At 42.5% G+C, this 144,179-nt stretch overlaps 3 protein-coding genes across 14 annotated transcripts; 1 reads left to right on the top strand and 2 right to left on the bottom strand.

Moving 5' to 3' along the window:
* Positions 1-19,192: 19,192 nt before the first annotated feature.
* LOC142823261 (uncharacterized) lies at positions 19,193-24,869 on the bottom strand. The gene is made up of 11 exons (XM_089780493.1): positions 24,707-24,869; positions 23,968-24,610; positions 23,314-23,429; positions 23,174-23,221; positions 22,497-22,565; positions 21,940-22,005; positions 21,461-21,549; positions 20,861-20,969; positions 20,542-20,650; positions 20,061-20,131; positions 19,193-19,381 (listed from the first exon to the last, which is right to left on the bottom strand). The coding sequence occupies exons 1-11, from the start codon at positions 24,803-24,805 to the stop codon at positions 19,268-19,270; spliced, it is 1,533 nt and encodes a 510-aa protein (XP_089636619.1). The 5' UTR covers positions 24,806-24,869; the 3' UTR covers positions 19,193-19,267.
* A 10,781-nt stretch (positions 24,870-35,650) lies between these two features.
* On the bottom strand, positions 35,651-76,206 carry LOC102446349 (calcium-activated chloride channel regulator 1-like). The gene is made up of 15 exons (XM_089780491.1): positions 76,091-76,206; positions 67,129-67,232; positions 65,362-65,502; positions 64,171-64,321; positions 63,029-63,146; positions 61,106-61,283; positions 57,593-57,820; positions 52,958-53,182; positions 50,791-50,968; positions 48,709-48,815; positions 46,533-46,763; positions 45,702-45,972; positions 42,244-42,408; positions 40,291-40,527; positions 35,651-38,250 (listed from the first exon to the last, which is right to left on the bottom strand). Exons 2-15 carry the CDS (start codon positions 67,219-67,221, stop codon positions 37,847-37,849), a joined length of 2,727 nt encoding a protein of 908 aa, XP_089636617.1. The 5' UTR covers positions 67,222-67,232; positions 76,091-76,206; the 3' UTR covers positions 35,651-37,846.
* ODF2L (outer dense fiber of sperm tails 2 like) lies at positions 76,165-130,536 on the top strand. Of its 12 annotated transcripts, none has more exons than XM_075936398.2 (19): positions 76,165-76,275; positions 77,731-77,832; positions 80,985-81,141; positions 83,135-83,261; positions 85,440-85,571; positions 89,787-89,849; positions 93,810-93,881; positions 94,630-94,746; positions 103,530-103,715; positions 107,464-107,573; positions 111,095-111,230; positions 113,374-113,484; positions 117,722-117,826; positions 119,756-119,914; positions 121,562-121,647; positions 121,731-121,893; positions 122,875-123,000; positions 125,058-125,132; positions 129,559-130,536. In XM_075936398.2, the coding sequence occupies exons 3-19, from the start codon at positions 80,990-80,992 to the stop codon at positions 129,685-129,687; spliced, it is 2,049 nt and encodes a 682-aa protein (XP_075792513.2). In that variant the 5' UTR covers positions 76,165-76,275; positions 77,731-77,832; positions 80,985-80,989; the 3' UTR covers positions 129,688-130,536. The 12 variants fall into 12 exon arrangements, with proteins under 12 accessions (XP_075792513.2, XP_075792507.2, XP_089636618.1 ...); XM_075936392.2 differs by having other exon boundaries at positions 80,978-81,141; XM_089780492.1 differs by lacking the exon at positions 76,165-76,275 and adding an exon at positions 76,380-76,519.
* Positions 130,537-144,179: the final 13,643 nt, after the last annotated feature.

The raw sequence follows: 144,179 nt of genomic DNA, 5'->3' as shown, positions 1-144,179 counted from the left end.
TCTAGGAAGAATTTTTTAAGAGAGTTTGACTCCAAGTGGCTGAAAACAAATTTGCAGGTTCATTTTTTGGGGCTATGTCTAAACTGTGGCACTATTTTGGGACCCCCAAAATAGTTATTCCATGTCTTTCAAAATAGCTTTTGAAATAATGGGTATGCAGTTCCAGCATCCCTGCAACCCTCGTTCCACAAGTTTTAAGGGGCATTTCGAAATAAGCTATTTCAAAATTACCTCAAAATAAGCTACGCAGTTTGTATAGTGTATAACTGTGAATAAGATCCTGAGTGAATAACCCCCTTGGATGGCAGCATTCCTGAGAAACTTCTTTCACAGGCACTCTTTAGTCTCCACTAAACACACAGTACTTGGCTATCTCTGAACCAGCAATCAGGTGAAACCAGCATGAAGCTTCTTCTTGCCTCAACATATCCTCCCAATGGATGCACTTCTAAACCAGCTCTTAGCTTGCTCCCTCCAAATGCCATGACACGTATGACAGCTGAATTATAGATATTAATCATGTTAGCAGCTACAGGAAACCTCACCATATGTCTTCTTTTGTATATAGATTTAAGATCTTATTTCATTCAACTTAATTACAGCTTTTTTCATTAGATACCTTATATTTGAGAAAGTTTGTCTGTTTGTTTGTTCAAGAATTCCTAAATGGTAAGAGCTACTGTAATGCTGATAGTCGGAACAGAACTGGGAACTCTAGAGCTTAATGCATGAGCCTCTACAGGTTTAACTAAAAGCAAGTTAGCTCTCAGGTAAACCTGTAGAGCAAACTTATTCTTTCTCTTTGTAAGGCTATGCCTACACTGCAGCACTATTGTGGGATACTTCCAGTATTCCAAAATAGCTTTTCCACATCTTTGAAACAAGCCTGTTATTTTGATATATAATGGAATCACTATTCTGATGTCCCTGTAAACCTTGCTCCACGAGGATTAAGGGACATTTTGGAAGAGTGGTTTATTTCGAAATTAACTCAAAATAAGCTATGCAATTTGCGTAGCTCAAATTGTGTAGCTTATTTTGAGCTAAGGGTGCAGTGTAGATGCACTCTTAAGTGGTCTAAGTGACACTACATGGGACAGTACACCACACCCAGAAGACATGTGGGTTAACAAGGACCACAAATTCAGTATACAGCTTCCTCTTATCAAATTCTTAAAAAAGCAAGATAAGGGTTAGGTTGTGTCAGGAAAATGAGATGCGACTTAAATAGAATTGCTTCTCATTAAGACAATAAGACCATAGAGAACAGAGACAATCACACAAAAAGTGAAAGGGGCTGGCTGAAGTGCACCCCCTGCCCAGGACAGCTCCAGCCCTGAGCCTCCCACCCCGTGGCACCATTTAGCTCCACCCCTATTCATACAGGAACATTGAGGATTGTTCCTTCACCAGGGAGTGGAAAGAAAGTTCAGTTTGTTGAATTCCTCACTCTGGCTGGGGAGCACAGCGGGCAGACGAACCTGGATATGCACCCAACTGGAGCTGCAGTGGCCATATAGAGGTACTTCTTATCTGGTCCATGCCACTGTGGTCAGAGAGGGCTGGAGTAGTCATCTCTCCCTGTGGCAGCCTGCATACTGAACCCCTCATCCCCTGTTCCTCCCCACAGCAATGATTATGTGAAGCATTTACATTTTATTTTTATTTTCCAAAAAACAAAAATTAATTGAGTTAAGGACCCGAGCCAAGCTGGGTAAATCTTCTAATACTGTATATATAGAACATATAATCAAGTGTAATAAAGTTTTAAGTGGCACAAGTTTAGGGTGTATATATATGTGGAACATACAATGCAGTTTTAATTTATTCTGGCCATTCAGGTATGCAGTATGGTATTGTTATTGTCATGGTAGGTTCATACAGATCTGCATTACGGATTTCCAACTATTTGATATACACAAACATATTGCACTAGTATAGGAAATGGGCATCGCTTGATAGCATCTAAACAGAAAAATAAGTGGACATCATCCAAACTTTAATTTTAAATCACAATGGCATTGGTGCAGTTTCTGTGATAATCATTTTCTTCTTTTTCTTTAAGCACATATAGTTGCACTAGTAATAAGGTAAACTGGTGTTAATAACATGAATCCTACCAACATTATTGTTGAAACACAGTACTTAGTATTAGCAGTGAAATAATCCATGGAGGGAACAAATGTCACTGCTTGTGCTATACCAGAAAGCAGTGAGGATCTATTAATGGCATATACAGCCATGTAAATTATAGTGATATTTTCTGTTGCAACATTTTCTGTCTTTAAGTACAAGTATTTCCTTGTACCCAGCATGCTGAGGTGTCAAATAAAGTTATTCACCAGATTACCGAACTCAAAGTTCTCTCTTGGTTCCAGAGGACGTTTACTTGTTCTTATGAAGTTGAAATTCTCACTGAAGACAAAGATTCACGACTAAATTTAATAGCCAAAAATGGGCTAATTCTGTCTTCTCCCAAAGCCTCTCAGTCCTACCAACATCACTGAATTCAGCCTAGAATGAAGAAGTAAAAAATGTAAGTAAAATTATTGAGTCAAAAGCTTTACTCTTCATTCCACTCTCTCCCTTTACATTTGGGGACCACATAGCTCCTTTCTGTGGCTGCTCAGAAAGTCACATGACACTATGGGGAAGGTAGAGCCTCCCATCACAAAATGCAAACACCACTTCCGCAATTATTTTAAAACTCATTGGCCAAGTCAGTCCAAAATCACCCCCAAACTAGGAGTTCAATCCTGGCCCTATCAAAGTTAATGGCAAGACTCCTCTTGACTTCAATAGACTGGAATTCCCCAAGGCCTTGTGTGGTATACTATGTTTCATGAGGAGGGACAGGAATGGCCTATATGGGTTATTTATGGGTGGAACTCTGGTTCAATGTTTTATTCATATTAAAACAACAGAAATATAGGGTAAAATTTTCAGTTCCTTCATTTGCTCGCATACTTCAGAAGCGTATGGGTTTGCACAGGGAAAACTTGTCCTGACTCTTAGAAAGACATGTTCAGTCTGTACAGATTTTGTGAGCACAGTTAAGAAGGACCAGTGAAAATTTGCCTGTCTGTGCAATTTCATTGTGCTTAGATGACAAGCAGACATACTTTGCCACAGTCATTTCCCAGTACGTAAAATAATTGAATATTGGCTGTTTTGGAATGTAGGGTGATAATTATACATGGTGAAAACATCAGCTGGGGTCTACAGGAACTGCAGACATTATGAAGGAGCCTTCTGAGGCTGCTTTGACGAAGCCACCTACTCTGGTTTGAATATCTTCATTACTAATCAATAAGGGTCTTGATGAATTCATCTAGATATTACACACAGCAAGTCTCTCTCTCACCCACACACAGACACAGACACACAGACACAGACAATTGATTTTGTCTCAACATTTCCATGTTAAGGAGCTTTGCAGATATAGTGACCCCGTTTTTGATCTCACTATCCTGCTGTAAATCAGGAATAATACCATTGAACTTAGTGGAGATGAGAGACCAGAACCAGTCCACACTTTGTTCTATGCATCTTCAAGAATGATGAATTAATGATAATACTGAAGTGAGATAGCTGGGATTCAGCACAAAATGATGAAGTGTTGGACATTTGCTAAACCTTTGTAACAATTCTGAATATAAGGTGATTGATTATAATTTTGCAGTGCCACTGGGGTACATGGACATTCCGGATGTAGAGGCAGGAGAATTTCCAATATCTGCTGTTTTCACTGGCAAAACATAAATGACAGATGAACAAATGTGTTGTAATGCAAATGTAAGGCACACTGGAAAACATAATTCAAACCATACTTACAAAACAACAGGGTCCAAATTAGCTATTACCACTCAAGACAGAGATCTTGGCCTTATTGTGGTTAGTTTACTGAAAACGTTTTCTTTATCCGGAGCGGTAAAAAAGTTAATAAAATGTTAGGAACCATTAGGAAATGGATTGATAATAATGCAAAAAATATCTTAAAGCCACTATATAAATCTATAGTACAGCAGCAGCTTGAACAGTGCACACATTTCTGGTTGGCTCATCTGTAATATAATAGAGGATCTGGGAGCACCATTGAGAAGGGCAAATCAGGGCAAACTGCTTAGAAACAGGGCTATTTACAGCCCAAGACTGAGGGTCCTCCTCTATAAGGCACCAAACCTGTCACACAGAGCACTTTTGGCAAGCCTGAAGTTTCACTTTTATACCCTTAGACACTCCAACTTTACCTGTGCCACAACCAGCACCATACTTTACACAGATGAGAAGTTATGAAAACCAATCTTACCAAATCCAAACAGGTTCTGCCAATCCCAAAGGACCAGCCACACTCCCAGGTCGATTTATACAGGGTGTCCCTGCTATAAGTTGCCCTGGTATACATCGGTTGCACACTAACATCATTGATGCTTGTAGGAAGAGATGCAAGGGGGAGAGGAAGTGCCCCGTTCGTAACTGCGGATCCGATGCAAGTTGGATCCGCGTAACTCGGGGACTGCCTGTATATGCAACCACACTTAAGTTGCGGCCCTCGCCATCTGCTGTGAGTATCACTGTGTCCCCTGGGGCTTCCAAAGTTAAGTAGCCCCATTTTAATTCAATACCCCAGGATAAATTAAAGACTGTTTGAAGATTTCAAGAGTATAACACACACACTGTCCTTAGAAGTAAATTGTCCAAATAAAAGGCATGATATATAAACACCCACTTGTAAAAAATTTGATGCTAATGTTACTGTTTAACATGGGAATACATTTAGTGTTAATAAGTAACCCTGCAACAATGCAAATGATTCTCTTGCACGAAGAGAAAGCCTTTTGGGCTTGCTGGAATGGTAACTAGCACCTAGCCTAAGTCTACACTACAATTTTTCTCGGCCAAAAATATGCTAATGAGGGACCCTGCTATCTGCTTAGGTTTAAGAACCCATTCTCCAGATACTTACTGATGCTCTATCTCCCACCAACCCCCCACCCTCCCGTTCCCCTCTCCTATTTATTTTGAGTGTAGCACCTAAAAAAAATATGGCAAGCAGAAGTGTTTAAACAGTTGAGAGGGCCGCATGGTACGGTGTTGTACAGGGAGTCCTGGTTTCTAGTTTCAGCACTGCCTCTCTTCTGTTGTATGACTTGTGCAAGTCACTTCATCCTTTAGTTCTGTCATCTCTGTCTTTTCTAGATTATAAACTGTCTAAGCAGGGCCTGTCCCCTTACTATGGGACAATTTACTCTGCAGCAGGAGCAGTCGTCTCCAGCTGCGGGAGGCATACCTGCTTTAGCTCTGATCAAACTAACACGCAGAAATAGTGCAGAAGAGGGCTGTGCCCACAAAAGCACATGATACCGTCTACATGTTGTGTGTCTATAAAGTGCTACCAAACCATTTACTGTTGGACTAGCAAGCATGAGGGACAAAGGACATTGCTAAATCCATTTGAGCTGGGACAGTTACTCGTGAGGATTAGGAACTATGTTTGTGGTATTTTTCCGAGCTAATGCCATGTAACTTCTTTTCATCTTGCATTAAAAGTTTCTTTTCTACACTCAAACTCTGTGCTTGTGAGTGTGGAAGCATTGCCTCTCAGAGGTGCCCAGGGATGTATGAATTTCCCAGGCTACTTGGTGGGGGCTCAAGCCAGTTCTGTGTGAGATGGATGAAAAGGGACCCCTAGATATTGAACCCGGCCCTGGCTGCTGCTGGCACTACTTGGAAGAAGGGTTACATGTGTAACAATTTCATGCATAAATGTTTCATGTTACTGGTTGCCCTCCAGCCAAGAATGTAACTTTGCCTATAATTATAGCCACATTATGGCTACATTAGGTATGTCTACACTGTAGTTATTTTTTGGAAAAAGATACACAAATTCTGAACCCCAATTTGCGTACCTTTTTCTGATTCTTTTTTCAGAAAAGGCTTTTCCAAAATTTGGCCCATCTACATGTGGCCAAATGTGGGAAAAACCGCCTCTTTTAGAAGAGCCCTTATTCCTCATAAAATAGGAATACAGGGCTTCCAAAAGAGCATGCCTGCTTTTTTGGAAACTAATCTGAAAAAGCAGATGCGTTCCCTGGACATGGCAGAGAACTCTGGTATCCTGGAAAAACTCTGTAGCATAGACATAGCCTGTGTCATGTGTTCTGTTAATGGTACCCATCATAGCATGGGTGTCACCCTTACCCCAAACCATTGAAGTTTTGGCTCCTACACCCAGCCTGCCTGTTCCCCATCTCCAAAATTTGGACTGAACTTTAAAAACAAGAGTTCCTATGTGGCTCAACAGGGTTGACTAGTAACTCAGTCCGTGGTGACCACCCAAATTTGTGTTTTAGCTAGAGGCTGCCAGATTGAACAACTGGGCAATGAAGTAGTCGACCTGACCAAACACCATTGGTGGGACATTTTCAAACACTGGTCCCCCAAAGCCTTGGGAATTCTAAAAGTCTTCATGCACCCTATTGTTCTTTTATTAATTGTTGTTGGTATATTCTATTGTACTTCTGTACTTATGCTGTTATACCAGATTGTTGGTTCAACAAGTCACCAAACTGCATCAACTGTTTGGGGGGGGGGGGAGGTGTCAGGGTGCACACCCCCCACCATGCCTCAGTGCCCCAACTGTCCTCATCTAGCCCCTCTCAGGGCAAGTTACAGTCTGTACAGGTTGCTCATCATTGATATTGGGGTTCTCTCTAATGCCCAGCTTACCTAGGCTGCTTTGTAATCTGCCTCCAAACCCTGGACCTTGCCTCCAGCCCCTAAGCAGGAGGAGTCTTAGCTATCCCCAGCTGGTCTTCCTCCTGGGAACTGCTGCTTCCTCTGCCGTCAGCCCTTCACTGGCTCCACCCTCTAGGCAAACTGTGCTTCTCTATATAGCTGCCGGCTGGGCCCTCACTCGTCCTAACGCCTTCAGCTGGCCTCTCCAAGCCAACTGTGCTGCACTAGACAGGTGCCAGCTGGGCTCTCACTAGCCCTAACAGCTTCAGCTGGCCTCTCTGTTCCGAGCCCCCAGCTCAGGGCCTGAGTCCTGGTCTTAAAGGGCCAGTGCAGGGCAGGCACCCTGTCACAGGGGGATGCTGACTAACTGTGTTATGATTGAATTATCAATCAAGAGGCAATTATGTAACCAATTAGACACAACCCTCCTCCCTACTGGTAGCTGACTGGACTACTCTGCTTTCTCCTTTCCCTCTGGCCCTATTGCTCTAAGGTACAATTTATGTTAAGCTGTGTATTATGCCTTTGGTATGTTCACCTATAGTATTTACATTAGGTCTTTTTAGTATGTCAAGCAATTCAATTTATGGTAGGTTTCTGGTTACTCAAGAAACCATATGGCTTAATGCACATGTAAGCCGGCTGTGCTCGGGGAAGCGCGGCTCCCCTTCATGGTCAACGGATGGCCACTCCGACCCACTACATGCTGTGTTGTCAATTGGGTAATTAGTGGAGGCAGAGGTCCTAAGTGTAGGCCTTCTCACTGGGTGAGCTGCAACAAAGAGTCCAGAAAGCTTGCCCTCAGTTCAGGGTGGGTGGAAAATAAACAGTCTAAAGGCCTGGCCTCAGTTCAGGGCAAGCAGTAATTAAACACTACAAAGGCCTGGCCTCAGTTCAGGATGGGCAATAAATAAACAATTCAAAGGCCCGGCCTCAGTTCAGGGCGGGCGATAAATAAACAATTCAAAGGCCCGGCCTCGGTTTGGGGCGGGCGGTAACGAAACAGTTCAAAGGCCCGGCCTCAGTTTGGGGCGGGCGGTAACGAAACAGTTCAAAGGCCCAGCCTCGGTTTGGGGCAGGCAATAACTAACCAAACAGTTCAGAGCCAAGCCCTTGCTTAGAGCATAGCAACAGTGGGTGCAAGCTGTTATTCAGGCAAAGCCAAAGGAAGAGACTTCCACATGAGAGTTGAATGGCAGGGTGCACACAGGCCCACCCACTCTACTGTGTCCCAGCCCAGGGCCCTGGTAGCAGCAGAGCAGTCTGGCTCAGCCAACAGGCGGTCAGCTTTCCCTCGGATACTTCCAGACTCCCTCTGCGGATATAGCTGGGTTCCGGGCCAGCCCTTGCTTTGGCTCCTCGGGCCAGGTAGATAGTTTGTCCAGGTTGTCTGGGAGCTGGAGGCCTGACGGCCCTAGCCAGTCCTCTGCTTCACCGTGGGCCCGCTCCTCCAGCGAGGGAGAGGGAAGCTTCTGGCTCTTGAAGCTGCTGGGCTCTCACTGGCCTCCTTGGTAGGCTTTTTGTATCACTGGCTCCTTCCCCTGGCTGGGGCTGAGGACTGGGGGTAACCCCCCTGCGTTCCTCCTCCCCCGGGGCCGACCCTCCCCCTCCCACGCGGCAGAGGAAACCCCCCGTGCGCTGCCTTTTCCAGGACTTACCCCCCTCCTGGCTGCAGGGAAGCCGTGCTCCAGATAAGGCATGGTAAATGAAGGGGCAGAGTTTGGAATTTGGCACCCCATGCAACTTGGCACCCTAGGTGGCTGCCTAGTTTGCCTATAGGCACGGGCCGCCCCTGACTATCTTGCATTTCAGCTGTGATTAATATGGATGGAATGGCCACCAGCGCACCTGTGCTTTTTCCTCTTTCCTCTTCTTTTGAAAAAACTCCCTCTTCCCTGTCCACACATGCCTTTTCCCAAAAGAGCTCTTTCAGAAAAGACATTCTTCCTTGTAGAATGAGGTTTACCAATGTTGGAAAAACCCCTGCGTTCTTTCGATTCTCTTTTGAAAGAATGCAATAGCAGTGTGGATGTAAGTGAATTTTTTTTTGGAAAAACAGCCATTTTCCCAAAAAAACCCTGCAGTCTAGACTCACCCTAAGCTTTCATTGGACACCTCACATAGCCCTCTATGCACAGAATTTGGAGGCAAACACACAACAGTGGCTGCAACAATAATCTGCATTTTCCTATTAAAATCCAATAACATGACACCCATCCTCTGGCTGCAAGGATGGTGTCGCCAGGAGTGCTTCGGCTTCCTTGACCACGGGGTGCTCTTCCAGGAAGGACTGCTTGGCAGAGATGGAGTTCACCTTTCCAGGAGCGGGAAGGCCTTGTTTGGACACAGACTGGCTAACCTTGTGAGGAGGGCTTTAAACTAGGTTCGACGGGGACAGGTGAGCAAAGCCCACAGGTAAGTGCTGAATGTGTGGGAGTGGGAGATGGGTTGGAAATGGGGGGGACTACGGCCTATAATGGCAAGGAGAAAGGAGGGTCAGGGCACAACAGGGAGGCAAGATCAAATCAGTATCTTAGATGCCTATATACAAATGCGAGAAGTATGGGTAATAAGCAGGAAGAACTGGAATTGCTAACAAATAAATACAACTATGATATCATTGGTATTACAGAAACCTGGTGGGATGGGATGCACGATTGGAATGTTGGTATGGAAGGGTACGGCTTGCTCAGGAAGGACAGACAGGGAAAAAAGGGAGGAGGGGTTGCCTTGTATATTAAAAATGTACACACTTGGACTGAAGTGGAGATGAACGTAGGAGATAGCTGTGTAGAGAGTCTCTGGGTTAAGCTAAAAGGGGTAAAAAACGAGGGTGATGTCATGCTAGGAGTCTACTACAGGCCACCTAGCCAGGTGGAAGAGGTGGATGAGGCCTTTTTTAAACAATTAACAAAACTATCCAAAGCCCAAGATTTGGTGGTGATGGGGGACTTCAACTATCCAGACGTATGTTGGGAAACTAACACAGCGGGGCACAGGCTATCCAATAAGTTTCTGGACTGCATTGGAGACAACTTTCTGTTTCAGAAGGTTGAAAAAGCTACCAGAGGAGAAGCTGTTCTGGATTTGATTTTAACAAATAGGGAGGAACTAGTTGAGAACTTGAAAGTGGAAGACAGTATGGGGGACAGTGATCACGAAATAATAGAGTTCATGATCTTAAGGAAAGGTAGAAGGGAGACCAGCACAATTGAGGTAATGGATTTCAGGAAGGCAGATTTTGATAAGCTCAGAGAACTTGTAGGTAAGGTCCCATGGGAAGCAAGACTGAAGGGAAAAACAACTGAGGAGAGTTGGAAGTATTTCAAAGGGACGTTGTTAAGGGCCCAAAAGCAAACAATTCCGCTGTGTAGGAAAGATAGAAAATATGGCAAAAGACCAGCTTGGCTTAACAAGGAGATCTTGCATGATCTCAAAATAAAAAAGGAGTCATATAAAAAATGGAAACTAGGACAAATAACAAAGGATGAATATAGGCAAGCAACAGGGGAATGCAGGGGCAAGATTAGAAAGGCAAAGGCACAAAATGAGATCAAACTAGCTACAGGCATAAAGGGAAACAAGAAGACCTTTTATAAATACATTAAAAGCAAGAGGAAGACCAAGGACAGGGTAGGCCCGCTGCTCAGTGAGGAGGGAGAAGCAGTAACAGGAAACTTGGAAATGGCGGAGATGCTCAATGACTTCTTTGTTTCGGTCTTCACGGAGAAGTCTGGAGGTGTGCCTAACGTAGTGAATACAAGCAGAGAGAGGGTAAGTTTAGAAGATAGGACACACAAAGAACAAGTTAAAAATCAATTAGGAAAGTTAGATGTCAGCAAGTCACCAGGTCCTGATGAAATGCATCCCAGGATACTCAAGGAGCTGATAGAGGAGGTATCTGAGCCTTTAGTTATGATCTTTGAAAAATCATGGAAGACAGGGGAGATACCAGAAGACTGGAAAAGGGCAAATATTGTGCCCATCTATAAAAAGGGGAATAAGAACAACCCAGGAAACTACAGACCGGTCAGTTTAACGTCTGTCCCAGGGAAGATAATGGAGCAGGTAATTAAGGAAATCATATGCAAACACTTGGAAGGTAATAAAGTGATAGGGAATAGCCAGCATGGGTTTGTGAAGAACAAGTCATGCCAAACTAATCTGATAGCTTTCTTTGATAGGATAACGAGCCTTGTGGATAAGGGAGAAGCGGTGGATGTCATATACCTAGACTTTAGTAAGGCATTTGATACGGTCTCGCATGATATTCTTATTGATAAACTAGGCAAATATAACTTAGATAGGGCCACAATAAGGTGGGTGCATAATTGGCTGGATAACCGTAGTCAGAGAGTAGTTGTTAACGGAGCTAAATCCTGCTGGAAAGGGATAACAAGTGGAGTTCCGCAAGGGTCTGTTTTGGGACCCGTACTGTTCAATACCTTCATCAATGATGTAGATATTGGGATAGAGAGTACGCTTATTAAGTTTGCAGATGATACCAAACTGGGTGGGGTTGCAACTTCTTTGGAGGATAGGGACATAATTCAAAATGACCTTAGCAAGTTAGAGAAATGGTCAGAGGTAAACAGGATGAGGTTTAATAAAGAGAAATGCAAAGTGCTCCACTTAGGAAGGAACAATCAGTTCCATACATACAAGATGGGAAGCGACTGTCTAGGAAGGAGCATGGCGGAAAGGGATCTAGGGGTCATAGTGGACCACAAGTTGAATATGAGTCAACAGTGTGATGCTGTTGCAAAAAAGGCAAATATGATTCTAGGTTGTATCAACAGGTGTGTTGTAAGCAAAACTCGTGAAGTCATTCTGCCGCTCTACTCTGCACTAGTTAGGCCTCAGCTGGAGTACTGTGTCCAGTTCTGGGCGCCACATTTCAAGAAAGATGTGGAAAAATTGGAAAGGGTACAGAGAAGAGCGACAAGAATGATTAAAGGTCTAGAGAACATGACCTATGAAGCCAGGCTTCATGAACTGGGCTTGTTTAGTTTGGAAAAAAGAAGATTAAGGGGGGACATGATAGCGGTTTTCAAATATCTAAAAGGATGTCACAAGGAGGAAGGAGAAAATTTGTTCCTCTTGGTTTCTGAGGACAGGACAAGGAGTAATGGGCTTAAAGTGCAGCAAGGGAGGTTTAGATTGGACATTAGGAAAAAATTCCTAACTGTCAGGGTGGTCAAATATTGGAATAAATTGCCAAGGGAGGTGGTGGAATCTCCCTCTCTGGAGATATTTAAGAACAGGTTAGATAGACATCTGTCAGGGATGGTGTAGATGGAGCTTGGTCCTGCCTTGAGGGCAGGGGGCTGGACTCGATGACCTCTCGAGGTCCCTTCAGTCCTATGATTCTATGATTCTAAGATAACAGAATTGGACAAAGTACAAAGAAGGGCAACAAAAGGGATATGGGACAGCTTCCAGTCTAGGAGACATTAAGAAGACTGGGAACATTCAATTTAGAAAAAGAAGCCACTGCAAAATCCTGTTCATTAAACACAAAGATATTTACTACTCTATTGGATTTACCTATACAATCCTAACATCACAACTATAAAAATAGCTATAAAATAATGTCAAGTCCATGACAGTGAAGTTTTATAGTACAGGCGGTCCCCGGGTTACATGGATCCGACTTACATCAGATCCCTACTTACAAACGGGGTGAGGCAACCCCGTACTATCTGCTTCCCCCCAGCAGACCAGGGAAACGCGAAGCTAGCGCCCCCCCCAGCAGACTAGGGAGACGCGGAGCGACTTTTCTCAGCAGACACCTCAGCTTGAGAATAAAGGACTGAGGGAAGTGAGGTGTGGGAGAATAAAACTGAGCTCTGGAGAAATGTTTGTCTAGAGTTTCCCCTACAATATGTACCAGTTCCGCCTTACATACAAATTCAACTTAAGAACAAACCTACAGTCCCTATCTTGTACGTAACCCGGGGACTGCCTGTAGATTTAGTATATCACACAAGGCCATGTTTTATCACACAGGGCCAGGTGTACATTTACTTTTACTTCAACAAGATTATATTGGGCATGGTAATTTTTTGCTCTTGATGGTTTGTATCCTACATGTTTAACAATCGAAGTAAAATGCACAATATAAGCAAAAATATCACCCCACTACCACTCCCCTGGCCATCCTGACTCTGCCAACAGCTGTCCCAGGATGCAGGGACTGTCTTAGGGCCCAATTTAGGAGTGGGACATGGGTTTTGACTAGTCACTGATCATGGATCTGGGTTTTGACTAGTCACTGAGCCGCCAGGCCCAACAGTGGCTAGGGTTACCAGGTAGACCCCGCCAAAAAAACAGACACACTTGAGCAGGGCGGAGTGGGGGGGACTGGCCGGAAGGGGGCAGGGCTGGCCGGGAGGGGGGCAGGGCGGGAAGCAGAGCTGGTAGGGAGGGCCCGGGGGCCAGCTACGAGGAAGGGGGGGACGCGAGGGGGGTGGGAAGCAGAGCTGGGGGGCGGTCAGGGGCCGCAGGGCTGGCCAGGAGGAGGGAAAGGCCCGGAGGGGCGGGAAGCAGACCTGACGGGGGAGGGGAGGGGAGGATGCAGCCACTGACTGCAGCCGGAGTCCAAGGGGCTGCACCCCCAGCAGGCACTCCCTTTAGTTGCGAGCAGAGGCTGGGCCCCACCTGTCTTTTGCATGCGACCACAGGCTCTCAGCTGGGAGGCGGGGCCGCAATTGGTGCTGGGAGCCTCTGGTCATGAGCAGAAGCTGGGCGGGGAGAGTGGCTGGGAGTCCCAGTCCCCGACCCACCTGGCTTTTGCCCACGACCACAGGCTCCCAGCACCAATCGCGCCCTGCCTCCCAGTCGCTCCCACATCCCCGCCAGGCTCCCAAATCAACCCGGCCAGGGCTTTGTCAAGCCGAGACTTATAAACCTCTAGGGATGGAGACTCCACTACTTCCCTAGGTAACCCATTCCAGTGCTTCACCACCCTCCTAGTGAAATAGTTTTTCCTAATATCCAACCTGGACCTCTCCCACCACAACTTGAGACCATTGCTCCTTGTTCTGCCATCTGTCACTACTGAGAACAGCCTCTCTCCATCCTCTTTGGAACCTCCCTTCAGGAAATTGAAGGCTGCTATCAAATCCCCCCTCACTCTTCGCTTCTGCAGACTAAACAGCCTCTCCTGGGATCTGGGATCTATTCTGGTTGGGTGATGTGGGGAAGTTACTTTGCTTCCCTGTTCCTCAGCTTCCTCCTCTATATAAAAAGAGGAAATTGATGACCTCCTGCAATAGGGCTCATTGCCTCTCACGAGCACCATGCCAATTGGAGGTGTGTCTGTGGCTACTGGCCTGCTGTGCTAGGCTATTTGTGATGACCCAGGCTGGCAGCTATTGACCCAGGTAGGTTTTCAGTGACTCAGCCCCCCAAACAAGGCCACCTGGGAAACAAACACACAAAACAGACCCTTTCTGGGGTAAACTATCCAACAGAGCCTATCATAGCTCTCTCCAACCTAAACCTCTCCTGCTGAAATTTAAGCCCATTGCTTCTTGCCCTAAGAAGGAGGGAAGAAGTGCTATTACTCGACCAGGGACTCTAAACCCTTGACCCTCAAATTAAGAGTCAGATGCCTAGCACAAGAACTAGCCAGGCTCCTTGAAGGAGCACTTTTGGTCTATTGCATAAATGTGTGAATTTGGAAATGTAATTTGAAAACATTTTATGTTTATTTTGAAGGTCCACTAGATGGCAGCATAACCAAAGCATTAAACCAGTGGTCTTCAGTCTTTCTACACCCAAGATCACTTTTCAAATGTCAGGACAAGCCAAGACCCCACCCCTTCCTTGAGGCCCCGCCCTCTCTGTTCCCCTCCTCACCATCACTTGGTGTACATCTAGACTACAGGCTTCTGTCGACAGAAGTTTTGTCGACAGATACTGTCGACAAAACTTCTGTTGACAAAGAGCGTCTAGACTACATTCAGTTCTGTCGACAAAGCAAGCTGCTTTGTCGACATGGTAGTGTAGACGCAAAGGACAGTTTACATGCAATAACACCTTCTGTCGACAGAACTCTGTCGACAGAAGGCATTATGCCTCGTAAAATGAGGTTTATCAGCGTCAACAAACTGCTGAGTTCTGTCGACGTTATGGCGACAGAACTCAGCGGTAGTGTAGACGCAGGTATAGTTTTGTCGACAAAAGTCCACTTTTGTCGACAAAACCCTATAGTCTAGACACACCCTTGCTGTCCCCAGTCCTTATACACTTTCACTGGGTTGAGACAGAAGGTGCAGGCTCTGGGGTGGGAATGAGGGATTTGGGTGTGGAAAGGGGTGCAAGCTCTGGGAGGGAATTTGGATTCAGGAGGAGGTGAAGGGGATGCTGGCTCCAGGCTGCGGAATGTTGAGGTCAGGTGGAAGGTTGGGATGCTGAGCAAGCCACAGGCTTGTTGATGTGAGGGTGCAGGAGTTTGGGTTGGGGTGCGTGAGGGGATCAGGGCAGGGCGATTGGGAGTATAAGGGGTTCAGGACACAGATATTTGAGGTGTGTGGATGGTGCAGGAGTGTTGTGGCAGAATATTAAGGATGTGTGGATGCAGGAATTTGGGGATGTGAGAGGATCAGGATAGGGGGTTCCAGTGTATGATAGGCTACGATTTGGGATGCGGGGGGGAGAGAGGAGGCCGCAGGAGTATTATGATGCTGTGGTCAGATGGGGGCTTGGCCCCAAATGGGGGCTTGTTGACCAGGCTTTATTTTTAAATAAAATATTATGTCAACACAAAAGGTTTCAGCATTGTTTTTATTTATGGGAGGGGTGGGGAACCTGTTTTGAGTCAGGAGTCACTGACCCACAGAAAAGTCAGCGAGATGCAAAAAACCAACCGCTCCAAAACCCCCCAAGCCTCATTAATGTGGCCCCAACTGTGCTGGTGGCTGCAGGGGACAGGATGCTGGTGGGGGCAGAGGACAGGGTGCTAGGTCAGGGAGCAGGTGTTAGAGGCAGAATGCTGGTGGGGGCTGGGGCAGGGTACTCGTGGGGGGTTCTTGCTGGGGAGGGGACAGGGACAGCTGGGGATCCTGCAGCTGTGTGTCAGATCCGAGCCTCAGGAAGCATGTACGCTGCTTCCCCCTCCCCAAACAGCCAGCGTGTTTCCGGAACAGCCCGGTCTGTCATGCGCCATTGACTTACTTCCCCTGGTGCCTTCCTGCATGGGTATGGGTGTGTGTGTGTGTGTGTGCGCACGCATGCGCAAAGTAGAAGTTCTGGGACTGTGCGCCAGCTCCAACTGCTCAAGAAGCGTGCACCCTGTTCCTCCACTCCCCAGAGCAGCCACACACTTCCTGAGCAGTTGGAGCTGCTGTGGTCCCAGGACTCTTATTCCACTCTGCCCCCCCCCCCCCGACCACCCCGTGCAGGAAGGCAGCATGGAAAGGAAGTTGCCGTCGCATGATAGACTGGGCTATTCAGGAAATGCGCCGGCTATTTGTGGGAGGGGAGCAGTCTGCGCACTTTCTGAAACCCCGGACGTGGTGCACAGCTGCAGGACTTCCCCTCCACCCCGCAGGAAGCCAGTGCTACCTCCATTGTCACTGGAGATAGTGTCAGCGGGGGCTTCTTCTTGGGGGTGAAGGAAAATGGGGTAGGCCCGAATGCCTCGTGATCGACTGGTCGAGCCCCACTGATCAACCAGTCAATCATGATCACGTGGTGACCGCGGCATTAAACTAATACGCAACTACTTTATTAACTGGAGAATTAGGACAGGATGTCTGTGAAACAATATTTATAATTTACCTTATTCCACTGACACATCACATGTGGGGACTGCTCCATATGTAAGCTATTTTAGATGATAGTTGAAGGAACACTATCGCCACTGATTATTCTGACTCTGATATATTCCTACCAATACAACTTCTGGGGAGTAAGCATATAAACTCTACTGAGAATGATGAGTGAGTACTACTATCAAGCTAGGAGGTATGATGAGCAGGAAAGTGTGAATGAATAGGTGGAAAGTAGGTAAAATTAGGGCTACATATGGGATTGGATGTACTCCTGGTGGTTTCCTCACAAGTCATAATCTTTAATTCCTGGAGACTCCAGGACAATCCATTTGAGGGGGTTAATATCTGTGACTGTTGCTTTGTGGTTGTAATGTTTCTCTTTATTCTTACCTGTTATGGGGTGCGTGGGCATGCCCCACTTGGGGCCCGCAAGCCCACGCCCCGCTGTCGGTCCCGCAAAAAAAAAACCACGCTGCGTGCTCCCTGTCACCCACCCTGCCCCGAGTCCGGCAGGGGTGGTCCTCTCCTAAAGTCCTCTCCTCCAGTGCGTCGGCGGGCTGGCTCGGGCCCACCCCCACTCCGAGCCCCAACCTAGGGCCCTAAGGACTGGGGACCGTGCCCCAGTACCGGTTGGTGGGGGGAAGAATCCGCCCCGAAACACATCAACTCCCCGGGCTTAATACCCTGCCCTGGGCCACTTCCTACTTCTCTCGCCGAGCCGCGGTGGCGGTCTGGTCCGGTAGCCCTCGGGAGGCCTCTTGCCAGGCTGCTTCCACCGTCTCCTCTGCACCTCTCCTCTGCGCTCCTCCACTCAGTGCACCTTGGCCTGGTGCCCCCTGGCTCTTCCACTCCCCTCTGCACTGGCGGCGGTGCTCGTTTTAAGCATCCCGCTGCTGCGACGTCCGGCGCGCCAGAGGAGGGGCCTGCGTCAGTTCCTCTGGCCACTCCCCCTTCCTTGCTCTCAGCCACCTTCGGCTCAGGCTGGAGCCGCTGAGAGCTCTGCGCCTGCGCCGCCTACTGTGGCACCGGCGCGCGGACCCCGCGGCTTCCCTGCTCTCACTGGAGCCCTGTGAGCTCGGGCGCTGCTGTCCCGTTCGCACCCCTAGCCTCCCACTTGAGCACGGCGGAGCAAGCTGCACAGGGCCAGAGCCGGTGTATAGGCAAAAAGTGAAACCGCTCCGTTTTTGTGACGGTCACAGTTTCTGTCAAACAAACATGACATTCGGTATAACTGCTCAGGAATTGCTACCTTTGCTGGCTGGTTGCAAATTCAGAGGAACTGTGTTTTTTGGTATAAAAATCTCTCAATTTGCTACCTTGCTAACGGACTCAGGGGATGCTGGTGTTTTGCCTTGGGCGGGAGCCTTTTGCTCCTGGTCCATGGGTCACAAATTCAGAGGAACTGGTCCGTGGGTCACAAATTCAGAGGAACTGTGTTTTTTGGTAGAAAAATCTCTCAATTTGCTACCTCCTTGCTAACGGACTCAGGGGATGCTGGTGTTTTGCCTTGGGCGGGAGCCTTTTGCTCCTGGTCCATGGGTCACAAATTCAGAGGAACTGGTCCGTGGGTCACAAATTCAGAGGAACTGTGTTTTTTGGTAGAAAAATCTCTCAATTTGCTACCTCCTGTCTAACGGACTCAGGGGATGCTGGTGATTTGCCTTGGGCTCCTGGTCCATGGGTCACAAATTCAGAGGAACTGTGTTTTTTGGTAGAAAAATCTCTCAATTTGCTACCTCCTTGCTAACGGACTCAGGGGATGCTGGTGTTTTGCCTTGGGCGGGAGCCTTTTGCTCCTGGTCCATGGGTCACAAATTCAGAGGAACTGGTCCGTGGGTCACAAATTCAGAGGAACTGTGTTTTTTGGTAGAAAAATCTCTCAATTTGCTACCTCCTGTCTAACGGACTCAGGGGATGCTGGTGATTTGCCTTGGGCTCCTGGTCCATGGGTCACAAATTCAGAGGAACTGTGTTTTTTGGTAGAAAAATCTCTCAATTTGCTACCTCCTTGCTAACGGACTCAGGGGATGCTGGTGTTTTGCCTTGGGCGGGAGCCTTTTGCTCCTGGTCCATGGGTCACAAATTCAGAGGAACTGGTCCGTGGGTCACAAATTCAGAGGAACTGTGTTTTTTGGTAGAAAAATCTCTCAATTTGCTACCTCCTGTCTAACGGACTCAGGGGATGCTGGTGATTTGCCTTGGGCTCCTGGTCCATGGGTCACAAATTCAGAGGAACTGTGTTTTTTGGTAGAAAAATCTCTCAATTTGCTACCTCCTTGCTAACGGACTCAGGGGATGCTGGTGTTTTGCCTTGGGCGGGAGCCTTTTGCTCCTGGTCCATGGGTCACAAATTCAGAGGAACTGGTCCGTGGGTCACAAATTCAGAGGAACTGTGTTTTTTGGTAGAAAAATCTCTCAATTTGCTACCTCCTTGCTAACGGACTCAGGGGATGCTGTTGTTTTGCCTTGGGCAGGAGCCTTTTGCTCCTGGTCCATGGGTCACAAATTCAGAGGAACTGGTCCGTGGGTCACAAATTCAGAGGAACTGTGTTTTTTGGTAGAAAAATCTCTCAATTTGCTACCTCCTTGCTAACGGACTCAGGGGATGCTTCCGTATTTCGTGTTAGTTTGCATTATACATACACAAAATCGCAAATTCTGATTAATATAATTCATACATTAAAAATTTAATATTTCATAGTATCCTACAATATTTACATATTTTCTCATGTTTATTAAGTAAAAATGCACTATGAACATTTTTGGCAGTTGTACTCTGTCTTCTCATCATGTAGCATTTCTGCATTGATTCCTTCTGTAATGCATGGAATATGTGCCCACCTCTTGCAGGAATCACACTGGAGCTTTGGTAAGTGACAGACAAGAAAAATAACTCACACAACTTATAATGTAACACATACTTTCTACGCAATCATGGCATTCCTTCCTCATGTAATCTTTTTCTAAGATGTTGCTATCAGTGCTGTTAGCTAACAATTTTTTATGAGTCACATTATGGTTTCCACATTTTAATCATTGATATGTCGGGAAATCTTTGACTCCTTATAAAATATATTCCCCGCCCCAATTCAGCCCACTATGAAATCATACGCCGTGACTACAAAACTCAGAACTCCCTCCCATCCAACCACCTCTGGTCTGCTTCCCGTCTGTCCAGTGTTACCTCCAAACCTTGTTCAACCATCCTGCTCTCTGTCCTCTGAGCCGCAGGACTGGCAGCAGTGCTTCACGGCTGTAACAAGCCATTACGCTGTGCAATGCAGTCCCTACGCCTAGAACGCTTTTGGCAAGGTGAGCAGATGAGGCAGGGGAGGGTGTTCAGAGTTCCAGGCTATTACATGGCCATCATCTCTAGGTCAAGGCAGAATGTTTACGCATTCCATATGTGTCCTATGCACCGCAGTTTGTTCACCTCTGTACTACGACTATGATGGAAACGTGTAGTGTTCTCGGGTTTGTATCAAATTAGATAATATTAAAAAGATTATGGCATGTGATATATACACATCCGTATTAACTTACCATAGTGCATTCCTCACTTTTCTTTTCACAGTTTATCCTATTGCAATAAATGCAGAATTCTTCTATGCTTTCTGCAAAATAAATACATAGCAATTACATGCAAAACATATAATGAACAGCACTCTACATGCTACTACAGCATTATTGGTTACTGTTTTAATCTTAAAGAAGTCATGTGTTTTTATTTACTTAAATTTGTTTTTTATATTCTGTTTATAAACTGTGATTACACTAGATCTGGATAAAAAGTAAACCGGCTTAGGTCTTACACTTTTATAACAATAGTAACAATTTGTAAAATATAAGGTGTTTGGTATTTACTGATATTATTGTTGCATGGTCAGCATTACATACCCAAACCTGTGCTCTCAATAACTTTAGGGGTATTAGGTTGACTGTGTTTTACACCACCTATTTAAACACTTCCTATTGCCTTGTCATGTGCTTAATGAGTCCATTGAGCATGTGATTAAATAATTACCTGACTCCTTCATTAGAAGAATTGCTATGTCTCTTCTATACTCATTATTTGCCTCCTCTGATATGTCCACCAAACTGATGTTTTTAAGCTTCAAATACGTTTCTGCAAACTAACAAGACTTCTGTTTAGAAAACATGTCATAAGTAACATCGATTAGAGTATGCTGTGACGGCAACAGCAATTATGAAGTCCCAGAGCACAGCCCACACACTTTGGCAAGGATGCCTTTGCAGTTCAACCATTACTCTTGTTCATTTACTACCACCTCTGCTAATTACACAAAAATAGGAAACAATACAGACAATGTTTTGTTACTAACCTTTATGATGAGTGGTCCGCAGTTGTGCCCATCAATTTGTCTCTTATGATTTATAATTTTACTCTTCCATTTTGATAATGATATTCTATCTTCTACTTTGATGAAGTTTCTGAAATATTATTTGAAGCAATTATGTCACTCCTTATAACATATATTGTATCTTCAGTATTTTTCTTTTATTTTATGTACATTGAGTAAATTCTTTTTAAGCTATCTCTATTTAATGATATATATGACGTATTTCGCATTTTCTACAAACATACTTCCATACACATACATACTCACTTTTGATATCAGATATCTATGTCACTACTACAGAATGTATCCCATGCTTTGCTGTGCCCCATATGGATAACACCTACTGATCTATGCATCATTCAAATGCCTCTTGTAAAAATGATATGAATTATTACTCTAGATTCAAATAACATAAGTTCACTGCTATGACATGAGTAAGCACATTCAGTACGAGAACATGGTCTTTAAGAGATTCTTTGCTGCAAACAGGAATATCTTACTCTCACTATTGATACATAACTCTAAACTATTTAAACACCAACAGTGTGTTATCACTGTGAAAACATAAATCTTAGCATTCACCTCCAGTTTCTAAGAAATTTTCTTTCATAGCTCAGCTCTTCACCCAATGGATCGATTATTAACAGTTCTTGTGTACCCATCAGTGCTATCTGTAAGTGTAGACAACATGTACAAGTTAGGTTGATAATGTGATCATTCTTGAGGTTTATTACTGACTTACACAAAACTAAATATTCACATTTTAGCCTTTGGAATGACTAACACAAAGTCAAATATCATATTCTGAAATCAGTGCTCTCTCACTTAGTAATAAAATTTTATCACGTATGTTGACATTTTCATCCCATTTCACATTATCTTGTTTTCATTAAGAAACGGTGATCTCTGAATAGCAACACTCTCATTCCACTTTCATTTCCATAAATCAACTTACATAACAACCATAGCTGAGGACATAAGACCACTGCCACCCAGCTGTGTTATCACCTAATACCACTTTCATTCCACATACTACAGAAGTAAAGTAGAAATCAACTTACTGCCAGAACCCAGTGATTTGGTGCGTTGTAAGGAAGTAACAGTATCTCATGAAGAAGAAAACTGCTCTGTAATTACATTTTAAAAATTAGGTTCAAAATAAAAGTTGAAAGATAAGGCAACAATGACACGAGTATTATAGTGATATAAATGTAGCCGTGTTAGTCTGGTGTAGCTGAAACAAAATACAGGACTATGTATCAATTTAAAGACTAACAAGATGGTTTATTAGATGATGAGCTTTCGTGGGACAGACCCACTTCCTCAGATCAAATAGTGGAAGAAAATAGTCACTACCATATATACCAAAGGATACAATTTAAAAAAAGAACACATATAAAAAGGACAAATCACATTTAAGAAAAGAAGGGGGATGCAGGGGGATGGGGGGACGGAAGGAGAATGCTTCAAGTATTATACTATCTGAATTTAGTATCCTGATTTACATAAATTTATGCACTAGCCATCAAAATTAGCATTGACATTTAACATTTAGGTTAGTGTCATCATTACGAATGTGCTCTGTTCATGCGATGTAAGAAATATTGTAAATCTTTACCTTCGATTTCATGTCTCGTTGTCTGCCTAACAGAATCTGTGTGGCAACAACTGCAGAGAAGGCTTCTACCTGTTGACAGACAACCAAGATCTTAATGCATTATTCACTCATTTATGCATATAAAGAACCTAAGATTACTTATCAGATTATTTCTGTGATCGATAATTAGTATTACTTAGGGAACCTTAGACACCAAGTAAATGTAGTGTCTAGCTTCTCTTGAGTTTTTTCTTGACTATCCTGTTTTGAAGGGAAAACATAAAATAGTTAATGAGTGTAATATACACATCCATACAAGGGATCCGTACTGTTCTCAAAAAGTTTATATACGACATTCATGTGGAAAAAAAGGAACAGTAAAACACTTATATTGTCATACGTAATATAAGACATTATTCATTAGGGCAAAGATTATTATGTAAATAATGTACAACATGATAATTATAGACTAACAACTTTAAATATCAACAGATCATGTATTGCATGGCGTAATTTATTATCAAAATGCATTTCAGTACCTCTTATTTTGCATTTACATCATTTGAAATTTTGCAATGGCATCTGTTGATTGTTATTTCAAAACTATTGTGAAAGCCATAGTATGTCTTACATTCCCGTTGTTGTTAAGGAAGTGATACAATTCAGACAGTTATGCAGTATCACATTACGTGGCCTACCTTTCCCCCCGATTTCTCGACTAGACAGCTGAAATACGCATCAATAATCTAAAACACATGATGACAGAAAGGGAACATTGTAAATAATATCACATTACACATTTATCTTTACATACACTTCTAGTGTTACTTAAGATTACCTCATCACATATCCAGCTTCTTGGTTTCAGGCAATGAAAAGAAGAGCCATACAATTTGAATTTTCCAACTTTGGCCTCCAGTCTCTCTTTCTGTTTTCCATTCATGGCAAATTTTACTGGAAAGAAAAAAATAACCCATTCCAGGCAGTCCCCGGGTTACGTACAAGATAAGGACTGTAGGTTTGTTCTTAAGGTGAATTTGTATGTAAGTCAGAACTGGTACATATTGTAGGGGAAACTCTAGCCAAACATTTCGCCAAAGCTCAGTAATAATTTTCCCACACCTCACTTCCCTCAGGCCTTTATTCTCAAGCTGAGGTGTCTGCTGAGAAAAGTCGCTCCGCGTCTCCCTGGTCTGCTGTGGGGGGGGGAGGGGGCCTCTAGCTTCTCGTCTCCCTGGCCTGCTGTGGGGAAGCAGCTAGTGCGGGGTTGCCTCACCCTGTTTGTAAGTAGGGATCCGATTTAAGTCGGATCTATGTAACCCGGGGACTGCCTATACTTGCAGCAAATTTAAGTACCCTTTTTCTCTCATTTTAGTTTTTTATTTTTGTTTTTGTTGTGAAAGACTTTCTTTGTTTATTTTTTTAAACAAACATGATACATGCAATTGTGTTTAAAAACTGTTTTGTAAATCTGATTTAGTTGTAAAAGTACCTTTCTGAAACCATTCTTTGTCTTCCACATCCTCCATCATCATGTCACAGAAATCATATTCCTCCTGCATTTTATCATTTGCGATAAGCTCCTCGACTATCTCCTCTTCTTCTGTTGATGTCTTTATTATAAAGTTCAATGGTTGATCCTGAGAATTCTGTGATTCAGGACCATCCAATGTTTGAATTTTTTCAATGGGATTTGTGGTGCCATTGTTACCCACTGTCATTTCATTTACTATTCTTTCGTCTGTTGTAATATTGGGAGGAAATTGTAGTGGCTCTTTAAACGGTTTTAAATGTGCAATGCTGTACTTTGTCGCTAACATTTTTCCTGAAACGGTTTCTAATTTTACTGTCTTACCCTCAATACTAGTAATTTTGTATGGTCCACGATATGTCTGTTCTAGTACTCCGCCTTTTCTTGTTCTCTTCCTAGCATTCAGTAATAGCACTGAGTTACCAACATCAAATTTTATGTCACCGTATTTTGACCTGTTCCTTTTTGAATACTGTCTCTGTTGCTTTTCTTGGGCTTCTGCGATGTTCCTTAATGCCATTTCAATGTCTGCCTCATGTCGCAATGTCTTTTCTATGTCATACTTCTGGAGGAATTCTTCAGTGATTGTATTTAAATCTGGGATCTTAGAAAAAGAATAGAGAAGGAGTTATCTTTGTTCCCTGTATTAATACTGAAATAAAAATGTACTTGTAAGCTGCAGGTGATAACAGACACTTACTATGTAATTTTCTGCGACTTCTTCTTGATGTATGGGGTCTTCTGCAAACATTAGTCGAAATGGGGTAAGTTTTGTGCTTGAGTGTTGTTTTGTTCGCATTGCAAACAAAAGTGGATAAATTATTTCATCCCAATTGGTACCGTTTTCATCCACCGTCTTCTGTAATGCTCTGTAAGAAATGATCATAGAGATTTTATGTGTGTTTTTTAAAGCACACGTTTATTGTAGACTGAAACTAAGAATAACTAGCCTATTCGGACACAGCAGATTACACTTGCCATTATTGCTGTGATACTGTCACCCATTCACTTACGTTTTTATTTTTTTATTAGCATTTTCAACCAAGCCATTGGTTTGTGGATGGTACGGGCTGGAGAAGCTACGTTCTATGTTGAATTTTTTGCATAGAAACATATTAAACTGTAAAAAAAGAAAACAGATCATGAACTTACATATAGCATTGTCCTAGAGGACTGTCATTAGGGCCTATTTCCCCTAAGTGTTATGTATAATGTTTAATGTTAATATTCGTTCTTTTAATACTAGTATTGGAAACATCATAATTTTATTTATACTGTCCGATCGGAAGACAACATTGAAAAGTTTTAGACCACCTGTCTCAGTGACTAAGTTAAGATTATTAAAAAAAGTATGTAGATTGTTCTGGATCAGTGGTCGAGAACACCGTGCCTTTCTTTGGACAAAAATCGGAAGTGCCCAGAAAACAATGTTCACTGACAGGTGGAAGATTCCTATTCTCTAGGTTGAATACATTTTAAAAAAATTCTTACCTTATTACAGAATTCAGGACCACGATCCGTCAGTATGCGCTGTGGGAATCCACGCATACAGAACATGATGTACATTTTCTCAGCCACCTCAAGTGCTGACTTATTTTTAAGTGGAAACGCCACCACAAATTTTGAAACATAATCTATGACCGTCATTATATACCGGTTGCCATTCTTTGTTTCGGGTAATGGTCCCATTAAATCCATTCCCAATAATTCCCAGACACGAAGAGCCTATAAATCAGGATTAAAAATAAGAGTATGAATTCACAGTGTTGGCACTATATGGTATCAATTATAGATAAAATTTTTTTGAAATATACAGAACGTCCTGTGGTTTCAACATAACAGGAATGAGGACAGCGATTTTTAAAAGCTATTACTAAGTAAGGAATGAAATATAGCAACCATAGCTACTAGTATTACTGTGTATTGAATGGATCTCGGAATGTAGGGATTACCCAGCCTCATGCCTACCCTTCAGTATTATTTACTGACACTGGGAAACAACACACACTGTGCAATGGAGGGTTGCCTCTCCTCATCTCAAATGATGGCTAATGATGTCACTGGCACCGGAGGCTGTGATCCTTTTCTCAATGAACTTTATGGCAACATGGCTTAAATGTGGGACACAGTGAATTACTGACCTAGCTTTGTCACAATTGGTAAATACTGTGTGTGATTACAAAAAACGAACCGTTATGCTTCTCATGGTGTTATCCACATGTAATTTCTTTCCATGTTTCTGGCAAATTGGACATCGTGCAACCTAGTTTGGATTGAAGAACACGATCACATTACTTTCTCCTGAGATCATTAGTACTTCAAGGGAACAGAGTTCACCTTTCCATGGCAAATATATATTTTCTTAATTTAATAAATCATGAAATAGTATTTCAAAAGTCAATGTCTTTCTTCCTTAATTACTGTCATTTCTTTACCTACACAATCGACAATGTCTCTCGTCATCCCTGGCCAATAGTATTTTGAAGTAATTTTATTCCGAGTTTTGAATATTCCTTCATGTCCACCCATTAAACTCGCATGATAATTTTCAAAAAGTGTCCGTGCTTCTATCATGGTATGCACAACTTTAACCTTTCTTCCTTTGGCTGAATGGTACAATGTCCCATCTGTTGAATATAGAACATGGAGCACAGAGGATCAGTAAGGTGATTGCCTGCTGCAACAAACAGTGTTACATCTCTTCTAAGCATCTTCCCCTGTGTCCCATTTCCTGTTTGCTCCTTGGCATTATGCATGACACACAGCTTCTGTACTCAATGAGCAGATAGTGACTGTTGCTGTTGCTTTTCATACTAAAGGATAATATTGATAAGACATGAAGAACAGAGATGACTTCAATTTTCTAAAAATAATAATTCTAGCTACTTTATAAGGTAACTGACCATTATTTTCCTGGTATGAATAGATAGCAATCTAATTTTTAAATGAACTGTGAGTGAAGGTAATGCTGAAAAAAGGATTCCTTGCCTTCCATTGAGAATCTACTAACAAATCTTCGAAGGTTAAATCGTCCAGCCTTATTCATTCCTTCCGGATATGTGTTACTTGTTATGTATGCCACAACATTTTTTATTTTCTCCTCAAAACATTTACCTGAGAATAGTTGAAAACAGGAAATAGTTAGTGAATTGAAAATGTGAAAATCAATCCATATAACAGTCAGTGCAATTAGAAAATATGAGATTAATATTGCATACATCTATGCAAGGTCAAACAATATTAACATGGCCTGATTGTCAAGCCAGTGATAACACAGACATAAATTAAGTTAAGGACCATGCATAATTCTCAACAATTACTGTGTAATCAAAAAATGATGTAATAAATCAATGATAATATAATGTTTTTTGAGAGTGATATTACCTAGAACCTTGGTTATAGTCATTGCTTGACAAATAATAGAAAACATGACTTGACAGATAGAAAAGGGACCGTCCACCCCAAAAAGAAATGTACTTAAAGCTAATAAATTCTGAGTAATAATAAGAACAGTATTTGCAAATACATTAGGAATACAATATGCTCCCTGTTATCAATGCATGCATTATAATCTTCAACTTTCTGCACTGTTTTTCCATGTCTCCTCCCATTGCCCCAGAAGCTACCCCAAAAAAAGGGCTGCATCCTACCCCTTAAAACCCATGGCTCATAAAGCAGATGAATCAACAATAAAACAGTTTTGTTTGAATATTGGACAAGTAAACATACCTTCCATAATGATGTGTGTAGTAAAGGAAAGTTTTTGTGTGTTGAAAATATATGTTGAACAGATACTGTAGAAAAAGTATTATGGAAGTGAATAAAAAAAAATTAGTAGAACATATAAATATGAGTATGACTTGATACTCAGTACTGCATTTAAAGAATCTGTTAACTAAAATGTTAATTATAAAAAATACTATATTGTAATTAGATTATGGAGAAAATTTTATATCACTGTAATGGATGTGAGGTTCTGCACAAAATTGGTCCCTGTTACAGATATAGTACTGGGGTGAGCTTAGCAATTCTATCATTGTCCTGTTTGTAGTTACTTATGGACTCATAGGGAGCATTTTTTTCAATGTAGAAAATGCAACACCACACTGTAATTCACCACTGCAGGAACTAAGTTACTCAGGGTTGTTATATTCCAAACTTGGAAACACACACAGACACTGCAACACAGTAACACACAACAGCTCAGAGTATTGGGCACTCATCACTCTCAGTGTGACACATCATGTCTGCATGCACTCTGCATTCTGTGTGTAACATCAATAACACACGGCACTCACTAAGCTTATAGAGGTAGCTGAAGCAAAATGCAGGACAATGTAGCACTTTAAAAACTAACAAGATGGTTTCTTAGATGATGAGCTTTCGTGGGCCAGACCAAGTTCCTCAGATCAAATAGTGGAAGAAAGTAGTCACAACCATATATACCAAAGGATACAATTAAAAAAAATGAAAAAATATGAAAAGGACAAATCACATTGCAGAACATCCCACTCTCCCTACCTCTACTATCATCAATTCACAGACACTTACCTTCCCTCCTTCCCCCCCCCCTCCTAATTTTGCTAATTAGAACTAGCAAGTCCACAAAAAATAGCCCCCTGCATCACCCTCCTGTTCTGCAATGTGATTTGTCCTTTTCATATTTGTTTATTTTTTTTAATTGTATCCTTTGGTATATATGGTTGTGACTATTTGCTTCCACTATTTGATCTGAGGAACTGGGTCTGGACCACGAAAGCTCATCATCTAATAAACCATCTTGTTAGTCTTTAAAGTGCTACATTGTCCTGCATGTTGCTTCAGCTACCACAGACTAACAGGGCTACATTTCTATGCTTATAGAGGTAGTTTGAGGTGGGGGAATGAGAAAGAGAGAGAGAGAGAGAGAGAGGGAACTCACCACTCCTTGGAACTGGAGAGTGATCAGGGTTCACAGATGGTGAAGGTTTCTCTGTGTCCAGATGGTTGAAGGAAAGCACAGCATAAGCCACAAAATGTTCAGAAAAGAGATTGTGTTGCTCTCTCAATGTCGCTTGTCCAGAGTAAAACCCACAATGAAGAACAGTTTCACCAAGGCTTAGAAAGACTGGTGATTTGAAAATACTTGTAACATAAACAGAGGTGTGACCAAAGGGAGTGATCACCCATGAATGTGTATGTTTTCCCTTGAGGGAGGTCACAAAGCAGGTAGGCACCTTCATTGTTTTGAATGTGAATAGGATCATTACTATCATTGGTAAGATAATGAAGACTGAGGATGTTCTCAGGACTGGCTTCGTGATATGATTGATCAGAAATTCAACAGTAGAAATGGCTTGTCTGGTTTCTGTTGACCATTTGGAAAAGCTGGTATACATTGGGTATGCTAATGAGATTTGCCTCTGTCACCCTCCAGGCTGGGTTGATATAGTATTATTATCAACATTGTCTGAGGCATTGTAGGTGTGTCTTCACAGCCTTTTTTCTGTTTTTTGTTTCAATGTACCTGTAGCCTGAGAATGGTGTCTGAATATAAATGAGGCTGTCTCCATGGCTGGAAAAAAAATAAATTATTATTATTAAAAAAGATTAATATTATTATTATTATTACTATTATTGCCTAAGAATCACGGAGGTGATGCGTAACACCGATTGGAGCCTGTGTTTGAAACACTTTGCATTGTCAAAGACCATTAGCGGTGAGCCCTGTCCTCTGCATATGGAGTGAAATGGCACTTTCTCAGGGAGTCCAGTAAAGTGCAGTGAACATCTCTTGCGCTGCCCATTCTGACCAGTGGTGTCTGCATATCCTACTCGCTGATGGTGACTCTCAGGGAATTCCGCTTTCCTGACTCTGCTGTCAGCACATTTCGTGGGCTACATTATCTCTGTTGAAAGGCCTTGTGAATCAGGCTTGTAATGTACTTGATCTTAATGTTCTCATGTACAGTCAACAGTGGGGAAAATTCCTTGATTATGAACTACACAGGAGAAGTGGGTTAGTGAAAGTATCAGAGGTTACGTCTACACTAAAGAGGTAATTTGAACAAACTTAGTTCAAATTAGTTAATTCTAAGTAGGCTAATTAGAACTAGCACATTTAGACTTAAAAACTAGTTCTAAGTAGCGTTTTGCTAATTCGAACTATCAAGTCCACAAAAAGTACTTCTCCACAAATCAAATAGTCAAAATGTGGAACTCATTGCTGCTGGAGACTGTGAAGGCTAGAACTATAACAGAGTTTAAAGAGAAGGTAGATCAATTCATGGAGGTTGGGTACATGGAGTGGTATTAGTCAGGGGGTAGGAGCGGTGTCCCTGCCCTAAATTTGTGGAAGGCTGGAGATGGATGGCACGAGACAAATGGCTTGGTCATTGTCTTCAGTCCATCCCCTCCAGGGTAGCTACTGTTGGCTGCTGTCGGCAGACAGGCTACTGGACTAGATGGACCTTTGGTCTGTCCCAGTACGGCCATTCTAAGCTCAGGGATGAGGGTCTGGGGTCTCAGTGGACCACACAGATTTTCATGCAAACCATCTCCGGGGTGGCCAGGCTGGCAGCTATCCTGCCCTAGACGGCCACTTTCCTGTGCCTAGTGTTGAGGTCGTGGATGAGGTACACGATGTCTGCAATAGACCAGGCAGGTACCCGCCTCTTGCGGACCTGGGCAGGATCACGGGAGCTACCAGCCTGATCACAGGAAGAGGCGAAGGGCTGGGTGGCAGCGGGTGGCTGGCTTGAGCCGTGCCAGGTGAAGGGTCTGCTGGCTGGGTGCTGGCAGGCTTGCACCTTGCAAGGGCACCGTAGACAGCCCATGCACCTGTAAGGGATCCGTGGCCGGGAGGGGGGCAGAATAGTTTCCCTGGTGGTGCACATAATGGCCAACAGGGCAAGCTGTGGTGGGCTAGCCTCCCACTAGTTACAATTAAGTGGCTACACAGCCATTAATTCAAACTAGTTAATTCAAAGTAGGCGTTAGTCCTCGTAGAATGAGGTTTACCTAGTTCGAATTAAGCGCTACGCTAGTTGGAATTAAGTTAGAACTAGATAATCGCGTGTGTAGCGCCTCTCAGAGTTCATTCGAATTAACGTTTCTTAGTTAGGGTACGTCTACACTACAAAGTTATTTCTAAGTACTTCTTCACACTTAATTTTCCCAGAGACAAGGTCAGTGTTCTTGTGCAAATACTCAAGGACAGATAAGAAAAAGGGTCAAGATTTTCTGAAAGAGGGGATGATTTGGTGCCAAATATTGCCAATCTAGACACTGCTAAATTTTTTAATTTTTCTTAGAACTGTGAAAAGCTAAAAGGAAAATAAATGCACTAGAAGGCACACGGTGGGATATCACAGTGTATGAGGAATGCAAGGGAAGTTATTTCTGTTCATCACAAGTCACAGGCCCCATCTCAGGAACTGGCTGTAGTGCGGACATGATGTGGCTCTGACATGTGCTCTAGCACTGGAAAAATCCTCTCATGATGCAGCTGGACTCTTGCCTGGGGGAATCTCAATACACTAGGACTACTGCCCAGTGTCCCCCTGAATGAAACTGGGTCCAGACGGTTCAAGCTCCACCCCTATGACTCATCTCCAGTTTCACTGTTCCTTAGAAATGATTCTAATCTGCGTCTAGTTCCCAGGGATGACTCATCCCTGGGATGATGGGTCTGGACCCTCGCCTGTTATCAAGGCTTGGTATTGTGGACAGTGGACTGGTGAGGTGGTGGCAGGTGAAGGGGGGATGTGCAGTGGGGGAGATAGATCTATGGGTGTCAGTGCACTGTGAAGCGTGGGGGGTCTGAGGAGCACTGCAGTTGTGTTGGTGGGAATATGGGGGGAACTGAACAGTTAATGAATATTGGCGGGGAATTATGGGGGGGCACAGGGCATAGCGGTCTGTGGGAGGGCAATAGGCATAGTAATTTGTGGGGGTCTCTGGGTGCTGTGGCATTGGGTCTAGGGAGTTAGAGGGGTGCTAGGCAGGGTAGCACAGTGCGGCAAGGGCCTGCCCACAATAAGAAGAAGCATGATGGCATCAGCTCAGTGTCATGACACATTGACCCTGGACAGACAGTCGCTATAAGGCAGTGGTCACCAACCAGTAGATAGGGATATACTTTTAGATCTTGGATCCTCTGTCAGGTGATCCTGACTGGTGTGGGCAAGAGGATATCAAGTGCCAGCACTTACATGCCCCTCCCCCCACTGCTGTGGATGTCCTGCACTTTGCCTTGCAGCTGATACCACCCCTGGGAGTATGCTGCTTTGTGTGCACGGCAGGAGGAAAAAGATGGGTGCTGATGTCAGGGTTCAACATATACCATTCTGTATCCTTTCAACACAGGACCAGGGATGGAGTTTTCTTGCAGCTATAGGTAGTGTTACAGGGCAAGGGCATGGGTGAGCTTGCCTTAGGCACACTCCACCACCATCTAGGAGTCACCAGCAGTGACAAAATGGAGCATACATCACTAACTCCTACCCCTGGCATGAACCCAGTCCTGTATCCAAGCCCTTATCATTGCTCTGAGCACCCATGCATCCAAATACCCTGCCAAAGCCTGCACCTAGAACACCACAGTAAATGCATGCTCCAAGAGCTGATCAGAGCCCTTCTCACACTCCAGATCCCTTAAGCAAAGACCAGAGCATGCGCAACCAACCGTCTGTCCCAGGCTGATGAAAGAGACTGAGGATGGGCAAGAGAGGGAGGATAGAGGAAGCAGGATCTGGGACTTATTGGATTGCACTTTGAAAACGTTGGAGCCCCCTCCTCTGAGCTCTCTGACCCATGTCCCCATTGACTACGGGAGGAATCACTAAAATTTAACTTGGCCATGTTGGCGAGGAGTCCTGTGGCACCTTATAGACGAACTGAAGATAGTGCCACAGGACTCCTCAACGATTCTTCAGATTCAGACTAACACGGCTACCCCTCCGATACTTGCCCATGTTTGGTGATCAGGATCTGGGACGGAGTTTGGGTGCATAAGGGGTGCTTGCTAGGGGGAGTTTTGGGGACAGGTGCGGGCTCTGCCATGGGTCAGGGGATTGCAGTACAGGAGAGGGTATGGATGGGAGGTACTTTAGCACATCAGCATAGTACACAAGAGAAAGGAGATGCAGTGACTTCTGATAGACAGAGAATTGAAGAGAAAACTATTAAATACTAAAAAAGTGAGAGGCAGAGTTTGAGACAGGAACTATATGTAGAATATTTCACACTTGTACACATACAGAGGAATGGTGGTGTCTAAGCATTGACCATCTAGGAATTGGGAGGCCTGTCCCTTTAAGAACTCAAGCCGAGGAGCCCGCCCCCTGCTCGGGGGCTGACAGGCAGCGTCCAGGTAAAATAAAGAAAAAAAGACTTTGCACCCATGGAAAACCAATTTTTACAAGGACATCAGGTGGCTTGTCCTGCTGGGTGACTGTTCCCACCTCTCCCCCTACGTAAACGGGGGTTTTGTCGTTCACAGGGTCTGGCAGTGTCCCCCCTGCCCGGGGTTAACCAAGGCTACCACCCCCCACCACCCGATTTTTTCAATTTTGCACATCTTATGCAGGTAAAAAAAGAGGATTGATGCCTCCAGCCAGTAAATTTCTGCCCCATGATCAGAACCTGACACCCCCCCCCTGCAATTTGCCCCCCTTCATCATTTTAAACACCTCCGAAGAGGAGGAAGCAAATCTGAGGAGGCAGTGAGGGCAGAGAGAGGGCAGCGGCTACAGCGAAGGACACTGAGTTTGCTCAGTTCGGGTGCGCATGCTCAGTGCACCCAAAGTAGCAAATTCTGAGAAGTTACTGTTTTGCTCGCTACACCGGCGTGGGGCCTCCGCTTCTCCCTAGCACGCTGGGGACGGTGCCTCAGGCGTGCGGGGCACAGAAGCTGCCTCGTCATACTACCTAAAACAAATGCAACATACTTGCAGATATGGAGGAGTTGTCCTGGCTCCCTCCAGGGACCATGATTACTTCCCTCAAAACAGCCAGGCTACGTCAAGATTGCACTGCTGTTCCGGGGTGGAAAAGCAATGCCGTGTCCAAGGAACGCATCCGCCTTTTCAGAAAATTTTTTGAAAAAGCAGACGTGCTTTTTTGCCATCCCTGTAAACCTAATTTTATGAGGAATAAGGGATGTGTCAAAAGAGCACATTTCCAAAATCTAGCACCATGCGTACACACCAAAGTTTGGAAAAGCCTCTTTTGACAGTAAAGTGGAAAAAGATATGCAAATTGCGTTTCTTTTTCCGAATTACCTTTGCAGTGTAGACCTAGCCCCAGAGAGGCTATGGCAGAGTGCTACAAGGTGTTGCCTCCCTAGACTGGGGGCATTTTCCCTTTATAGCACTTCTAGCTTTTGTCATGTCAAGAATGAAGGACGAGCTCCAAACACAGATCATGAAATGGTGATGACACTTAGATCACCAAATCAAACAGTCCTATGCTCCCACGCAGGGCTGGCTCTAGGTTTTTTGCTGTCCCAAGCAAACAATTTTTTGGCTGCCCTCCCCCCCCCATTTTTTGTTGGCTTTTTCACGTTTGCACTTTGCAATTTGTTTTTTGCTTTCGTTTTTGTCCCAGCATTTTAGCCCTATAAATAGCAAATATAATTTTAACTATTTTTTTTCATAAAGGCAAAGGCGCTTCAGGTAACCCCTCCCCTTTCACTCACTCCTCCCTATGGACAAGCACCACTCACTACCGACCCACAGGGGAAGTAGGGTGCAGGGACAGCGCAGAGCCAGAGGGATATGGGGAACAGGGGGAGGAGGGTTCACTGTGGGGAATGGGAGGCGCAGAGCCAGAGGGGTGCAGGGAACAGTGTGTGGGGTACATGGGTGGCGGGGGGAATGGGAGACGCAGAGCCAGAGAGATGCAGGGATTGGGGGATCAGGGTGCGAGGTACAGGGGAGGCACAGGGAATGGGACAGGAAAGGCAGAGGGATCAGGGTCCAGAGGCAGTGTGGAGAATGGGGGGCAAAGATCCAGAGGGGCGCAGAGAAAAGGGGCTGCGGGGTGCAGAGGGGACACAGAGCCAGAGGGGCGCAGGGACTGGGAGGAGCAGGGTTCGGGATGCAAGGGCGGCACAGAGCCAGAGAGTCGCAGGGAACAGGGAGAGCAGTGGGACTCAGGTGCAGGGGAGCAGGGTGCGGGCACAGGGGCAGCGTGGTGAACGGGCGGTGAGGAACCAGAGGGGCATGGGGCGGGGTGGGCACAGCAAGACGGCCAGCAGGAAGCGGTCTCTTGCCAGTGAAGGGGGCTGGGGCTGCGGCAGGACTGGAGCCGGCGGGGCAGGGCAGAACCTGGCCGCACTGTGCTCTGCAGCCAGCTCCTGGGGACACGCAGCCAGAGCTGAGCTCCCGCAGGCCTTTAAAATTGGCGGGGCGGGGCGGGCCCGGCCACTGCCAGAGGCGGCTGCTTACCTGGAAATGCCGCCTCTGGAAATGTGCGGCCTCAAGCACGTGTTTGATTTGCTGGTGCCTAGAGCCGGCCCTGGCTCACAGGCCAACTTCTCTATCAGGAAACAGCTTGGATATATATGATTGGGCAGATCATCAGATGAGAAATCCTCTGTTCATGGAACTTCCCTCATTAGAGCTAGATACTAACTGACAAAAGTAAAACAATCCTCAGTTGCCATGGTCTGTTCCGTTTTATTGCTTTTTATGCATAACAAATTATACTGCCAAACCTGTTTACTACACAGATATTGTACTTACTAATCACCAAATTGTGCTGTAGACACCTATATCTACAAGAAGTGAATAATATCCCCAATATGCAGCAGAGAAAATGGAAGTGGGGAGTCATATTGCCTTTACATGTAGAAGAGCAACTGAAGAGTTCAGTTCAATTGCTGACTTCCACTTCATGTACAAAAAACAGCTAGTAAACAGAAATTGCACTACTTGCTCAGAGGCATTGTCTATGTGAGCAAAGGTAGTTCTCTCAAACAGGGCTTGTTTTTACTAATGATTTGCAGTTGACATGTTTGTAAAAGCTAGCACAGACATTCCCCTAGTGTTTGTTCCCCCACATTGCCCCAATGATTGAGCTGTCAGTTAGCCAGTATGTGTGTACTGCCAACTATACTTCAGTGGCAGCAGCAAGAAACCGCATACTGGACTGTAACATTCCCCAGGGTGTAATCTGGAGAGCTGGGTAGCTGTGTCCCTTCAATTCTCCAACTGGTGTGTCTTTTACCCAGCTGCTCCTGAATTGTACTGCAGTGTGACAGCAGTAAATTCCCAGTCCCAGACCTGTATCAGAAATGTGCATCTTGTACTACCCAGCTCTTTCCTTCTCAACTGCACAAGATTATAGAAAGTCCATCATTTCACAAATAGAAAATGATATGCACAAACCCTATTATCTCAAATTAAGTTTCTCAAATACTTCAGTCCAAACACACACTGGTCTATATAAAACATGCCGATTAACCCCAGAAATATACATTTAATTTCAAGTACCAAGGCAGAAAAGTCAGAATTGGCCACAAATAAATAAAAGATAAAACACAAACTAATACCAAATTTAAGAAACAGTGAATTTAAAGCAAAAGGTCTCCTCCCACCAGACTGCTACAAAGCATATATCTGGATTCTTTCAGCCAGGGACACTCCTCCCAGTTCAATGATACTGCTCTTCTCTTTCAAATGTTGTTGATCCCATGAGCAGAGAAGAGAAGAAAGACATGATTTAGGGCCTCTATTACTCATTTTTATTTCTTTTCCTGCTATTTGAAAATCATCTTTAGCTTCACCTGAACCCCAGCTGGTCTGTTTACATGGGAATCTCCACTTCCATTAGTGAGATGTAAATTTCTTGCTCAAACCCTTCTTCTTCCGGCCATATGCTGAATAGCTTCCTCCCCTTAATGTTGCATGCAGTTGCTCCTGTTATATGCCTTGATAGGGAGTATTCCTGTTTGGCATGTATTCTCTTCTATTACTTTGCTGTTATTCTTTCATATAACAGTTTAGACTTGGAATGTTGCCTATGTGATTGGTAAGAATATCAGGAAGAAAGTGTTTTCCATTTGCTTATTTGTAGATACTGTTCAACCCTGATCCTGACAATAATTAACACTTGCATAACTCCCCTCACATGCATAGAATTGTGCATGTATGAAAACATTTGCATGATTACAGCTATATGTAAGTTCTTGTTAAATCACCATTCCTGATAGCTAAGCAACTGGATAACAAAAACTAGAAAGATACAGTTTTTGCTACTTTTTAAAAACAAAGCACAGAAAACCTAATGTTGCAAAAAATCTTGGAAGATCAGAATTAAATTAGAATCGAGATTGTCATTGATATGCTACATAGCACATGTGCCTTACTCTGAGAACATGCTTTTAAATTAAGTATTTAGTCTATGCACAAGTTAGGGACGCGAGGGATTAACTGATTAACCAGCTAACTGATAAACAACAGTTTATCAATTCACATTACCAGTTAAATTCTGAGCCACTGCCAGGACCCCAAGGGGCTGGCAGCACCAGCAGCTCCCAGAAGCCTGCAATGCTTCTGAGTGTTTAGCTGTGTAACCAACTGAATTTCAATAGGTTACATGGTTAGTGCGTTTTTTTTCCAATCTTACATCCCTAGTACAAATACCTGCACTGTAACTTGGCAAACTCATTGAAAGCAGAATAGAAATGTACATGAATTTGAAAGCAAATTCACTTAATTTTCAAATGTATTATCACAAAATTATTTCAATTTTCCCCTCGTGTATTTAAAAAAAATCACAAAGGGAACAAATCAGGATAGATTCTTACAGAGCTTTCATCTCACAATCAGTTTAAATGCATTCTGAACTCAGGGTCTCATCTTCTATTTTTCTTACATACAATACAAACAGTTATACTTACAACTATTGATACAGCTATTACCGACCCGGCTACTATTAACACTATTGTTAAAACATTAATACCTTCACTGATAACATGATTAGAAGAATTATCAGCTGAGGATTCCTTTGGAGGAATAAACAGAGCTGCTTGTGCTATATTAGACACTTCTGAGGTCAGGGAGGCATTATCAATGGCACGTACTGCAAAGTAGATTATGGTTCCATTTTCTATCGTGACATTTTTTGGTTTAAATGAAAATGATTCTTTGGTGCCAGCAGGGCTAGGTATCACACTAGAGGTATTCACAGAAGTAGCATTATCAAAGGTGTTCCTCAGGTCCAAAAGACTTTCACTCATTTTTATTATATATCTTTCAGCTGGAAAAAGAGAGGTATGCAAGAGTGTGTTAGTGTGAAGATTATATTACCTGTAAATGCAAGGAGAGTACAGGATTTGTAAAAGAGTCTTGTATCTTTATTAGAACTCCAATGATACTCCATAACCATCCCTACTTGTCTTTGGGGAGTTTCCATGTCAAGTTCAAGATTAAACAGAATGTTTCTAAAACAAAACAGTACAAGGACATGTTCCTACATCCCAATCAGCATTCCCTCTCAAGCATGTTCTGTAAGCATAGTCTGAGAGAAAAAATGCCTGCTCCATTTGCCAGCATGGTTAAGGGGTATATAGGTACAAATGCACCTGGCTTCCCACTGTTCACACTTGTCATTTCAGGACTGTACATTTTCTTCTGCTAGTGGTTTTTCCAGCTGTTTGCTTGAGTTGAGTTCTACCTACAGCCCTGCATCTTCCTTTCTATCCTTCAACAAGTGGTGAAGGGGTAGCGTTGGAGCGATATTCCACCCAGCTCTACCTCATCAGAGGATCCTCCAAATCGAGGCTATCCTCCCATTGCTGGCTACTCTAGCTTTAAGGCTGTTTTGAGCTGGACAAGTAGTGTAAAGTAGCCACACAGCATTACCTAGGCCACTGTTTTATGGATTTAATGGAGCTGTTGCTTTATTCTTGGCAAGCTGGATGGCAAGAGCTGTAGACGGATGTAAAGAGTATAATCTGTATGACTCTAGGGTGTCTATCTTAACCACTTTCTGGCTGGTGCTGATGTGCACACTGTAAGAATGAGTCATGGGGCCTGGTTACAACATACTTAAAATGTGTTTAACAGATGAGATCAAATTGGACTAGAGACTTGGACTGTCCATGTTGTAATGGACTTATTTATTTATAGGTACAGTGTAGACAGGGGCTAAGTTTTGGAAGAGTCACCGGTGAATGTGTTTTTCATTTAATTTGTTTGCCTTTGTAAACTAGCACAGGCTGGCTAATATCCAAGTTTTGCATTTCTACTGTGAAAAAGAGACTGGGTTTAGGAATATTTCATTGGGACTAATATGAATATTACATTGACGAGGTGATTTAGTGGTTATACTGTGGCCTAGGACATTTTAGAAAAAAAAAAATCTAGCACAGGCCAGGCCACAATTTTGGCCACAGTTTTGCAGATAAAAAATACATAACTTTTGTCCTCACCTCTGCTTGGCTGGCTCATCATATATACAGGCAGTCCCCGGGTTATGTTCAAGATAGGGACTATAGGTTTGTTCTTAAGTTGAATTTGTATGTAAGTCGGAACTGGCTCGTGATTCAGCCGCTGCTGAAACTGATCAGCGGCTGACTACAGGAAGCCCTAGGCAGAGTTGCTCTGCCCCCGGCTTCCTGGAATCAGCCGCTGATCAGTTTCAACAGCGGCTGAATCTGGACTCCTGTGACAGAACAGCTGGGGCACTGCCGGGTAGGTCCCCGCAGGACCAACCCGGCAGAACCCCAGCTGCTCTACCGCAGGCATCCCGCAACAAAAGCCTGGTCTGCTGGGGGGGGCGGGCGCACTAGCTGCGCCTCCTCCCCCCCCAGCAGACCAGGGAGACCCGAGCAAAGCCGCGGAGGCGCAGAGGTCCCGCCGCCTCTGCGGCTTTGCTCCAGTCTCCCTGCTGTGCTGGGGGAGTCCCCCCCAGCACAGCAGGGAGACTCGAGCAAAGCCGCACGGGCGGCGGGACCCCGCTGCCCGTGCGGCTTTGCTCCTTTGCCCCGGAGCAAAGCCGCACAGGCGGCAGGGTCCCCCGCCTCTGCGGCTTTGCTCCTGTCTCCCTGCTGTGCTGGGGGGGGAGTCCCCCCCAGCACACCAGGGAGACCCGGAGCAGCTTTTCTTGCCCCGGAGGATGCGGTGGCGGCACCGTTGCGCTCTGGGCGGTCCCGCCGCCCGCGAGCTCCGGGGCGAGAAAAGCCCCGTTCGTAAGTGCGGATCCGACATAAGTTGGATCCGCATAAGTCGGGGACTGCCTGTAATTTGAAATAACTGACAATAGTGCATCACTGCCATCTCACTAGCACAATCTTACCTTGTCCCACATCCAAGTCATTCCCAGGAGCTGTCCAAGACAAATGAATTTTGTCTTCTTTATTCTGAGCTTCAAGGTCAATAATTTTACAGGGTGGGAACACATCAGTAATTCCTTCTGAAGGAACATTATCCACTACAAAAGAGCCTCCTGATGCAACTCTGTTGAAGCTTCCTAGCTTTGCTTGAATTACATCACCACTAACTTCAGGTCTTGGTGCATTCATTTTGATTTCACCTGCCCCCAAAAAAGAAAAAAAAAGTCAGGTCATGCTATTTGAACATCAGAAAACTCTAACTCATAGCATGCTTTCTTTCTATCTAGCATTTCCTCACTCTTTAATCTACTTTATTCTTTGGGTTATTTAAACACGGTGCAAAAATTAGTGACTCTAAGGCAGAAGACAAAATGAACTTCAGGATTCTGCATTCTTGCACAAAACAGACTCCCAAAGCAAACCAGATTTCAAGGACAGCTGAAAGTAGCAACAGTGCCTATAATTAGTTAGGGTACATAAGGTATTGTGCAGGTGTCTACGGGAAGTGGTTGTGATAAGGTCACTTCTATCCCTGCCTTCCTAGATATTGCAGGCAGCAGAAGAATTATAATCTTGTAAGCATTTCTTTACTTTTCTGGGTTTAAGCTGATCACATTTTTATACAAATCTTTTAAATTCAGAACATTCAAAGTTTCTAGAAACGAAGAAAATTCTGTGTGTGCATGTGTGTGTGTGTGAGAGAGAGAGAAAGAGAGAGAGAGAGAGAGAGAGAGAGAGCAGATATGAACAAACATTTATCCACCATTACAGTTGCGAAACCAGGCATTCAAAAGTCATGATATTCCAAAACCTCCATATTCTTCCAGCCCTGTTTCACAATTTGCTAAGGGTTTTTTTTGGCACTGATAAAATAACATTAAAATTGGTATTTAACAAGGAAAACAGGAATAGGAAATACTATATTAAGCAATGTAGCCAAGCAAGCACTGAGATTCACATCTTAACCACTGACATTTCTTGAGATTTTCAGGTGCTTTATATCTCAAGTTAGGGAAAATAACAAGGAGTCCTATCACACCTTAGAGAGTAACATATTTATTAGGGCATAATCCTGGAAAGCTTATGTCCTAATAAATCTGGTAGTTTCTAAGGTGTCACTCGTTTTTGCAGATATAGATTAACACAGCTACATCTCTGAGTTAATTTTAGAGAGTGATTCCTACTCAGAGCTGCCACTCTGTGCGCCCAGAATCAGACTAAATGACAAAAAGTAAGTTACTGAGTAAGTTACAGAGTTGTGGGCCAAGTTGCATCTGCAGCTGCATGGCCAACTATTCAACTATTCTCTTCAAAGTATGTCTCCAGTTACACTTACACAATTCCACTGAAGGCCATAGTGTTGCCAATACTGAGCTCGGCATTTGGCCTGCAGATTATGGTGAGATTGCACAAGCCAGAAAGAACAACCCAATTGCTGGATCCTAGGCTCAGTCAGCCAGACTGGGAGTTAGAATAGCCTTGTTGCTAACCTATAACCAGAGCAAATTTCTTCTTGAGTGATTGAGACACAAGAGGTGTAGAATTCAGCAATATGATTTTTACTAAGACACTTCGAAATAAAGCTGAATTTTAATGATGAATTGTAATTTTGCCTTAGTTTCCCTGGGGATTTGATCAAAAGAAAAAGAGGGGAAAATATACTAAGTCTTAAGAGACCCATTGTAAAGTATTAACTGAGCCTCTATTGATTGAAAAGGCTTAAATAGTAAGATCTCAATAGCAGTAACAATACCAGTGATTTCTAAAAGTGTAAATAGTGAAAAAGATTTATGTAACAAATGTTAAAGTAAAAAAGGCTTTTTTATTAAGCTAAATTATCTCCCATTCACTTTTATTCCCTGCACCTGCAACACACAGTCACACAAAGAGTTTTCTACTTCATGAATGTTCCTTACCATTTTCTATGTAGCCTGGAACATACAAGGCTCGGCTCTGCCGGCGGCCAAGTCTGACAGTCTTATTTCTTCCCTGAACATGCACTTTTAAGTTGTATCTACCATTTCCATTGAAAGATGTAAAATACTTTGAATAGATTCCATCATTCTTGGTAATATCAGCACCTAGCCATACAAATATTAATAATTAACCATCCAAACAAGGTACTTTTATTAAGCAAGGATATTTTTACTGGTCAGTTTAGATACACATTGGGCCTACTACTTCTCTTATTGAAATCAATAAAAGCTTCGATATGGACAAAGTGAAAAGAGGATGGATCCTACTGTGAGCTCATTATTTATTTAATTGGAGAAAACAATGTAGCATTAGGATGTGTAGCTGTGTATTTACTGTTGTTTCCAATAATTACTACTATATTAATAGTTCTAAGCTTCTTAGTAGTTTTCTGTAGTACTCTCTAGCCTGTGGAGTCCTTATTGGTGATGTGAAGACTAAAACTCTTTGAGGTGGAAGCAATATTAGAATGCAGGATTGTGTGGAGGAGAGAACCTGAGGTCTGCACTACATGGTTCAGAGAACAGAGAAGTTAGAGAGTGATCACATCATTAGACCCCTGAGCAGATACAAAATTTATACACATATCTGCAAAAATGAGCTGTGAATACCCACATATATATCTGAGGAGACAAATACCTTCAGATATAAAATGGATATCCCCAGATTTGCAGGGCTCTACATATCACAGGCTTGAGGCACAAGTGATCTGAAAGGGATAATAAAATAATAATAAAGTTATAGGACGGGAATAAGACCTTGAGAGGTCATCTAGTCTAGTCCCTTGCATTCATGGCTGGCTAAGTATAATCTAGACCATCCTCGACAGATCTTTGTCTAACCTGCTCTTAAAAATCTCCAATGATGGAGATTCTACCACTTCCCTACGCAGTTTATTTCAGTGCTTAACCACCCTGACAGTTAGGAAGTTTTCCTTTATGTCCAACCTAACCCTCCCTTGCTGCAATTTAAGCCCATTGCTATCATCAGAGGTTACGGAGAATAATTTTTCTCTCTCCTCTTTCTAACAACCTTTTATGTACTTGAAAACAGTTATTGTGTTTGCTCTGAGTCTGTTCTTTTCCAGACTAAAGAAACCCAGTCTGCTCTGAGAGGTCATGTTTTCTAAACCTTTAATAATTAGGGCTGTCAATTGACATGAGTTAGTCGCAGGTGTTAATGCTGCACTGCCCCTCTGAAGTGCTGCAGAAGTAGTGTTTCAAAGGAGCAGCCACCTCACAGCTGACCTGTGCCTGCCACTTTAAAATGCCACGTCTGCGCACATTTCAAAGGGGCAGCTGCTGCTGCAGGGGAGCCCAGGATAAGCTGGAAGCTCCCAGCTGACCGCAGGTTCTGCTGCAGCGTTTTAAAGGGGCAGCTATGGAGCCTGAGGTCAGCTGGGGACTCCCCAGCTGCCACCGTGTTCTGGGGAAATGTTGTGCAGAGCCTGGGATCGGCTGGGTAATCCCTAGCTGACCCCAGGCTCCATGGCTGCCCCTTTAACACGCCACTTTGGGGTTTCAAAGTGGCAGTGCTGCACAGCTGATAGAGGCAGCAAAGGGGGGAATCAACTAGTCCACTAATTGACTGACTATCTGATAAGTATTTGCTTATTGGATGGTCAATTAGTCTTTAACTTCCCTACTGGGGATCAGCTGGGCACTCCAGCTGATCCTGGGCTCCATGTTGTGCTGCTTCTTTGATGCGTCACCGTGGCGCTTCTAAGGGGCAGTGCTGCATGGAGCCCGGTGTCAGCTGGGGACTCTCGCTGATCCTGGACTCCATGCAGTGCTGCCCCATTGAAACGCCGCCACAGTGTTTCATAGGGGAGACGTACACGATTAATCATACGATTAATCATGATTAAATTTTTTAATCGTGCGATTAACTGATTAAATGTTTTAATCGCTTGACAGCCCTATTCATAATTTTTGTTGCTATTCTTTGGATTTATTCCAATTTTACCACATCATTTTTTAAATGTGGCACTCAGGACTTCACACAATTATCCAGATGAGGCCAAATCAGGCAGAGCTGAGTGAAAGAATTACATCTTCGGTCTTACTTACAATATCTATATAATTCATCCTTTCAAAAGAGATGTTTTTAACATAATTATATGACCTATATAGCACGTGACCAGCTTTAGAAACTGTCACTGTCCTGTTCTTCCCCCTGAATCTCCTCTGTAGGGCATACAAGTAAAATATAAATAAATTCAAACAGTGAGTATGACTGAATGAGGCCCACAAGACTCCTTTTCTCCTTGTGCTGGCTATTTGCATCATGGTTGGTGCCCTACCAAATTCACAGCCATGAGACCAGTCTCCCTCCTGAAATCTGGTGTATTGTGTGCTTTTACTCTGTACTATACAAAAGCGGAGAAGAGTCCTGTGGCACCTTATAGACTAACAGAAGTGTTGGAACATAAGCTTTCGTGGGCAAAGACCCACTTCGTCTGACACAGGACTCCTCGCCGCTTTTGCAGATTCAGACTAACACGGCTACCCCTCTGATACTCTGTACTATACAGTTTTCACAGGGGAAACCAGTGTTTCTCAAATTGGGGTTCCTGTCCCAAAAGTGAGTTGCAGGGGGGTTGTAAGGTTAATTTAGGAGGGTTGCAGTATTACCCATAGTATGCCACTTTTACTGCTACACTCATGCCTTCAGAGCTGAGTGGCCGGAACACGGCAGCTGCTGACTGAGGGCCCAGCTCTGCAGGAAGCAGTGTAGAAGTAAGGGTAGTAATAGCATGCCACCTGTACTTCTCTGCTAGTGCTGGCAGTGGCTTTGACTTCAGAAGTGTGTTCCCGGCCAGCAGCCGCCACTCTCCAGCTGCCCAGCTCTAAAGGCAGCACCACTGCCAGCAACAGTACATAGGTAGAGAGTAATAGTACTACAAATGCCCCTTCAAAAACCTTGTGAACCTGCATGAGTACTTTTCTGGTCAGGACCCCCACAATTACAAAACAGTGAAAGTTCACATTTAAATAACTGAAATCACATTTAATTTCTTTTAAATCCTACAGCCATGAAATTGACCAAAATAGACAATTAATTTGCTAGGCCCCAAGGAAAAAAGCTGCACAGCTACTATACCCTCTTTCTTGGCACAGTTTTTCCTCTCTCCTCTTTCCTAATACACCTTGGTAGCTGCACCAGGATATCAGGGCACACATGCTGTACCAGTTTAGACCCAGTGTATTTCACTCCCATCCTGAAGCAGTGGGGAGACCAGAGTCACAGCATCCTCTCACTTGTTGCCCCTTAGTCTGTGCTAATGGCATATGCAGGACTGAATCCTTAGCAATAAGCTTGTAAGTAGCCTGCAGAGGCAGTTTCTAAAATACACACCACCAATCTATATTCCAACACCTACGGTACAAAATAAAATTACCTGAACCATCATCAAGGAGTTGGAGACCCACTGGGGATCCAGCCTGTGGTTCAACGGTGGCCATCACAGTTGCACCAAGAACTGGCAAAAATCCTTGACTCACTTCGGCATAAATCACCATTGGATTAGGGAAGTTGTTTGTATCCTTATTCATGTAGGCTTTCACAGTAACTGGGGGCACAGCCAAAGATGCTGCTCGAGATGTTACTATCATTGATATGACTTGAGAATCTGTGTGATTATTCTGAATCCAGTAATGCCAATCCCCCATCTGCAAAGCAAATATATGGAGCATAAACATATAATAGAAGACTTCATTATTTTAAGGGCAGTGTTATGTTTTCCTGAGCTATATTATTTAGCTTAGGGGAAATTTTCCAGGACACTTAGGGTGGTCCAACAGGACCACCGTTAAGGTAATTTGGGTACCCTACTAATGATTCTTCATTCTTTCAAGTGTTTAGTTACTTTTAAATTTAATCTTATATCTGAATTTGCCAAATTTTAGTGGTGGAAGTTTAAGAATTATTGTATTTTTGGAAGGATCAGAATCCATACATTATTGATACGCACTATCAACTGTTCCTTCACCTGTATTCACTGTTTTCTCTGGGAATCTTGTATTTGTGGGATGTGTATAGTTAGTGCATTATAAAAATTAGCAAAGGCACAAACGACAGACACCCAACTTCCATCGCAAGTTAATGGAGTTACACCTAGGATAAAATTGGGCCAATATGGATTTGTGTTTAAATTCTAAAAAGAGAAGGTGCACTTTAGTCTATGAAAATGTTAACATGTTTGGATAATAAAAGGAATTTTAGGCTTTACCTCTGCAGTGCCTGCTATCTTCAGTCGTGTAGTTCGAAGGTTTAGACTACTAACTTCAAAGCTGGATGTTCTATATTCTTTTCCTTTTGGGTCCCTGAGTAAAATGTTTGGTGGAGATGTGCTTTGATCCCATGTAACTACAAAGAAGGTGTCATTGCCCACAGTGCTGTCAACAGTCACTGTACCATTCATCCACTGCTTGACTGCAACACTCAGAGCTGTACTTTCAAGCTGTTAGACACATAAAATATGTTTTATGGCTAGTTAGTGAATAAACACATAAAATACTAGGTATTTAAGAATGGTTCATTTTCCTCTTAAAAGGCTAAACAAATCAAAATTTTGCTTATTTAGAGGGCACCTGGACTGATTGGTGGACTACTGGCCTACTACTGGAATTGGGCACAGAGTATTAAATCTATAAGAGGCCTTTTTGCACCACTATACTCATCAGTACAGACCTCAGGGTTTTGCAAAGGAGGCAGAACTTAAATCTCCTGCCATTGCTCATCAAATGGGGAAATAGCAAGAGGACACAAGCCACTTGGACTAGCCACTAAAGGGATGAAAATGATGAAGGCCTCAACACATTTCCTGTAATGCCCATTTGCAAAGTCCAATTGCTTAAAGATGTGAAAATACAGTAACCAAGGGATTCGTTCTACTTTTATATTAGGGATGCAATAGTGCACACCCAGAGAACAAGAGGCAGAACCAAAAAAGCAAGGAAAGGCTCAGGGGAAAGCAATAAAGTATAGGATAGAGCAGACTTTGGCTGCTGACCAGAGGCTCCCAGAGTTGAAATCAATAGAGGATGGGCCCTAGGATCCTCCACCAGCCACTGGGGAAGTGGCACAGATACAGCCGTAGACAAAAACTGCTTGGAACTATTTTCTCTGAAAGACTGATAACGTGGAAAAGGAGGACCATAATGAACTGGCTGGAGGGTCAACTCATAAAGAGGAAGCTGCAGCTCCTGAACTGAGAGGGGCTTCAGGATGAGAGAGGATGATGAGTGGAGAGAGTGCCAGAGGAGGGCACAGCATCTGGAAGGAGCTAATCTCCAGCGTGGCCAGGAGGAGGTGCCTCTAGTGGTAAAAGACCCCATCACTGTGTGGAGAAAGTGAATAGAGAAGTGTTATTTACCTCCCCACATACCTCAAGAACCCTGTGTCACTAAATGAAATTAATATGTAACATGTTTAAAAAAATGAAGTATTTCTTCACACAACATACAGTCAACCTATGGAAACTGATGTGAAGGCAAAATTTATAACTGGATGCCAAGAAGAATCAAAGGATCAATGGTTAGTTGCCAAGACAGGCAGGGATGCAACTCTATGAGATGGGTGTTATTGAGCCTCTGACTGCCAGATTCTAGGCCAAGACAAAAGGGGATGGAGCAATCAAATTGCCCTGTTCTATTCACTCCCTCTGAAACATCTGGTGGTGGCCCCTGTTAGAAGACAAGGTACTGGGCTAGATGGACCATTAGTCCAACCCAAAATGGCCAACATTATGTTCTTAAGAAGACTAGTGTGCAGTTGCAGAGAAGCTACGTAGGCCATGGACAATGGTGTTAGTCGCTGTGCATGATTCAGATAAAGTATAAAACTGGCTCCACAGCAGAGTTTTATCTAAGTGAAGGGATGAGTTAAGTTATAGACAGCACAACTCAAGAGCCGTAATATAACTAGGAAGCAGGGAAAACTCAGTCCTCCTAGCCTCAATTATTTTGGAGAAATCATCACTGTGTTGAGAGAGACCATTAGAAGTGTGAGGAAATCTGGGAATCAAAATGATGTCTATTGTTTAGAAGACAAGCAATTGAGGTCCTTTCCTCATTACTGATGTTAGTATAGTAAGAAGCCCTAGAAGACAAAATGCCTTGTTTACAGTATCCCATACAGATGTGGCTGATTGGTCTATGATATTTCTGCCTGCCTCTGTCTGTAAGTCCCTTTGAATTAGCTTATTATGAGACATTTAATTTATTTTGTTTCACTGCCTGTTTCATTTCATTGCTTATATAACAGATGACAAAAAATCCCACAGCCATTTGAAAATATCAGTTATATTTCTTAATTTTAAGATCAGCCACTGGCTGATACAATTACTCTTAAATGATCAGTAACTGATTAATAATGTGAAAAAAACAAACAGTTGGAACTCAGACCTGAATAGACTGTTCAGAAATATTTCCACTTCCTGATGAAATTCCACTGAATGCATCAATTAAACCATTGGAGTCAAGTGTATCTGTGGCATAAAACTTTAAGCCCCCTGAAATATGATTGTTAAAATAATCAGTATAGTCATTCACTATACAACACAGATATTCACTTTTTCTTCTGTGCCTTATGCTAGTCTGGATGTTGCTAGAAAGCATAATGTTAACTTGATAAATTAAATCTTGTGCCTTTACTAATCTTTGTTCATAAATAAAGTGTCAAATATTAAATTATGTATGGGTCTAAACAAAGACTCTCATTATCTCACCCATTACGAAGATGGCTTCCCTAGCTTCCCCAATTACCACCCCTAATGTCATTACCTCACAGAAACTTCCCCTATTATCACCCCTACATCATTACCTCACAGACACTAACCTTCCCCCCTCACCCTCACTCTGTTCTAAAATTTGATTTGTCTATTTCACATGCGTTCATTTTTTTGGTTGTATCACTTTGGTATATATGGCTGTGCCAATTTTCTTCCACAAATTGATCTGAGGAAGTGGGTCTGGCCCACGAAAGCTCATCACCTAATAAACCATCTTGTTAGTCTTTAAACTGCTACATAGTTGTGTCTTTTGTTTCAGCTAGACCAGACTAACACGGCTGCATCTCTATCACTACCCTTAAAGCAGAGTTTCTCAAAGTGGTCTGTGAAACCACTCTGAGAAACCTGTCAACTGGCCGCACTGGTTTGTTAACTTACTGGCACCGCAGGCACGGAGCCTTGCAGCTCCTGTTGGCTCTGTTTCACTATTTGCAGCCAAGGGGAGCTAATGGCCCAGCCCACAACAATTTCCATGGCTCCCGTTGATTGCAAAGAACAAAATGGAGCCAATAGGAGCCATGAGACTCCCAGACCATGGTGCTAGTAAGTAAACAAACTGGTGCGGTCAGTTAACAGATTTCTCAAAGTGGTTTGGTGGACCACTTTGAGAAACACTGCCTTAAAGTGAAGTGCCTCTCTGAAAAACACCTCTATAAAAGTGACGTTGTGGCATTCCATGATTATTGCACTTCAGTGACTTAGATCAATTCTGCCTAGTTTGCAAATATAACATTTGGGCTTCTTTCATATAAACTGAGTACCCATAAGTCCAATGGGAACTTCTGACGCACAGTGTCTTTGGAAATCTGACCATTTGTTTCAAACAATGAGCCCTACCTGCTGAGACTAAGCCACGAAAGACCAACTATGTTCTTTCTGGATCACACATCAAATCACTAAAGCTGAAGATTCTGTGATCAGAAAATGAATGAACAATTCTGTTATTGTACACAAACCAGAAAGAATGCAGCTTGTTCTCCAAAGGGCATCCTGGATTTACAGGGCTAACAAGAGTAAAAAGCTGTACAATCTTATTTAAGTCCTTGAAGCAAGCAGATATTACTCTGAATACACAAAAGGAGAATCTCTCTTGATGAAGAGGGTGCAATTTATACAATCACCATTCTGAATCAACACATGGAATTCCCATTGGTAGTTGCCCTATACTGCAGCATCACCCAGGACCCATCTGGTTTTCCTTAATGTCTGAAGTTAAAATGTAACAAGAGAGCTTCAACTCAAAGCAGGTCACAAGTGTAATGACAATGGTTGCAGACACTTCAGCTAGAGCCCTCTATCTGTGACTCTTCTTGAGGTGGTAATTATTTAATTATCTAGGACATTAATAGGTTTATATACAATTGCCATGTAAAAATCAGAAATAAAATGTTAGTCATTTCAATAATGAGCTTCAGGTTTTGTTTCGAGAAATATTCTACAATAATATAATTATCAAACCTCACTATTTAGCAGAGTGTTATCAGGTTACAATTTTTTTTTAAAGCAAGGACAGGTAAAGATAAACAATTGCTCCCAACATTTATTTTTATCTGAACAAACTTTCTATAAATATAACTGGAATTAGGTGACTAAGTTTATTCTCTTTTCATAATACAGGCTGTAAGCTACTCTACTTTTACATTCCATACTTCAAACATGAATATCAAAAGCAGGGCTAGTTTGCAAAGTTACTCACCTGTCATGTTTGAAAATTGTTCTAATTCTGAAGCAGCGTTTGGCCCCAAGGCAATGGTGTGAATGATTGATCCACTGTTTTCCACTTCCTTAAGGCAAAAGCTCATACCTGAATCCTCTCCATCTGTCAGCAGTACAATTTCAGAACCATAGAGATTAGCGTGTTTTTGTTTAATCACCTAAATTGATAAAAGAATGTAAAGTATTAGCAACAGGAGTTTATTGTAAATATTAGCTGTCCTATCACAGGTAGCATAACAGTTTTCCTTGACGTGTAGAAGTGCAAGTGTAAGACAAAATCCTTTCCTTATAAGTGTGAATAGTGCTGGCAGTGGAGGCTGTATTATGTGGCAATGGCTGAATCGAAGTGTCTGAATTATTCTGCCAGTACAGAGAAGGATGGCTCAGGGGAGAGGTGTCTAAGGGTAACATTCTTTACATCTCTTCCGAGAAGTTGCAACGTATGCACCCCACTCCAGGTCCTGCTGCCAATGACAGTAAATACACAGGACATCTTCCAGAAGTGCAAACATAGCCCTTAAGACTTTTGTTTTGGTTAGCAACTTGAGGAATCACTGCATATGCCAGTTCCATTTTTACATGCTCACATTTCAGAAGAAAATCATGCTGAAAACAAAGTTTGAAATTTCTTAGAAGAGTTTATATGATTTTGATCTTATCCAAGAGGCCTTGGGATTCCTGCAAAGCATTTTTATAAGACTGTATTGAGACTATTTTAAGGGGTTTTTCTAGTATAAACATAGCAGAGCCTTGTTAATTTCTTAGCCCTGCACCTGCTTCTATTGAATTGAATAGATCGAGCTTCCTAAATATCACTCTGAAGCACATTTTCTTAACCTTGATTTGTTCTTGTAGCTGTTTCTGAACCCCCTCCAGCTTCCGCAACATCCTCTCTGAAGTGTTGGCACCAGAACCACACCCCAGCTTTCAGTAACTATCTCCTCCTAATACATCCAAAGATTACATTAGCTCATTTAGCTATATCACTGCACTCAAAACTCATGTTTAGTTGGATCTCCACCATGATCCCTAATTTCATTTCAGTGTCTAAGGGTAAGCAGTGAGGTGGTAAAGTTTGCGGATGATACCAAACTGTTTAGGATAGTCAAGACAGAAGCAGACTGTGAGGGACTCCAAAAAGATCTCACCAAACTGAGTGATTGGGCAACAAAATGGCAAATGAAATTTAATGTGGATAAGTGTAAAGTAATGCACATTGGGAAAAATAACCCCAACTATAGGTACAGTATGATGGGGGCTAATTTGGCTATGATAAATCAGGAAAGAGATCTTGGAGTTATCGTGGATAGTTCTCTGAAAACTTCCACACAGTGTGCAGCGGCGGTCAAATAGGTAAATAGGATGCTAGGAATTATTAAGAAAGGGATAGAAAATAAGACCCAGAATATCTTACTGCCCCTGTATAAAACTATGGTACACCCACATCTTAAATACTGTGTACAGATGTGGTCTCCTCACCTCAAAAAAGATATTTTGGCCTTGGAAAGGGTTCAGAAAAGGGCAACTAAAATGATTAGGGGTTTGGAACGGGTCCCATATGAGGAGAGGTTAAAGCGACTGGGACTTTTCAGTTTGGAAAAGAGCAGACTGAGGGGGGATATGATAGAGGTATATAAAATCATGAGTGGTGTGGAGAGGGCGGATAAAGAAAAGTTATTTATTAGTTCCCATAATAGAAGAACTAAAGGACACCAAATGAAATTAATGGGTAGCAGTTTTAAAACTAATAAAAGAAAGTTCTTTTTCACACAGCGTGTAGTCAACCTGTGGAACTCCTTGCCAGAGGAGGCTATGAAGGCTAGGACTATAACAGAGTTTAAAGAGAAGCTAGATAATTTCATGGAGGTTAGGTCCATAAAATTCTATTAGCCAGGGGATAGAATTGGTGTCCCTGGCCTCTGTTTGTCAGAGGCTGGAGAAGGATGGCAGGAGACAAATCGCTTGATCATTGTCTTCGGTCCACCCCCTCTGGGGCACCTGGTGCTGGCCACTGTTAGCAGACAGGCTACTGGGCTAGATGGACCTTTGGTCTGACCCAGTATGGCCATTCTTATGTTCTTATGTAAGTTCTTGTGTTCTTATGTCACTGCAGTCTAGGATGCATTCCCCCTAATGTTTTCCTTTACCTCAAATCCTTTGAGTACTCCTCCACAGATGTTAGTTCCTCCATCAGCTGATGTAGGCAGGTATTTGACAAGATTCTGGCGTATATTCTCACTGATTATTTGTTGTAGATGAGTTTTAATGTATGGCGTAGACTCAAATGTGACAATACTAACCCAGGAACCTGTTTCAATAATCTGTAGTAGGAATATCTCTGCAGCTTGTTTGAGACGTTTAATGCGGTTATTCTGCAGGTGAAGAAAAAGATGTACTTAGAATTGTTGAGGCTTTTCAAGAAAGACAGCAAAACATGATAGAGCAATCTTATAAATATTTCTGAAAGTTTGTTTGTTTGTCCCGAAAGATCTCCGAAATGGTAAGAGCTAGAAATGCCAAATTTTGCACAGATACTACTGATTTCCTAACTTAAATATCTGGATTGGTTATGTTTCGAAATCAGTTCCCTTGGTTCCCCCGGAACCTCAATTGTGCCCACTGATAATTAGCTTTTAGTAGCGCCTGATCATAGAAACACAAAATATTGCACGGATACTCCTGATTTCCTAACTTCAATCACTGGATTGGTTATATCTTGAAATCAGTTCCCCCAGAATCCCAATTGGACCACTAATTAGCTTTTAGTAGCGCCTGATCATAGGCATTTGCTGGACTCTTCTGTGAAGCGTGTCACATAAACTGCAATTACGAGATCCTTTCTCTATGATAACAGAAAAAGTACTAGCTATGTTAATTTCTTACAGTAATATATAAGGGAAACAAAAAACAGGACTATGTAGCACTTTAAAGACTAACAAGATGGTTTATTAGGTGATGAGCTTTCGTGGGCCAGACCCACTTCCTCAGATCAAATAGTGGAAGAAAATTGTCACAACCATATATACCAAAGGATACAATTAAAAAAAATGAACACATATGAAAAGGACAAATCAAATTTCAGAACAGAAGGGGGATGGGCGGGGGAGGTAAATGTCTGTGAGTTAATGATATTAGAGGTGATAATTGGGGAAGCTATCTTTGTAATGGGTAAGATAATTAGATCCTGTTGAATTTTAGCATGAATTTTAGCATGAATAACAGTTCAGAGGATTCTCTTACAAGTGCAGTCTTAAAAGGCTTTTGAAGCAGGATGCAGGTAATTAAGTCATTGAGACAATGTCCTTTCTGGTTGAAATGTCAAGAAACTGTTTTTTCTTTGTGATCCTGTCTAATATCTGTTTTGTGGGCATTGATCCTTTGGCGAAGTGCCTGAGACGTTTGTCCAATGTACATAGCAGACGGACACTTTCGGCACATGATGGCATAAATTATATTTCTGGATGCGCAGGAATGTGTTCTTGATCTTATAACTCACTTGGTTAGGTCCAATAATGGTATCAGCAGAGTGAATATGTGGACAAAGCTGGCAACGGGGTTTGTTGCAAGGGAAGGTAACAGGGTTGGTATTAGTGTGGTATGTCCTGTGGTTGTTGAAAGAGCCAGATGAATACCTAGAAACCATCTACTTCAAGACAGGCCCAAGAAAACCAACAATAAAACACCACTTGTCATCACCTACAGCCCCCAACTTAAACCTGTCCAACACATTATCAATAAACTACAGCCTATACTGGAACAGGATACTAAACTCCAAGAGGCTCTGGGAGACAGACCAATAGTCTCCTATAGACAACCACCTAACCTCAAGATGATTCTTACCAACAACCACAGGACATACCACACTAATACCAACCCTCCTCCCCTCCCCTTTCCCCTTCACTGAAGCAAAACGCTCTTCTCCTTACTGTAACATGATCCCACTCCCTCCCCCCGCCTCCCCCAACCTTATGCTCCGTCTGGTTACAGCCAGCACGAGTGCTGAGCGGCAGGCTTTTTAATCAGCTGGTCAGAAGCGCTTGGCATTTTGATGCCGGAGTATCAGGAGTGCCGAACAGTTGGAAGCCGCACTATCGGAGTTTTACTGTACATTGAAATTTACCCATCAGAAAGAAGATGAGAGATTTGCAAGGAATATATAGTAGATGTCTAATTTCCCAACATTGGTGTACCATAAACTACCCCATATCACCACCAACCTTATTTTTTCAAGATCAATGGAGATGTATGCCATGTTTATCTATCATGAAAGTGTACCTGCATACTAAAGCTGCCAGGAGATATATAACAGGTTGAGCCAAACAGCATTCTAATAATGTAATCTCATGCTCATTAATAAGATTGTGTGTCACATACAGCCTGTCCCCGAGTTGTGAACGGTCGACTTACGTCCATTCGCAGTTATGACCGAAGCTGTCGTAAATGACGGAGCCCGAGTTAGGAACGCGATCCGCGCTTACGAACAGCGTGGTTGCGTGTAACTTTGTGGGCCCGACTTACGAACAAACCAAGTTATGACCAATTGCTTGCTCCATAACAGGTTCGTAAGTCGGGAAGAGGCTGTAATTTGTTTACCTTTCTGCCGTTTTACCTACTCTAACCCAACCTTATTTTACAGATTGGCTGCTTCCTACACAACCACTTTATGCAACCTGGAGGACCTCTCTTCTTCCCTTTTCTGGGTCAAAGCGTAGCAGGGCCATGCGGTTGCTAGATGAGGGTGTCAGGCCTTATCTACCCTGTCACAAATCCATGCCAGGCTCATAAAGACTTCTTAAAAGTACATATTTTTTTCCAGACATAAATATACCACAGTTTTAAATTGCGATATGTGGGCTCTCTCCAGGGCAAAAAAGGGTGCTGAACTACCCACAAGGAAGCTAAGGATCTTGTCCTCCCAGAGATATACTAGTGGGAAGGTCCCGTTTCTAGTCTTGTAGGTCTGTGAGATATGAAACTTCAAAGTTCTAACTTTTTTGAGAACAGACATTGTCACTGGCTTAGGACTGAATGTTTGAAACAATCAAATTAGGGTTGAAGAAATTTCTGTATATTGGGGAAAGAATACAACATAGATTGATATAAAATTAGCCCTTGAAATCTTGGCAGTGGTTTGGAATGTAAAAATAAAACCTCAGGAGATGGTTCATGGGCAGAAGGCAGCTGCAGTTTGAAAAGGTAAAAAAAAGTAAACTGCATATATGAGACAAACTTACATGACTATCATTTTTGTGTATTGTATAATATTTATACATATGAACACACAGCTTATTTAGGGAGGCTCAATTGGATTTACTCTAAGAACAGTAAATTTGAGGCCCAAAAACAGATTGAAAATCTCTGTAAGGGCTTATGTCACCAACAAGGGCTTCTATAAGATGGGAATTATGTTAATTTTAGCACTTTGCACGGTGACAAGTATCAGAAGGGTAGCCGTGTTAGTCTGAATATGCACAAACAATGAGAAGTCCTGTGGCACCTTATGGACTAACAGATTTATTGGAGCATAAGCTTTTGTGGTCAAACAGCCTCTTCATCAGATGCATGTCGACGAAGTGGGTCTTTTCCCTCGAAAGCTTATGCTCCAATAAATCTGTTAGTCTATAAGGTGCCACAGGGCTTCTTGTTGTTTATGCTAATTTTAGCATAAGTTTTAATAAATAAAAACTCCTTTAATTAAACTAGCATCAATTTATCACTTTACCCAACTTCTTGACTCATTAGGATGTATGATTATGAGGTAAAGTATTTCATCTTTTATTTTAATATACAAAGTTGCTTTCATATTTATTTTGAAAATAATTTGTGAGTCACGTAGCACGAAACTTGCATCTATGATATATTTTCTGTTTTGGGAAAGTACAATGGTTCTGATATTCTGTAGCTTAAGATAAAAAAGAACAGACATATTTTGTAAGGAAAGAGAGACCAAATCTAATACAGTATTTTAGCAATTTGATGAGCTTCTTTTTAGCAATCCCTAAATATGTACAATGGAAAAAATAATGGTCTCTATTTTTCTAAAAGAATAAACATGATCATAAAATACTTTCAATAATCCGGCACCTTTGGGACCCAGGGGGTGCTGGATTATCGGATATGCCGGAGTATCGGGAGGTACTCCGGTGGGAGGGCTGTGACAAGTCTGGGGGTGGGGGCTGGCGGTGAATGACGCAGCAAGGGGCGAACCTTCCATTGTTTTGCAGGGAGGTGGGGGAAGCCCTGCACAGCCGCCGGTGACAGGCCAGCTGGGGCTGCAAGCAGCAGCAGCGGAGTTGGGGAATCAGCGGGGCAGAGCATCTGGGGTGCTGCCGGGTTGGTCCCGCAGCGCCGCTCCTCTCCTCGCCCCCTCTCCTCTGCTGCCGCTTGCAGCCCCAGCTGGCCTGTAGCAGGTAGCTGTGCAGGGCTTTCCCCCGTCTCCCTGCAAAACGGTGGAGGGTTTGCCCCTTGCCACGCCGTTCCCTGCCCCCCCGGCCGGCCGCAGTGCAGGTCCCGGCAGACCCGTCACAGGGGTATAATCCCCTTCCCCACTCCTCTCCTTCTCTTTCCAAGCCCATGAGTGTGCGTGGGGCTCACAGGAGCTCCAATTGTCCGGCTGGCTGGAGCACTTCTGGGTTCCAGTTGGTGCCGGACTATCAGGAATGCCGAGCCACTGGATGCCGGACAATTGGAGTTTTACTGTATTGACTAAAGAAAATATATAATACACACCACACTGTTTTATAACTATCTGTTTCTAACAAGCATATTATGTTTGTTCTTACCGAATTCATGCTTCCAGAAACATCTAGTACTAGACAGACTACTCTGTCTTTGGTCTGCAGCAACAAGAAGGAGGTTTCGAATGGAGGGCTTGTGCTATTTATTGGAGAGGTGTTACTGAAGTCCGGCGAGTTCATAATTACTTCCCATGTGCTGTGATAGTTACACATTTTGTTCTGCATATTTGTAGCCTTTTCATTATGAGTGCTTTGATCACAGAACTCAACCACCTTAAAAAAAAACAATTGGAAAAGAAGAAAAATTACTTGAAAAGAAAGTGAAACAGAATCACAGAACTGGAAGGAAACTTGAGAGGTCATCAAGTACAGTCCCTTGCACTCGCAGCAGGGTTAAGTATTATTTAGACCATTCCTGACAGGTGTTAGATGACTGTGCTTGTACCAATCTCCAATGATGGAGATTCCACGGTCTCCCAGGCGGTTTATTTCAATGCTTAACCACCATCACAGTTAGGAAGTTTTTCCTAATGCCCAATATAAGTTTCCTTTTCTGCTACTAAAGCCCATTGCATCTCATCCCATCAGCAGAGGTGAAGGAAGTTTTCATCATCCTTCTAGTAATAACTCTTTACATATTTGAAAACTGTTTATGTCCCCACTCAGTCTACTCTTTTCCAGCCTAAAAAAATTCAGGTTTTTTGGAATGTTGCCTCATAGGTCATGTTTTCTAGACCTTTAATCATTTCTGTTGCTCTTCTCTGGACTCTCCGCAATTTGTACACATCTTTCCTAATATGTAGCACCCAGAACTGGACACAGTACTCCAGTTGAGGCCTAATCAATTTGGAGTACAGCCTCTCCCCGAGTTGCAAACGGTCGAGTTACGACCATTCGCACTTACGAGCAAAGCTCCCATGGAGTGGTCATAAAGGCGGTCCCCGAGTTATGAACATGACCTGCGCTTACGAACAGAGTGGTCACATGTAACTCAATGGGATCCGAGTTATGAATAGATCGAGTTACGGCCAAGTGTTTGGTCCATAACTCGTTTGTAACTCGGAGAGAGGCTGTACAGCAGAAAAATTACTTTTTATGTCTTGCTTACAACACTCCTGCTAATACATCCCAAAATGTTTGCTTTTTTTGCAACAGCTTTACACTGTGGATTCATATTTAACTTTGTGTCCAGTATGACACCCAGATCCCTTTCCACAGTACTCCTTTTTAGGTAGTCATTTCCCATTTTATATGTCTGCAACTAACCGTTCCTTTCTAAATGGAGTACTTTGCATTTGTCCTTATTGAATTTCATCCTGTTTACTTTAGGTCATTTCTCCAGTTTGTCCAGATCATTTTGAATTTTAATCCTATCCTCCAAAGCAGTTACAATCTCTGCAAGCTTGGTATCATCTGTAAACTGTGTGAGTGTTCACTGTATGTCATTAACAGAATAACTGAAGGTATAGAACAGAACCAGACCTAGAACTGATCCCTGTGGAACCCCATTCATTATGTCCTTCCAGCATGCCTAGGGAATGGTTTTTGAACCAGTGCTGCACTCATCGTATAGTAGCTCTATACTACATCTACCGCTTCCCCCATATGCACAAGGCTTGTTACTCTGTCAAAGAAAGCTATCAGTTTGGTTTGACACAATTTGTTTTTGAAAAATGTATGCTGACTGTAACTTATCACATTATCTTCTAGATGTTTGCAAACTGATTCCTTAATTATTTGCCCCATTATCTTGCTAGGTTCAAAGGTTAAACTATTTCCAAGTGGTTCTCTTGGAGCAAACCCTGTGCTCCATTTAGGACTAAATCAAGAATAGCCTCTCCCCTTGTGGGTCCCAGAACCAGCTGCTCCAAGAAGCAGTCATTTAAAGTGTCAAGAAACTATCTCTGCATCCCACCCCGCTACACACTGAAGTTTCAGAAGCTGGATTGGGGCCTGTCTCGTCTGAGGTGGCTGATGGTGAGGAGCATCCCTTCCTGAGTTGCACACTGGTCCCAACAAAGGCCTACTTCATTATATTAAAAGAGCGCTTAGCTGTGAAACATGCCTCGGAGGCACTCCAATATTACCTTCTTGGCAATTAATTCACGCTGATCATGAGTTATGCACCTTTATAATAACTCCATGCCATGGAGGACATCAACTCGCAACTCATGTGGTGATATCTGTCTCTCCAGACCAGGGCCAGATTCAGAAAGGAGCTTTAAGAGCTGCAGCCTAGGGCCCTGGGATAAAGGGGCCCTGAAATAAGATCTCCAGCTTGCAAAAATGCAGATCTTTACGTAGGGCCCCCTTAGCCTTGGGCCCTGTGTTGCAGCCACTAAAGCCATTGCATTCTGGTCTTCACAGGTGGGGGAGGGGAGAAAACGTGACTCACTCACTCCTGTCCCTCCCTGGCCCTGCTGTGAGTGCTGGAAAGCTACATCCATGTGCTTTCCTCGCTTTCAGGCTCCGCTCCTGCAGATCCCATAGGCCAGGAGTTGCAGCTAACAAGAGCTGTAGGGGGCAATGCCCATAGATGAGTGCAGGTCAGTGTGCAAAGCCACCTGCCTCCACCTCTCCCTGAGGCATTTACCATCAAACAGGAGCTGCTCCAGGTAAGCATACTGCATCCCAACCTCCTGAACCCACTCCTGCATCCCAACTGTCCATACCCTGCACCCCCACCCCATTCTCTTGCTCTGAACTCACTCCTGCACCCATTCTCCCACCCAGAGCCTGCACCCCCACCCCCTTCCATGAGCCCTCTCCCACGCCCTAACTCCCACCCAAACCCTGCACTCCATCCCTACCTCTTCCCTTGCACCTCTAATCCAAACCCTTTGGATCCAGTGTGGAGCCTCCTTCTGCACCCCAAACACTTTATCTCCAGTGCCATCCCAGATCTTACAGAGCCTCACCTCTTTCCATACCCCACACCCTGCTACAACTGCAGTCCCCTCCTGTACTCTGGACTCCTTACTTTTTGCCTCACCTTCAGGGTCCCACAAAATCTAATAGACAGACCTGCAGAAGAGTTAGTCTAGTGCTGCTCCAGACCTTCTCATTTGTGTCCAGCATAGGACTAGGCGTGCTCACTGAAATTCAGACTTTTTCTCTCAGTAGAGGGGAGCTTGCAGGGGAGAGCAGTGCCCTAAGTAAGATCCTGGGTGGGATGAATAGGCAAATAGGCCCTACACCGGTAATGAGAAGGTTAATAAAAGCCTGTCCATCCAGCTGGTGCCACCTCACTATACCTGGGGCAAATTCAGGCCTGGGGAAGGAAAGATTGGAAATGTTGCCTGGAAAGAAGAGGGGACGTTTTTTGGGCAGAGTGACAGATGGAAAGAGGCTTGGAATCATGAGCAAAGAAAATACTTCCTGTTGTTTGATTCATGCTGTCTTCAGAGTAACAGGGCTTTATATATATTCTTTGTAAATAAACAGGAATTATCAAAAAATGCTTTACTCCCATCTTCAGTTTCTCCTAATGGAAACAATCTACAAGACCACAGGTACTGGCAATCCACTTGTGTGTCAAAAATAGGTAACAATACTTACAGAAGGGAGGCTCTGCATGTACATTATAGATGCTGGGGCATTTTGTGTTTTGTCTGGTATAAATTTACATCCAGCTTCATACAGTTTAGTCTGTTCATCATACTTGCATTCTCTTGTTGTGCACCCGTTTCCCTCACAGCTTTGGACTATGTATTTACCAGTGACACTAGCTGAACACCTAAAGGGAGATGAGATAGAAAAAGGCTTATCTAAAAAGCCACACACAGTCAACAAATAATAATCTGTTTATTATTTGAATCATGATAGGCCCAAAGACTTGGTCATTGTTGTGACTGTATTGTACTAGCCTAACAGTGCAAGTACCTCCATGTTTCCATCAATATGCCTTAATCCACACATGAGGGATGCTCTCCAGAGGAGAGCCGGTACTTCATTCTCCATGCCCACTCACTCACTGTCTGTGTGACAGTGTTTTAGGAAACTACAGCTAGTCACTAAGGAACTAGTTATTGTCCTCTGAATTGGGCTTGACTGAGGGCAAGTCTATATTATAGCATTACATGGATGCAGCTATACCAATGTAGTTGCACTGCTGTACCATGTCTGGTGAAGATGCACTAGGCTGAAGAGAAAGTGCTCTCCTCTTAGCACAGTTACTCCACCTTGGAGAGAAGTGGAAGGTGTGTGAGTAGAAGAGTATCTCCCACCGACACTGCACTGGTGTGGACAGTGGGGAATTGTATCACTCACCAGAAGGTGAACTTTTGACACCCCTGAGGAACAAGAGTTGCATTGACTTAGGCTGTATTGTAGACCTGACCTGAGAGGTGGGTGCTTAATGGCTTACTTAGGCAATTAGGCATGGGATTAGTATGCTACTGAGAGCAATGAACCCATCAGCTGGGAGCAGTTAAGAGGCAGTAAGGAAGTGTAAGGAGACAGCTGCTAGAAGATACAGAAGCTCACAATGACGAGATCTTCCCCTCTGCCACTCCAGACAGTGGATGAAGAAGGAAGTAGACGTACACTGGTATGTTGTTGCCCACAGCTGTATTGATCAACTGTTGGAGAAGACCTATAAATAACACACTATTGCTGATAAACTTGGAAAATGTCCAGTTTGTCTGGGTGGTTAAAAAGGGTAGAGCAGGGAACCCTGTCTTAGACTCCTTCAGTGGAGTATGCCAATTAGAATGCTAAGTGCAGGAGAATTTTGTTATGTTCATGCTTGTCCATTAGAAATTGGACTGAAAACACCAATTCATTTCACAAATAACAATTATGGACTGCCAGATGGTAATGAGTTTTGGGTACTACCAAACTTGTTACAGTTCAGACCAGTGACTGAGAGGTGAAAAGTTCTGTATCCCTTCCAACCCACTGAGATATCCAGTCTCACTCTGTTTTTTGTTTCTCATTGACAGAGTTGTACATTTTAAAAAATGTATATATACAGAATTTAGGGAACTATTATCATAATAGCATTTAAACCAGGCACTAGTGGGGTATGTACTGTGACCACATCCACTTTTAATATATAAAAAAACACCCCATGAACTAGTAAGACTGTTTTGGAACTTTCCAGGGTCACTCCCCAGAGGAACTTGAGAAAACATTCTTATTTATTACATGCTAAGTGCTATTTGATAAAGTCATGTCAAATAAAAATGTAGAGAACAGTAGCTCAAAACTGCAATTGCACCTACATTAAAAGCTCATTTAGAGTTAAAAATGTGATGGATTATAAAATAATAGTGGGTACAATTCAATGAGATTGATCTGTGGGTAGCAATACTGTTAGTTACGAATTACTGTATGATCTTTTTTAATTCTATGAATAACTTGACAAGACTGTTTACAGAAGGCTCAAAGTACAAATTGAACACAGAAGACCAGTACATGCCAATGTCACTGAGCTATTTAAATTTAATCAGCTAAAGACAAAATATAAAACACTGGTACCTTGTTGCTTCAACACTCGCTTTTTCAGAGTTTACAGACACGTAGAAAGGTGCATCATTATTATATTCATCAAACACCCCCCAACGAAGATGGGCCCATTCATGGACAAAAACTTTGGCTGTGGAAGAGCAGAGCATGTGTGAATTCTAAATACAACACTTTAAAATTAACTTTATATTTCAGTAGGTCATTTAAATAAATTTAGGTCCCATCTTGCAACGATCTGTGCTTGAATGGACCCGTGACCACCCCAGACTCACTGCAGGCCTTAAACCCAAGGAGATCACTGTGTTCAGATTAACCCTTCCAGAGTATAACAGACCTGGCTACAGATCTGACATCCCTATTCCCATAGGGTATGTCTATACTTGCACCCTAGTTCGAATTAGGGATGCAAATGTAGGTATTGAAAATAGTCAATGAAGGAGGGATTTAAATATCCCGTGCTTCATAAAATGATCTCGCCAGCGTTACTCCGATCAACAGCTGTTTTGAAAGTGAACATGCACGCAGGGTTAAATGTGTATAGGAGGGGTGTCATTATTAATGACAGCAGGTTACTCTACACAAAATTGGGGTTCCTATTGGGGCTTTTTTATTTCCTTATTTATGGCCTCAAGTGGGCAGTCGAAAAATGTGCTGATGACATCAAAATGGGAATATTGTTAATTCCATAGGAATGTACACTAATGAGAAAGGTAGTTGGGCCGATGTGACTTTCAGAAGTTCCAATAAGAACCCTCAAGTTCTCAGAGCGGGATCAGCTCATGATAGTTTGGTCTACTTTAGAAACCACAGGCACTGGTTTTTCCTGCATGTTACCCAGGTTACAGTAACTGCACTCTCAGAATAGCTTACTGCACTGTAATGTTAGGATATATGATACTTCCAAATTAAAGCAATGGTTTAAAAGGAAAAACAACCCTCTTTTACTAGAAAAATATTAGCCAAAATTTTGATAAGAGTCTGGTCATATTAGGTGAACCCATTTCTGAATGTCCAACTTCAGACCCATTAAGGGAGCCTGATATTTGCCAACCAAAAACTGAGGCACCCCAGCTGACTAGTTACTTTGTAAATCTTGGCCATTGTGTAGTTATAATAACAAAAGCAGAAAATTAAGGTCCAACACATGGTGCTACCTCGTGATCCATAGATTTTTTGCAAATTGTCATTTAACAGGAAGCTGGGAGTGAAATGAATGTATCGACCCTTTTCCCCACATCTTCCATATTGCAGTGTGTAGGGATCGTCTCCATACTTCAAGAAAGGATCAGCCACAATAACATCTGCCTAAAAATAAAACAGCCTTTGTTTAAAGAGCAGCAGGAAATGGAGAGTGACATGATTCTGTTGAATGTGCTCAGCCTGCAGCTTTTATTCAGGCATCACTCCCATTGATTGTTCTCCTGGGTAAGGACTGCAGGACTAGGCTGTAGAGGCCAATACAAATTGTAAAGTGAACAACTCATGCTTGTGCATTACTAAAGAAATTTAGGGCTTGTCTACACAGTGAGATAATGTGCACTACAGTGGTGGGAGCTGATTTCGAAAGTGTAGCATTACATTAACATACCCCGGAGAACATTTAGGATACTTCAGCACGGACTACAACAATGATGGAGAACCTAAGGCCTGTGGGGCTAGGATCAGTCCTGGATCTGGCCCTCGAGTCTTGGGGCTCCCCGCTCCAGCACTGGGGAGCCCACTCTGGTGCTCCATTCCCTCCACCATCCCTCCACGGAGCTGGATCACACAAAATCCACTAGTAGGGTTGCCAGATACTTTCACAAAAAATCCCGAACATGGCGGGGAAAAAATGTATTGAGGGGGGAAAAAAAAAAAAAACTTGTTGACCAAACAAAACAAAACAAAAAAAAAATCACTATGCCTTTAAATCCACACGCTCCAGTATTTTCTGTTGTTTTTTTTTAACCGAACAGGGGCCACAAATACCAGACTGTCCAGGCAAAAACCAGACACCTGGCAACCCTATCAACTAGCCTGGGCCTCCCCTGGGCTCTGGTATGCGAGGGGAATGTGGGGAGTGTCTTTCTCCTTCTCAGTCAAGAGCCACTCAGTGAGGGTTTGTTAGGGTTTTTTTGCTTCTCACTTTGTGTGTGGCCTCTGACTGATTTTTCTGTGGGTTAGTGGCCCGTAACCCAAAAAAGGTTCCCCACCCCAGTCTACAAGGACAAATTATTGAGCAACAGCTTAGTGTGTTTAGAAATCATACTTCCATAGTGCTTATTACTTGTGTAGACAAGACCCTATGTCTTGTATCTATTATCACAACAAATACTTTGTTTTATAAAGAGTGTTCTAAGTCTTACCTTATCATATGACTCTGTTTTTACACTTAAATACTCAAGTTTTGGCTGCCAATTCAGAGGAATTATAATTTTTACCACCTTAAAAAAAAATCTCTGTTTTGTAGCATTGAACAAGAAAGAAGAAGCTTCTTTGACCATGGCCTGATAAGGAAATAAAAAAAAATAGATTTATGAATTCAAAGTGGAACTGTAGATGCAATGAGTAGTTTAGCCTTGCCAGGAGACAAAGCATACATAAGGAAGCACTAAATATGAGAAGACACGCTGGTCAAATGCGTGGTGGAGCTGCAGCCGGACTGACTCGCACTTCACCTGGACCATGTGGGGGGTGGGAGTGCCCTGGGATCTGCACTGCCCAGGTCAGTCCTGCGCCCTACCGGCTGATACGCTTCTCCCTCTCACCTCCTCCTGGCCGGCCGGTTGGTTCTCCCCCACTTCTCCTCCTGATCTTCCACGGCCAGCCTCACTGCACCCGCCACCAGCCCTGCTTCTAGTGGCCAGTTCTCTCCTTCTCTCCCAATCTCCCCCAGCCAGCCCCGCTGTACTCAACCCCCGCCCCTGCCGCCAAGTCTACGTCCCGCAGGCCAGTTCCTCCTCCTGATCTTCCCCGCCAGCCCTGCTGCACCCCCCGCCAGCGCTGCTTCCGGTGGCCAGTTCTCCCCTCCTCCTCCTGAGCTCCCCTGGCCATCCCTGCTCCCGCTGGCCGCCGTCCCTTTCCCCCCGATATCCCCCGGCCAACCCCACTCCGCCCTCCCTCTTCCCCCCACCAACCAGCTTTGCTTCCCGTCGGCCGAACCCCCCCCCCAGCTCTGCTTCCAGGCCCGCCCCCTTCCTCCCGGCCAGCCCCGCTCCCCTCCCGGCTGGTCCCTTGCCCCTCCCCGCATGAAGTGTGTCTGGTATTTTTTTTTAAGACTACCTGGTAACCCTAGATTCAGGCCTGGCCCAGTCTTTTACATTGATCAGTAAAGTGTACGGTGATGCCTGACGAATACAATAAAATGATAAATAGTAAGCGATAACTTGTGGTTCCCTTTTGTTTCTCCTTGGGATTCCTCCTTTCTCTGCTCCACTTCTATAGGGTTGTACTTTTTTCCTGCCTCTGCAGTGGGCACTACCTTGTTACTTTTTTCCAGTTCCCCTGTTCATTGATCCTTCTCTACCTTTCCTGAATAGTTTGGGGTCACGAGTTAATGGCTAGACCTGCCTTAGTTTATTGTTCTCTTCACAGAAACAGACTGCTCCATGACCAAATCATGTGAACATGGAGCAAAGATCTACACTGGGGAATTGAGAAATTAAAGAATAATTACAAACAGAAATATGACTATATACACCAAAGATGTTTTAAGAGTGAATATCTGCTAAGACGGGAAAAGGAGAGATAAAAGTAAATGGCAAACATTTAATTAGTGGTCATTAAATATTCATGTTCTAGAGAGCCTCTAGTATAAAGTATTCATAATTTGGAAAGAAACAAAGGAGGATGTGATACATAGACTTAACCTGAGCCTAACCCATAATATTTGCATTAAACTTCAAGAAATCATTCTACTGATTTCATTAGCACCAGCACTCAACAAGAACAATTCAAGATAAGAACAAATTTAATAATAATGGAATTGATTTAGCTCCCATGAAAATTAAAAGAGAAAACTTCACATTGACATGAATGGCAGCTGGAACTGGTCTTTTAAAATTATTGCTGCTCTAGAGGTAGAACTAATCAAGAAGTCTGAACATCACTGAAGGACATGACAAATTTCTTACCTGTATGTTTCTAATGATATTGTGATCTTCTGGTAACTCGGGGTTAATTGCAAAAACAATGTCCTCATAGCCACCATTTTTCAGCTGTACCATGGAACCTCTTTCTATGGATAACAGAAATAAAAGAAGCAAGCTCTTAAGCAGCTTCATTGTCCCTTTCTGCACAATTTTGTTCTAAGCAGGGTGGCACAGCAGGACTATTTATACAATTGCTTATGTACACAAAAAAAGTCTGCACATTTTATGGTAAATCGATAACGTAAATTTAGATTATATAAGTGTGTTCAACCTCATGATGTGTCAGGTAGCACTCGGAAAAATCCTTACTACTGTAATCTAATTCTATTTCCTCATTGAACTGATGCATCGTGAAGTGATCCATGTTGTGTTGTCATGAATATACTGTAAATATTTTGTAAGGCATTTGAAGTGCAGTATCACAAAAAGTCAACTTGTAAAAACTGTAGTTAGGAATGTCTATGAAAAAACTGTTCAGTAAAAAGCTACGTGCTGCTGAATGGGACAAATACAGATAAAGTGACAAAGGCAGATGAATGCTAAGCTATGTATCAGAGGATCTATTAGCTTTCATTAGATGCTTTACAAAGCCTGCAGGGCTTGGGGCGCCCTCCTACCCACAGTGGGGTAAGCCGGCACTGGTGCTCCAGCCACAAGGAGGGGGGGCACTGAGCTTCAGTGCCCCCATGCATGGCTTGAGCACCAGCTCTCCACTGCTGGAGGTGGGGTGGGGCTCCAAGCCTCACGGGTTGGATCAAGGCAAGCCGCAGGCTGAACCCAGCTTGTGAGCTCTGCCTGATGGGGGAGGGAGCAGCTCTGTACTGAAACATCAGCCAAGGAAGTTCTGTTCCCTGCATTAGCTTGCAGGCTCCTATCACTCCCACTGGCCAGAAATCCCTACATAGTACCTTGGTTAGCTGGGGTGGCCCAGACCTGCTGTGACGCTAGAATCTTCTGGGCTGTGGCAACCCTATACCTGATGCAACTCTGCTGCAAGCCATACCTACCACAACTGAGGCACTCCAACTCATCTGTGGCTGGCGCCCCATGACCTGCCATAGCCAGGACGTCCCTACCTCCGCACATATTCAGCTGCAGCTGAGGTGGCCTTCCCACATTTCCAACTCAGCCCCAGCTCAAACCTGCAGACCCAACCCTGGAGATGCCATGACAGGGAGAGAAACCTCTTCAGACCAGCCCAGGTGCTGCTGCAAGGAGAGGGAGCTGGAGGGAGTCTTCTGTCCTCACAGTAGCCCCAGAGCACCTTCCTTCTCGCCAAAACCCTCAACCCAGCCTCACCCCATAGCCTGTCCCTGCAGCCAGAACAATCGCACCCCCCACTCCACAACCCTCTCCCCTAACCCTGAGCCCCCATCACCAGCCCAGCCCCAAAGCATGCATACAATCCAGAGCTCTCACATCTTTGCACCCTGGCCCTCTGCCCGAGGCTTGAGCCCCCTCCCACACTCAGAACTCTTGGCTCAACTCCTGCCACAAGGATTTTGTTGTCTGTACCAACATGAAGGTGATGTGTTGCATAACACCTCCATATTGGTGCACATAAAATTAATTCTGCACAAGAAAGAGAAAAATTAGAGAGGACACTGGACCTTCTGTCTGCATCCCATAATAGAGGTAAGGTGACAAAAGAATGGAGGGAAGGAGAGATTAGGACAGAGGATTGACCAGAGAGGGCACTGAGAAAGCCAGGGACATACAGAAAAACTTTTCTGGAGTTCATACAGAAGTAGACAGAGGCCTGGTGTACACTAGCAGTTTAGACTGAATTTAGCTGCACAAGGTCGAATTTTTAAACAATGCATTCACATTACCAAGCCTGTCTCCTCAACCTTCAGGGCTATTCAAGTCGATGTCAGGTACTCCTGATTTCAATGCTATTTCCGACCTTGCCTGATCAAGTTTATGGTTGTGTAGACACAGCACTGGGCTCTGACCACTCTGGCCAGAACTTGTGCCTCTTTTGCTCTCCACGTGAACAGAAAAAGCCTTGTGAAAGTTTGAATTTCATTTCCCATGTAGTCAGTGTTGTGAGCATTCCTCAGAGCAGGCAGCATACCTGGACACAACTTACAATACTTCCATGACTTCCAATTCTTCAAGTCCCATGAGCTCCAGTTCCCAGGGGTTCAGAAGAGCACACTCCTCTCTTTGTCTACTCGGCCTCTGTAAAGGAGATCATGGGCCTTATCGAAGCATGGGGAGAGGAATCCATTGTCTCCAAGCCAGCAAAAGAAATGCCGATATCTATGTGAAGATCTCAAAGGCAATGCAGGCAAAAGGATATTCCAGGGACGCCCAGCAGCGAAGAGTTAAAATCAAGAAACTGAAGCACAAAACAAAGGAGGCAAACGGACAGTCTGATGCATCACTGCAAACATGCCAGTTCTACAAGCAGTTGGATGCTATTCTGGGATGGACCCAACCAGCATCCCAAGCCTGACCATGAACTCGGCCCAAGACACTCCTGGGAAGCGCATGGAGGACAGAGTGGTGGTGAAAGGGGAAGAGGAGGAGGAGAGGGACAAGGAGAATGGCCAGACACCAATGGACAAAAGCCAAGAACTTTTTATCACGTTGGAGCCAATTCCTTCATCCTAGGATGTCTACCAGCTGAGCACAGATTTCAGTTACAGAACTTCTGGTGTGTTCACAATTTTGAGATAATTTTCATTGTGTTTAATGGAGCCTGTCTCTTTAAATGAGGCACACAAAAGCCTCAACCTTTCTGCAAATGTTCACTGGAGCCCACCTCCTTCTCTGGAAGCCAGCAGCCAGTTTCCATGACTGTGTTTGCACCAGGAAAAGAAAGAAGCTTAGCAAAATTAGCCCTACCCCCAGCCCCTGGGTGGAGTAAGGTTGAGCTAGGAGCAGGAAGGAAAAGCTGAAAGAGGCACTGATTAACCAAGTCATGGTGCCCCACCCCAAAGCTGGGGATGACAACGACTTGGGAGAAATAGCTGGTCACTATATTTTGGTAGGGGACGCTGAGCAGTCCCCTGACAGCAGTCTGGGAACAAGGATGAAAAAGCTCCCTCAGGCCTTCATGTTTCTCTCCTTCCCAAGTTTCTTCTCACTTTTGACTCCCTTCCTACTTCTTCTCTAAACTGCTCCTATTTTCCCTCCTACCTATTTCCCTCTCCTTCTTTAGTTACCCAGAATCCCTTTTTTCTCTTCCTCCTCACTCATCCAACCTGCAGGTACAGTAAAAGTTGGGGAATTCTTCAAGTCTTCCTGCCCTATATTCTAGGCTTGGATTTCCAGCTTTCAAGGGTTAATCAGCCTTCTCTTGACCTGTAATTCCAGGGAGAACAGATCTTTAGGGCCTCATAGTTGCCCCATGCCCTATATGATCCTGAGTTTCTTTCTCCCCATTCCAGCTGAGCTCTTTTATTTCAGACTCTTCTGCCCTTGTCCATTTAACCCTGTTCCCCTCATTTCTCCAGCTGTTTCTTTTCCTTCCCATCACCTTCTTTCAGGTTCCTTTCCCATCCCTGCTCCTCCTCTTCCCACCTGCACTGGCCCCAAAGTGTTCAAAGCTTCAAACCAAAGAAAACTCTTTTAGACCCATATTCTTTAAGGTCAAAAGGGACTATCATGATCATCTAGTCTGACTTCCACACTGCAGGCCACAGAACCTCGCCTACCCATTTCTGTAATGGACCCATAACCTCTGGCTGAGTTACCAAAGTCCTCAAATTACGATTTTAAAACTTCAAGTTACAGAGAATCCACCATTTACAATCATTTAGATCTGCAAGTGACCTGTGCCCCATGCTGCAGAGGAAGGAAACCCCAACTCCCAGATCTCTGCCCATGTGATCTAGGGGAAATTCCTTTGCAAGCCAAATTATGGCGATCAGTTAGACCAGGGCAATGGTCACCAACCTTTTGGGGCTGCCGGGCGCCCAAGGGTGGCACCGCACATGCACCGCGTGCCCAGGGCAGGGGCTGTACCCAGGGTGCAAGAATGGCTTGGGCTGGCCCTGGTCACTGAGAGGGCACACATAAATGCCCCGGCAGGCACCATGGCGCCCATGGGCACCGCGCTGGGAACCCCTGGACTAGGGAGTGATGGATTCTGCCTAAAAATGGAGCGTGGGGGATGAGACCCCCATCCCATTCACGACCCCATCACTCCTCTTTTCTCAAGGCCCCACTCCCTGGTGAAGCCGGAGCCATGGTAAATGAGCCCAAGAACAAGTCCTGGTTCCTGTCTCCACCCCTTTGGCCACTCACGCAGAGCAGGTGGACGATCTGCATGGCTCTTACCCTGACCTGATTTCAGCTTTCAGCCTGACAGTGGGGCTTTGGGGGGAGGGCAAAGAGTCACAGGTGGGACATAGTAAGAGCTGACCAGGCATCTGTGGGAAGCTGTGGATTCTCCACCTGCCCAGGATGGGGCGGACCTAGGGACATGAGGGAAAGAATTCTCTGTAGTAACTCACAGCACTCCCATCCGCAAAGATAGTCACTGCTAGCAGCCGCAGATTTGCTACATGCCATTGTAGGCAGTCCCATCATACCATCCCCTCCATAAACTTATCAAGCTCAGTTTTGAACACAATTATGTTTTTTGTCCCCTCAGTTTCCCTTGGAAGACAGTTCCAAAATTTCACTCCTCTGATGGTCAGACACCTTTGTCTAAGTGGGCCACAGGCTCACTTTGAGAAATGGTCTAATTCCAAATCTAAATGTAGACAATTTAGACCAGGAATGGGGAAACTTATTTGGGTCGGGGGCTGCTGACCCACAGAAAAGTCAGTCGGGGGCTACACACAAGTAAGAACTCCTTCCCCCCTCACACACATACAAAACAACAGGCAAGCTGGGGGCCGCATTTGGCCCCTAGACCTGGTGTTCCCCACCCTTGATTTAGACCTATTTGATCCTGTGTCCAGATTGGTGCTTAACTTAAATAAGTCCTCTCACTTCCTGCTATTTATCTCTCTGATACACTTATAAAGAACAATCATATATCTGGTTAAGTGTATGCAGAAGCAGTTCAGACAAGGCTTGTCTGCAAAGAAGTAATCTACTCCTACCTCAAGACAATAAGGAACAAAATGTAAAAACACTGTGGGACAAAAGAATCTGCAACTTCTGATTCACATGATGCATCAGTTCTGCATCTGCAACGCCCAACTCTGAAGCTGTGTCTTCACTAACAAAACAAAAAAAAAGCAGGTGGGGTATGTTTTACAATACTGAAAAAACATGCTGGAGGCAAAGCTATTTAGTTTCAACACCTGGTAAAAGTAATTCAACATGAATTACTTTACACATAAGTGGGTAAACATTAGGTTCTGGCGGAGAAGAATTCTCCCACATTTGCTATCTCCCCGTAAAAAACCTCATACTTTTTAAAAAAAGAGGTGCAGCAGAAACAAAACCACATTAGTGACACAGCAACATACACCATCCCTGGGAGCCAATGACTCTCAAATGACTAACAACAACAGAGGGGAAGGGAGAAGGAAGCAGGAGCCATTGCTTAAAAGATGGTTTCCCCCCCCCAGCACTATCTGCACAGAAAGGCAGAGGCACAGAGGGGAAACAGCACAAGCAGGGAAGCAGTTCCTGCTTGCCCCAGGTTCCCCACTGGTCTTCTGCCTTTAAATTATGTTTTTTTTCCAAATATGCATTACTTTACATTTATCAACATTAAATTTCATAAGTAATTCCTGGGACTCACAAAAAAAAATCATGCATTTTGCCTTGGAATGCACCATGCAATAGGTATTTTAAAATAAATTCCCCACATTACCTCCATTTAAATTTTCATTCTCAACCAACACTTCAAAAAACTCACATGCTACACTATCAGATATTCTGAACACATTTTTCATTACCTGGGAATACCTATTTCCAGCAAAGCACAAGTAACCAAAGTTTGTTAGCCAAATGGTATGTCTTCCTCCTGATCGTTTACAAGAAAAAGAATAGTGTCAGGGACTCTAGCCCAGACGGCTCGGTTCGTTGTCTGACTGCAAAGAGACAGGCAACACCAGCAAAGTCCAATCACAAGCTCTTTATTGAAGAGTGAACACAGCAATAGAGAGCGGCCCGTCTCCAAAGAGAACCAGCCCCGATTTTAGTAACAGGTTGGCTTATAAAGACAGTTCCATCGCATCATAAGCTCTTCACCCAAGCCACTTACCCCTCTTTCTAAAACTTTTAATATCTATTCATATCTTGGCCAACCATTCATTGTGGCCAGAAGCGCTTCATGATGCATCAGCAACTTTCGTATCAATCACAAAAGGCAGGTACCAGGAACAAGGAGACAAAGGAGTCGGGCACAAACAAAGGGCAAAAATAGGGAGGTAAGATTAGCGAAGGGGAACAGAAACAGGGAGTTACTGACCAGTTCCCAAAGCAAGCCATAGTAGGTACAAATATGTAATTTATCACTTATTTTACTTTTATAACCTAAACCAGCCTCTGTTTGAACCACATTCCTGGTTCTGGTCAAGAATACTCAGAGGCCTATGAATTTAGCCTTTGTTAACTTTCCTTAGCATAATGTTGACCGGGCCTTGTTTTTCTGGGCCCAACAATAGTTTCCTCATTCCCATTGTCAAAGTTAGACTCAGGACTCACAATTTCATTGACAACTCTATTTTATTAGCAAAGCGCTTTGCTAATACAACCAGAAAAGTGAGACCCCCTCCCAAACCCAAGCCACCTTATTTATACAGATAAAAGGATTGAAAAAAGGGCGTAAACTGACAAGGTTACCTGGGGTCAGTCAAGTATCTCATTTCCTTATTAACTCTTACCAATCTCCTGTTAATGTCTCACTATCACCCTTAAGGGGAACCAATGTCCTCTGCCTTAACATCCTCCTTTCTGCTTACATACAAACAACTTTACCTTAACATCTCTCTTCCTGCTAAAGAAACAAACATTTATTTAATTCATTCTAATTTTACAATATAATTCAGTCTACTTTCACAAAAGCTTGTTAATCAAATGGCATGCCTTCCTCCTGATCGTTTACAAGAAAAAGAATAGTTTCCTCATTCCCATAAACTTCCTTTCGGTAAGTACATATTCACCTGCCAAATGGCTGTACCTCGAAAATTTAAAGGGAACTCCTATTAATTGTTAGTAACATATCCTGAATAGTAGATGATGACTAGATGTAAACTACAAACCAAATAAAACCCTAGATACAGCCTATTCTTGAAGGCCTTGCACAGCAGCAAACAACGTACTCATTCCCCTGAATATACACCATTAAATTGCTGCAGAAGCTAACAAGCCAAACATACATATGATTCAGTAGCAAATGGAGTCTCATAAACTGCATATAACATATCACAAGTCAAGAACACCATTCACATTAAAATGTTTACTTTTCCTAGTCACTCCTTGCATATCACCTATGCTTTCAGAAATTGTTCAAATTGATTCAACCGCCATGCGTTCCAGAACCAAGAAACTCAATGTTATATTTGAAGCAACACTGAAGAACATTTGAAGGGGTTGAGGACAGGGAATAATGAAAGAAAGGTCCAGAGGAGAAACTGAAAACAGAAAACACTGAGGTCTCAATCCTGCAAAGTGATTCTCAAGCACTGGCTCTTATTCCCACATGGAGTCACAGTGACATAAACTGGATTCTGATTGGGGTCTTAGCTCTGAAGAGGACAGCAATATGTAAATTAAATAAGTGGTAATGTAACTGGGGTTAGACTCATCATAGCTGTAAATGCTAGCTAATTATACAAAAATGTATAAATCATCTTCCAATTTACAGAAATGTCATAATCAGTAAAATCAAGAAGTGATCTTTTTGGGGTTGGAGGCTGCTGACCCACAGAAAAATCAGTCAGGGGTCACACGATTCTGTGTGCTGAATTTCGATTAATTGGCTAATCAAGTAGTCAATGGAATTTCCATCTCCCTTTGAAATGTACAGGAGACTTGGCAGCTCTTCTACACTTCAAAGGGAGAAAGGCAGCAGGAACCCAGGCCAGCTGGCCTGGGCTTCAGTCTGTGCCTTTTCCTTTGAAATGTACAAGAGTCACAGGCGGCTCTGTACATTTCAGAGGCAGAGGAGCAGCATTTGGGACCAGTGTGAGCTGGACTATTTCAATATCTGCTCCTACTGTTTCCCCACTGCCCTCTACTTCCCCTGCTGAGACGGGGGGGGGGGGGGGGGGAGAGAAACCCCCACACTGTGCCAACGCATCTTTTTAGCAAGCTAGCCAGTAGCCCTGCTCAATCCTGGCTCACACTGGGTCTGGGACCTACCCCCACTATGGATCTGCATTTAAAGTGTAATACGAACCAGGCAGGCAGGCAGTCCAGCTCATGCCAGGTCTGAGAGCTCAGCCCCTTGCCATATAAGAGACAGCAGCATGGGATGACACAGGCAGCTGGTCTGCAAGGGGAGCTGTTTTTTTAAACTGGCTCCCCTCGTGGACCAGCTCTCGCTGGCACCCCACACTGCTGCCTCTAATACAGTCAAGTAACAGATAAGAATTCATGAGATTAAGTGCAAATTCAATTAACCAATATTTAGTATTCCTAGTATATAAGTCACATGAGGGGGGTTCCTAGAGGACAGACGTGTATGATGGGCGGGTAGGGGGCCCTAATCTGCAAAAAAGCGTGATGGGCGAGTGGGGGGAACCTAGTCTGCAGATGTACTGACAGGCAGGCAATGCGGGGGACAGGTGCAAGTGATGAGACTGGGGCAGTGTTGACAGGCAGGCAGGGGCCTGCTGGGGAGATGCTGCACAAATAGGGGTGCCAGACAGCCAGGTAGTTACGCCGTCTGTCCTGTAAAAAAAATTCAGAAAATACCCAACAGCTAAAAATGGGCTGGAGAGAGGGGAGAGCAGGAAGTAAAGGGCTCCTCCTCTCCCTTTTCTCAAGATCTTTTCCTGCGCTTTTTTTTTTATCCTTTTCTCACCAGCTATTCCTGTGGCTCGACAGATTTTTTCCCCCCCAGGGCTGTCAGGTATTTTTTGTGAAACCCGCTGGCAACCCGAGGCACAAATCCAAAGCAGGCTCCCAACACTCAGCTGGGCTCCCGCGCGGGGTGCCACGTGCTCACCAATGGCCCCTGCCGCGCGCGGCGAACACCTCAAGGCAGCGGTAGGGAGGCGCCTCTGCGGCCCCGAAACGGACCCCTCGGGCCGGGCAGACCCCTGCTCCGGCGGAGGGTCGGGGGGGGGTGTCAAGACGCTGCTCTCCGGGTCCCCAGCAGCGAGCAGGCCCAGCCGAGCGGCTCCCCGCGGGCGGAGCTGTAGCGCCCGCCGACCGCAGCGCTCGGCCCCCGGGGCAGCGCGCTCCGCCCCCGCGTGCTGGGCGCGGGCAGGCCGCCGCGCGGCGGATACAGGTTGCTAAGGCAGCGGCCGCGCTTCTCGCCGGGCAGGAGCGGGACGGCGATGGAGGGAGGCTGGGTAACGTCTCCGGGGAATCCGACGGGGCCGGCAGCCCCAGCTCTGCTGGCGGGAAGGGCCAGGCCCGCGGCGCCGGGGCAGCGCGGAGGGAGGTGCCAGAGCCCGGCGCGGGGGTCGCCTGCGCTGCCGGCTCCTTTCCCATCCCTCATACGGCGTCGGCTGCTTTGTCCCGGGTGGAGGGTCCTGAGGCCAGGCTTTGCCCTGGGGACTCTCCCTGCCTGCCTCCCTTTTGTGGGAGGTTATTAACTTTCGTGCAATGGATGTGGGAGTGGCCGTGGCCAAAGAAATAGACACTGCTAAATAGATATCCTGGTACATTCATTAAGTAGGAACTGTGGCCAGTCATTTTGCTTCTAGTCAGTTGCAGGCCTGTCAAATTCATGGTCATGGAAAATGACTCACAGACCATGATATCTGGTCTCCTCTTGTGAAATCTGGTCTTTCGTGTATTTCTTTCCTATATAGTACAGATTTCAGTGGGGGAGACCAGCATTTGTCATCTGTGGGGGAAATAACCCAAAAGGGAGTTGTGGGGCATCATAAGGTTATTTTAGAGGAGTTGCACTATTGCCACCCTTCTGTGTTGCCTTCAGAGCAGGTTGTCTGGGGAGCGGTGTCAGCTGGGTGCCCATCTCTGAAGGTGGTGCCCTGCCAGCAGCAGCGCAGAAAGAGGGGTGGCAATACTATACTATGCCACTCTTACTTCTGTGTTGCTGCCTGTGTTGCTGCCCTCAAAGCTAAGCTCCCAGCGCTGCTCTCAAGATGCCCAGATCTCAAGGCACAGCTACCACCTGCAGCAGCGCAGAAGTACCACTATCCTCCACTACTACTTTTTGTATCAGAACCCCTACAGCTACAATACTGTGAAATTTCAGATTTCATAAATCATGACATTTATGATTTTTAAAATCCTGTAATCATGATATTGACAGAGGGGACCATGTATTTGTTAGGCCCCATTCTTCCTCTGGGTCTGAGTTTTTGTTCATCTTGCTTTTTTGTCGGATTTTACATTTCATTGAACTGAACTATCAGTGATCCTTTAATTTCTGTCTCTCTCATTGCTAGTTTTATTTTCTATTATTTTTTGTTATGATGATGGAAATACAGATAGATGTTTTTACATCAACTTTTAATCTTTTTTCAGAATCAAGACAGGATGTCATCATCTGTGCATGTGCAGAATAACAATATTCTTCTGTCATAGTTGTATGTTCAACAAAAGCTGTCTTTTCCTGATGTTGCTGAGGTAAGTCAGTTCGTACTAATTGGATATAAAAATGGGAGTATCAGGTAGGAGAGTTTCCTATAAAAGAGAGTTATTTATGTTATTTTAAACTGACTAGACCCTAGCTTCAAATCAGACTGTAGACAGTAGGAAGAAGGGCTGCATTTGGGGTTTGATTTTTTTCAAAAGGTAAGAAGAAGTAATCCTGTGCCCAATTCCCCTTGAAAATCAGTGGGACCCTAGGCATTTTTGAAGAGTACTCTTTTTGTTTAGTAATGAACTCCAACTAATAAAGGACATATATAGGATAATTCATGAATGGAAGTTGCTTAATCACATCTCAAGCCACTGGGAAATAAATTCAGAGCAATTTATGAACATATATAAATGCACCACGACATGTTTATTAAAAGCAGCTACCGTATTTTCTTAAAAGGGGATTTGTGCAAGTTTGGCATAGGTAGAAGGGATCCCATATGCTAATTAAAGACTGCCTCTAAAAATTACCTATAGAAAAATTTGATTAATTCTAGTTTGTGCGTTTCTAGCTATGAACTTGGATACGTTAATACTAACCATTCCAAGATGCTGCTTAGAAAGGATTGAACTAATTTCAGTCACATTTATGTGCTTAGTTGTGCAATGTGTGAATATAGCTAAAATATTCTTATAGTGTATTAAGAACGTGTAAAAATTCAACATACTGGAATTTGATGCATTAAGCTCTATATATTTTATAGGAGTTACTTAAAAGGTTTATAAACAAGGTTTATATACAAGTAAATTTGCAAGTATTAAATTTATAGGTCCAATGGAGGAATTCACTCTTACAGAAATTGGGGCAACTATAAATTAATATTTAGTTAGCAGATTTTATTAAATGCTTTTTTTATTTTAATTTTGTTATTGCTTTGCTATACAAATATATAATTGTATAGAAAAAATTTATTCCTCCTGTATCTAAGTATCCTTCATAACCTGTACCATCAGTCAAAGAAGCAATGAGTTTACCATTGTTATTATTGTTCATTATTTATTTTAACATTTCTGACTGGAATTATCATAGATTCATTGAGTGTAAGGCCAGAAGGGACCATTTTGGACACCTTATGTGACATCATGCATTACACAGGCTGGAGGACTTCCCAGAATTAATTTGCTGTTTGAAGTAGAGCAGATTTTTTAGAAAAACAGCCCATATCATACAGATTAAAATATTAGCTATGATGGAGAACATAAGAACATAAGAATGGCCTGCCCAGGGCCGCAAGAGATGGGCGCCCGCCTGGTCTAGTGCGGAGATCATAGACCTCATTGAGGTTTGGGGGGAGGCCTCCAAAATCCACGATCTCCGCACTAGGCACAGGAAAGCGTCCGTTTAGGGCAGGATAGCTGCCAGCCTGGCCACCAAAGACCACATGCGAACCCAGGAGCAAGTTTGCATGAAAATCAAGTTGGTCCAGTGAGACCCCCGACTCTGAGCCCTGAGCTTAGAACATAAGAACCTAAGAATGGCTGTACTGGGTCAGACCAAAGGTCCATCTAGCCCAGTAGCCTGTCTGCCGACAGCAACCACCACCAGGTATCCCAGAGGGGATGGACCAAAGACAATGACCAAGCGATTTGTCTCGTGCCATCCATCTCCAGCCTTCCACAAACAGAGGCCAGGGACACCATTCCTACCCCCCCCCCCCCCCCCCCCGGCTAAAAGCACTCCATGGACCCAACCTCCATGAATTTATCTAACTTCTCTTTAATCTCTATTATAGTTCAAGCCTTCACAGCCTCCTGTGGCAAGGAGTTCCACAGGTTGACTATGCGCTGTGTGAAGAAGAGCTTTATTTTATTAGTTTTAAGCCTGCTACCCATTCACTTCATTTGGTGTCCTCTAGTCTTTCTATTATGGGAACTAATAAATAACTTTTCTTTATTCACCCTCTCCATACCACTCATGATTTTATATACCTCTATCATATCCCCCCTCAGTCTCCTCTTTTCTAAATTGAAAAGTCCCAGTCGCTTTTCCTCTCTTCATATGGGACCCATTTCAAACCCCTAATCATTTTAATTGACCTTTTCTGAACCCTTTCCAAGGCCAAAATATCTTTTTTGAGGTGAGAAGACCACATCTGTACGCAGTATTCAAGATGTGGGCCTACCATAGTTTTATACAGGGGCAGTAAGATATTCTGTGTCTTATTTTCTATCCCTTTCTTAATAATTCCTAACATCCTATTTTCCACACAGTGTGCAGCGACGGTCAAAAAGGCAGTTTTCAGAGAGCTATCCACGATAACTCCAAGATCTCTTTCCTGATTTGTCGTAGCCAAATTAGCCCCCATCATACTGTACGCATAGTTGGGGTTATTTTTTCCAACGTGCATTACTTTACACTTACCACATTAAATTTCATTTGCCATTTTGTTGCCCAGTCACTCAGTTTGGTGAGATCTTTTTGAAGTTCTTCACCATCAGCTTCTGTCTTGACTATCTTAAACAGTTTAGTATCATCCGCAAACTTTACCACCTTACTGCTTACCCCTTTCTCCAGATCATTTATGAATAAGTTGAACAGGATTGGTCCCAGGACTGACCCTTGGAGGACACCACTAGTTACCTCTCTCCTTTCTAAAAATTTACCATTTATTCCTACCCTTTGTTTCCTGTCTTTTAACCAGGTCTCAGTCCATGAAAGGACCTTTTAAACGTCCGCTAGTGCGGACTCCGTGCCGCTAGTCCGAACTACCATTACTCCTCGTTTCGGAACTACCTAGTCCGCGCGGCACAGAGTCCGCACTAGCGGACATTTAAAAATGGCGGCGCCCGGCCTTTTGCAAATGAAGCCCAGGAAATTCAAATTCCGGGCTTCATTTGCAACTCCGGTTGCCTACATTACCACCCTAGTTTGAACTAGGGTGGTAGTGTAGACATACTCTAGGAGAATAGTCTGTAGAGACAGAGATTATTGGGGAGAAAATTTGTACCATCTTTTAATTCCATTCTGTTTCCCAGATTAAAAGGGAAGATGGAAATTTGAATTAATCTTCAGAACTAACTCTGGTTCCATATTCTGGTTTATTCTCTTGTGATAGAGAATCTTTTTATTCAATTTTGGTTGTTATAGGTAGAAAATATATCTTGAAATAGACTAAAAACGTTTTCTAAGTTTTCAGCATACATGGAGGAGGACCCTAGAAAGCAGAACTGGAGTTCGTGTATGAAAGTTATGGATAAACATCAGACTGAACTGAACAAACTGTCACCCCAACTTAAAAGCAGATCACAGAAAAACTTCCTACAACAAAACCTGTGTGAAAGTGAAATGAGACGGTATGCTTCGGACAGGGAAAATACAATTACAGAATTTCATGAGACTAACAGTCTTCCTGTTCTTACCGCATTTATTTGTGCTTCTTTAGCTGTTCAATTCCCTGCAGTGTGTTATAAATATAAATATCTTTGGTGGGAGCAATACATGCCTGGACAGAGGATTTGCTGAAGGCTTTGTCTTTAGATAGCATAGGCCAGGGCGGGCAATAATTTTTGATGCGGGGTTACTCCTAAAATTTGGTAAGTGGTCAAGGGCCACATTTTTCCATAATATTAATGTAGGAGGTGCGGGATCTAGGATGGAGGTTGGGTGCAGAAGCAAGCTTTGGGATAAGGGATTGGGATGAAGGAGAAGGTGTGGAATCTGAGAGGGAGTTTGGGTAAAGAAGGGAGTTGTAACCTGAAGAAGGAGAATGGTGTGCAGGAGGGAGCACAGGGGTTAGGGTTGTGACATTGGGTGGGAGGGGGTTGTGACCAGAACAAGGGATTGGGGTACAAGTTCTAGGGGAATGTGGGAAGGGGAGGAGGTAGAGGGTTTGGGTTATGTAGGCTAAGGGGACAAGAGGGGCAGAAGGTCTGGGGGAGGGAGGAGCTGGGAGGCCTGGGCTCATTGGTTCATGTGAATGACTACATGTAGCTCCACCCTGCACTGCTGCCTCTGATACAGAGGCAGCAGTGTGAGTTATGGGCAGGCAGGAGTTGGTATTTGCAGAGAGCCAGCTTAAACGCCGTCTCCCTGTGTACCGGCTCCTGGGGTGCTGCTTCCCCTCCCCCGTGTGTAACCACTGAAATTTTCATTGGTTGTATGTTTACTTGAATATACGCATTTTAACATCCCTAGGCAGGCTCCCTGCCTTGCTTGCCCCATACTGTCCTGTTTGCCTTTGAATAGCTGCAAGCCCAATGGGAGGTGGGGAGAAGGGTACTTCATGTGCTATCTGTTCTTCAAACAGATGGCTCCCATTGGCTGGAAACTGGCCAATGGGAGCTGTAATATTTTTCTGGCATGGGGCAGCGTACAAAGCCTCTTCCCCTCTCACTTTCCGAGGCTCGCAGACAAACAGGGTCATACAGCCAGCTGCTTTGAGTGTGTGTGGGAGCGGGGCAGGCAGGAAACCTACCTGAGGCTATCACTGTGCCAGTGGGCTCTATGGATCGTATTTTGCCCAGCCCTGGCATTGTGGCTTCTGTAGGTCATCTGAACAGAGATTAAGTTCACCCTGTAATAAGGAATTTTTTGAAAGTTCCATCCTGTTTGTGTTTTAACCCCAACATTGCTGTATTGTGCTAGTTCATGAGATCATGCAAGTGAAATTGGTTAGACTGTTTTCATTCCCCTTGGTTGAGTGAAATCCAAAAAGCAAACAGCTTAACAGATAAAAAATACATTTGATTTTCAACCGTTCATTTATATTCTGAACACAGTGCAGGTCATCTAAGGCATTATTAGTAATACTTAAATTTTGCTGTAAAGGTTTTTTTCTTTACATAAGGTAAATCCTAAAATTCTTACTTCCTCTGGCTTTAGATGACAGAATGAAGCAGGAAGAAAGTATTTCCATAATTATTCAATGCATATAATTTCTTATATGCAGATGAAAACGAATTAGTTAGCCTTCATATTAAGTGAACACTTTAGACCAAGATCTGAGGTTTTTACTCAGACAAAACTCTTGTTGATGTCTAGAATATTAAGTCAAGTTTCATAGTACAGATTGAACCTCTTTAAACTGGGACTCTCTGGTCCAGAGACACCATAGATTTTCCAAGACCAGAAAGTCCCACGGCAGCAAAATCCCTCATCTGGGACCAGTCAGGTCCTAACAGTGCTGCATAAGGGAGGTCCAACCTATATAGATTTGAGAAAATTCTGCCTTTGGTTAATAAGTATGCGTGAAGTGGGAAAGTTTATGTTTTTTACACGCACACGCACACACAAAGAATATGTATAGTCAGTGCAATTTGATTTCTATTAAGTTCCTCTTGTGAATAGGTTGAAAGAAGATGCCCTTAATGAAAATGTCACGTTCCAGGAAAAACTTCTTGAAGCACAGATGGCAGTCAATTCAACAGAAATGTTTTTGCCTTTGTTTAAAGTCACTATTGCTGCGATGACAAATGTAAGTTTCTCTGTTTTGCTGTATTTTAATACTATACCAAAATTTGTGTACATATTTACCATCAGAATTCTTAAGTGTGTTAGTGTGCTAGGACATTCTGTACATACATTTTTTTATTGGCTTCTCATTTCTGCCAAATTAAACGTTTATAATAAAAATCCTTACTGTTTAACTGATATGGTTGATTAGAAAAATACTCTAAATGTTGACTGACACAGTGACATCTGAGTCTGTAGTTATATATCTTCAAATATGAGCTTTGAGAGATCTGAATGTTTATTTTATCTCAAATGTTAATTCTGCATCTATATCTATATATAGCTCTCTCTCTCTCTCTCTCTCTCTCTCTCTCTCTCTCTCTCTCTCTCTCTCTCTCTCTCTATCTCTCTATATATATATATATATATATATATATATATAGCGTGCATGCTCTCTCTATATATAAAAGTTTAAAAGTCAACATTCTACACTATTTCACTGCTGATTATTTTATCAGAAACTAGGGATTTTAAATAATATTTAATTTAATAATTGTGTAAGCACAAAAAATCTTATCGGTTACACCATTATTCAGTGGTCTCCAGGGATGGGGCTAACAGTTAACGCCACTGGAGGGGAGCCCGCTACCACCCTGTGCTGCTGCCCCCTCTGTATCAAGAGCAGGGAAGGGGGCAGACAGGTTTTTAAGCCGGCTTTCCCCGAACACAAACTCCTGCCTGCCCCTCCCCACTGCCTTTGTGGAAGGCAGCAATGGGAAGAGTAGGTGGCACAGGGAACTGGCTTGAAAGCTGGCTTCCCTCATTTAGTGGCTTCTGCCTGCCCCCTCACACTCAGCACCGCTACCTCTCTATCACAGGCAGCAGCCCAGCGGGAGAGGGGCAGGTAGCTCCACGTGATCCTGTGCTCCCACCTTCACCCCATTTGGGGTCGATAAGCCCATGCTTATCAGTTAATGGTTTAAATGACTATAGGCTAACATCTCTAGCAGAAACATGTGGCTACTGTATATTGTGGGTTTGGGAGCAGAACTTGAGTACATTTTTATCTTTTTTCCCAATTGCACCTTGTTTATAAACAATATTGTATAGTAGATAGTAAAAAAAATTATGCTTTTTAAAAATATTTTCAAGTAAGGATTTTGATATCTGTAACCTGTTGAGTACAAATAAATAATTACTATTTTAAGTTTATAAAATAAATATTCTAACAATCAAGATATGTTGATTTCTACATTTCTTTAGGGCTAATCTGAGTTGTCATTAGGAAATCACTTTTCTGAGCCACAGAGTTAACATTTCCAGTAGTACAGTAGAGTCCCTATCATCCGACCTAAACGGGACCGACACATGGTCGGATTACCGAATATGTCGGATGATACAGACTCTACTGTAGAGAGCAAAGGAACAGCTGAACAAAGTCCCCGCAAAGCAGCATCAGCTGTTCCATTGCTCTCTAGGAGCAGCTGCTGCAGCTTCTTCCTGGATGCTTCCAGGCAGCAGCGGCATCAGCTGTTCCCTTGCTCTCTAGGAGAAGCTGCTGCCGCTGCTGCTGGGATGCTTCCAGGCAGGAGCGGCAGCAGCAGCTTCTCCTAGAAAGCAAGGAAACAGCTGATGGGGCAGCAAGCGGGACGTTCTCTCGCCCCATAGCCCACGCTGTATCCGACCCAACTTTGTCCCCGGGAGCTGCAGGGTCAGATAAAACAGAGTGTTGGATTACTGGGTGTCGGTTAATCCGGACTCCACTGTACTTCAGTTTCTCTCCAGCTAGAGATAAAATATCATGAATACATATGTGCAAATCAAGATGAAATAACTTCCTAAAAAGTCTGCTGTCTGAGTTTACATTGTTATGTGTGGAGCAGCTTAACTAGCTTGATTTAAATAGATTTCCCCCCTAAGAGAAGAAAACTGGGCCTTTTTTCAGCAAAAAAAAAAAAAGTTAAATTAGAGTAGCACATATGCCTCTTACAAACTTTGAAGAGTAAATATTGAATTGTTTAGTATTAGATACCAAAATGTTTAAATTCTAATCTATACAATATTTTGCATATTCATTATGATATTTTGCAGTTTACTTAAAACAGTTTTATGTTTTATATATTTTAAAGCTAAATTTTAAATGTGATATTATTGCTGCTTTGGGGAAATATTTTACACTTACACTATGTTTGTTTATCAGGTGTGTAACCTTCCTACATCAGATATAATTAAGATTTCTAAACAAGAGGATTTACTGATAAAGGAATTAGAGACTCTAAAGCATGTAAAAGAGTTGTTACTGCATCTGCTTAGAACAACGGAGCATAAAGAAGTAAGATGACCCAAAGCAATCTTGGGGAAGCTTAACAGTGAACGTAAACACATTTTATTTTTTTCCTGATCTTTTTCAATAGTGTTTTGAAAAAGAGAAATAAATAGCCATTCACAGAACGTGCAAAATCATTTTGTTTCAAATATTTATTGTTCGAATCAACAGAGTTCCTTTTCACACTACAGTAGACTTCCGATAATCCGGCACCCTTGGGATCCAGGTGGTGCTGGATTATCAGAAATGCTGGACTATCAGGAGGTACTCTGGCAGGGGCGGGTCTCGTCGGACGGGAAGCGGGGGAGAGGGCAGGGGTGTGCCAAACCCTCCCTCCTGCTGCAGGGAGGCAGAGCCTGCGAGTGGTGGAAGAGGAGAGACGGTGACAGGCAGGCAGCCGCATTCAGGACGTTCTGGTCAGTTACAGTCACTCCGGCTGGATCCACAGCCGACACGCAGTTAATGTAATTTTCTTCTCTGCTTCCGGGGGGGGGGGGGGGTCGGTGGGAGAGGGGGAGGGGGAGGAGGAAGGGGCGAGGGTGTACCAAAGCAGCCGCATTCAGGACGTTCTGGTCAGTTACAATCACTCCGGCTGGATCCGCAGCCGACGCGCAGTTAATGTAATTTTCCTCTCTACTGCCGGTGGGGGGAGGGGTGGGGGCAAGGTAGGGGTCGGTGGGAGAGGGGGAGGGGGAGGAGGAGGGGGTGAGTTAAAGTACATTAACTGCGTGTCGGCTGTGGATCCAGCCTGAGTGATTGTAACTGACCAGAACGTCCTGACTGCGGCTGCTTTGGCACACCCTCGCCCCCTCCTCCTCCCCCAACCCCTTCCCCCAACCCCCCCCCTACCCCCCCCCCCCGGTAGTAGAGAGGAAAGTTACATTAACTGCGTGTCGGCTGTGGATCCAGCCACAGTTAATCAATTACTCTAACAACTTGAAGCAGCTGCCGAAGCACTTCCGGGTTGCAGTTGGTGCCGGACCATCAGGCGTACCGGACCACTGGATGCCGGACCACCGGAGTTTTACTGTACTTTAAATATCTTTCTATTGTATGGGGAAGATTAACCTCTTTGGGGAAATCTATGCTATGCTTGTATAGTATTGTAAATATAATAGAATATTCATTATTTCCTTTATACAGGCAGTCCCCGAGTTATGCGGATCCGACTTATGTAGGATCCGCAGTTACGAACAGGGTTTTTCTCGCCTTGGAGGACAGGAGCGGCGGGACACCCAGATGCGCCGCGGTCCCGCCGCCCGCCTCCGGGGCAAGAAAAGCTGCTCCGCGTCACCCGGGTCGGCTGGGGGGGGGGAGCCCCCCCTGCAGCATACCAGGGAGACGCTGAGCAAAGCCGCGGAGCACGGGGGCAGCACGTCTGGGCTGTCCCGCTGCCCCCGTGCTCCGTGGCTTTGCTCCGCATCTCCCTGGTCTGCTGGAGACCAGCAGACCAGGGAGACGGGGAGCAAAGCCTTGGAGGACGCCGGCAGTGGGACAGCCGCGGCGTGTCTGGGCTGTCCCGCTGCCCCCATGCTCCGTGGTTTTGCTCCGCGTCTCCCTGGTCTGCTGGAGACCAGCAGACCAGGGAGACAGGGAGCAAAGCCTCGGAGGATGCCGGCAACGGGACAGCCGCGGCGCGTCTGGGCTGTCCCGCTGCCTGCGTGCTCCGCGACTTTGCTCCGTGTCTCCCTGGTCTGCTGGTCTCCGCGTCTCCCTGGTCTGCTGGTCTGTGCGTCTCGGTCCGCCGCCCGCAGGCTTTTCTCTGGACGCCTATGGTAGAGCAGCTGGGGCGCTGCCGGTTGGTCCCGTAGCGCTGCTCTGGGCGCTACTGGACCAACCCGGTAGCACCCCAGCTGCTCTGCCCCAGGCGTCCTGATTCAGCCGCTGCTGGTCAGTTTCAGCAGCGGCTGAATCAGGACGCCTGGGGCAGAGCAGCTGGTGTGCTGCTGGGTTGGTCCAGTAGCGCCCAGAGAGGCACTACTGGAGCAACCCAGCAGCACCCCAGCTGCTCTGCCCCAGGCGTCCCCAAGTCAGCCGCTGCTGAAACTGACCAGCGCTGACTACAGGAAGCCGGAGGCAGAGTTGCTCTGCCCCAGGCTTCCTGGAATCAGCCGCTGATCAGTTTCAGCAGCAGCTGACTTGGGGACGCCTGAGGTTCTTAAGTTGAATCTGTATGTAAGAACTGGCGTCCAGATTCAGCCTGTTGAAACTGATCAGCGGCTGATTCCAGGAAGCCCGGGGCAGAGCAACTCTGCCTCGGGCTTCCTGTAGTCAGCCACTGGTCAGTTTCAGCAGCGGCTGAATCTGGATGTCAGTTCCGACTTACATACAGATTCAACTTAAGAACAAACCTACTGTCCCTATCTTGTATGTAACCCGGGGACTGCCTGTATGTAAATCTTTATGCATAAGTGTATTTCCTAAATGAGACAGAATAGGAATGCCTGACTACAAAAAAGTGTTAAGTTTTTAAGAAGAGAAAAATGTTCCCCCCCTCCCCTCCCAAAGTCTATGCACATAGAATAATCAACAGAGAAGAGGAAATTTAAAAAGAAAAAGACTATTAAGAGAATAATAATTGGTAAAAGGGAGACAGAGAAAGAAGAAGATTGAAGCAATAGAAAGCATTATATTACTAGTAATAATATGATTAATAGTCTTTGTGTTTGAATGCCTGTAATTCACAGGTGTTTGTATTCGAACAAAACCAAACATACATATAGAGTCAATTCCTAAAGTGGACACTGTACACAAGTATGCAATGGCTCTGTTCAAATGCTCTCTAAAGCTTCCCTCTCACTGCTCACCCAGCGTATACCATGCTTCTAAAATCCAGCTAAGCGCACTCTGTAATATGGATAGCAGTTCTAAGAATGCTTCTCTCATCTGCTTTCCCTTTTGCTTCTTTTTGTTGCTTTCTGATCCCTCTGTAGTTTGACACCTAATTTGTTGATCATCATTCAGTATTCATATTGGGCCTGGTCCCATGCTGTTTGAGTCATCTAAACTTCCTAGGAAGACAGTGGGCCCATCATCTGAAGTTAAAATATTTGGGATTTACTTAACTGGAATTTTCATCAATTAGGATGAAATTACATCAGAGCTTTGATAAAATAAGGACAACCTTGAGTGCAGAATTATGTAACTGATGATTTTGTGATGGTTATTAGCTACATAAATGGTTTTGCCATTGCAAGTTTATTTGTATTGGTGATAGAAGTTAAAATTGTGGCACATAAGATGTTGGTGGAATCTGGAGATAATCTTAGTTGCCATCAAACGATATTTTCAGAAACTCTTAAGTAAATGCTTCATGCTATCTTTAAAATAGATGAATGGAATACATACTTTTGGTGACAAAGAAAATAAATAACTATGGCATGTAAGTGATATTCCATTTTAAAATAATCAGTGTTACATATAGAATTAATCTTGGTTTGTTTTCCCCTATTCATAAACGCTGCACTTAGTTAACTGAACCTCTAAGGCACGGGTTCCCAAACTGGGGGGTGTGCCCCCCTGAGGAGGTGTGAAGAAATTCCAGGAAGGGTGCGAGGCGAACCAGCTCCCCTCCTTTAAATTCTCCCCCACCACCATGTTTTCTGTTATTTTTGTTTTTCCGCTACAGTCAGTTGCTTTTTGTTTGGTTCGACAAGTTTTGCTGTTACTGGGGGGAGTGGGGAACGTGAGGGTTTTTCAAAAATCAAAAAGGGGGCATGATGCCAAAAAGTTTGGGAACCACTGCTCTAAGGCCAGGTGTACACTGGCAGAGAAAATCAATGCAAGATATGCAACTCCTGCTACATGAATTGCATACTTGGAATTGACATACCTTGCATCAGTTTTCTGGGGTGGCCCCAGAGAGGAAAATTGATGGGAGAAATGCTCCCACTGACTTCCTTTATTCCTCATAATAGCAAGGAGTACCAGCACCAAAAGGGACACCTTCAGCATTCATTTTAGCAGGTCTTTACTAAATTCACTAAATCATACTCTGGGGGCTCGGTTGCTAGAGTGTCAATCCTCTGGAAAGTGGAGACATGGCCTAAGATATTTCCCACTAATTGTCAGTAATCATGCATGTCAAAGTAAATTTCTTGCTAATAGTATTTCATATGTATCTATCGCCATTCTGAGTATGCTAAATCAGCAACTTTCATATGCTATCAAATAATCCATTTTTAAAATATTCGTGATTTTTTTTCTGTTTCTAATTTGCAGATAAGTAGTAAACATATCGATGTTTTGATGCACAAGTTAACTGAAAGTGAAAATGAAAATGATGTAAGTAAATTACATTTTCTGGCTCTTTACCCTATCAAGCATGCCAAACAGTGAAATCCTAAATCTCATACAATTTCACTAGACAACTGCCAGACCTAGAAACAGGATGGCTGCGTGGTCTTTTTGTCTTGCTCTCGCATCTATGTGTTTATTAGTACACCTGCCTGGCTCCCACCCAATTTCCATCATTTTGTTTCTTCATTAGCCATTTTACACTTATTACACTTCATTAGCCATGGTAACACTTATTGCATAGAGTTTAATGTGCTGTATATAGGATAATGTAGAGCATATTAAACTCTGTGTAATAAGCATGAGAATAAGTTTATCATGTTGTTCATCCATGTAATTCCAGAGTAACTGTACAGTCTCTGTGCCAAAGGATAAATGGGCACAAATCAGCCCTCAAGCAAGGTAGCTTATATAAAGCTGAAGGAGACCACTTAACATCCCTGGACACTCCGTAATGGATTTAAAAGTAGCCATCCTTCTATAAAAAGCAACTTCCAACCAGACTACAAAGAGAAACAGCAGAGCTGCAATTCATTTGCAAGTTCAATACAATCAAATTAGGACTGAATAAGAATTTAGAATGGTCATCTCACTACAAATAGTGATAGAGATGCATCCGTGTTAGTCTGGTCTAGCTGAAAGAAAAGACAGGACTATGCCGCACTTTAAAGACTAACCATCTTGTTAAGTCTTTAAAATGCTGCATAGTCCTGTTTTTTGTTTCATCTCACTACAAAAGCAGTTTCCCCTCTCTTGGTATTCACACCTCATCATCAGCTACTGTGAATGAGCCACAGCCACCCTGAATCAATTGGCCTTATTAGCACTGGTCCTTACACTTGATAAGTAACTTGAGAGGGCTAATAATAATAATAATAAGGGGCTGGTTATTTCGAAATAATAACTCCTGCTTTCCTTGGGGAATAAGCTTATTCAATACAGTTAATTCAGGAGTTGTTATTTTGAAATTACATTGGTATAATTGAGACAAATGTGTTGCTCTGTTTCTTTAAAATGAGATGTTATTTTTGCTTTAATGATAGATCATTCAAGTGCCTTGTCTTTTTATTCTGTCATAAATTGACAAGCAATATAAAGGCAGGAGAAGTTATGAATCTATTATCTCTCCATTACTATTTTTGATATAGTTAATGTAATGTTTCCATTCCATCATGAGGTCACATTCCTGCCCACGTGGTAGCACTCATGATCAAACAATACAGTTTTAAGAAAGCAAAAAATACTAAAACTTGTGTACCTTCTGGTTCATTTCCCTAAATGCCATCTGACACAAATGAGAAACTACAATACAGTGTACAAGTACTTAGAGCAGTAACTATCTGGATTCATCTCTCTAACTCTATGAAAACAATGACAAGAGAAGTTTTAACAATGTCGTGCAACTTCAGTATTACAAAGAAATGTAAAATTCTACCAGTACCCTTTTTATCATTTTAAAACAAAGTAATTAGAAGTTTAAGTTCAATTTACTCCAGTGCTGAGGAGGCATAACAAGATGGTTAGCTGAAAGGGGTGAAAGGAGGCATAACAAGATGGTTAGCTGAAAGTGCTAAATATCTCAGGTAATAAGTATTATCTTCATTTTATAAAGAGGGTAAATGGAGGCCCAGGGTAGTATATGTTTGTTTTTAAAGGACCCTGATATTCAGCCATTTAGGCAACCTGAACTATATGGCTACGTCTACACTGGCCCCTTTTCCGGAAGGGGCATGTAAATTTCAGCAGTCGTCGTAGGGAAATCCGCGGGGGATTTAAATATCCCCCGCGGCATTTAAATAAAAATGTCCGCTGCTTTTTTCCGGCTTTTAAAAAAGCCGGAAAAGAGCGTCTAGACTGGCCCCGATCCTCCGGAAAAAGTGCCCTTTTGAAGTAGGAATAAGAGCCTCCGGAAAAGGGCACTTTTTCCGGAGGATCGGGGCCAGTCTAGACGCTCTTTTCCGGCTTTTTTAAAAGCCGGAAAAAAGCGGCGGACATTTTTATTTAAATGCCGCGGGGGATATTTAAATCCCCCGCGGATTTCCCTACGACGACTGCTGAAATTTACATGCCCCTTCCGGAAAAGGGGCCAGTGTAGACGTAGCCTATGTGTCCATAAAAGGGTTGCTTATGGAACTCTACCAGTTGGGACAGGGGCAGAATATGGCTGTTGGGTCTGAAAACCATTCAGCCAACAAACCTTTCAATAGCGATCAAATCTTTAAACTTACTTTCTGATGAAGACGAAGTAACCTTTATAAAAAGGAGCTCTTCTCTCAAAAATAACATTACTTTTACTTTGTTCATAAATATTGACTGGCTCTTTGTTAAGGTTGGTTTCGTTTGTTTTTTTACTCACCAGAGTAGCATCCCATTCTTATTTTATTCCTTTTTCTCGCTTTTCCCTTATTTCTGTCCTGTGTCCTTACTCCCTTGTTTTCTCTTCAAAGGTAATTTTTAAAAAGCAGAATTAAAAAAAAATCATCAGTAAATGAAGTTTATGAGTATACGTCAATAATTTCATTTGCAATGAATTGACAAAATTTGACAAAAAGAGTGTCCCAGAAAAAATTCCAGTAATACAAGTCAATATTGTACAGTAATTCCTAGCTTAACACATGCCTGCTTAACATGTTTTCGTGATAGCATGATTTTTTTTAGGGAATATTTTTCAAACAACACGAACCATCCCCGCAATAATACGATTTCCCCTACTGGCCTGATGGTCGCCAGCAGCTGCGCGGGGCTTCCCCTGCCTCCCTGCAAAGCAGCGGAGGTTCGCCGCTCGCCAGGCTGTTCCCTGGTGACCCCCCTCTGGCAAGATGCTTCGCTCTATTCCTCTGCCCCCTTCTTGCAGCCGGCGGCTGGGTTTCCCCAGCTGGCCAGTCACCGGCAGTTGCGCGGGGCTTCCCCCTGCTTCCAGAGGTTTGCCACTCGCCGCGCCATTCCCCAGCGACCCCCTCTGGGGATGCTTCGCTCCCTCTCCTCCTCCCCCGGCTTGCAGCTGGTGGCCGGTCTCCGGCAGCTACGCGGGGCTTCCCCTACCTCCCTGCAAAAGTGGCAGAGGTTCGCCACTCACCGTGCCGTTCCCCGGCAATCCCCTCTGGCCAGATGCCTTGCATCCGACAAGGAGGGGTTGCTGGGGAATGACGTGGTGAGCAGCGAACCTCCGCCGCTTTGTAAGGAGGCAGGAGAAGCCCCACGCAGCTGCCGGCAACCGGCCAGCTGGGGAGACCCAGCCGCCGGCTGCAAGCAGGGGGCAGAGGAGAGGGAGTGAGGCATCTGGCCAGAGGGGGTCGCCAGGGTAAGGCGCGGCAAGCGGCGAACCTCCACCGCTTCGCAAGGAGGCAGAGGAAGTCCTGTACAGCTGCAGGCGACCGGCCAGCTGGGGAAACCCAGCCGCCAGCTGCAAGCCCCTCCCGTCTTTCCTTTCCCTTCTCCAGAGCCAAACACCTCCTGTCCCTGCTATAACCCAGTCTCCTTTCTCCCCCAAGCTTGTCCTGGTCCCAGCTGCTAACAAGTGCAGGCCGGAGCTGCAAGCGCACAGGGGCTTGAAACGCAACCCCCACTTTTTCTGTTATTTTCAATGGGAAAATTGACCTCGCATAACACATTTTCACTTAGCACGATAATTTTCTGAAACGTATCTGCTATGTTAAATGAGGAATTACTGTATATCCGCTAAATGTAGGTACCCAATTATGTTCTTTGTGCATCTATGCACTTATATTTATGTCCCTCCTTTGAAAAACTTGTATTCTTATGTTTAGGTTTACAGTTTCTTTGCTTCTAAGCATCAACTTCAATTGCTTGTGTCACTGGAAATGAGAACTCAATTATTCTAATAAACTATATTTTTATATGTGTAATTTGGGTGCCCTTCTATGAAAACGTAGCCCAAAATGTGCATATAAAGATCTTTTAAGTTTGTATTCATTTTCTTTCATACAGGGTCTCAGAAAAGAAATGATTATAACAGAGAGGCGTATTGTAGAGCTTTCTTCTCGGCTTCAACTGGAAAAAGTAAGTCAGTTTCCCCCTCAGAAGGGATGTTTAATCTCAGAGTGATAAATTCTTACCCCAAAACTTCTAATTTTTCAAATCGTCAGAAGTATAATATTTAATTTGAAAGATTACATGAAAAGTTATTCCTGTGGGCCAGTGTTTCTCACAGGGATAGACCCGTGCCAGGAAGTTCGGCTCCAGATTTTTTTTTATTGTGATTCAACTCCAACCCCACCCTCCAACAGTCAGTGTGAGGGATGGCTCTGGAGGGGGAGGCTGATTTGGCTCTAATTGCCATTTCTCATTTAAGGTTAGGTTTTGGCTAATGCTTCACGTATGCAGAAGCTAGAGAAGAGAGTACAAAAGCCCCCCTCTATTTTGTCTCTGTACAGGGGCTGTTCACAATCCCCCTCCTTGTGCTTTTTTAATTCATAACTACTGAAGGCTATTGCTGACAAAAGTGCTAACCTTGACAACATGTGTAAATAAAGGTCTCTTACCCACCGTACCAGACAAGGGAGCTGGTTTCATGAAAAGAGAGGATGGGAGGAAAAGCACCAATTATACTCAATAAAACGGTATGCCAGTTCTAGACAGTGCTTTGGTGAGGGTATTATGTTGGAGTATGAGTTTGCAATCCATTTCACAATTATATTGTGCATACCCACAGAGTATGTATATGTTATAAATCTATTATACAAAAAGAAATAGAGCTTCTTATGACAAGAATGCATAAACTAAATTTGTGTTTGGTTTTTTTGCATAGGCAAATGCTCTAAAAGCAGACCACCTATCAAAGTCAGTAGGAGCTGTACATTCCCACCTGCAATGCCAGATTCAAAAAAAGGAGGCTGAGAATGATCAGTTGAAAGCAAAAATACAGGTTACAAATTTTTTTTATTTAACTTTAGTTCATTGGTAAATTAATGAAAAGTAGGAGGCTGTGCCCTGTGCTCACTGTACTCCCTAACCCCCTCCCTCCCTGGCAGCTTTCGCAGCCAGAGAGTATGTGAGTGTAATGACATCCAGAGAGTGTGAAAGCATGATGACATCATTCTGTCACCCGGCAGGAAAATATTTTTTATATATAGAAAGAGATATATTGTGGCCAGAGGGCCAATTTTAATTAGAAGTTATCCGTCAAATCCTAACATGTCACTTGCTATTATTAAATTTAATTCCTGTAATAGACTTTAAAATTAGAATAGAAAATCCCAAACCAGTAAAAATAAAAATAATGGAAATACAAATTTCTTGAGATGCGGTTGGACAGTGTTCTTAATTACAAATGAGTTTTATGAATGTTCAGCACTTACACTATCGATACTTTTTACACCGTTCTATGAGTGTCTAAAGTAAGGCGTTTATCCTGCAAACACTTTCATATGTGCTTAACTTGAAGCATATAAGTAATCCTACTAAAAAGGATGCAGTTATTCCCACACTTAAAGTAAACATGTATGGAAGTATTTGCAGGATCAGGGCCTAATAAAGGGACATATATTCAGTTTTAATAACCAGAGAGCATTAACAGAAGCTGTCAGTGTTGGAAGACTTCAAGGGTTGATCTGGTGGTTGCAACGAAGGGGACAGACTGTATTTGAAATTTGCACGGAATGTGGAATTTAAATTTGAGAAGGGAAGTTGACTTAAAACTGGACTATATTAACTTTTATCTTCTCAAATTTTCCTGATACCTTACCATCAATCTGCTGGTCAGCTGCTTGTTATTATACACTTAATAAAAAAGAGAAGTCTTTGTATGAATATAAGCTTCTGTTCACTTTTCAGCTTAGAATAAAAAGATTGTTCCCTCGTACTGAAAAAAGTTGAGAAAACTTTCTCTAGTGAACACACTTTCAGTGGGCCAAACTTAAAGCAGGTCTGCTACTGCTGAAAATACAAAATGCCAAGCTTTTTTTTTAATTTAAACTTATTCTTGCCAGTATGCTAAGTAGAATCATAGGGCTGGAAGAGACCTCAGGATGTCATCAAGTCCAGCCCCCTGCCAAAGGCAGGACCAGTCCCGACTAAATCAACCCAGCCAGGGCTTTGTCAAGCCGAGGCTTAAAAACCTCTAAGGATGGAGATTCTACCATCTCCCTTGGTAACCCATTCCAGTGCTTCGCAACCCTCCTAGAAAAACAGTTTTTCCTAATATCCAACCAAGATCTCTCCTGCTGTAACTTGAGACCATTGCTCCTCGTTCTGCCATCCGTCACTACTGTGAACAGCCATCCTTTTTGGAACCTCCCTTCAGGAAGTTGAAGGCTGCTATCAGATCCCCTCTCACTCTTCTCTTCTGCAGACTAAACAAACCCAAATCCCTCAGTCTCTCCTCCTAGGTCATGCGCTCCAGCCCCCTAATCATTTTGGTTGCCCTCCGCTGGACCCTCTCCAATGCATCCACATCCTTTCTATAGTGGGGGCCCCAAAACTGGACACAATGCTCCAGATGTGGCCTCACCAGAGCTGAATAAAGGGGAATAATCACTTCTCTAGATCTGCTGGCAGTGCTCCTCCTAATGCAATTTAATATGCCATTAGCCTTCTTGGCTACAAGGGCACACTGTTGACTCATATCCAGCTTCTCATCCACTATAATCCCCAGGTCCTTTTCTGCAGAACTGCTACTGAGCCATTCGGTCTCCAGCCTGTAACAATGCTTGGGATTTTTCCATCCCAAGTGCAGGACTCTACACTTGTCCTTGTTGAACCTCAGTAGATTTCTTTTGGCCCAATCCTCTAGTCCAGGGGTTCCCAAACTTTTTGACACGGGGACTAGTAAATCCATTCATGAGCTTTTGGAGCACCGGTAACATTTATTTGCATATTCATTAAAGAAATGATGAATATTCAAATAAGTTGTTCCAAAGCCCACAGTGCCAGCTTTAGCAAAGCTTTTGATATGGTCACCCACAATATTCTTGCCAGCAAGTTAAGGGAATATGGATTGGATAGATGGACTGTAAGATGGATAGAAAGCTGGCTAGACCAGGGTTTCCCAAACTTTTTACTTTAGTTGGAACCCGTTTCTTTTCAGTACTGTTTTTTGCAGCCCAAAAATATAAACGCATATTAAAAAAAAGAATGAAAAATGAATAAATTTTCAGTGTTTCACCTGGCTGCATCCTCCACCCAGCCTGGGCCAGGGCTTGGGGGACCTGGCGCCGAATGGGCACTCCAGGAGCCGGGAGCAGGAGCAGATTGAGGGTTGGGTATCTGGCTAGGACGGAGGGTGCAAGGAGGGGTAGGGTTGCCAGGTGTCCAGTTTTATTTGAGGGTTCTGTCCGGGAAACAAATTGAGAAAATACCGGACATATAAAATGTCCGGTATTTTCTAATTAGGTAAGTTTTATTATTATTAGGAATATCAGTCTGTAGCTGCAAACTGCCTAGCTGGTAGATGTGCTCATGCTGGGTGAGTGTGTCTACCAGCCAAGCAGTTCACAACTACTCAAGGAAGCGTATGGGGGAGTATGGGGGGCAAAATGGAATCTCCGGGGCCGGAGTCACTTGTGTGCCCCGGTCAGTCCCACTTCCCACCGTCTGATTTGCCCCCACACCCCGCTTCTCCTCCCGATATCCCCTGGCCAGCCCCACTGCTTCCAGCGGCTGGTTCTCCCATCCTTCTCCTCACTATCCCCCCCCATCCAACCCTGCTTCCACTGCCCGCCCGCCCTGATCCCCGCCGGACAGCCCCACTGCCCCCAACCCTGTTTCCGCCAGACGCTCCCGCAATCCTGCTGCCCTCAACCCTGCTTCCGACATCCAGCCGGCCGCCCACCCCAATCTCGGCCGGTCAGCCCCGCTGCCTCCAACCCTGTTTCCCGGCCACCGGTTTTCACCCCCCCACACACACCTTCTCCCAGTCCACTCCACCTCACTCCCCTCCCAGCAGCCATGCTGAGGCCCGGTATTTTTTTCCCTGCGGCCCAGTACCGGGCCACGGCCCATGGTTTAGGAAATGCTGCTCTAGTCTGTCTAAGTCACTCTGGACCCTATCCCTGCCCTCCAGCGTATCTATCTCTCCCCCTAGCTTAGTGTCCTCAGCAAACTTGCTGAGGGTGCACTTCATGCCCTCATCCAGGTCATTAATAAAGATGTTGAACAAAACCGATCCTATAACAGATCCTTGGGGCACTCCGCTAGAAACCGACTGCTAACCTGACATCGAGCCATTGATCACTACCCGTTGGGCCCGACAGTTTAGCCAGCTTTCTATCCATCTTACAGTCCATTATCCAATCCATACTTCCTTAACTTGCTAGCAAGAATATTGTGGGAGACCGTATCAAAAGCTTTGCTAAAGTCAAGGTATATGACATGCACTGACTTTCCCATATCCACAGAGCCAGTTACCTCATCATAATCAGATTGATCAGATACAACTTGCCCTTCGTGAATCCATGTTAACTATTCCTGATCATTTTCCCTTCTTCCAAGTGCTTCAAAATGGATCCATAATGATGTTGAGTAAAACCCTGTGTTAGCTGTACTTTATTCTCCCTTATTAAAGATGAGCTAATTTTGTTTGGCTCTTTTTATAGTCTGTGCTGTCTGTAGGCCTGGCTGCCCATGCCTGATTTGTTCTTTACCAGTTCAACTCTGTATTCTACATTTTGGATAATGTAATTGAAATTAGTTACTTTGTCCATTACATCTGAATGTTATCTAAATATAGAATTATGGCAAGCTCAGCTTCTGCAAAATGTCTTTAACAAATCTTGTTAAGAGAATTCTAATAAACGGTATATTTCAAGGAATAAGCTAATCTTTGCATAAAGACTTAGTGAGACCACATCAAGGATGAGGGTTTCAAAGGAGTCTAAAATAATTAAGTGTCTATATCCCATTGAACGTTAGCTGATATTCTGACAAGCCTTAGCATAGCTTACATGTTTTCTGTACATTATGAAAAAGTTGTTGAAAAGGACATAGCTATAAGCTACAAAGGACTGTCAGACATAGGACACTGTAGTGACATCTTGTGCTAACCTAAAGTAATAACAATTCATATTTTATTTCAAATCAATTTTGAAATTGTATATTTTGAAACTTGGCACATCTATATAGCGCCAAATTTTGAAATAATGTGATATTTCGAGACATCCCTTAACCTTCGTGGAACGAGGGTTACTGGGATGCCGAAATAGTACACCCATTATTTCAAAAAATATTTCAAAATAATGGGCGGCTTGTGTAGACAAGCTATTTAGGTAGCTATTTCGGAATAACGTTGGTATCCTGAAATAGCCGTGCAGTGTAAACAGATCCAGGGTGTGTGAAATAATATTTTTACCAGCTTAAAAGCAACAGTCTGACAAATCAAAATCTTTTATATATCCCTAAATTTGCTTAGTTTATTGAAGGTATTATTTCTCAAGTCACAGTTTATAAAGTTCTTCATTTCATGCTTACATTAATAAGTATTGTTCTTTTTTTTTTTTCTCTTTTGCTTCCGACAAACCGGGACTATCTTACATATACAAAAGCAGCAGGCTTATTGTGACAACACAGATAACACATTTTTGGAGTCTTGGTCAGTGCCACAACCTCCCATTGATACACAACCACTTGACATGCAGAATGTGGGTATTTTGTAGCTATTGGTGAATAGAATCATAAACAAAAAAAAGTTTCAGCTGCCAAGTAAATAGACTGTAATTCTGACCATGTATGTGGAAGGGTTCAAGGCCCCGGCTAGAATGAGAGTGCACTATATCTGTTTTTAATTCATGTTACATTTAGTCATGTCTGCCTTTAAATTATTTTAAGATCACCTGAAAGGATTTTGTATTGCCTGGCATAGGTAGTTTATTGCACAGTGGAAAAAATTTTGATAAGTGGATTTAAAACTGTCCATCTGGAAACAGTTGCACACTATTAACTTGTTGATGCCATTGATTAGCTGTCATCTTGAAGACAACTATGGGCCCTCATTAAAGTAGGCTTTTGAATTTGCATCTGATTGCTATCTTCACTGAATGTCACTGTACCTTGTTTTAACATCTTTGATGTGACTTGACTCTAGCATCCTTATTTACATAAAAAATGGTATGTAGGGGAACAAACCTACACATAATGATATTTAGAAACACCCATGAAAAATCTGGCTTAAGTGGCTTGCCCAGCCTTGTATCGGAAGTCTGAGGCAGTGACAGGGAAAGAATCTGGTTCTCCATGGCAACATTAATCAACTTCAGTCTTTAGACTGTCCTTTCACTTTATGCAGTCTTCTGCCTCATTTGCTGTATGTTTTCCAGCTTCTGCAATAAATGAGGCAGAAGTGCTGCAGGTAACTACCTCATTTGTTCCATAGCCATGATACATCACCAGAACAGGTACATTCAGCACTGATTGAGGCAAGGGCCTTGTGGAAAAAATAGCATGTGATAATGTAATTATAGTACAGTATTTAATGCATACACATAAAGCAGTGTTGGCAAATCCTAACTTTTGAGTGTGTGACTATGCAGCTGCAATGTTCTTTTAATGTAGTTTGATTAAGTGTATTTTTTCCTATTTTTTTTTAAAAACAAACTTCAAAAACAGAGTTTCTGCCACGTGGGACCATATTGATTGCCAGCTTGTGTCATCAGCAGATTTTAGGTCTTTTATGTTCACAGCACAGACCTGTACAGACCTATACTACTTGACCTAATGTAGTAACTTACAGCAGTAGTAGGTGGTTATCCTTTGTGTGGGCCAGCCACTAGAAGAGGATGAAACATATCCAAAAGCCCAAGATTTGGTGGTGATGGGGGACTTCCAAACTATCCAGACATATGTTGGGAAACTAACACAGTGGGGCACAGGCTATCCAATAAGTTTCTGGACTGCATTGGAGACAACTTTCTGTTTCAGAAGGTTGAAAAAGCTACCAGAGGAGAAGCTGTTCTGGATTTGGTTTTAACAAATAGGGAGGAACTAGTTGAGAACTTGAAAGTGGAAGACAGTATAGGGGACAGTGATCATGAAATAATAGAGTTCATGCTCTTAAGGAAAGGTAGAAGGGAGACCAGCACAATTGAGGTAATGGATTTCAGGAAGGCAGATTTTGATAAGCTCAGAGAACTTGTAGGTAAGGTCCCATGGGAAGCAAGACTGAAGGGAAAAACAACTGAGGAGAGTTGGAAGTATTTCAAAGGGACGTTGTTAAGGGCCCAAAAGCAAACAATTCCGCTGTGTAGGAAAGATAGAAAATATGGCAAAAGACCAGCTTGGCTTAACAAGGAGATCTTGCATGATCTCAAAATAAAAAAGGAGTCGTATAAAAAATGGAAACTAGGACAAATAACAAAGGATGAATATAGGTAAGCAACACGGGAATGCAGGGGCAAGATTAGAAAGGCAAAGGCACAAAATGAGATCAAACTAGCTACAGGCATAAAGGGAAACAAGAAGACCTTTTATAAATACATTAAAAGCAAGAGGAAGACCAAGGACAGGGTAGGCCCACTGCTTAGTGAGGAGGGAGAAGCAGTAACAGGAAACTTGGAATGGCAGAGATGCTCAATGACTTCTTTGTTTCGGTCTTCACGGAGAAGTCTGGAGGTGTGCCTAACGTAGTGAATACAAGCAGAGAGAGGGTAAGTTTAGAAGATAGGATACACAAAGAACAAGTTAAAAATCACTTAGGAAAGTTAGATGTCAGCAAGTCACCAGGTCCTGATGAAATGCATCCCAGGATACTCAAGGAGCTGATAGAGGAGGTATCTGAGCCTTTAGCTATGATTTTTGAAAAATCATGGCAGACGGGAGATTCCAGAAGACTGGAAAAGGGCAAATATTGTGCCCATCTATAAAAAGGGGAATAAGAACAACCCAGGAAACTACAGACCGGTCAGTTTAACGTCTGTCCCAGGGAAGATAATGGAGCAGGTAATTAAGGAAATCATATGCAAACACTTGGAAGGTAATAAAGTGATAGGGAATAGCCAGCATGGGTTTGTGAAGAACAAGTCATGCCAAACTAATCTGATAGCTTTCTTTGATAGGATAACGAGCCTTGTGGATAAGGGAGAAGCGGTGGATGTCATATATCTAGACTTTAGTAAGGCATTTGATACGGTCTCGCATGATATTCTTATTGATAAACTAGGCAAATATAACTTAGATAGGGCCACGATAAGGTGGGTGCATAATTGGTTGGATAACCGTAGTCAGAGAGTTGTTGTTAACGGTTCTAAATCCTTCTGGAAAGGGATAACAAGTGGAGTTCCGCAAGGTTCTGTTTTGGGACCTGTACTGTTCAATATCTTCATCAATGATGTAGATATTGGGATAGAGAGTACGCTTATTAAGTTTGCAGATGATACCAAACTGGGTGGGGTTGCAACTTCTTTGGAGGATAGGGACATAATTCAAAATGACCTTAGCAAGTTAGAGAAATGGTCAGAGGTAAACAGGATGAGGTTTAATAAAGAGAAATGGAAAGTGCTCCACTTAGGAAGGAACAATCAGTTCCATACATACAAGATGGGAAGCGACTGTCTAGGAAGGAGCATGGCGGAAAGGGATCTAGGGGTCATAGTGGACCACAAGTTGAATATGAGTCAATAGTGTGATGCTGTTGCAAAAAAAGCAAATATGATTCTAGGTTGTATCAACAGGTGTGTTGTAAGCAAAACTCGTGAAGTCATTCTGCCGCTCTACTCTGCACTAGTTAGGCCTCAGCTGGAGTACTGTGTCCAGTTCTGGGCGCCACATTTCAAGAACGATGTGGAGAAATTGGAAAGGGTACAGAGAAGAGCGACAAGAATGATTAAAGGTCTAGAGAACATGACCTATGAAGCCAGACTTCATGAACTGGGCTTGTTTAGTTTGGAAAAAAGAAGATTAAGAGGGGACATGATAGCGGTTTTCAAATATCTAAAAGGGTGTCACAAGGAGGAAGGAGAAAATTTGCTCCTCTTTGTTTCTGAGGACAGGACAAGGAGTAATGGGCTTAAAGTGCAGCAGGGGAGGTTTAGATTGGACATTAGGAAAAAATTCCTAACTGTCAGGGTGGTCAAATATTGGAATAAATTGCCAAGGGAGGTGGTGGAATCTCCCTCTCTGGAGATATTTAAGAACAGGTTAGATAGACATCTGTCAGGGATGGTGTAGACGGAGCTTGGTCCTGCCTTGAGGGCGGGGGGCTGGACTCGATGACCTCTCGAGGTCCCTTCCAGTCCTATTATTCTATGATTCTATATACTTTTTAAGTGGTCTTCATAATGATTTGCTGACAACAGAAGAATTTAGTCATTTAGGACTGTTGCGTTCTATTCTAGGTTCTAAGGGGAAAGGATTGTCTAGTAGTTGTAGACTCTTTTGTCCCTGTGACCAAAGTCTTTCCCTGTCACCATCTTACTCCTATTTCCTTCCCCTTCTGCTGTTCACCAGTATCCATGGCTTTTCCCAACTACGTGGCTCCTTCCATGCTTTCTAACTTATGCATCCTCTCCCCCTCTTTGCCTCTCTTACCATTTCTCAGTAAGTGAGTAAAAATATTGGGTGCACAGCTTCTACTCTCAACCTAGTATGTGTATTTGAGAGACAGGAAGTTTAATGCTGGCGTAGTGGAAATCTTTCTGCCCTACATGGTCAAGTTACTGCAACTAAAAATCTACACTGTAACGTTCAAAGTATATCATTCATTTTTGCTTAATTATGCTGCAGACTCTGGAAAAGAAAATTATTGAGTGGAAGCTTCAAATTGGTGAAAACAAACACCAAATTTTAGCTGTTAAGGAAACAAATGAGCAAAGGAAGAAAGCTTTGAAAAAAGCAACAAGAGCTCAGAAACAAAGAGCTGAACATTTTGAAGCATCTGTTGAAAATTTAACTTCCAAAATTAGAAAGAGGGTAAGTGGCTATGTTGATATAATCAAATGTTGTTTAAACTAACCAAGTGTTGTTTAAAATAATAAGTGCAATCAAACATCAAGATTGCATCATCATTGGAGAATAGTGATGACTGACTGCATACTGTACTCTATTATCTCTTAACTTATTCCACTGTAGAGAAGAGTAATTTAAAATCTGTCATCTAAACACAATTGCTAGATGAGATTAATAGATTTTAAACTCAGAAGGGACCATCATGGTCATCTAGTCTACATTTTGTTTAAAAAAGTAAAGGTCAATTTAGTGTGGGACCATGTATTTGTACACATTGTAATTTTGCTCTGGTAATCTGGACTTCCTTCAGCACAGTATATGCCCGGTAATTGCTACTGGGAGTCATGCACATTAATCCCAGAATATCATCAAGAATATCAATTTTCTCTTTCATACACATATGCACCCTGGTCTTGTAGTTTTGAGCTGTGTCGATAGACAGTGAAGTTAATTGAAGATCAGAATGCAGAGTTAAGGTGTTGATTTCTTAGTGTTCAGCAATTGTCTCTTTTTTTAAATGAATTCAGCAGACAGCATGTCTTGTAGATGCTCAAATTTCTCTTTGTAAACTCTGCTCTGAACATTGTAGATTTTTTTAAAATGAAGTTAGAACTTTAATTCAGCATCAGTTGGACCCTGTTGAGGGACTCCTGCTGCTTATTTTTTTAAACTAATGTAAAGAAATTCCAGAAGGCCAGGAGGATAAAAACGTTTTTGAGTGATCTTTCTGGAATTCCTGGGTTACAATTCTGAATGGAATCTCTTGGCCCTTCAGCGTACATTTAAAACTTGGCCTGTTTTATGCTTTCATCATAACATTTCATAGCGTGTTACATTTGCCCAGTTGCAATATCAAGATCTGACTAAATCTATTTGTTCTTTGTAGGCTTAATTTACCTTCAGGCTATATGATGCAATTTAATATTCTCCTGATGACACTCAATTGCACTGTACCTTTTAATTAAGTAATTTAATTGACATTTGTCTAACTACTGAAATTTCAGTTTTGTGTGTTCTAATAGTACTTTCTTTTTATTGTTGTAAGGCAGGGCTACTCAACTTTGGAAGCCCCGGGGGCCACAATGATATTTACAGCACATACCAAGGGCCGCAATTTAACTGACGTTGCATATACAGGCAGTCCCTGGGTTACGTACAAGATAGGGACTGTAGGTTTGTTCTTAAGTTGAATCTGTATGTAAGTCGGAACTGGCGTCCAGATTCAGCCACTGCTGAAACTGACCAGCGGCTGACTACAGGAAGCCCGAGGCAGAGTTGCTCTGCCCCGGGCTTCCTGGAATCAGCCTCTGATCAGTTTCAACAGGCTGAATCTGGACGCCAGTTCCATACAGATTCAACTTAAGAACCCCTGGTGTCCCCAAGTCAGCTGCTGCTGAAACTGATCAGCGGCTGATTCCAGGAAGCCCAGGGCAGAGCAACTCTGCCTCGGGCTTCCTGTAGTCAGCGCTGGTTAGTTTCAGCAGCGGCTGACTTGGGGATGCCTGGGGCAGAGCAGCTGGGGTGCTGCCGGGTTGGTCCAGTAGCGCCCAGAGCGGCGCTGCGGAACCAACCGGCAGCGCCCCAGCTGCTCTACCACAGGCGTCCGGAGAAAAGCCTGGTCTGCTGGGGGGAGGGGGGCGTACTAGCTGTGCTCCCCCCCCCCCCCCAGAAGACCAGGGAGACGCGGGCGGCGGACCGAGACGCACCGCGGTCCCGCCGCCCGGGTCCTCGACGGCTTTGCTCCATGTCTCCCTGGTCTGCTGGAGACCAGCAGACCAGGGAGACGGGGAGCAAAGCCTCTGAGGATGCTGGCAGCGGGACAGACCAGGGAGCAGCAGACCAGGGAGACGTGGAGCAAAGCCGGGGAGCACGCGGGCAGCGGACAGCCCAGACGCGCTGTGGCTGTCCCGCTGCTGGTGTCCTCAGAGGCTTTGCTCCCCGTCTCCCTGGTCTGCTGGTCTCCAGCAGACCAGGGAGACGCGGAGCAAACCCCGTTCGTAACTGCGGATCCGACATAAGTCGGATCCGCGTAACTCGGGGACTGCCTGTATATGCAAATAGCTTCTTTCACACTGACAGGCATAAATACAAAGACTAAGTCGTAAACTGCGGCATCGCATCCAAACATGGCCAGTGTAAGCACTTCTAAGGCTCTTCCCACAAAGCTAAGCAGCCAGCACTTCCCACAATGCCCTGGTGCTCCTGGCACCTTCTTCCTGGGGGCTAGAAACGCTGACACCCTGTATCCGTCTGTTCCAGACACCCCATCAGCTTGCATCTTTCAGTGCTCGCCCTGCCTGGGAGACGCCTTACCCTTGTGGGGCGTGTTCCCAGTGGAGGCCATGTTCAAAGGATCCCACCTGCGGGCTTCTTCTTGAGCCGCGGGCCAAATGCTGAGTAGCCCTGTTGTAAGGTTTAAGGTCAAAGCAGTTAACCACATACATTCCATTAAAAGCGACAAGGAGTCCTGTGGCACCTTATAGACTAACAGATGTATTGGAGCATAAGCTTTTGTGGGCAAAGACCCACTTCGTCAGATGCATGTAGTGGAAATTTCCAGAGGTAGGTATAAATATGTAGGCCAGAATAATGCTAGAGATAACGAGATTAATTCAGTCAGGGAGGGTGAGGCCCACTTCTAGCAGCTGATGTGGAGGTGTGAACACCAAGAGAGGAGAAACTGCTTTTGTACTTGGCTAGACATTCACAGTCTTTGTTTAATCGTAACTGAGGTTGTCAAATTTGCAGATGAACTGTAGCTCAGCAGTTTCTCTTTGAAGTCTGGTCTTGAAGTTTTTTTGCTGCAGGATGGCTACCTTTAAATCTGCTACTGTGTGTCCAGGGAGATTGAATTGTTCTCGTACAGGTTTTTTTATATTGCCATTCCTAATATCGGATTTGTGTCCATTTATTTTTTTGCATAGGGACTGCCCAGTTTGGCCGATGTATATAGCAGAGGGGTATTGCTGGCACATGATGGTGTATATTATATTGTAGATGTGCAGGTGAATGAACCAGTGATGGTGTGGCTGATCTGGTTAGGTCCTGTGATGGTGTCGCTGGTATGAAAAGAGGGCAGAATTGGCACTGAGGTTGTTGCATAGATTGGTTCCTGAGTTAGAATTACTGTGGTGCGGTGTATAGTTGCTGGTGAGAATTTGCTTCAGGTTGGCGGGTTGTCTGTGGGCTATTAAAATTAACTCTTTACTGCTTTGAAAAGCTCAGCCAAAATGTTTTTAAATAAATCACAAAATCCAATCTATCTTTTTTTGTGATTGAAAATCTTAGTTGGCTATCATTTCTTTTTCATAACATTTTGAGGTTGCAACTCAGTTTCATTTTGGCCTTTATTTTGATCTCTTATTTGAAAATGTCATTATTATGCGTGATTATTCTCTGTTTTAAAAGACATTATTTTACCTCAAATTTTGAAGTCGTGATATAGTCTGCAGCTAGAAAATACTATGAATGCTTGACTGAGATTCAGTTTTAGGGATTAATATTTTTGTAGTTCATGCATATGTAACATGTTTAAATAAACCCATTTAAATATTTATTTTCTCTTCTTGAGATTACAAGCCTAAATTCATATTATTTTATAGGAGTGCAAATTAAGTTGCTTTAAATTAAAATACCATTTGTATTTAAAGGACTGTGCAAAATTAAAAAGCAGTTTTTTTGTTACATGATCCATATTTTGTATATTCTCCAGGAAGTCAAATTGTCTGAGGTACTTTCAGCTTCCAGTGTCTGGAAAAATCATTATGAGAAGGCTGTAGAAGAAAAGACTAGGTTAGAGGTTCAAACTGAAACTCTGAAGGAGTAAGTTAAACCCGAAATTTTTGCAAGTGAATAAGAAATAATATTAATTTCATATACATATTTTTACTATTTATAATTCCAAGTAGAATTTAGAACTTGGAAGTTGGTGCTGAGAATTAGATATTTAACTATGAAACGTACATTAGCATTATAGCCTTCTCTCCATTAGATCATAGAACTTCCATTAATATACTTAAAAAACAACAAATAGTCTGGTAGCACTTCATAGACTAACAAAACATGTAAATGGAATCATGAGCTTTCATGAGCTTTTTTTTCAGATGACCAGAGTTTTGAGTTGTCCAGACTTCAAATAAATAGAGGATAAGGGAGAGGGGAAGGAAAAAAATGGAAAGGGGTGGGGAACAAGAAGCAGAGGGTATGTAAATATCAAAGAGAAAACCAAACAGGCAAAACTTGTTATCTATAAGCACCTACTAACATGGGATAGTTAAAAAAAGCAGATAAGGATCATAGGATAGCAATTAGAGACAAAGAGTCACATAGACAAAGAGCTGTTGGCACCTTCATTGTTTGTTTGGTTGATAATGTCCCAACCATCTATTATCTCAGTTGAGGCCATAGGTATGAGAATTAAATTTGTGGATGAATTTTAATTCCAACCCTTTTCTGAGTATTTGGCTTGTAGAATTGGTCTGTAATAAGACAGCCACTTGGAGATCTTTAAAGTGTGACCTGATAGATTGAAGTGTTCTCCAACAGGTTTCTGCATGTTCCTTTTGCGGATATCTGATTTGTGTTGATTGATTCTTTCCTCTAGGGACTGTCTAGTTTGTCCAATATATATAGCAGTGGAGCATTGCTGGCATTTGATCGCATAGATCAAATTACTGGATAATTTCCAAATAACTTCCATTATTACTAAAAAAAGTAACTTCTACTCATCAAGGAGTATATTCTGTCCCCTACATTACTTCTGAGTACAGGTTCTTACTGTATTTGACCCAGTGAACTCCCTCACCTTCCAGCAGTGGCTTCTATTACAGGCTATAGAATAAAAGGACTGGAAGGGACCTCGAGAGGTCATCGAGTCCAGCCCCCCACCCTCAAGGCAGGACCAAGCTCCGTCTACACCATCCCTGACAGATGTCTATCTAACCTGTTCTTAAATATCTCCAGAGAGGGAGATTCCACCACCTCCCTTGGCAATTTATTCCAATATTTGACCACCCTGACAGTTAGGAATTTTTTCCTAATGTCCAATCTAAACCTCCCCTGCTGCACTTTAAGCCCATTACTCCTTGTCCTGTCCTCAGTAACCAAGAGGAACAAATTTTCTCCTTCCTCCTTGTGACACCCTTTTAGATATTTGAAAACCGCTATCATGTCCCCCCTTAATCTTCTTTTTTCCAAACTAAACAATCCCAGTTCATGAAGCCTGGCTTCATAGGTCATGTTCTCTAAACCTTTAATCATTCTTGTCGCTCTTCTCTGTACCCTTTCCAATTTTTCCACATCTTTCTTGAAATGTGGCGCCCAGAACTGGACACAGTACTCCAGCTGAGGCCTAACTAGTGCAGAGTAGAGCGGCAGAATGACTTCACGAGTTTTGCTTACAACACACCTGTTGATACAACCTAGAATCATATTTGCTTTTTTTGCAACAGCATCACACTGTTGACTCATATTCAACTTGTGGTCCACTATGACCCCTAGATCCCTTTCCGCCATGCTCCTTCCTAGACAGTCGCTTCCCATCTTGTATGTATGGCACTGATTGTTCCTTCCTAAGTGGAGCACTTTCCATTTCTCTTTATTAAACCTCATCCTGTTTACCTCTGACCATTTCTCTAACTTGCTAAGGTCATTTTGAATTATGTCCCTATCCTCCAAAGAAGTTGCAACCCCACCCAGTTTGGTATCATCTGCAAACTTAATAAGCGTACTCTCTATCCCAATATCTACATCATTGATGAAGATATTGAACAGTACAGGTCCCAAAACAGAACCTTGCGGAACTCCACTTGTTATCCCTTTCCAGCAGGATTTAGCACCGTTAACAACAACTCTCTGACTACGGTTATCCAGCCAACTATGCGCCCAGCTTATCGTGGCCCTATCTAAGTTATATTTGCCTAGTTTATCAATAAGATAAACTATGATGAGCTGCTCTAACCTCTACTTGGATTACACCTCAGAGAGAGACAATAGATGAAGGATCTGAGTAGTCACTGATTCAAAAATAATTCTCTCCAGACCCACTGACAAATCTTGCCTCCATAGCAACACAGAAGAAGCTCCCTGCATAGACTCCTGGCTCTCTATGAATCTATTCACTGCAGCAGAATTATACCAGTTCCATTGCAGACTAGGCTTTCCAAACATGGAAGAGGTGGTAGGATATACCCACAAATGCATACATTATGCCATTGTTTATAGTATTGTATTCCCTGTAATAACAAACAAAACAGAACTTCCTAAAATTTTAAAATATATAATAGGAAAAGGCTGAATAGCTAAAAATGCCTTTTCTTTAGCATATGGTAAGAAATATCCTTACATATTTTTGTGGTTTGAAGTACAGTCAATATTTCCAATAGGTTTGAAATAAATTAGTAAAATATGACTAATGGCTGCTGCTGCCTATACATAATTTTAGATGGGTTTCATGCAGAGATGTTTTGTCAAATAGCTATTTCAACAGGAATGTTCACATCACCATAAACACCAAAATTAAGTTACAGGGTTTGGGTTTTTAAGTTTCAGAAAACCTAATTTTCATGGAAAATGTTCTTTTTTTTTAGTTTCAAAGAAGTTTCTTTGCTTAGAATTAAACATTATAGCAAAAACTATGGCACTTTGTCAGTGAATGAGCACCATCAATACAAAGCTGTGAACAGAAGTGACTCTGATTATACGACTGTTGTTATTTAAGTTGACTATAGTACAAAAAATAAATAGGTACAAATATAGGAGCTGGAATTAGGGATGCAGGAGTGCTGCAGACCCCCACAGCTTCAAATGTTTTGCATTATACACAGGTCTTACAATTTGGTTCAGTGGCTCTTAGCACCACCACTATAAAATTGTTCCAGCACCCTTGGGAACAAATGGTGAAAAATAATGTAGAATCAGTTTACTTTTAGTTGTCAAAGGTGATATTCCTAATCTAGGTAAGGAAACTTTTTAAGATGGTTTTTAATTTGACTGTCCCTTTTTAAATTCTGCATTATAATGTCTTGAACTGAAAATATATATGATCTGATATTTGCGTTGATAGAATGCCTGTGCATTCCATCTAACCATCTTATGTACAGTTGTTCTAACCCCTTTCAAATCATTTCCTTTTATTACATCATTTATTGAAAAGCTGAAGAATTTCCAGCTTTTCCAGTTGTTGCTCATTTGGGGTGTTTAAAGATGTGGAGTTACTTCAATAAAAAAACAAAGAAAAACCCACAAATTTTTTAATAGCCTCTAAAGGAATATAATATGCAAATTAAATTTATACAAGTACTATATGCTAGTTGCTACAGAAGTTCTTGATTTATTCAATAAAGGCAGATCACAAAGCTTTTGGAGGACCTGAAAAAAATACAAGATCATGGAAGAAATTCAAATGAAGAAATCTGTGGAAAGCTTACTTCTATCAGTTCAGAAAAGGCAAATATTCATCTTGAAAATGCAAAATTAAAGGTAGGCTGTTGTATCATTTCATTGTTCCTTGTAAGAATAATTCTAGATACCCTTTATTTTAAAATACACTAGATAATTAAATTTAATTCAAATTTTGTTAGCAATTTAAATTGTTAATATCTTGACGCCTTCTTCAATAAATTGGGCATTTATACAGTACTTTCCATCCAGGGAGCCCAAATAACTTTACCGGCATTAATGAGTTAAATATCACAACCCATCTCCCCCATGTATTATAATGCAGCATGCCCATTCTGAAGCTGGTGAGAATGATACATAGACAGATTAACATAGGAAATATGTGATAGAGGCAGGAATAGGTCTTTGAACTCCCAGTCCTGTACATAAGGGGAAAATGCATTATTTGCTGAATTCCCTTGGGGAGCACAAGGGCAGACGAGCTGTGCACTTTGCTCTTGCTCCCTGACAGGAAGTGAAAGAGCGAGTAGCCTGCCCCCCTTACACGCACACACACTCTCCCCTACCCAGAGCCCTTCCTCATTCCACCCTGCCCAGACCCCTTCCTTAAAGACCCTAGCAATACCAGGTAAATGTGCTAGTCATCTATACAATGACTTAACTAACAATGACCCTTTTAACTTTGGAACATTAGTATAACTTTGTTTAAACGTGGGAATTTGAGTTCACTTTTAATAGCTAATTTCAAATTAATTTAGAGAGGTTTCAAAGTTGCTTGGCATAATTTAATAAAATCTTTCCTGGTTTTGCTCCTAGCTATGCATCTGCTCTTTTTCTCTGGCTAATATTGATACCTTTATTGTGACCTTTTCCTGTAAACCAAAGCTTTACACACTGAAAAAACCATCACTGGGACTTGTTACTGGCCACCTTTCATCTTACTCCTCCAAAAATTATATTCACAATTATTATGTAATATGAAAAGATGCCAAATTCATATTACATCTGATCTACAAATACTACAGTCCAGTTTTTACAAGAAAGCTTCTTTACCATTCAAGTCATTTTATTGCTGCCTATATAGTTCAAATGGAGTCTTTTCCGTATGAAAGTCCCCAACAGTAAGTCTCAAAAGATCTAATTACAACAAGATTTATTAAGAGTGAAGAGAGATCAGCTCAGAATAAAATAAATAGCATACATAATATCCGGTGTATGTTTAGTTGCAATAAATGCTTAAAAAAACCTAAAGTGTCTAGAAGGTATTTTTTCCTTTTGTCCTTCTAGCCTTTCACGGTATGTCTGCCCTTGAAATTGTAACTTCAGGTGTGAGTCTTATGTCAAGGAGAAATACTCATGCTTGCTCTGCTCAAACTAAACCATGCTAAAGTTGAGTTCAGCCATGAGCAGTGGAGGGCCTAGCTGCCACAAGTATGTTCCCATCCAAGATCCCAGGCACATGTACATCCCTTTGCTTGTGCTGCCACAGCTACATTCTGTTGATAGGATGGTAGAGTGATTAAAACTAATGAAAGCATTTCTCCTGGAGTTGGGAATCGCACTCCTAGCTTGAAGTGTAGACATACATTGAAAATTACATTCTCTGGTTTCAAGTACCTCCCTGCTTCCCTTTCAGATCCCAGTACTTTAATGTTGAAAATGGTTACAGACTGTAAAGATGTTGCAAAATCCATCATCACATCAGACATGCCAGTCAAAATTATACAGGCAATTCAACAATATATTGTTTGATCAGCTATTATCTAGGGGAAGTATAGTAGTCTTTGCTCTCTGTATAGTGACAGTTATCCCCTAGAGTCTTTAGCATCCAACAGCCCTTCAAACTTGAAAAATATTTCCAAAATTTCCTTTTTTGAAATGATGCCTGTCAAATGCCTCTTTGATTTTGCCTGCATCTTAGTCAGCCAGACAATCAAGCTGGTTGAATTTTGGTTTTAAAATGACAAGGGTTACCATCTTTTATACAGTATTTCTACTCTGGCTCAAATTTGAACGAGAGTTGACAAATTTAAATCAGTTTGTCACAGTTACTTAACATGCACAATAAACTACAATTACCGGTATATACAATTAAATACCAATAGTTTAATTGCTAGTCAGATAATTGTGCTGATGTGCTTTGATTTCTTAATCTCTATTAGAGAAAAAAGTGTATTGTCTATAACAAGAATAACATTTTTATTCTCTGTATATTTTAATCTAGGCTTTACTTACTGCTTTGGAAGACAACACTGTTGCAACTGAAGCTGAACTCTTAGACCTACAAGAAGAAGTAAAGCAGCAGGAAAACCTTGCTGAGCAGTATAAAACTGAGGTGACTAATAGACCTGGAAGGGTTATGTATTAATTTCATATCTGTATGCAGCTTTGAAATAACAGTGAGGACCTCATTTGAGAGACAGGGTAGATGAGGTAATATTTTTTTATTGGATCATTTTGTCTTTGTGAAAGAGACACGTTTTTGAATGAGAGTGATCTTCCTCCAGTGTGGGACATCAGAACATTTAACAGTTCATAAGTAGTTATCACTTATTCTAAAGAATCATTCTAATATCCTGTTAACACCCATCTAGTTATAGGCAGGGCTGGACGGAGGCATGGGAAAGCTGGGCAGCTGCCCAGGGCGCCAACTGATGGGGGACGCCTAACGGCAGCTGTAAGGGGCGCGCGGCATCCCTTACAGCTGCCATCAGGTGCTGTGCACCCGGCTCTTGCAGCGCCGGCCCGCCCGCATCGCCGGCCAGTAATGCCCTTCCCCCCACAGCCGCGGCGCCCTACATGGCTTGGCACGCACGCCAGCAGCGACAGCCGGGCTGGACTAGGCCGCGCTTGTGCCGTGCACCCCGGGGACGGGCCCCAGGCTGCGCGCCAGTGACCGTAGCCAGGCCGTGCATGCGCCATGCGCCCCGGGAGCGGGCCTGCACACCCTAGGGGGACGGGTCTGCTCCCCACAGGCAGGCCTGCGCATGCACCATACGCCCGGGGGCGGCACCACATGCCCGTGCCCGGGGTGCCAGAATGCCTCGGGCTGGCCCTGGTCATAGAATAAAAAGGGTGGTTAGTGGGTTACAGATTATTGTCTTTAGTAAGATTATGATTTTTAGGTCTTGTCTGTGCTACCGAGTTTTGCCAGCAAAAGTTCTTTGAGTGCTTGCTCATGTCCATTCAGTGTAGGTGTGAGGACTAGCCACATGCACAGGTGCTGGAAGATTTTCCCTCAACAGTATTTGTAGGGGAATAGCTCTAGTGTCCCCTCGAGTGGTGCGCACATGCCACGCTATATAGGACACTGCCAGGCCCCCTCCTCCTTTAGTTCCTTCTTCCCATCAGTGATGGTGCTTGGAACTGTGTGCTCCAGCTTCAGCTGTAATCTTTATTTTAAATATCCTATTCAGTTGTAAATATGTTAGTCTGTGACTTTAAAAACAATGAGTAGTCCTGTGGCACCTTAAAGACTGACACATAAATAAATAAATAAATATAGTACCACACACTTTCATGGGCAAAACTCAGTTCTTCAGATGAGCTTGAGTGGACCGCATACTGAGTTACCATGTCCATCTGAGGAAGACAGCAGCTAAGCTTACGATGTGCAGCAATCTTCTTAACAAACTGGCAGATTCATCTTGGAGTGCTTGTACCCCAACCCTGCAGATGTCAGCTCTTGCTTTCTCCTTTTTGTTGGCTGAGTACTGAGCATCAATATGGAGTTGATCATCGCACACCAAACTAATGGATACACAGCTACATCCACTACGTGCATCATCTCTGCAACCCTGCGTCCAACTCTGCACCCTTGGCTCCCAGTTCAGAGCAATATTGCTTCTCCTCATATCAGATGAGAGGTTGTCACTGGCAAGTTACTGAAGAAACTATGAACCAGCCCAAGCATGCCACTGCACAATGACCTTTTTAAACTGCCAGCCGCACGCTTGCCATCATGTCTCCCATTATGGTTTCATCTGCCAGGCCAGGGTATTAGGGCGGAACACTCTGGTGAGAGCAATGGGTCTCTTGTTGCCAGCAGTCCCGCAATCTTCCTGTCTGGTTTTCACCTGCCATCCTCAGTTGTCCCTGTTGAACAGTTTCTTAAGCAGGCAAGGTCTGTGTGCAGCCAACCAATATCGCTGGGGCCTTCATGATAGCCCTGTTGTTCAGCTGTGGTGCAACACAGATGATGACACACGTTGATCAGTGTCTGCTGACTGGGTTCAGCGATGGTCTAGAAAAACTGCATTATGCCAGTGAAAATGCCATCGCTTGGCTATACACACCAAATCAATCATTTGACACCCACTGTTTTGAGAAAGAGGGGACTGGACAAATAACTACTCCCCAACAGCTGCAGTTCATTCTCCCAGATTGATGATGAGCCATTATAGTACCAGTTAATTTGGCATTTTATATTCCGAGTTGCCTTTCAAAATATTTGCTATGAAGAGGGGTCTGTCACATTGCAGCAAATCTGAAAAAAGAAAACATTAATACAAATATCATTTCCTTATACTTTTTTGATTACAGTTGTTCCAGAATAAGAATTTTCTCTCTTACAGCCCAGCTTCTCTACTTGTTTGCTGCTGCAGTGAAGCCATAATTTTGCTCTTTATAATAGGAGTATTTTTACAGTGGAAATGATTGATGTAATTTTGACTTCACTGCAAGGATGAGATAGAGGAAAGAGTGGAATACAAACTGGGAAATTCCTTGTTCAAGCGCAAATATTTTTGATAAATAACAGAAGTTGAGGGCATGGAAAAGCTGTGAAACATATGTAGGGAGAATGAGACTTTTAAGTATTCTGCAGCGTAAAAAGCACTTTTTAACTGAAATAAAATACCTCTTTGTTTAAAATATGACAGACATTTGAAACAGTATAGCAATTATTTCACAGTCAGAATTTTCCAGACTGCAATAAAATATCATCACACCATATCTAAATTGTGGTAAATTAATGTTGAATATTTTATATCCACAAGAAATAGAAATTCAGTTGTTGCTGTCTAAATAAAAGGATGTACAATGTGATCATTTTAAAGGTAGTGGTTTATTGACTTCAGCAGGAGATTCTGAGTACTCTGCACTTCCGAAAAAACACACCTCATATTTACATGCCAAAATATGTACTTAGAGGGCTAAATTTAGGCACACAATTTTGAAAATGTTGGCATTGGCCATCTAGAATCATCTCAACAGCACTGAAATCAATAGGAGCCTGACCAGTGACATGAGTTGCTTCAAGCCCTTAATGAATACAGGCAACATGAATTACAAAAAGGATAAATTTGATCCTATCTATCATGAAGTGATAAGAATTTTTGAAATTTGGAGACATGGAAGTATGATCTTTTGAAATGGGTAGATTATTCATATTTATATTTTTAAGTTTTTGCATAAGGCCTTTGGTCTTAACAAAGCTATTGATGAAATACAAGATATGAGTGTTCATAAATCATATTTATTAACCACTGACTGTCATTTATTTAGTGCATGAAATAAAATAATGTCTGGGTAAATAGAAGTGAATTCTTTCGAAGTTTGTGGAGAGGGAGGTTCATGATAAGTACTGAGGTTTTTAATTAAAGTCTATGTGTGTCTTAACATACATATGTTAGTGATAGTTGAGCTTTGTTAGGTGATTTTTAATTGCGGGACAGCAGAGTTTGCCTCTGAAAAAGATTACTGCAGTACTTCAATTCATACTTAGGAATAGGGATGTAAAATCCCGTGTAACTGGTTAACCCATTAGCCAATTAAGGGGGTAGCTCTAGCCAGGCTGGGCTACAATATCCACCCACTCCTTTCCCCCCTGCTGTGGCTGGGGTGGAGTGGCCAACGGATGCAAGCCCCCGGGGCTTGACATGCCTGGGCCTGCCATGGACAGGGGCTGCTCTGAGTGTCTGGAGCAGTCCCTGTCCATAGTGGCCCCTGCAGGGTTGGAGCAGTGCCCTGCCCATGGTAGGTGAGGAACTGCTCCAACTCTCACCAGTTAACCAGAACGGGTAAGTTAACCTTTCACATCCCTACTTAAGGGCCTCATCTGAAAAGTAATTTGGTCTTGCTTGAGTCCCAGAAGACCACATTTGCCTGACTTCATCAGGTTGACCTTGTGCCTCAGTGCAATGAAAGAAAATTGCAATTGTTGAAGTTGGGATGTAATGCAAAGGTGTTCAGGTGAATAAGTCTTATGGTAGTCCATCAGTGTGGAATCACCGTTTCAGCCGCTGCAAGGATGTAAGTTTTGGGGCAACAAAAAAACAGAATTGGCTTTCTCTATCTCTTTGAGTACAGTACATGACTTGGAATAGGAAGCAATCTCTACAAGTGCTCAGCAGTCTGGATGGTATTCTGTGTTTCTACAGCCTACTCAATTATGAAGGCAGTGATGACTAAGGATAGAGAAAAATGAGTGAGTGCAGGTAATGACAAAATACCCTTCAGAGGAAAAAAGATGGTATTTTAAAATGAAAGGCTGTTGCTTCTCATTAATGCTTCTAGCTTTAAGGAATGATGAAATAGCATTTTCAGATACATGTAAATATATTGTGTCCTAGGTACAAAAATTACAAACAGAAGCAGAAGAACTGAAAACCAGATATGAAAAAGTGTTAAATGAGAACAAATTAATAACAGAAGCCAAAGATTTAGAGATCAGTGAGGTAAGTAGTCCACTTAAATGATATAACATAGTTTCATGCTATTTTGTAGAAAAGGGACCTCAGACTGACCTGGGAACCACTTGCTAATGATTGTATGGTGCTGGTTTTCTTGTTTTCCAGGTCCTAAATTACTTTAAAAAATGCTGAAAGTACATTAAATACTTGACTGATGTTACTTTTTCTTGTAAGCAATTTCTATAATCACCACAGAGTGAGAATTACAGAACAGGAGAGGAAGTCATTCCCTAGACAGCTGGTGGGCTCCAGAACATATTCTCAGTTATGGTGTGGGTCACATTATAACAGTTTATGAACCCATCATAGAATGTTCAGATTGACTGATTTGTTGTTTTTTTAAAAATACTGATCAGTGGCTTAGTTTGTACTCACCCACAAGAAAATCTGTGGAAGCTGGCTGGAGAAGAAGGAAATTACTGTAAAGTTTGCTTTGCCAAGCATCCTACAAATTCTTCCTTGTGAGGTGTAACAGCATTCCCAACTAAGCTGATATTATGGTTGTTCCACATAGATCTCTGGTATTTCCTGGACCCCTCTGCACAGAGGCATTGCTTCTTTACTCTGCATCCTGTGACTCTCCCTTGGTTCACTGTTAGCCATGCTAAGTAGCAGAAGGTAGAGCTCTTCTGCACTTCAGCTTCTGAATTAGTAAAATTGGGATAATCCTATACTGGATTAACTGTAACTACATACATTTGTGGATTTCTTTCATGGTAAATATTGTCGTGTCCCCCCATCCCTTTTTTTTTTAACTGAGGCCCAAATAGGTGTTGGTTCAACTGTAGGGCACCATGGTTTTGAGTATTAGGCCTGTGCCTCATAGTAAGAATTACTAAGTTTTCATTCTGTTTCTGACACTCCCCTGCTATGTTACCACAGACTGTTCCAAGCTTCATCTGTAAAATGAGGATATGGTATTTGCTCATCTAAGACTTAAACAGTGTTTGTCAAGTGTTCTATGTAGATGTTGGGACTGAGGAGGGCACTTGCCACTGACTTCTCAAAGTTACACTATTACCTGCTGTTCAGCTTGTCCCATTAAAAAGCTTGAAGAGCTTTCATATACCTCTCTGAGAAAAAATATTCTGTTGCACAGTGTCCCAATGTATAAGCATTTTAGGACTACAAAACACATACAATAAGTTGTTGGAAAATTTCACATTACTTCACATTTCTACATTATAATAGCCCCTGTCGGCAAGGGGGGACCAGCTTCCCACTGGGACTCCTGTGGACAGGGGCTGCTTTGCAGCAGCATGCTCTATGCCCCCCTGCTGCCTCTAATAGAGGCAGCAGGGGACAAGTGGCACTCCGGAGATGGTGCTGGGGGAGAACCAGCTTTTAAGCCAGCTACTCTCAGCACCATCTCCTGTCTCAACTTCCCCACACCGCCGCTGCCTTTCATAGAGGTGGGGGGTGGGAGGGCAGCACAGAGAGCGCAGGGTGAACGGAGACTGCTTGAGTCCCCGCTTGCCCCATGGTCCCTGCAGCACTTCTGCTTTTAAAATGTACAAGAGCCCTCTGGGCTCTAGTACATTTCAAAAACAGAGGTGTCCACAGTGGGAATAGTGCAAGCAGGACTGAAACAATCCCCACTTATGCTGTTTCCCTGCTGTGCCTCTAGCTCCCCTGCCCCCCACGGAGATGATGCTGGAGAGCACTGGCTCTTGCTCCCCCACCCCACTTATTGCCTCTCTCTGATATAGGCAGTGGGGGAGGGAGGAGTGGGGAAGCAATTAGTTGAGTCACTACTTAACTATCTGAAAAACTTTTGCTTATCGGATAGTCGACTAGTAGCTAAGATCCCTAATTTTTAGATGTATTATGTATGTAACCATGTGGAAAGCTTTTGAAGATGTTAACAAATTATGCTTTTGCATCTACCTGTTTTCCACTAATGCTACTGTGCAGGTGAGAAGTCAGATGCAGGCTCACTTGAAGGAGTTAGAGCATGTTCGTGACTTACAGAAAGCAGCTGAAGAGAGACTGCAGGAGTATCAGGAAAACATGTTGTCCTATAGAAGGAGCTATGCAGACAAATCCAAAACCATTAGGGAGCTACAGGTTCAGGTGCTTAGAGCATAACCATTTAATAGTAAAGTATCTAAACTATGTGGAAGAAAGTCTGGGGAGTAGTTTTGCCATCTGAGAGAACCCATGTCATTGTTCTCTTTTCCATATACTTGCTTAATAGAACAAAAGTTCATTGTGCAGAGATTGTGAAGCTCTTTGTGGTATGTTGTGTTTGTATTTTTCTGTATTGTTAGATGTAGATTGTAGCATCACTATATAAATGAAAATTCTTATTTTTGTGTTTAGATTGTAGAGTTTTCTGATTTTAAAAAACCCTCTTCTCTTTTGAATAATTAGTTATGTTAAATGTGAATCCCCATTTGAATCCCAGAAAGTTTTCCTTATTAGTATAGTATGCAGTTCTAAAAGACAGTTAAATGTAATCGACATTACTCCATCTCTAGATCTTTTAATTTAATTTAATGAAAAAACTGTAAGGCCTAATTTATAAGATAAGCAATATTTTTTCAGGAAAATACTATAAATCAAAAAAATCAAAGCAGTAAATTATATTCTTTCTGTTCTACAAGTTGCATTATATTTTACACATAAATGTACAAAAAAGCACACTTCAGACTTCTAAAACAAATTATTTCAAGTCATTTTTAGATTTTTTTAATTCATAGTTTGTAATATTTCTTAAGGGCCTGAAAATGTGTTTCTTCCTATTTTTATCTACGTTTAATTTTTTGAAAAAATTTTTTCTCCACGTTCAGAATCAAGTTACATCTTTTTTTTTTAAAATACTTAAACATGTGTGACAGACCACATACCTTTTTTGTGGCCTACAGTAATCTGTGACAGCAGGACACTGGGAAGTGTTTGAATTAAGGGGGAAAAACCACAAAGGGTCTTTAATATTTACTGACAGGTAAATGGTGACAAAAATTCCAGTGACGTCATTAGAAACAGGATGAGGTCCAATGTGTTGTTTGTATGATCTCTATAAAAATACAAGCTCTGGATTTTATGTTAAATTTCTTGGCAAGGTCATTTTTATAGATATAAAACAAGATTTTGCTCTCACTTTAAACCTAAGGCCTCAGTTGAGGAAAACATTTAATCGTGCTTAATTTTACCTAAGTTCCATTAATTTAATTTAATTTAATTTAATAGAGAATTAAGTATGTGTTTAAAATTAAGCTAATGCTTGCATGTTTCCTGGAAAGGGAGACTGTCCTGAATTAAGGCTTAAATGCAGTGGAACTCTGTTAGTCATGTTTCTCAAGGGATTTACTCTGTACCTGAGATCAGATCTGATCACTAATTTGTCAACAAGACATTTACATTCAGATAATCAGTATTTTTCTTGTATTATATCTAGTCTAGCATATATGTTTGAAAAGTGTATTGTTCTTTTCAAAATAAATGCTGTACTGAAATAAGTTGAAGGGGTATAAGCCAGCCCTAAGTTCGTGCCTTAATAAATCTCTAAGGGTATGTCTACACTTGCCCCCTAGTTCAAACTAGGGAGGCAAATGAAGCATACCGAAGTTGCTAATGAAGCGCGGGGTTTAAATACCCATGCCACGGTGATGAAGTAGGCCCACTGATTTTAATAAGACAGCTTGCATAAGGCAACCTTGATTTGGCTTCTATGTCATGTGAAAATCATTAAATAGAATGGAATCATCATTTTCACAGATTGACAACAACAACAGGTTCTTAAGAAAAAATTCGTTGGAAGATGAAAAGTATAACATTGAGAAGAAATATGAATATCTTAAAAGGTAAATGTGATAACTGACTACTACTCACTCAACTTTACATTTTTCTCCATCAAATTTCATATGTGTATATGTTTTGCTTATAGACAGTTAGAAAAGATGGATGTACAAAATCAAGAACTTGCACATCAATTGGCAAACCAAGAGGAAAGTCTTCAGCACACTGAATTGCAACTTAAAGAGAAATTAGCAGAATATGATGCTTTAGCCAGACAATTGGAGGCTGCTTTGGAAGAAGGCAGAAAAAAGGTATATATGGTCCAGTGTGTCTAAATATGATTGAAGTTTTTCCCATTTTCAAATAAAAATTTGGAAAAGAACAAAAGATTTGAGGAAATGTGATGGCTAGGACATATCAAAAAATGGATACGGTATTCTATATATAGGGGGCAGTATGGAAAAATAGATCAGAGAGAGCTTTGCCTGAATAAATTCAAAGAACTTGGAATTTTCTGGCCCTATAGAAGTTGATGGCAATCCTCCTATTGACTTCAGTGGTGCTGGGATTTTGTCCTTCATCTTTACACAAAGGAATTCTTTCCTTCAAACCACATGAAAAGCTTCAGCTGCCCAGTAATTTCAACGGGCAAATGTAAAAGAGTTTCTGATCAAAAGCTTCAGCTTGTCTTTTTTCATTTGCATTTCCTTTTTCAATAGGCAGCCCACAAGGACTTGGATACAGAGGCTTTCTAATTTCAGAAGAGGGCTTTCCACACTCAGAATTTACAAGCTTTTGTGTAGAGTCTTGAACATGAAGAATAGATTTCAACCAAATAGGCAATGTGTAGGAACTTAGATCACAAGTACCTATTACAGAACAATCAGAAAATATTTATATGAAGTAATAATTAAATTATATTAATTAAATGAACTAGAAGCAAAATGGACTGTACAATTATATGATTGTTTTCACATTCTAGTAATATTGACCGATTTTTAATAAGTCTCAGTTCAGGACATTTACAGATGAGTCATCAGACTTTTTTTCCCACCATTAATCAATCCTACAGCATTTTCTAGTGATATAACTTGCTGCATTTGAAATCAGATTGTATCCTAGGTGTGATCAAGATACTTAGTGGGGAACAGAGAGAGGATTATAGCAGGCAAATATGAAAGACATAACCCACGGTAGCATAAAATATTTTAAAATAATTATTTGGGGTTTTGATCTTCTAATGCAGATGTATTTGTAATTATATAAATTTTCATTCTTTGTTACTATTTCAGGAGTCTGAAGAGGTGGAAAAAATGTCATCCAAAGAGAGAGCTCTTCAGACAAAAATATTGGCTCTTGAAACTGAATTAAGAGAGAGACGAGAAGAGCGAAAGCGACTTGTCTCCAAATTAAATAATGTGAGTATCTGTCACTTTACTGATACTGATTATAAACTACTTAGGGTACGTCTAGACTACATGCCTCTGTCGATGGAGGCATGTGGATTAGAATACCCAGCATAGGAAAATGAAGCGGCGATTTAAATAATGAGGCATACCTGGGAGGTCGACAAATGCCTTTGATGTCAACCACGGAGCCTCCAGACTACTGCGCTGAGCCGACAAACAGCTGATCGGCTCAGCGCGGAAGGCATTTAAATTTAAATGAAGCTGCGATTATTAAAATTGCCACTTCATTTTCCTAAACCTGGTAGTCTAATCTACATGCCTCTGTCGCCAGAGGCATGTAGTTTAGACATACCCTTAGTTATTTTAATCACTACAGACAGTAAATAGATTAATATATTTTTTAATGAATTTGTACATAATTTTGGATCACAGAGTCAGTTAGCTTAGTTCTGTTAGCCTAAAGCTATCTAAAAGACTATATTTTGTGCAGAATTATAGATGGAAGGTTAGGAAAAAATCTCCAGGATACCTAATCCATCTTTCTACGGTAGTGCAGGATTGTTTACTGTACTGAGACCCACTTATTAAGTCCAAATTGCCTCGAGGGCTGCTGCTTATTTTAAAGGCTCATGCAGACACAACCAAATGGGCAGCAGGTCCATAGCCAGTTAATGAAGTGGATTAATGTTCTTCTGAGCTGATAAAAGAAACTGATGCCAACATTTTAAAACATGGGTGCTTAAAGTTAGGCTCCCATAGCCATATTCAGGAATCTAAATTAAGTGCCCTGATTTTCAAAGGTTTTTAAGCACTTGCAGTTCTTAGATTTGGCCCATTAGTAATTACCTTCTTAAATTAGCACCCTGATGATTGTGGGCTTGTATTTTTGATACATCTTTCCAATTTGTTATTTTTCCCTGAGAAACTATTATAAAGAAGTCTAGCAGTGTGTGACCGTACAAACTGTTAAAACTGTCAGCTGTGTGGGAGTCTATATAATTTGTAAAAGAGTGAAGTAACTTCACTGTAGGGTTTTCATTAACAACTGTCCCTCTACATCAGCCTACCACTATATTTTAACAGTTTTCATGAGCATATAGGTTGCACAACAGCTTTTACTGTTTTACTCCAAGGTAGAAGTCCCAGATTCCACTTTTAGGTTGTAATTCTGAAAAAGCTGCATATTTTATTTGTCAGTAAATAAATGTGCAGTTTCCGGCATGGCAGGGGGAGGGTCTACTGTCTGCATGGAGGTAGGAGATCAATCTGCAGCCTTTCCCCCATTTAGACAGGGACTTGGTGGTGAGGCTGCACTGGACCCTGACACAGGGATTTGTCCCAGAAACTGCAGGACCCATCCCTCTCCACACCAGGTGCATCAAGATAGCAAGCAAGAAAAGTCAGTGTGTGTGACACACACATGCACAGACCTGGCTCCCATCCAAATGCGAGGCTATCAGGCTCAACCTGGAAAGATATAAGTGGGAGTGGATGAAGGTGTGGGGTGAAGAGGGTTCTGTGTGGAGCAGTTTGGGTGCAATGGCGCAGTGTAGGTATCTGGCTGTGTGGGAGGAGGGAAGATCTGGATGTACAGGATTTTATTGGGTGAAGGGTTCTGGGTACAGAGGGAATCAGACTTTGCAATGGGGATTCAAGTGAAGATGGGTGGGGCTCAGTGGGGGGGAGCATTTGGCAGAGAGCCTGCGGGAGGGCAGCCTTTGAAGGGAGTCCAGGTACTGAGGTAGTGGGACTTGTTTTGGTGGAGGTCCAGGTGCAGAAGGGTGGGGCTTCTCAAGGTGGGGTTGGAGTGTGGGGGTCTCTGTGAGGGGGAAGGAGTCTGCAGGGGTATGAGGAGGGGCTTGGAAGGAGGGGCTAGTGGAGAAGGAATGGAACTTGGCAAGAGGATCTGAGTATAAGGAGGCCTGGATGCACAGTGATTGGTTGGATGGGGGATCAGCTCCCTATACAGTCACCCCTCCTCCCTGTGGCTGCAGGAAATTGGGATATGGAGCTTTCTGGACCTGAGGGAGGTTCCTGTTTTGACCCAGACCTGGTTACTTGTGCAGGGAGAAAAAGCAAGTCCAGTCCTTGCCCATTCAGGACTAGCAGCTGAGACCAGCTCTAGTAGGAGCCAGTGGCCGGTATGTCTCCAAACACCCCTTCCCTGTGGTGATTTACCTTTCCGCCAGCTGCTCTAGGTGTCTGAAATGACATGCCTGTGCTACAGGAGAGCACAGCTTCCATCTCAGAAGCCATTTTCCTGTTACTCTTTAGGTAACAGGTCTGGCATTCTGCACCTCACTTCATGTCAAACCATTCAGTCCAGCAATTCCTAGACTGGATCTCTGGGCTGCATCCCCTTTTTACCAAGCATAGTAATGACACAGGCCCAGCTCAGGTTTATTTACCTATAAGAGGTTTTCTTCAGAGCCCTGTGGCACTGTAACTTTGCAGTGACACTACAAAGTATCTTCCAAATGCATTTTGTATTTTTTAAAAACAAAAATAAAACACCTAGAATGCAGTGTAGAAATAATAGCATACCTCAGTACATGAGTCTTACTTACAATGAATGGTTTAATAGACCTACTTCTCCATAAAAAGAAATCCATGATAACTAAGGCTGAATGTATGTCATGGAAGTCATAAATGTCATCGATTCTGTGAGTTTGTGACTTCTGCATCAGCCAATATGGCTGACCTTGGGACTGACTAAGCAGCTAGTGCTAGAACCAGCTGCTCAGGCAGCCCCAGGACAGCCACACCAGCTACTGGTGAAGCAGCCCTGCAGCCAGCTGCTCAGGCAAACCCACACCAAATGCAGCTGGAGCAGTCCTGCAGCAGTCATACGAGCTGCTGCTCAAGTGACCCCAGGCTGCTGGCCCCAGGGTCAGCAAGGTACCGTCTGAGCAACGGCCCATGGTAGCTGACCCCAGGAATTGCTGAAGCACCGGTCCTCATAAGGTAGATGGAGCTGCCACTGGCCTAACAAACAGCCCTAGCAGTGACTGGTTGGGCTGGCCCCAGGAGCCTTCCAGAGCAGCAGCACCCCAGGGCCCCCCAGCTAAGATTTAGTAAGGGATATTTACAGTAAAGGTCATAGACAGGTCACCGGCTGTGAATTTTGATTATTGCCTGTGACCTATTCATGACTTTTTACTAAAAATACCCATGACTAAATCATAATCTTAATCATAACCAGCTTATGGAGGCATGCACATTATTCATACAATGTACAGTAGAACTCCATTTATCAAAGCCTCCTTTATCTGGCTCTCCATGTTAACTGAACTGGGCAGTGTGGTTTGAGCTAGAACCCCCGCCTCTTTTGGGGCTAACAGCCAGAGCCCCACCTATTCTCCTGATTATTCAATTTGGCCCTGGTTCCAGTTAGATCTGATAATCGGGATTCCCTGTTTGCCACATCTTAAACTCTTAGAATACTGGCTTTTTTCCTAACTGTGTTGTCTCTGTGATACTTTTGTTTTTTCCTTTGTATATAAAATCTGTTTATTATGCTAGAAAATGACTCCTCTGTCCCTTATTCTTTTAGCAATACGTTTTTTATTATTTTTATTTCTCTAGAATATGGGAATGCTTAACATTTCAAATAACTTTGTTGTTTAATTTTCCTTTGTTTATGGGCTTTTGTCCAGAAAAAAAAATTGTATGAAGCAATGCATAGTTTTCCTATTGCTTTATATTTTTGTTCCCATTTACTTTGTGTTATCTTGTTGTGTATCCTTCCTGCCCTCGGTATTCAGTACATGGTTCAAATAACTATACCAGGCATTGGTCAGGTTAGCCAATGAAGTTAATGTCACTGAGGAAGAATTGAGAGCTATATTGACTCCTTTGCCTGGAGTGGATAGAGTAGGTGAAATCTGACAGTATCAGTCTTGGAATGGGATCATACTGCTCCTCTCTGATCCCTTCTACAGGAGTCAAAGATCTACAGCTGGGAAGGGGGCATGATTTATAGGGGCAGCTGCAGAAGTTGCATCAGACATCCTGAAAATATATAGGATTTTGGCAAGAAATTAATGCTGAATCGGCAAACGTTCAGGCTTTATCACCAAGGGTGCTGTACACTTCCAACACACTCAACTCAGATCTCCAGCTTTTACAACGGGAATTTCTGAGGGATAGAGAAAAGATGGAGCAATGTCATTTTATGTCCCAGAGGGTAGGATCTGCTGGACTCTAGTCTCTTTACCTACTGAAATGAAAGGGTCATGCAGCTCTCTGTCTTTACTCAGGAAAAACAAGCATTCAGCTTCCTAGTGCCTGGCTTGATTACTTTGTGCTGTGTAACATATGTCCTTATTAGAAACAGAAGGCGCTTATATCTTGTAATATTGGATCTTAATTTACCCATGTTCCCATTCTGCAGTTTGGAATCCTTATTTGTGGAAGAGTCCTGGGGGCACTTTCCTGTGGGAAGACCGTGGCAACAATGTTGGAACCATACTGCCAAAGGTTCTGAAGGGCATGGGATATTTATACAGCCAAGTGCGAAGGCACAGGGTTATGCCTGTGCCACTTTGAGGCTGGAAAAGAGCGTAGTCCCCCACATTAGTGAAATAATTCCAGGGGAACCTCCTGACTGAGAAAAGGTATCACTCCCCAGCATAGGGCAAGCATCCACTTTGGGAGAGGATCACAGATTTCAGCCCCCTACCTGAGGATTAACAAGGAAGATAAGAGTTTCCTTTGCTACTGCTTCAAATGAGGATATTTAGGATAGGAATGTTAAATATTGGGTAATTGAATAGTCGATTAACCTCATGAATTCTTATAGGTTATTTGACTATTCTGTAGTCTCCAGGGGTGGGGCCGGCAGCCAGTGCGCTCCAGCCCCACTCCCAAGGAGCACCCTGCTATCCTGCGCTGCTGCCTCTGTATCAAAGGCAGCAGCGTGGGGTACCAGGTGGGAGCTGGTCCTCAAGGGAAGCCAGTTTAAAAACTAGCTCCCCTCATGGACTGGATGCCTGTCACACTGCACTGCTGCCTCTGATACAGAGGCAGCAGTATGGGGTGGCAGCAGCCCCTCTCTAGGGGGGAGAATGCAATCTGAGCTCCCCGATCTGGTGCAAGCCAGAACTGAACCAGGCTAACTGCCCACCTGGCTCCTAATTCACATTAAATGCAAAGCCGCAGCAAGGGTAGGTCCCGGACCCGGTGCAATCCAGAACTGAACCAGGCTGCTGGCCAAGCTGCTAAAAAAATGTATTGTTTGCCTTTTGCTTATTGGTTAATTGACTAGACTGTTACTTCCCTAATTCAGGAGCTCTGAATTTTTACAATTTTTACAATTTCCAACATTATCAGCATTCAGCCTTCCTCCTCTACACTCCACTCTTCTCCAGCATTTCTGTTTTGGCCAGGGTGTTCTTGTCCCCTTTTTTAATTTTGAAAGGTACCTCTGAAAATCTATCCATGAGACATGCTTGTTCATTTTGTGTGCCTGATTCTGCTTCGGCTGAAACCAGTGAGAGTTCTGACATTCAGGTCAATGGGAACATAGGCCTCAAAAGTATTAATTTATTACAACTCACTTAGCTTTATAGAATAATTTGAGTCAGACTTTTCAATGCATGTTATTTTCTCTTGCAACTTGACTTCCATCTCTCCCACCTGGGGCTGAAAGTTTCTAGATAAGAACTACAAGTCATTGCTATTATTTTTCAGCAAAATCTCTCCAAAACTGTTGTAACTGTAGGTATGTAGTCTACTTTTCAGTGGTTTCCATTCTAGAAGTATTTTAGGCTGCCAGTTTAAAATAAATATAAAAGGAGAATTATTTATGCTTGAGGGGAGACTTATTCTGAACAAACACAAGACATGTACATTGTTCACCTTCTGCGGTTATGTATTCATAAAACTGGGAATACTTTATGGAAATCAAAAATAAAATTCATATTGTTCCATGATGCTGGAAATGGAAGGGCTCAAGAAGGTAATTTTTTAATGTTCACTTTAACCTGATTTGTCGTATAATGTTAGAATTAAATCTGCATGGTTTATTTTAAGAGACACACATCGGAAATCTCACTGATAGGCATAAAAGGAAAGCCAAAAAATGAGTGTTTATGTAATACATTATCTGTGACTTACCATGTACAGATGTAATAAACAAGTAAATAGTGTTGTTTTTCCACAGATGATGTAAGCAACAAAAATCAGGCTATATTAAAGATTGGTAACAGATGTATTAATTTTTTTAAAAAAGCACATGATTTTTGAGTGTGTATTGGAAGTACCGTGCCACAATCTTTAACAATGGAAATGCAAAAGTTAAACCATTTCTGTGTAAAAGATATCCCAGGACTCATGCCCTCTTTTTGAAGAGTATGAAGTTATTTAAGCAGATCAGTTTAGGCTCAGGAGACATAGTGAATAGGTTTCAGATTTTAGAGTCATTTTGAGAGTCTTGTGTTTTTGCGGAGCTGATTAAATTTTAGGGAATAATGAACAGGGTTATAATGTTTGAGTACTAGTCGCCTTGTATTTTTATTTTATATTTTATTTCTAACTTACATACTCTCTTTTCCTCTTTTTTTTTAGAGTGAGAAACAACAGCAAGTATGTTTGAAAGAATTAGAGCACAATCTACAAAAATCAGAAAACCAGACCCACAGTATCCAGAATTATGTACAATTTTTGAAAAACTCTTATGTAACAATGTTTGGCTGATTTCTTTTATTTAGAATACTTCAAATAATAAGGGTAGAGTCTTATGAAATGCTGAGTGTCCTTAACATTCAGAGAAGTCAGTCGAAGTTGAACACACTTTACTGGATTGGATCCTACGTTGTTAGGGCCTGCTAGGGAATCTCTTGTTCCAAGTTTCTCAGAATTGAGTCTTACCTTGATGTATATGTACTGATCGTGTTCTGAATGTTTACATGGCAGAACTAATCTGAACAACAGTGAAAGGAAAAACTGCACATCTCCTCAATGAAAGATGTGTTACTATTATTCACTGTACTTATGTTGCTGTAGAGATCCTAGCTAGATTAAATTTGCGCTTCAGCTACCATGATAGTAATAGAAATACTGTTCTTAATATTTTGTAAATATGTAATACATAACTGAAAGAAAGTCCATGAAAATTACTATATGAAAACTAAGTGTGGTGACATGCTTCCCGAGAATGGCCCCAGTTCAACAAAGTATTTAAGAATATCACTCATTTTAAGCAAATGTGTAGTTCATTTTAAGTCAGTGGGGTTGCTTATGTCTAAAACAAGCCACATGCCTAAGTACCTAGCTGAACTGGGCCCAGTTGGTTTTCTATAACAAAATAAACTGGGCCTAGTTGATTTTCTATAGCAATACTTACCGAAGTGTAATATGATTTTTAAAGGATAACAGGTTCAGATAACATATTAAAATCTCAATATATGAATTGTAAACATTAAATATTCTATAAATGTTCTCTTTATAGATACAAAATACAATTGAAGTTACTTATTTTGTTTTATAAGCATGTTATAACTATTCTTTTGCCAATTTATAAAACTACTAGCAATTAAACATTGATTGGTGCATCACTGTTTTCTTTTTTCTTTGCTATTAGGCATCCGTGCCAACAAGCTAATGGTATATACGGTATTATGCTGCTCATGTACATGCTACACTTTACTTAAATTTCCTTATATATATTTCATTATTGTGTCACAAGCACAGTACTTTCCATTACACTTTTTTGGTTGCCTGCATTAAAAAACTAACATTAAATTTTATTTTGATTAAGTTTAACATTTTCCCTTACCACTTCAGAATTTACCTGTTTAGTGATACTGAACAATAATGAATGAAGAAACATCAAGATATGAGCGGTAAAACCATCAATCCAGTGTAAGATTTACTTTTAAATCTAGGACAGACCAATCAAATACCATAAAAGTTACTTGAGTATGTGTAAGCTTATTAATTGATAAATTATTTAAAGAAATTCCAATAAATTGCTTTTAATCTATCCTCTGCTATCCAGGAAATTAGAAAAACCTGAATCTTTTGTCTTTACTGTAATGCAATAATCTTTCAGAAATAGGGCTTGAATTGGTTTGGACATTGCCTAACCTATCAGTTAGGTATCATTCTGAGTTCTCAACTAAAATGCCATGGTCTGCCAGAGAGCTCAGCAACCTTTAGATCAGCCACAGAATCAAATTTGTAATAGTTTTATTAGTGCAATCAGTAATACCACAAATTGCAACATAGCAAAGAAAACAGAAATGACACAAAGCACTTGCATGCTCTCATCATCTTTTCCAGGGAGATCCTATGGAGGTAAAATGTCATCCAAGGCATGGCAGGTTCCACGTAATCTCCTTGTGGTACACTAGCCAAGTATCAGCTTCTGTTGTGAGTTGTGCTAATACCTGCTGTACATCACGCAAAAGGAGTGGAAGCTTCAGCCTGTTCTTTGACCATACTTCCTAGTTATGCTCTCATCTCATGGGTAACTAGGCCTTCTACGTCAAGCATATTAATATATAACATCACCTGATCTCCATAGCATTCTTGCAGTTGAACATGTGCCAATATTTTTATTTTAAAATATCCAGAAACAATATAAACTGGTATGCTGCAGTTACCTGGCAGCAGTTTGGCTAAGCTTGCTTGTTACAGCACTCTATCTTGTGACAGGATTGTGACATTTTATCATATAGGTTCATATACTGGTAAGTTGCTGATGTCAAGTCTTTAGCTCTTAGATTTTAGTTAATTTTGCTAAGATAACATCCTATAGGCTTGAGATTTCTAGGTTTTTGCATTATTCCCTTAATCCCTACCTATACATTACCTTCCATAACTGGCTACATGCATTAGTGGAATTGGTGACACAGTTTCAGAGCAAGTTTGTTTGATTCAAATATCACCTGAATAGAATACATCTCAGTTGGGTCAGGCTGACTGACAGTAATCCACTGCTCAGAAAACACTAAGCCACTGAGATATCGGGTTGAAGTTGCTAGTTTGGTAGTTAAAAAAATATTTTTGTAAACTGAGAAAAAAATTGTAGAAATCATTAACACCCTTTTCTTGCAAATGCTTATGCGTGCACTTAACTTTATGCCAGTTGAAGCTAATGGAATTACTCATACGCTGCATCCATTGTTTAATTTTTCATGTGCATCAAGTTAAGCTTGTGCAAGACTGAGTCTGTGGACCATGTGTTTTTGTATAAAGTAAATTCTGTGAAAGTATTTACAGGATTGAAGTGTAAGAGACAGCGGCTATTCATCCTTTTTACCCACACATTTGGATGCTTCTACTGTAGGTAGTTGCTGCTGGAAAACACCGAGGTTCATTTGAGGCTATTAAATTACCAATTGATTCTCTGACTGTGCCTAAGTATTATTTACTTGGAAGCCAGAATGAATTAATGCTAATCAAATAAAATAATATTTTATACACACACCAGGAGAAATATTAGAGAAATAATAGGCCCATTAATACATTATGGGAGATCAGAGTCCAATATCGACTAGCAAAAGTACTGAATTCTTTGTTTAAATCTCTGTTCAACTACTGAAAAAATAAATTAAGTTTATATATTCAGAAATAAGAAAGGCATTGTAAAAATAACTTCGCAAGGAACTGGGAACAAGAAGAGAACACTTGGAAAATTTGAACACATAAAAGTCAACTGGCATGTATGCAAGTCATGCCTCATAGATCAGAGGTTCTTAAATTGTGGTCTGTGGAGGATTTTGTGTTTTGCAGAGAGCTGGTTGATGACATGGTACTACATCCCTCCCCCTTATTTCCAGTTGTTACATGGTATTAAAAGAAAGTTGCAAATATGTTGCCTCAGATATTACAGGATTGTGAACTGGAGGGCTGCAGACAATCTCCGTATTTACTACACAAAGGAACAAAATATATTCAACTAACTTGATGTAGACAGCTTACCTGTCAAAAAAGTACTCATCCTGGGCAAGTGAGTAACTTTTTGCATGGTTGAACTAATAATCTGGATAAACAGATATTCAGTAGAAGAAATTGTGTGGTGATAGCGACAGCACATTAGACATCATGTTTGTAGTATCAAATGAGAGCAACAAAGACCAAAGCAGTTTTAGGCATTGGAACAACAGCCCAGGAAATTAAGTCTATATGATTCCGAAGTAGTGCGCACAGGATATAATGATCAATTATGCACGTTTTATGTACAGGAAAATATGGACACATGGAGAGTATACAGAGATGTTTGGGGTGCATATGGTATATTGCCAACCATAACAATGTTCCCAAAAATCTGCCCTCTTTTGAAAATAAAACAGTGCAGTTCTCGATTATGCTCTCATACTGCTTTCAAGTGGTTTAAACGATTGCTAGATTCAATTTGATAATACTGCTAAGTCACATACACCATATGCGTGCTCAGTAGCTGCCTCCACACTGAAAAGGAATATCCCAGGCTTCAAAAAGATAACACAAAAAGGGTTGTATTTCTTTATGAAGCATGAGTTATGGGGTGCCATTAACATTCCTACATCTTAGATTTTTGACTTTGTATCTTTGTGCCTCATTTTTTCAGCATACACAGCAGATTGTGATCTTTATTTTCACACTACAGAATCTAAGTATTTTATCTTTATTAGTAGTTTTTTTTTATTATGAGGCGGTTTCATTGGCTTTTTGCTCATACTGCTAGTGGCATTCATTTCATTTAATCATATCAATGAAATGATGTCATGCTTGTGTAATATATTGTACTTAACCTCATGATGTCCAGCCACCAACAATGCTCTAAAGAAAACTTTTTTGTACTTTTTTTTGTAAGAAGACTCTTGACCATATCACAAGTCAAATCATATCAACATTGCTTTATCACCTGGGTTCTGACCTATCAACAATGTTGCTGGTTCTTCTCTTAAGCAGGATGAGACCTTCAGTGTGCAATATGACTAATCACTGGTTCTACAAATATATAACTTAACATCCTGAGATGTAACTTTCCTATTTGCTTCCCAGTGAACAGAATCCTATAGTCTGTACTCAGGCAAAATTATTTGTAATTTATAGTGCTTAATTTACAGAATTTGTAAGAATCAACTTGGTAGCTGAGCAATTCAGTATAACTGCCTATATAAGTTGCTGTAAATACAAAGACATTTAAGACTTGGCTCAGTAAATTTGGTTCAACTCAATTTATTAATCTCAGAGTCGTGTTAGTCTGTAATTTAAAACAACAAATGGTCCTGAAACAACTTAGAGATTAACAAAAAAAATGTAGATGGTATCATGAACTTTCTTGGGCACAACCAGCTTCTTCAGATTTTAGTCTCTAAAGTGCTGCTGGACCATTTGCTGTTCAAGTTTTTTCAGTTGATTACATGAAAGCTGTATGTTTTTAAAATTCACTTAATTTTTGCAATTCTGGAGTATTCTAACAGGACCATTTTGGAGTCTGAAGTCCCTCTTAAAATGACAGCTGTGTTTTACTACTTATGGTGTCATTTTTTGGATGCCCGAAGTGGTTAGGTTTTTTCCCCACTGTTGAAAGAGGGCAGCTAGCTCCAATAATTATTTGTTTTATTTCTCAACTGGGTTTATTTTTTTTCTGAAGAAAAAACCCAATTTATTTTATTTTCTAACTGGTAGTACAAACAATGTTGCTAAAATATTAGCAGAATTTTAAGTACTTAACCAATTTAATTCTTTATACATTTATTTTACTGTACGGAAAGAAGCCTTTTACACTGCCAATTTCCTTAGAGCTATGTTGAACCAATGGAGTTGGTCTTTTATCCTTAAAATTATATTTTTATTTGACACGTGAAAATGATACAGCCTACACCATTCTTTAGAGAGAAGTAGGTTCTTCATGCTAAATATGTATATAGTACATCTCTGTCAAACAGGTCTTATAGAATGTCGCTATATGTACTATTTTACTGTCGTTTTCATTTTTAGCATCACTCCATGACAATATTAACATAAGTGCTCAATGTAGTTTTCAAATAAGCTTTTGATTTTTTCTTCAGAAAAATCTTTAGAGGTTCAAGTATAGTTATATCACTTCAAAAGTGAGAGAGCTGGTTGCATTCAACTTCTGATTATTGTTACAAAAGAACTGTCAAGCAACAGAAGGAACTAATCAATACTGTACTTACAGGGTTGTGTATATCTGTATATTATAGTACTCTTTTGTAGGAGCTTCAGTAAGTGGTAACCTTCCCTTTTTACTGCTGAGCTCAGGGAGTAGCAAAAGTGATGAGACATTCTGCATGTCAATTTGAAATCCTTTTAAAAAATGAGTTCATCCAGCAGAAGGGATGGAGAGATTTAAGCTGTGTATGAATACAAACAGTTTGTGTTGTCTGTATAACAATGAGAAAATGAGGCAGATGTGTTCTACACTATTCTGTTTAAGAAGCTTCTCTGATAAAAAATATTTCACTATAGCCTTTTAATTAGAGTTTTTAATACAAAGCCATTCCTTTTGCATACTGTGGGATTTTGCATTCTAGATGAGATATCTGACAAACAGTTTCAACATGGTATTTAATATACACATAATTTTGAGTATGTGAGTAGTCCTGTTGTCAAATTAGTGTTCTTGGGATATTGTCTCATGCTTAAATGGCTTGCTAAACCAGGGCTAGAGAAATTTATGCTCTTGATAGTACTGAAACATCCATGTTTTCTAATCTCTGTATTTGCAGCAGTAACTCCGTGTGATGAATGGGATTTTTTTCTTAATTTACATAACAGGTAACTTTCATCCAAAGATTGTTCATCTGTTATCTGTGGACCTATGTCTCTCTCTAGTCAACTTGACAGACTGGTTTGGTGGGTGTCTGTAGCTGGGAGGAAAAACAGCCTGTTAAAGGGACAGTGTAATTCATAGCAGTTGTCTTTCCTTAGTATTCTGTACATATATTAACACAATAAAACCTAAACTGTTTTGTGTAGAATTATCTATAACAATCTAGACATAGTAGAGTTGAGAGAGGAGTACCATTTTACCCCTTCTGTAAAGTCAAATTACATATCCACGCAGTGTCCATTAATGGAAATTCTAACCATGTGGAGTTTTGAGTCTGCTAGTCCAAAAGAAAGTAACAAGCACTCTGTCACTATTTTTGCAATTATTGGTTTCTGATAGAGGGGAAAGTAATGCACTGGTGCCCCATTTTGCACTGTATTTGGGAAAGTGAGAATTTGAAGCACAAGATGCTCATATCACATGCTTTAGTTTTGTTAATGTCTGGGAAAACAGATTTTAAAGCAGAAGCATAAGTTTTAAGGCTACTTGAGGCCCTACCTTCTTTAATCCTGTCTGCCAAATAGCCTATTACTAGTAGTTTAGGGTTGATAGATCTTTTAACTCTGTTTCCTATCCATACCATAAAGCTGCTATAAATTCTCTTGTAAGATCTATTGGGGGAGACTTTCCAGAGAGATCATAGAAAATTTAATAACTTCCCTCTGTAAACCTGCCTCCTCAAGGAATTTCTTGATAGAATACATATGATCTCCCCTGAGTTCCTTATAGCTGAGTCATCAGCCTGATGTGATATGTTACTGGTTTTCAAGACTTCCTAATTCTCTTGCATAGTCCATTATTTTTTTCTTGCAACCAAGATCTGGATCTCCATACAAGTTTGAAGAGGGACTATTAATGTCCAACTCACCATAACTTCTTCTAAATCTTCATTGCTGCATTTTGTATCACAGGGAATAAAGAAAAGACATTTCCTGTACTTGTCACTGAGACTTCTCTACAAGGGCATTGCAGATAAATGTCTCCAATCTCATATTTTCTGATTATCCTGGAAGCCCCCCACAGAGTTATAGATCCATGGAAAATCCTCTTCCTCCTAAAGACTTTCCACTTTAAAAAGGTATTTTCCATCTTTCTTTTTACTTGTAATGTGAAATTGCAAGAGAAGCAGCTAGAATCTAGCATAATTTAGATGGCATGTATCTGTCTCATTTTGCCCCTTACAATCTTTCCTGGCTAAGATACCACCAATTTGTCACCTTCGAATTTGTGCCTGATCTTTTGTTGGGAAATCTAGAACAGGGAGAACATTTCAAACAATCTGGAATTTCTCTGATTTTAGAAAACACCCCAGTTCCCTTTCCCAGCTTGATTATATTTACAACCCTCTTTCCTTCAGAAGCCTTTCGCTCCATAATCATAGGAAGTACAATAGAAAGGAGAGAATGCTTGGGAAGGTATCAGGCACAGGCTCATTTCTCCATTGTTCAGGGAATAACAAATTACTGTTATACTTAGTTTTTAACTTAAATTGGGCTAGGAAGAGGATAAGAAGGAGCAAAGGAAGTTAGAAGCCAAGAAAGAATGGAGTAAAGGGGTAAGATGATTAATTAAAATTGCCAGTAAAAGAAAAACTTAATTGTCAAAGACTGAGCTGAAATAGTTGTGATCAGGTTCAGCAGGGGAAGTAATGTTGCATGACTGAAAATGAACATGACTGTATGGGGAAGAAAACAGCTGCTCCTTTCTCCATGAAAGGAGGTACACAAAGGTCTACCGGGGGGGGGGGGGGGGATAAAATTGTCAGACACATAGATGAACATAATTTGTTGGGGGAAAGTCAACATGGTTTCTGTAAAAGGAAATCATGCCTTACTAATCTGCTAGAGTTCTTTGAGGGGATCAACAAACATGTGGACAAGGGGGAGCCAGTGGATATAGTATACTTAGAGTCCCAGAAAGCCTTTGAGAAGGTCCCTTGCCAAAGGCTTTTAAGTAAAGTTAATTGTCATGGAATAAGAGGGAAAGTCCTTTCATAAATTGATAACTGGTTAAAAGACAGGAAACAAAGGGTAGCAATAAACGGTAAGTTTTCAGAGTGGAGAGAAGTAACTCATGGGGTCCATACCAGGCTTTGTCCTAGGACCAATCCTATTCAACTTATAAATTACCTAGAGAATGGAGTAAGCAGTAAACTGCAAAATTTGCAGTTGATACTAACCTGCTCAAGATAGTTAAGACCAAAGAAGACTGTGAAGAGCTTCAAGAAGATCTCACCAAACAGTGATTGGGCAACAAAATGGCAAATGAAATTTAATGTTGATAAATGTAAAGTAATGCACATTGGAAAAAATAATCCCAACTATACATACAATATGATGGGGACTAATTTGGCTACAACTACTCAAGAGAGAGCTCCTATAGTCATTGTGGATAGGTCTCTGAAAACATCCATTCAGTATATAGCAGCAATCAAAAAAGCAAATAGAATGTTAGGAATCATTAAAAAAAAGGATAGAGACTAAGACAGAAAATATCTTATTGCCTCTGTAAAACCATGGTACGCTCACATCTAAAATACCATGTACAAATGTGGTTGTCTCATCTTAAAAAGATATATTGGCATTGGAAAAGGTTCAGAAAAGGGCAACAAAAATATTAGGGGTTTGGAATGGGCCCCATATGAAGAAAAATTAAAAAAATTGGACTTTTCAGCTTAGAAAAGAGGAGACTAAGGGGGATATGATAGAGGTCTATAAAGTCATGACTGGTGTGTAAAAAGTGAATAAGGAAACGTTTTTAAATTATTCCCACAATATAAGAACTAGGGGTCACCAAATTAAATTAATAGGCAACAGGTTTAAAACAAACAAAAGGAAGATTTTCTTCACTCAGCACAAAGTCAGCCTCTGGAACTCCTTGCCAGAGGATGTGGTGAAAGCTAGGAATTTAACAGGGTTCAAAAAAGAAAGAGCTGGATAAATTTGTGGAGGTTAGGGCCATCAATGGCTATTAGCCAGCATGGGTAGGAATGATGTCCCTAGCCTCTGTTTGTCTGGAAATGGATAATAGGGGAGGGATCATGTGAGGATTCCCTGTTGTGTTCCCTCCCTCTGGGGCATCTGGTATTGACCACTGTCAGCAGACAGGATACTGGGCTAGATGGACTATTGGTCTGACCGTTCTTATGTATCAATGCATGTAGATATTTGCCTAGTGTAATGGGACAACTGCCCCACACTGGCCATACAAGGGTCTAAAGAGGCTGAGTTGGGCCACAGGTGGGACTGCAGGTAATTAGGACACAGCTGACCCTGATATAAGGGCCACCTCAGAGAAGGAAAGGGAGCTTGTTGCAAGGAGCCTGAGGGGAAAAGTTGTTTTTCTAGAGGGCTGCACAGCTAGCACTAGGAATGGCCTTGCTACATCTGGCAGGCTCATGGCCCTGAGAGAAGAAAGCTTGGGGCAAGAGCCAAAGGTGGTGGGCCTATGGGGAAGTGGTCCAGGGAAGCAGATGATGTTAGGGTTTGAGGAGGAACAGTAAGATGCAGCCAGGGTTCCTGGGTTGGGACCCACAATAGTAGGCAGGGCTGGACTCCCTCTACCCCTACACTTGCCAGTGATGAAGGTGTCCAGGATATACTGCAGTTTGACAGTGGAGTGTGAGACTAGACTGAGGACTGCAGTGGTGAGTGATAAGACAATGAGTTGCTGCTCCCTCAGAAGAGGGGGTAGGGAGTTTGATAAAGCTAATTGCCAGCATGATTGGCAGGAGGTACTGGAGGGGGGGGAGTGAGTTGAAACCAGTGACACCTAATTTTACCACAGGCTACATAAAAAAAAAAAAGCAGTAGTGAAATTGGTACAAACTAAAATTCTATATAGTGACTTGTAAAGGGACCACGTCAGCAGGAGGGGAGGAGGACACTCTGATTGCCTAGACAGCAATTGCATGCAGGCCAAGCAACAGTTTACAAAGGCCATATCCTTGATCAGAGGAGGCACCAAATAAGCAGTTTAACTAGTCAGCAACTCAAGCCTCCCAGTAGGCAGTTTATAAGGCCCAGCCTTCCGTTCAGGCAGAGCTGCAGATAACAAGGAAGGGCCCAGTCTGGGGTGCTGCCTGGGCAAGCAGTTTATAAAGCCCAGCCCTGGGTTAGGATGGGGCAGGCAGACAAACGTTTAACACAGCCATTCAACAACAGTTTAAAGCTTCAGCTGGGTCCCAGCCAGGCAGGGTTCAGGTCTCTTCACTGGTGGAGAGCCAACAAGTGCAGAGGTTTGTCCCCCCCCCCCCCCCCCCGGGGAAGCCTGCTGCCCGAGGGGAAGGATGGTGCAGGGGGGCACAGGTGTTCCAGCCCAGGGCCCTGACAGTGGCAGTGCGGCATCCACTGGGTCAGCAGGGATCTGGATTGCAACATGCTGACCAGGTCTGTGGGTCCGCAGGGATCCAAGCCACAATGCACTGCCCACCCGATCTCCATCTCCTCAGCCATCCCGGGCTCTGCTCCCCTGGGGACCTATATCTGGCTCAGGTGATGCTCCTCAGGGTCAGCTGGGAAGGGAGGTGCTGGCAGTAGGGTTGCCAGATGTCTAGTATTCACCCGGACAGTCCGGTATTTTCACCACCTGTCCGATAAAATAATTCACCTAAGATGTCCAGTATTTTCTGATTTCCCCCCCCCCCCCCCAGCCAGGAGGCGAAAATGCCGGGCACCTGGCAACCCTATAATCAGTCAGCACCTGCCCCCCCCCCCAGCTCCCAATATCCCCAGCCTCCCGACAACAGCCCCCATGCTTACCTGGTTCTGCAAGGCTGCGGGCACAAAAGGGCTACTGACCAAGGGGAAGTTTTCCCCTGGGTCTTAGTGCTCAACTTCTCCCCTGTTCCTATCCCTGCACTAACTCTTAAAGAAGAACATGCTGTTTTAATGCTGTTTTATTTTAATTTTTTTTGCTCAGCAACTTTGGTCTCTCCACCCCCTCCGCCTTTTTTTTCCTTCAACAGAATTTTTTCCTGGTGGTTATTTTGGGAGGGGGAAGGAGAGGGTGTTTGGTATTTTTGTTTCAACCATCTGGCAACCCTAGCCGGCAGCATGTCCATCGGTTCCAGCTCAGGCAGAGGCCCAAGTGGACCAGTCCAGTCATCGGGGCCCAGCGAGGGTCCCGGAGTTCTCAGCAAGTCTTTGGGCTGTGGCAGTGGTCTCAGCGGCCTGGACCAGTCATCAGGGGCCAGTAGGATTGCTGGCAGCCCAACCCAGTGGGTGCAGCACAATTGGACCCTTCCCTGCTGGGACCAAGTATCTGGCCTGTTCAGTCATCAGGCTCCAACTGAGCTCTGATACTCATAGTCCTGCCTTTCTGCCTCCTGTGGGTGGGAGTAGGTGAGGCTAGACCTGCCCACCATGGGGTCTTAGAGGGCCCTTCCTCTTCTGGGTCAGAGGGTAGGCCTGTTGCTGTCCTAGACTCATTACAGACTTACTCATAAAGTAAACATAGCATATGCAGCTGTGTGAGGCACCAGTGGTGCTCCAAATTTAGTAAGTGCCTTATTCTACGTATGTCTTAGGCCACCATTGGCTGTGCTCTTCCTTCCACCTCCTCTGCCTCAAGGTCCACCGCTCCAACCGGCTGTGCCACTTAGTCTGCCTGCTCCCCCATCAGCCTCCCTGGTCTTCTGCCTCCCAAATACCAGATGCAAAGCAATTAACACAGCATGTTAATCTATGACCTACCTTGATCATTTGAAAAGTGATATAAAAAAATACCTTTAGTTGTGTATACCTTCCCACAGTCACACCACATCTTCTAACAGTGCAAGTTATCTTTTTCTTCTGAATTACTGCTAGTATAAATACTTCAAATGCCCCTGATTCTTTCAGCGGCTCTGCTAAAATTTGAAACGATGGCCTATCAATTACACTTTGTGTCTTTTCATCTTGATATAACCCTTTGAAGGTAATTTATACCATGTAATTTTTAGTGTCATTTTTATACACTCAACAACCACCTCTGTTACTTTAATCATTCCGCATCAAAACTTCTTTCAGGCCAAGCCCTTTTTTAATTATCACTGTGACCACGTCTATTCTTAGTTAAGATCCTTGCAGAGAGGCAGTTTACTCAGCAGAGGCAGGAATCCACTTGCCAATTTAGAGCCCCACCCACTAAAATGCCCTCTTTGAATTATAAACTACTAAAGTAAACATGTATTTTTAACATTTTTACAGTTGTGCCTGGTTATCAAAACTGAAGACCTTTTGAAGAACAAAAATGCTAGGTTGGCATTTCAGACTATTCTCAGAATACCGGGTGTTCTTCCAGGCTAGGTATTTTTCCTCTGCAAAAATCATTATACAGTATGTTGTAATACGGGGCTATATGTTACTTAAATTTATTTTTTTCTATAGTTAATTTTCAATAATATTAAGAGGAACCCCAACCTTTTCTACTTTCTTCACAATGGTCCTAATGCATGAATATACTTTGTTTTTTGGGGATGGGGGTGGTTTTGTTTTTCTTAATTCATAATGTGATATACAGCATTGTATTTGATATGGCCAACATATAATATAACAGAACCAAAGCAGTATGAATGCTTTCACTGAGATTATTCTCCTTTCTCCCCCTCCCCCTTTATGTAGTTAACTATTGTATACTAGAAGAGGCCATATTTAAGTCAAGTCCAATTTGGCTGTAGCAAATTTGGACCTCAAACTTGTAGTAACTTATATTTGTACTTAAGTTTAAGCACATAAGTTGTTCCATTGACAAGCCCAGGACAAATACGATATACTTTTCTTACAGATTCAGTCATATAGATTAGTTTTCAAATAAATTACCATCTGAATATGCTCATTAAAGGAAAATACCTATAACATCTGTAATAATGATCTGAGCCACTGTGAATAGTGATTATATTTTTGGTTTTAGATATGGGGTTTTGCAGTTGTTTCAAAATCAAATATAATAATATATCATAATTACATAAATAAGATATCAGGTTATTTTATTCCTTTTGGGCTAACCATTACCCTCTTGTATGTAATACTGCCAAGCAGCACCTCTATTTCCACTGTTGTGGAATGCTTACATTTTGCTGAGCTTCTAAGATCAGCAGTGGCATAGCTAACAAAATTAACATTTATGTTGACATACATGGATTTCAGAGTTGGCTGTTTTGTGACAGAAGTCTGAACCTCTGTCTGTAATTCATAGATTAAGGAAAAGATATATGAAATTGCTTGGAAATTTTATCATGGGACTTCACCAAAAATGGTGGTAGCCAGTGAAAGTAAAATCTCAGCTAGACTGTAAACCTTTGAAAGGCAACCATTAATTATAGTTAAGGAGTTTCTTTTCCTAAGTGGATCATATGCATTTAACCAACATTTACCAAACTTTATTGTGTGCATAGATAACTGGAGAAAACTGGTTAGGAAGGTAGAGGAGTAGACCTGGATCAGGTTGGGCTCGATTTGGAAGTCTTGAGAAAAGACGCAGCATTTCTGTAGACAGCAGTGTGATGCAAAAAGTAAACAAAGATGTTCAGAAGATAGGAACTGCTTTCAAGTCACTTCTCTCTGTAACTAAGGTGTAAGCACCTCATCTAGTTTAGTTCCAGTTTCTATTCTTAATACATCTTTTTATTTAGATTACTTTTGTAAGGGAAATTTCACAGATCTTCCCATAGAGAAAAGATCCCTGCATTTTCTAAGTGCAAGTGCTGAAGGGTAAAGAGGCCTTGAAACTTAAATTTCCAACTTAAGCTTTTTCAAGGAGCATGACCAGAAGCATCCGTTCCCAATGAGTTGTGTTATCATCAGGTTGTAGAGGTGAATGCAAAGAGAATGAAAGACCAGTGTAGAGATGAGTCAGCCACTATGGGCACATCTACATAGCAGGGCAAAATTCAAATTAAGCTACTCAACTTCAGCTGTCACTCTTCCTTCAACTTCCTTTATTCCTCATGAAATGAGGGTTACAGAAGTCAGAGTAAGAAGTCTAGACAATACTGGGTCCTGCCATGAGGGTAGAGGACTGGACCTGATGACCTCTCAAAGTCTCTTCCAGTTGTAGTGTTCTATGATTCTATTAAATCATCCAGCTCACCATAATTCCAAAATAATGGTTTGCTATGTAGACATGCACTATTTTATTTTGAAATAACATCAGTTAGTCTGAAATAATGCTGCTGTGTAGACATAGCGATTGCACAATTACTCACATGGGCTACACTGCTTTGGTTATTCAATTTACATTTTGAGGCTTATTTTTGCAACAACAAGGATTAAAACTGCTTTTTTAAATGATAGTTTAAATTCTGGAGCATAAGATGGTGGGCATGAAAATGTACCAGCTCATTAAGTTTGTGAGCTGGTAGAATGTAGTCCCCAAGCCAGAAAGGCCAAGAGACATAAATAAGTTTCTCAATCATGCT

Source organism: Pelodiscus sinensis, chromosome 9, assembly GCF_052426305.1.
Source record: "Pelodiscus sinensis isolate ZL-2025 chromosome 9, ASM5242630v1, whole genome shotgun sequence".
NCBI classification, from domain to species: Eukaryota; Metazoa; Chordata; order Testudines; family Trionychidae; genus Pelodiscus; species Pelodiscus sinensis.
The sequence above is the reverse complement of the archived record's forward strand: the minus strand, read 5'-3'. Positions and strand labels throughout refer to the sequence as shown.

What these genes read in the sequence shown, in the direction of transcription:
- LOC102446349 (XM_089780491.1), bottom strand. Translation starts at nt 67,221, where the DNA reads ATGGTACAGCTGAAAAATGGTGGCTATGAGGACATTGTTTTTGCAATT. An exon ending in GCGAGTGTTGAAGCAACAAG is followed by an intron (nt 61,284 to 63,028) that starts GTACCAGTGTTT and finishes ATCTCCCTTTAG; the next exon opens with GTGTTCAGCTAGTGTCACTG. An exon ending in TTTCTGGAAGCATGAATTCG is followed by an intron (nt 53,183 to 57,592) that starts GTAAGAACAAAC and finishes CTTCACCTGCAG; the next exon opens with AATAACCGCATTAAACGTCT.
- LOC142823261 (XM_089780493.1), bottom strand. Translation starts at nt 24,805, where the DNA reads ATGCGAACAAAACAACACTCAAGCACAAAACTTACCCCATTTCGACTA. An exon ending in AAGTCGCAGAAAATTACATA is followed by an intron (nt 24,611 to 24,706) that starts GTAAGTGTCTGT and finishes TCTTTTTCTAAG; the next exon opens with ATCCCAGATTTAAATACAAT. An exon ending in GCGGACCACTCATCATAAAG is followed by an intron (nt 20,651 to 20,860) that starts GTTAGTAACAAA and finishes AAGTCTTGTTAG; the next exon opens with TTTGCAGAAACGTATTTGAA.
- ODF2L (XM_075936398.2), top strand. Translation starts at nt 80,990, where the DNA reads ATGGAGGAGGACCCTAGAAAGCAGAACTGGAGTTCGTGTATGAAAGTT. An exon ending in CTCGGCTTCAACTGGAAAAA is followed by an intron (nt 93,882 to 94,629) that starts GTAAGTCAGTTT and finishes TTTTTTGCATAG; the next exon opens with GCAAATGCTCTAAAAGCAGA. An exon ending in CTGAGCAGTATAAAACTGAG is followed by an intron (nt 113,485 to 117,721) that starts GTGACTAATAGA and finishes ATTGTGTCCTAG; the next exon opens with GTACAAAAATTACAAACAGA.